Source organism: Mustela lutreola, chromosome 15 (assembly GCF_030435805.1).
Source record: "Mustela lutreola isolate mMusLut2 chromosome 15, mMusLut2.pri, whole genome shotgun sequence".
NCBI classification, from domain to species: Eukaryota; Metazoa; Chordata; class Mammalia; order Carnivora; family Mustelidae; genus Mustela; species Mustela lutreola.
In genome coordinates, this window is record NC_081304.1 from 17,748,628 (window position 1) to 17,884,792 (window position 136,165).

The 136,165-nt window shown below is 53.5% G+C and overlaps 5 protein-coding genes and 1 long non-coding RNA gene across 25 annotated transcripts; 3 read left to right on the plus strand and 3 right to left on the minus strand.

Moving 5' to 3' along the window:
• Window positions 1-288: 288 nt before the first annotated feature.
• On the minus strand, window positions 289-2,411 carry HEXIM1 (HEXIM P-TEFb complex subunit 1). Its single transcript, XM_059148199.1, has one exon. The coding sequence runs from the start codon at window positions 1,753-1,755 to the stop codon at window positions 676-678; it is 1,080 nt and encodes a 359-aa protein (XP_059004182.1). The 5' UTR covers window positions 1,756-2,411; the 3' UTR covers window positions 289-675.
• Window positions 2,412-2,845: 434 nt separating this feature from the next.
• LOC131815979 (uncharacterized) lies at window positions 2,846-5,188 on the plus strand. The gene is made up of 2 exons (XR_009347908.1): window positions 2,846-3,329; window positions 4,323-5,188. It is a non-coding gene; the product is annotated as an uncharacterized LOC131815979 (long non-coding RNA).
• A 1,592-nt stretch (window positions 5,189-6,780) lies between these two features.
• On the minus strand, window positions 6,781-12,926 carry ACBD4 (acyl-CoA binding domain containing 4). Of its 6 annotated transcripts, none has more exons than XM_059148204.1 (10): window positions 12,817-12,926; window positions 12,305-12,434; window positions 11,918-12,038; window positions 11,763-11,847; window positions 11,352-11,472; window positions 11,011-11,097; window positions 10,624-10,694; window positions 10,456-10,531; window positions 9,749-9,879; window positions 6,781-7,110 (listed from the first exon to the last, which is right to left on the minus strand). In XM_059148204.1, exons 2-10 carry the CDS (start codon window positions 12,390-12,392, stop codon window positions 6,988-6,990), a joined length of 903 nt encoding a protein of 300 aa, XP_059004187.1. In that variant the 5' UTR covers window positions 12,393-12,434; window positions 12,817-12,926; the 3' UTR covers window positions 6,781-6,987. The 6 variants fall into 6 exon arrangements, with proteins under 6 accessions (XP_059004187.1, XP_059004186.1, XP_059004184.1 ...); XM_059148203.1 differs by having other exon boundaries at window positions 10,456-10,534; XM_059148201.1 differs by having other exon boundaries at window positions 6,781-7,113; window positions 12,817-12,925.
• Window positions 12,927-14,017: 1,091 nt separating this feature from the next.
• Window positions 14,018-32,784, plus strand: PLCD3 (phospholipase C delta 3). Of its 8 annotated transcripts, none has more exons than XM_059148190.1 (16): window positions 17,765-17,863; window positions 18,446-18,512; window positions 24,142-24,303; window positions 24,405-24,633; window positions 24,902-25,031; window positions 25,908-26,190; window positions 26,650-26,851; window positions 27,001-27,145; window positions 27,957-28,109; window positions 29,186-29,323; window positions 29,445-29,595; window positions 30,459-30,575; window positions 31,204-31,370; window positions 31,600-31,735; window positions 31,815-31,964; window positions 32,147-32,784. In XM_059148190.1, exons 1-16 carry the CDS (start codon window positions 17,780-17,782, stop codon window positions 32,233-32,235), a joined length of 2,403 nt encoding a protein of 800 aa, XP_059004173.1. In that variant the 5' UTR covers window positions 17,765-17,779; the 3' UTR covers window positions 32,236-32,784. The 8 variants fall into 8 exon arrangements, 7 of the variants coding, with proteins under 7 accessions (XP_059004175.1, XP_059004180.1, XP_059004173.1 ...); XM_059148191.1 differs by having other exon boundaries at window positions 29,454-29,595; XM_059148194.1 differs by having other exon boundaries at window positions 29,186-29,296.
• Window positions 32,785-37,924: 5,140 nt separating this feature from the next.
• NMT1 (N-myristoyltransferase 1) lies at window positions 37,925-67,032 on the minus strand. Its single transcript, XM_059148198.1, has 12 exons — window positions 66,859-67,032; window positions 54,240-54,348; window positions 52,774-52,918; window positions 47,615-47,733; window positions 46,520-46,611; window positions 45,434-45,550; window positions 44,546-44,716; window positions 43,416-43,524; window positions 40,799-40,969; window positions 40,062-40,229; window positions 38,900-39,037; window positions 37,925-38,281 (listed from the first exon to the last, which is right to left on the minus strand). Exons 1-12 carry the CDS (start codon window positions 66,987-66,989, stop codon window positions 38,261-38,263), a joined length of 1,491 nt encoding a protein of 496 aa, XP_059004181.1. The 5' UTR covers window positions 66,990-67,032; the 3' UTR covers window positions 37,925-38,260.
• Window positions 67,033-67,249: 217 nt separating this feature from the next.
• Window positions 67,250-95,674, plus strand: DCAKD (dephospho-CoA kinase domain containing). Of its 8 annotated transcripts, XM_059148220.1 has the most exons (6): window positions 74,663-74,794; window positions 87,201-87,428; window positions 87,805-88,008; window positions 91,352-91,472; window positions 94,464-94,693; window positions 95,453-95,674. In XM_059148220.1, the coding sequence occupies exons 2-6, from the start codon at window positions 87,317-87,319 to the stop codon at window positions 95,458-95,460; spliced, it is 675 nt and encodes a 224-aa protein (XP_059004203.1). In that variant the 5' UTR covers window positions 74,663-74,794; window positions 87,201-87,316; the 3' UTR covers window positions 95,461-95,674. The 8 variants fall into 8 exon arrangements, with proteins under 8 accessions (XP_059004197.1, XP_059004201.1, XP_059004203.1 ...); XM_059148214.1 differs by lacking the exon at window positions 74,663-74,794 and adding an exon at window positions 67,250-67,434 and having other exon boundaries at window positions 94,464-95,674; XM_059148218.1 differs by lacking the exon at window positions 74,663-74,794 and adding an exon at window positions 67,250-67,434 and having other exon boundaries at window positions 87,205-87,428; window positions 94,464-95,674.
• Window positions 95,675-136,165: the final 40,491 nt, after the last annotated feature.

Below are 136,165 nucleotides of genomic sequence, written 5' to 3' on the forward strand. Positions count from 1 at the left end.
TCCCCAAACACCCAACACTGCTTTCTCTAGCATCAAAAAAGAAAACCAAGGCACTAGAAAGTGAGCACACTTAAGTTTTGAAGATAATTAATCTTTATATTTTGCCTGAACTGTATATTTAACATACTAAAACCCACTGAAGAGGAAAATCAGCAAATTGAAAATTGTCCCATTAAAGATTTTTTGCAAACTGACAAATTTAATGATTTCTTTACCCCCCCCAATGCAATCACTTAAAATAAGTCAGCACAATTTTGAATTAGCTCTAGAAATCACACTGAAACTATGTTACATTTACAAATATTAAATTTATTATAGCTAGAACGAATTTAATTGTTCTCAGATTTGGCCACCTTAGCTCCATTTAAGGAGGGGATTTTTTAACAGAAAAATGCATTATAACTTGGTCAAGTTACTTACACATTTAAAAAAAAAAAAACTTCTAAAAAGGAAAACAAGAAAAGCAACCCTTCAGTTTCACATAATTAAAGAACAGGAGAAAAGCACGCAAGCTACATCATAGCTAAATTTACCAAACCAACCAAAGCCGGGGGGGATTTTCTCTTCTGATTATTGTCATAAAAAGGTCCACTGTCTTATATACACATGTGTATAATGTTACATTCCATCACTGTAAAAAGTCCCCTTTGCCCCCTCCCCCAAAAAAGTTTCAGTCTAGTCCCCAAACTTGGACAGCGGCGCTCGCTCCTGCTGCCGGTGCAGTTCGTTCTCCGTCAGCAGCTGGAGGTTCTCGGCGCGCAGCCGGTCCAGCTCTAGCTCCAGCTCCCGAACACGCGCGTCGTCGCCGCCCAGCCGCTTGCTTTCCAACCGCAGCCGGTTATTCTCGTCCTCCATGCGCGAGAGGCACTTCTCCAGCTCCAAGTACTCCTTGATGAGCTCCTGCTTGCTCATGTTCTGCAGACTCTCCGCGTGGTACCGCTCGTAGGTCTCCGAGAAGTCCCGCTGCAGAAACTCGCTGCCGTCTCCTCCCATCCCGTCGCTGCCCCCATCCTCTTCGCCCGCTTCTTCCATGAAGTCCTCGTCGCTGGTGTCGTCGGATTTGGCAGCGGCCCGCTTAGGGTAGAGACCAGTTTTGAGATCCGGCTCCTCCTGGTCGTGATCATCCATGAGGAACTGCGTTGTGTTATAGGGTGCGACAGGCTGACCCTTGGCGAACATCTCAGCTCGAATCCTTGAAGCTCGCAAGCTCTGTTTCTCGTCGAACTTTTTCTTCTCTTCCCAGGTCAGCTTGTAGTACGGTTTCCAATGCCGCTTCTTCTTGGAGGGGCGTCTCCTATGCTTTTTCTTGCCCAGCTGTCTCTGCTGCTGTCCCCACGCCTCCTCGCCCCCTGCAGCAGGAGCCCCCAACTTGTTGGCCTCGGAATCATGACAAGGCTGAACGAGAGACTCGGCCTCGGGCCTCGGTTCCCCCGCAGCCTCCGGCGGGGGGGCTCCGCCAGCAGACAAGTCGTCCCCATTCTGGCCCTTCTTGCCTGCTTGCGGACAGCTAGGTTCTGGACGGACCAGGGTCTGCAGGGGAGGCGGCTGCGGCTCCAAGCTCCCTTCCCCCTCCTGCCCCGGACGGCCACCCAACTGGGGGGACGCTCTCGATTGCCACCTACTGTCCTCCTCGGGCACCCGCTCCTCCGCTCCTGGGGGGCGATCGGGGTTCCGCTCATCATGAAGAGAAACAGCACCTGTACAGTTGCTAGTTTGAGGCTGGTGCTGGTATTCTGACAAGAGTGGCTCGGCCATGGCTAATAGAGTCCTCTTCTCGAAGTTTGAAAAATTTTGGCTGTAAGTCCTTAAGGAGAAGAGAAGGTTTCCTTTCCTTTTAAAAATGTCCAGCAGAGTCCTCTTCGGTCTGTAATTCCTGCAGTGACGCCTTTAGCCAGTCCTTCTGTAAACAAACTCCAATTGCAACTTGGGAGAGCTCAAGTCAGTAAAGGGTTAAGTGCCCACAGCGCGGCCAGCTAGCGGGTCCAAAGTGGTGCAGCAGCAGTAACAGTACGTAATGTGCAAAGGGGGTGGACCTCAAGCCTCTCCGCAGAGCGCCCCCACAATCGAGGAGTTGGTGGGCGAGGAGATGAGGTGAAGTCCAACGGGTTAAACCCAGCCCCGAAAGGGTTAAAACTACCCGATGACGCTGCCTCCGAGGGCCGAATCCACAAAGGGTTAAATCCCCTGCCGCAGAGCCCACAAGGGGTTAAAGTCCCAGAGCCACCTCCTCCCACTTCCACGGGTGTCGCTCCAACCCGAGCTCCCAGTTCCCTAGGCCCGGCCGGAGCCTCAGCTGAGGACAGACAAACTCATCTCCCCCTTGGCTCGATGCTCGGCTCTGCTCAGATCTCCACCGCCTCCTCCTCTTTTCCTCCCTCCCTCCTCCCCCCTCCGACTGCAACTCTTCCGCCTCCTCCCCCCAACTTCCCCTCCCAACCTGCCTCTCCACCTGCCAACTTCCAACTGCTGTCTCCAAGCCCTCTGCGCCCCTTTTATATAGAAGCCTGTCCGCCCCGCCCATGCGCATGCGTAACGGAGTCCCCATGTCAGGAAGCTGGGAGTCGTAGTTCCCATCCCTCAGGCCCGCCGTCCTAGCGCGCCGTGCAACGTAGCCAATCCCAGAACGCGCAGGGGGCGACTTCCAGGCCGCCTCCTTCCATCTCATAGCCCTCGCTAGAGAAACGTGGGTGACCATTGGCCAGGAGTCGCACGTCTCGCCGAAGAAGGAAAGCCAATCGCAGAGAAGATGGGGCGGGCTTTGGACCATACCATTCTGCTTCAGGAATACGAGAAGATTCGATGGCCTCTGGGGGCCTACACAGAATATTTTTATGAAAAGGTGCGTTTTAAAGGGTATTATCGTATTCTTTCCTCAGCGGAAGGGTTCCGAAGGTTATAAACATTTGTTAGCTAAAGCAAAAATGGTTTATCCCTAAAAAGTAGTCCCTACAGTGTAAAAGAAGATTAAATCCTATAAAGAGAGATGTTGGCCTTTTGCTAATAACTCTCGATTCTTAAGATTACAGGAATAGGCTGCAAGATGTGTGTAGTTAATGCCTGGGGCTGACATTTGCGGAAGGATATTGTGAACGCATTTTGTATGCGTACGAAGAAGTAAACAAATGAAGAATAAAAAGTGCCGCCTTAAAGGGGCAGTGTGACTGCATTAGCGCAGCAACCTCGGACTAGGCCTCGGAGGATGAGAAGGCAGGTTCGAGTCCCGGGTGACTTACATCCTCTGGCCTTGGGACCGCTGGACGAAAGTGGCCGAGCCCCAGCCCAGGCCTACTTTTTCAGGGCCGCGGACGCCCGAGGACCAGTGCAAAACGGTGGGCCGGTGGGCCGTGACCGAGCCTCTTGCCTGGGTGGGGATTCGGGAAGCGCAGGGTGCACCTGGGGCTCTCAGAAGACCTGGGGTGGGAAGGCCTCGCCCCCGGGGCTTCAGCTTCCCTCGAAGAAAATGGCCTCCTGGGGCTGACTTGGTCTCTTCACTTCCGAGCTGACTGGGAACATTTCCTGAGCTCAGACAAGACCGTCTGGGCCCGCTGATGGACCTCTTTGGGGGGAGGCGGGGGAGAAGGTTCAAAATTAATCCTGAGTTTAAATAATCAGCCATGGCTAGCCAAGAGAGAAGGGCTCTTCTTCATCAATTGGCGCTGGGCAGCACTAGGAGGGAACGGAACCAGACGCTTCTCCAAAGAGGAGGTCTTGCCTAGAAATGAGGGCAGGGGAATGCTGGCCCAGGACTTTGGGGGTAGACTCATGGGATAGGGAAGGTGACATAGTCTCCTTGAGAAAATTCTCCAGATTCCGAGCTCCAACCTGGAGAACAGGGAGTAGCAGCCCAAACTCTGCTCTACTCATTTAGGCCTAAAATCTCTGTAGTAACAGACTCTCCCTCTTGCCACACACCCGTGACCCATTCATATTTCTTAATAGCAACATCTTACATTCAGACCTCTTTCTAACGTACAACAATTCTTTACGCAGGATCACTTGACCCCACCACAGCCCAGTGAGTGAGGGTAGGAATGATTGTCTCCATTTTAGAGATAAGAAATCTCTGAGACTATGAGAAATGAAGTGACTTGTCCAAGGTCACATGACAACTAAGTGGCCATTCTTGCTAGAATGAAGGCCTTTGTGACCCTTGAGTCATTTTTCTTTCACAAAAAAATTATTTTTCTCAAGAACTTAGGAATTAGTTCCTTTCTATTTCCAACAGCTTTAGCTTAATTAAAGCCCTCATTTCTTCATTTAGTAAACATTTGTTAGGAAGAAACAATGATGAATAAAATGCCATCCTTGCTGCTCATGAACAGGCCATTAAACTACTCTGAGCCAAAATGACAAATGAAGAAAATCCTGGCAAAGACCTTGTGAACCAAGCTGCTCAGGAGTTGGGAATTGCGGACAGGATTCGTGGGGGACATGTCTTCTTGGCTCCCTCAGAAGGATGAAGGGTTTTCAGGCCCAGTAGCACGAAGAAGGGCATTCTGTAAAGAACAAACACGGTGTCCAAAGAAAGGACTCATCCAGAACTCAGGAGTGGTTTCATGGGGAAGTGGTGATGCGTATGCCCCAATGGAGAAGCAAGCAAGAATGCCAACTGTTTTGAAATTGACCACTCCAGTTTCTGGGCTTCCAAGAACTCCCTGCATCTGGAAAACGCTGCTGTTCTTTGTCCTCCTTCATCAGTCAGTCCTGTGAGCAAGAGCTGCCCCTCACACTGAGAGCTCCCTGAGGAAAAGAGGTTTTGCAGAGAACTTGAATGGGAGTCAGAGATCTCTTTAACTCCTAGAGGACTCCTGGGTACCCTCATTCAGGGGGATTGAGAGGTACAGCTGAGCCCAGCCACCCTCAGTTTACTGGAGAGGGCTCATCTGTCACATGTGGGGAATGGTGGGCAGAGTGATAGGTTGTGGAATTCTAGAATTCCGTCAAACAAGAGGCCAGGCACCTTGATAATAGCTGAGTTTTAACCCATTGCCAAGCATTTTACATGATATGGGCACGCCTGGGTGGCTCAGTCAGTTGTGTCTGCCTTCTAGTCAGGTCATGATCCCAAGGATCCTGGGACTGAGTCCTGCATGGGGCTCCCTGCTTGGGGAGCCTGTTTTTCCGTTTGCCTGCTGCTCTCCCTGCTTGTGCTCTCTCTGACAAATAAAATATTAAAACAAAAAACCCAGGACTGCCTTAATGATAATCTTCATCCTTATTTCACAAACAAGGCAACCCAGGTTCAGAACAGTTAAGGATCTTGCCCAAGTCCCACAGCTAGTGTACCCATTCCTGCATCCCCAGCATCACTTTGGCCCCTCTCTTGCTCCATCTGTAACACAAGGGTTTATTCAGTCTCTCTGCCCCTGGACCGGACCATAGAGCACCTGGGCTGGTGTCCAGGTGGGGATGCCCTCCCCACCTTGAGAGGAGCACTGACAGAGTGACTGAGGCTTCCAGTGGATCAAATGATAGCCAGCCTTGGTAGCGGTCAAGGCCAGGGGCTAGGGGCAGATAGACGGGAACTCAGGAGTTTAAGGGTCTCCAAGAAGGGGCTTTCAGAACTGTTTCTTCCTCACCAGGGGGAGGGAGGTCCTGGGGCCCTGGCGGTGGCAGCTGCAGGGGCCCAAGGCGCTGCTGTGGCCCTCTGCTGTTGGGGCCCTTGGCCAGAGGCCTCTCCCACGCTGAAACTAGAAGGCGCTCGGAGTGGCGGATTAACCGAATACGGGCCACTGCTGGGGGGTGGGGGGGTAGCAGGGCGAAAGGGGAGAGGGAGCGACAGGGCTGTCGCAGACCACAGGGAGACCAAGGCCCGCAAGGCGGTGAGAAAAATAAGTTCGGAACCCGAGCAGCCGGCGGCACCCACAGTCTGTGCCCACGCGGGCGCTCTGCCCATCTCGACGGGGGCTCCCGCGCCCAGCCCCGCCCCCACTCCGCGGGGCGGGGACTAGGCCCCCGCTGGGTCTTGGCCTTCCAGAAAGTTCCCTGGGAAAGCCTGAGCGCGGAGGTCACGGGCGGGGGCACCGGGAGCGAGCAGCTGTGGAAGGGGAAGCGGGCGGTGGGCACTTCCGGGGCGGGGGGCCCGGGGCCCCATGCCGGTGGCCCGCGCTCGGGACAACGAGCAGCCGCCCTTCTCCCCGGGCGGGGATGGCCTCCCTCTCCTCCGCACTACCCTGCTCTGCTGGGCGCGGGGCGGAGCCGTGCCTTGGCCCCACCCCCGGTGACAGCGGAGGGCCCCGCGCCCCTCCCTCGGCGGCTCCGCCCGCTCTCCACCCCTGCCCCCCTCGGCCCCGGGCCCCTGTGCTCCCGGCTCCGGAGCAGGACTCTCGGGACTGTCCTGGGGGCTTGTACCTTACGCGCCCGGACCCGGCTTCCGGCCTCACTCCATGGGGACCCAGACAGTAGAAGATTAAGGTCTTATTTTATTTAGTGAAACATTCATTTGTAAGTGAATCTTCCATGAAGATGTCCTGAGTGTGTGTGCGCGCAGGGGGAGGGAGGCCGGCAAAACGGAGCTCACTTCCCTCCCCTCCCCCCACAACTCGGCCGGGCCTCCTGGCCTCCCTCCCTCAGCCTCTCAGCCAATCATTCTCACGGGTCCCAGCCCAAGTCCCAACTCGCCCAAGAGCTGGCCCTCCACCGGGAGAAACTGGGGTGGGAGAAGAGTCAGGTGACCCAGAGGGAGGGGAGGGCAGAGGCTGAGACCGGGCAGCCCCGCCCCCGAGTCACGGCCAACCCTGAAGCGGGGACGTGCACCACTCCCACACCCTCCCCAGGGAACCGGGCGTCCGTGTGAAGTTGCGGGGGAGGATGGGCTCTTAAATGCCCCCCGCTCCCCGCCCAATACGGGAGCGGTGCATAGGCAAACACTGGTTGGGGGGACAGAGTTAATGCTGTTCCTCTCCTAAACCCTAGGAAGGCTCAGGGCACAGCAGGAAGGGGGCTCATAGCCACCTCAGTTGGCTGCAGAGACCCTTCCACTGAGAGTCACCTCTTCTGGGTCCGAAACTGTCGGAAGAGCCACTGGACGATGAAGGGCCACAGGAGGAAGAAGAGCAGCGTGGGACCCGAGAGCCTGAAGGGCCATGGCCGGGCACTGGGCGGGGTCCTCTGCTGCCAAGAGGGAGGGAGTCAGGGGCCAGCCCAGGCTTCAGCACCGACTGGGGCCTCTTGAGGAACCTGCTTCCAGAACTAAGTGGGAGCTTCGTCTGGGGGACCTGCCTCCCTAAGATTGTAAGAACTGGAGCAAAGCAGGCACTACACCCAAATCTGCAGAGATCCTGCAGTTCCTAGTGGGTCCCTGACAGCGGACCTCCAGTTCCCTCCCACATCCTCCTCCCAGGACAATCCCAGGTGCTGGAGAGACTGGCTTCTAGGCTGTCTCTTCCGGGCCACTGTTCGTATGGCTTGAATGCCCAATATGATAAAGGATGTACCACATATTTCAAACGGTGCTCAGATTTTCGTTTCTCAATATCATTCTCTGCTAAAAAGAGCCAGGACTCCTTGGAGAAGTGGCTAATTCCAGGTCTGGAGCAGGGAAGGTCGAGGTGAATGTGGGACATCTTGTACCAGAAAGCAAGGAAGCTTTTAAAGATTAATGAGGTCACGTTATGAGAACGTGGGATCCAGCTTGAAAGGGTCTCCATTGACCAAAATTGTGACAATGTAAGCATCACAAAGAATTAATTTCTGTTGATTGAAATACTGAATCTTTAAAAGCCATTAGTCCATAATGATATGCAAAGAGAAAGTTGGAAATTTGTCACTATTGAGGTAGCCGTTAAATCAACTCCTCACTTTAAAATAGGTAATTAAAAAGGAAGAATTAAGCCTTTATTCTGCCTTTCCATAAGGCACTGAGCTTCAGGGAAATCCTGGATGACACACTACAGAAAAGTGACACCTAAGATACGATAAAGGAATAATAAGGATGCCCGGGTGGCTCAGTTGGTTAAGCAACTGCCTTCGGCTCAGGTCATGATCCCGGACTCCCGGGATCGAGTCCCACATTGGGCTCCCAGCTCCACACGGAGTCTGCTCCCCTCCCTGACCTTCTCCCCTCTCGTGCTCTCTCCCACTCTCTCTTTCTCAAATAAATAAAATCTTAAAAAAAAAAAAAAAAGAATAATAGAATTTAAAAGTCAGTATGTTTTTGCCCGAATAAATTATTGATCCAGGCAAGGATTATCCATCAATTGTCAAAAATCGCAGGGCCAGTGGAGTGAATGGGGGAGCTGGCCATTTCCTTGGCTCCAACAGTGATGGGACCCAACTCTCACCCCTTCACCCATGCGAGTGGTCCATGCGAGAATCATTCATGGCAGGACATCCACACCTGTGTCCCCCCGATGTGAAGAACATCACATCTGACATAATCTGGTCACGTAAACTTAGCCAGCCATGAGGATGTCATCGGAAAGACCCAAAAAGGAACATTCTCCAGGACCACAGCACTGGCCCAGACCTGATAAGTCAGTAGCAAGGAAACAGGGCAGGTGTAGATGAAAGGAATCTTAAAGGACAGAGGAGCCCATTGCAGCACGTGCCCCCCGGGGACTGGATGGACAGAGCAGCTGGCAAAGGCCATTTCGGGACTACTGGGGAGATTTCAGTTTGGAGCGAGGATTTGATGGTATGAAGGGCTTGGGTGTGCTAAATCGTTGTCATTTGGGCTAGGTAGTAGAATGTTCTTATTTTTAGAGCTGGAAAACCAGCTCTTTGGGGGTGGAAGTCTTTAAAATCTTCGGCATGTAAAATTAGCTAAATAAAGGTCATATTAATGAGAAGGCCTCGAAGGGGTGGGCCTTGAAAGGTGAATCTGAGGCAAAATCCCTACCCCCTGGCTGCCACCCACGGTGTCAAGGGGGTCAGGGGTCACTCAGGTGAACCCGCACTTCCAGCAATTCATCAGTCTCCTGCCCCCATGACCCCAGGCGTCTCAAGAACAGACCCACTCGGAGTCCACGGTGAGTCCCGGCTTCCGAGGGAGACAGACCTGGGGCGACTCCCAGCTCCATCACTTGGTGTTAATAATAATGGTAATAGTATACAGTGGAGCCCATTGGAGAAGACCTTCCTGGGGAGGAGTGGTGGTGGGGGGCATTATCTCATTTAACCCTCACAGCAGCTCTGTGAGGTTCCTCTAGGCTGGATTATTATTAGATTCCGTTTTCTCTCCTGTAAAAGGGAGATGAAAAGCAAACCTAGTTCATCAGGTTGTGTGGGTTAAATGAGATAATGTTAAGTCCTGTGTTTGGCACTCGGTAAGGGCTCAGGGAGCTGACGGTGCAGGCGCCCAGGAGCCCAGGTGTAAGGGGCAAGCAGATCTAGAAGTAGAGGGGAGAGAGGGAGGGGTGCACGGGCTGAATTGTTTGAGAGCAAACCCTAAATCTGGGTCCTGACAAAGGGACAATAGGGACCTCTAGTCCCCATGCAAACAGCAGGCACATCCTGGCCTTCCAGACTGTTGCAATTAGACCTCCTGGTCAGTTGCTCTTCCGGCAGAGGGAGGTAAGAGCAGGAAAGTAGGGCCCTTCCCACTCTCCCTTCCAGGGTGGGAGCACTTCAGTCCCCTGGACTGTGCTGCCTGTGATAACACACAAGCCACACCACTCTCTGCAGAAGTCAGAGATGTGGGCAGCTGGGGAGTTAGGACAAAAAGACGGAAGTGGCTCCAAGAGGGCCCTGGAGTAGAGACCCACGGCATTCTGCCTCAATCATGCCCTGGGCCTTGGGGGCAGCTCACCTGCTTCGGGAGGCCAGACATGCTCTCCAGGCTCTGCAGTCTCGCCTGGACGTCCTGCATGCTTTCTTGCAGTGCCCGAACTGTCCCCACCAGCCACGTGTCCAGTTCCTGGGGCCCCAGCACGCTGCCCTCTGCCCAGCACAGACACACAAGGAAGGGGACTCAGGAAGCAACTCAGCTAGGGACAGGATGGTGGCAGGGCAGGGCAGGTCTGGGGCAAAGTAATACTAGAGAGCAATCCCTTGGAAAGTGCCCCTCTTATAAAGTCCATCCGAGTGGCTGAGTAACAGGTTCCCACGGGTTTGAATCCCAGCACTGCCACTTAGCTGTGTGACTTTGGGTAAGCCAGAAACTTCTCTGAACCTCATTCTGTCATCTGAAAATTAGGGGAAGAGGACATTGCCTTCACAGGGCGGCTTACTCAGAGGAATAAAGGAGATAATATTTATGAAAGTGCCCCTTAAGAGGCATGGCACACTGGAAGTTCTAGAAGGAGATAAAACAAAAGTCACTGTCCTTTGACAGTCTCACATGGGAAGAGGACACAGAGACGGGGCCGGGCAGGGACTTTGCCCCTCCAGGCTGGTGTCTGGCTGTTTGGCAAATGCCCAGTGCCAGACTTTGACCTCTGCCCCAAGAGGGCAGTCAGGGGAAAGCCAGAACCAGAGGGAGAGGCAGAAGGGGGTGAAGGGTTGGCAAGGGCTCACCTCTCTCTGCAGGGAGCCTGGAGCTGTTCCGGGTGTCAGTCTGTCCTTCAGGGGCTCCCTTCTGCTCTGTCCACACCTGCTGAGATGAGGCACAAGATGCCAGGGTGGGGGTCGAGCAGCCGGGGGGACAGTGGGGTGGGGAAGGCAGGGAACCAGGGGTCATCTCACCAGCTCAGGCTCCAGCTGCTCCAAGGAATCACAGAAAACCTCAGAGTCCAGGTCCCTAGGTGGCTGGGACTCTGGGCAGGGAGAGAGGTAAAATTAATGACAAAAGGGAGGCCATGGAAGAAGGAGAGGGGTGTGCGATGGGACAGAGGCACATGTCCAGGGCACACTAGAGACACTGCCCCAAGACGCAGAGATGGGTCCCAGGAGCAAGGTCCCGAAAGTGGAATCCCAGAACCTGCCCCTGGGCCTTTGCACAGACAGCAGTTCTCAGTATCTGTGGGCATGGGGTGTGGCACCCAGCCTTCTCCCCTTACCCACCCCATTGAAAGCCCCCCACCCACCCCTCTTCTGGGTTTGGCTCTCTGCCCCTCCTGCCCAAGCACTGACCTGGACTTGGGGGTGCTGGTTCTCTGGGGAGGCAGGGAGGCTCGGGGGCAGCCCCAACATCTCCATTCAGGGCCTGCTCTCTCCAGCCTGCTGAGACACAGCACCCAGAGGTGGGGGTGGGAAGAGTCTGGTGCCTCCCAGTGAGACTGGCCCCTACTCCCCATCCATCATGAGCTCTGTCTGAGACCCACTCCATCAGGGGCACTGGTTGGACTCCCTACAGGGACATCACCTGGGGCCCTCTGCCCTCAAATCCCCCTCTAACTGAGCAGCAGCCCCCTCCGCCTGGACCTGGGGAAGTTCACTCAGCACTTGTGGTGCTCACAGCCTGGAGGCCTGACCTGTGACCCTTCTCAGGAAGGTTTCCGGGGGCCTCGGCATATCAGGGATCACCTGGTACAAGGGCTCGAAGTAAGCAAACATGTCCTCTGCCACCTCGCCCAGGGGCACTGTGTCGATCACCTGTGGGGGAGGAGGTCTGTTGGGTAGGGGCTGGTCCCTCCTACCACTGTCTTCCTATCCCCCCTTGAGCTGGATTTCCTCTGCCCTGCTCCTGCCCTGTCATGCCCCTACACCCTGTGCCCAGTCAGGGACCAGAGACAGGCAGGGCTGGGGACAGAGCACGAACGTGGGAATTCCTACAGGTGTGTCAATGTGCAGGAAACATAATGGGGGTCAGTCCCAGAAGGGCAGAAGACAGGCCACCTAGCTGGGACCTCGGGGACAGAAAGAAGCCCGAGGCCTTTCCCTACCTTCTGTGCCACCAGCTTCATCTCAGTGATGTAGGCAGACATGGCCTCCTCCCTGCTCATCTTGCCCAGGCTGTTCCAGGCATCCCTGAGGGCAGAGAGCTGTGAGAGGCTGGTTGGCAGCTGAGGCTTGTTTGCCCTGCCGGTAGGGAGCTCACCACTTATAGCGTCCAATTGGGTCCCAGAACCCGGGCCGGGGGACCAGGCAGGGTCCCATGGTAGCTTGCTTGTAGTAGCTGTAGAATCTCAGCATCTCTTCGTAGGACGGGCGGTAAGAGCCTAGGCAGGAGGGTGGGAAGTAGAAGGCAGAGCATCACCCCTAACTCCAAGAGAGTAGAGACAGCACCCCTAACTCCAAGAGAGTGGAGACAGACCTGGGGCCACTCCCAGCTCCAACACTTTTGGAGGTGGGGGGAGAACCACCCTTGTAATGGGCAGAGATGGCGAGATGAGATCCCCAGAGTAGCCCAGTCACGTACTTATCTGCATCAACTGCAGGGACCCCAATCTTGTAGACCCTCAAAGGCAAGTCCCCGTACCCTCACCATTCTTAGGCAGGTTCTGAATGACACGGACAGCGGCCTGAAACTGTTTCTGGTAGTCCGGTTCTGGGCTTTCATTCTCGGTACCCATACCCAGTGGCTCCGAGCTCAGGGGACCCACTTTTGAGTGATTCTGCAAGAACAAGCCTCCGTGTGAGCCGACCTCCACGGTCCACTCTGGCACACACCTCCGGACGCCACTGATCACTTTCCAACGGGGCGAGTTAAGCTCTAGACCTGAGTGAGACACCCCGGGAGGTCTGAGAAGGCTACTTTCCCAACCCCAGGGGAGCGTGGGTGGGGCCAGGGTGGGCGGAGAGGACCCTGGTGGGTGGGTGGAGGCAGGTGCCACGGGTCTCTGTCCCTCCCTCCGTAGATGCACTTCTCCAACTCCTAAACAGGAGAATGGGCAAGCCAAGAGAAGTCAGGGCGGGGTCAACAGTCTCCCTCTCTGGTCCCCCACCCGCTCTGCCCTGGGGTCCCCTACCCCAGCCGCTCGGGGGTCAGGCACTCACCCTGCAGCGCCCACTACCCGGACTTAGGTCCTTTGTCGCCACTAGTCAGAGGCTTCCGACTGACCTCCCGGCCCAATCTGACCGGGATGTGGACGCAGGGGGGAAATTTAAACCAATGAGAAAGCCCGTTTCAGCTTCTTTTACTATACCCCAACCACTCAGCGTTGTCCTTTCAAGATTATGCAAATAGTTTAGCTGTGCGTTTCCCAATCAGCCGAGGCGTATCCGCGGGCCGGCTCCCCAACCTTGTGGGGACCATAGGCGGGAGGAGGCGCCACCTGGTGGACCTAGTAAAACGACGCAGAGTCCTCGCGCCCCCTGGTGGAAGCCTGCGTCGTTCAGCTGAACCCAGGACCGGCAGAACCGACCCACCCAACTGAGTTCCTCAGGCCCTTCTAGGCGTTTGGGATAAAAATAAGGGAGTCATGCCCTGGAAGAAGAGGGGGTCCTGGAGGGGTTCTGCATGAGGGGCATTGAAAGCTGAGTTTTGGAACGTGTAAGTGTAAGCCAAGAGAGGAATGAGGAAGGTCATTCCTGGAGGAAAGAATTGCAGGACCAAAAATGCAGAAAGAATATCCCGGGAGGGGTGAGGACCGAAACCAGGATGCTGGATCTCTCGGTTGAGGATATCTGAAAGTGGTCTAGAGCAAGTAGGTGGCAAATCTAGGTCCTGAGGAATTAAGCTTTCTTTTTGAGATGCCATGCTCTTGGCCGCCGCCGAGGGGCGGTGTGCGCCCGGCTCTCCGCACCCAACCTGGGTCAGCTGCGGCAGACAACACTAACACTGTTGGTCTTCTGCCATCCCACCCTTCGAGCACAAATATTCTGATGGTGTCACATGAGACGGCCACTGGGACTCACACCCGACGTTCACTCACAGGTTGATGTCAAGGACACCTACACAGGGCACGGCGGCCTTCCCCGGGGCAATCCAAAGCCCGCTGCGGCACCAACCCATCCAAGCCTCTAACCCAGAATCGGAGTTCAGCCGGGGATTCTAGACTTAGTGCTTCCCCATCTTCTCCACTTCGAGACTTCTGAAACGGAGGGGCCAACACCTGGTCTGGCGCGGAGAGGGTTAATCCTATGACGTCATAGCCAGAGCCTTGCTACACCCACCCATCCCTTCTCGCTCCCCCACCCCTCCGGTTTGGGTTGCCCTCCCGCCTGGCTCAGCTCTCGGGGTTCTCTCGGCTTTCCCGGCAGGCTCGAGGACCTTCGGCCCAAGATGAGCTGCGCCACAGCCTCGCTCCCCTGTCTGGCTTCCTTCTAAGCTCCCGGAGGGGCAGGGAAGGAAAAGGTGGAGAGGGGTCCCGAGTCCTCCTCGAGTCAGGATCCAGAAAACGGAGAGAGTGTCTGTGCCAGACGACAACCCTCGCCCCTCCGCTGGCCCCTCAACCCCCGAATAGGGTCTTGGGTCATCGGTGGGGCCGGGAGCCGAGGATCGCTGGGAGAATGGGGAGGAGGACTCAAAAGCGGGGGACGGACACGGAGATTCGGGGTGACTCTAGCCGGCCCCCTTCCTTTCCCACACCTCGCGGAGGACACACCTCCCGGGCTGGGGTCCCCGCCCAGCTCCCCGCCTCGCACCTCCCCTGGCGCCGTCCTCGGCCCCGCCCCCTCCCTCCGGGTCCCTCCTTCTCCCGACCTCGTCCCTCCCTCTCTCCCTGCTCCCGACACCTCCTCTCCCCGACTCCCTCCGGACGCCGCTAAGTTTCTCCGCTCGGGACCCCGCGCAGAGCCGGGGCCGGGCCGGAGCGGCGTCCCCGCTGCCTTGTCCCCGCGCGCAGAGCCCGGCCCGGCCCCGACCCCACCGAGCCATGCTGTGCGGCCGCTGGAGGAGCTGCCGCCGCCGGCCCGAGGAGCCCTCGGTGCCGGCCCAGGTCGCGACGTCCGTCGCCCTCGCGCCCCCGGACGGCGGCAGCAGGAGGCCCGGGCTGCGGGCGCTGAAGAAGATGGGTCAGTAACCGACGGGGGCGGTTCGGGGCGGGCGGGGACTGCCCGGGGGGGCCGCCTGGGACGGCGAGGGTGTGCGGGCGAGCTGTCGTGGGCTTCCCAGGTAGCGAGGGTCGGAAGGTTGGGGGTCGCACCTGTGGTCATCCGACGTTCCCCGGCCGGGCGAGGCGCGCCGGTGGCCTTTGCTTCCCACCAGGAGGCGCCCGCGGGGCGTGCTGGAGTGGGCGTCGGGGCGCGGGGCGCGGATTGGGGTCCCGGAGGACCCGGTGAAATAGAGTGGGAGAGACACGCTGGGGGTGTCCCTCACCCAGCTCCCCAGAACCCTGTGCCTTCCAGGGTTCACGGGCGTCCCCGTGCTTCCTGGATTCTTGGCCGCCGTTAGGGAGACAGGGGAGCTGTGGAAGAGGCCAGCCTCTCAAACTGGTCCTCCAGCCCTTCAGCCCCCCCAGGGTTTGCAGCAGCCCCTGCAGCGACCAGGTAGGACTGGTCGAACTGGTGAGAATACTGTCCTTGGAGTGAGAAGGACAGATGCCCCTCCCAGGTTCAGGAGAAGTGACTACAGGGAAGGAATGTTAACTCCCAGAGTCGGGAGGGGGGGCACTGGGTACCTAGGTGCCATCACTCAGTCTTCCTCATTCTCCTGAGAGGCACCTAGTATAATTCCCACTTCACAGATGAGGAAACTGAGGCAGAGAAGTTGAAGAATTTGTCAGTGGCCACACAGCCAGTTAAGGGCAGAGGATGGCATGGGAGGCTGTGGGCAGCCACACTGCGGCAGAGACCATCTCAGAGCCTGGGCAGAGTGTGACTGACTGGCTGATTAGGTGGCTTGAATGAGAGGTGTGCGAGTGTTTTAGAAAACATCCATGACCGTGAACCTGAAATGGTATGTTGCAACTGCTGTTGATAAATAATTCATGATGGAGAGGTGGGTGTGGGGGAATAGGCAGGGCTTCCCAGGAGACCAGCGTGAATCTCCAGGCAGAATTCGGGGTGCCGATTGCCAGACTTGCCTTCTCTTTGTCACTGCCCCCCACCTTGTTCTTATTTCTACCTCCTGTCACTCACTCAGATCTGAATGGACTGAGCTCTATGTTCTGAGCTCGGAACCTGGCACTCTCCCTGAGGAGACGTAAGACACATGATCTCTGCCCTACCCTCCAATCATTCATGCACTCGGCGGACATTTACTTAGTGCGTATAGTAGGCTCTGTCCTGCGATTCAGCAACAAATAGGACAGACACAGTTCTGGCCCTTTAGAGAGGGGAGGCCTCAGCAAGGAGGTCAGACAATGAGGCAAAGAAACAATTCTAGGAAGGGAGAGAGCAAATCAGGTGCTGGGGAGCCAGCGAGGGCCCTAGCTGGACCCCAGAGCCAGAGGGAGAGTGGAGCTAGGTGTGGGGGAGAGGCAGGTGGGGGCCAGATGCTCAAGGCCTCTCCTTATAGAGTTATGGACTTGCCCTGGTGGCAGCAGGAGCCCCAGAGGGTCTCAAGCAGGAGGAGGGAGGCAGGGCTCCTGGAGAGTGGGGGGCACGTCAGAAGAAGGCAGGGATGAATGAGGGAGAACCGTAAGACGGAGGTTGAGGAATCCATTGGTCAAGCCATGGGGATGCTCAGACTTGGACCAGCACAGCCGAGTTGGGTTCTAAAAGAACCACCTAGGAGGCGGGCTGGGCTGGACTCTGCGGCTGGTGGGATCTGAAAGGTGTCTGCTGGGTGACAGTGTCATTCTCTGGGCTAAGGAGCGCTGGTGCCTTGGGGAGGGGAGGGCTGTGGGGAGCTGAGGGGCCACAGAGACATCCGGGGCTGGCGTTGGGCCAGAAAAGCAGGGCTGGCGGATGCTGGGGGAGGGCTGGGGTGCTGCTTCTTCATTCCATACGCTTCTGCTCAGCGCTATCAGCATGTGATGGCACTGTGCCAAGGCCTGGGGCTGCGTAGGTGAATACCACAGCACTTTGCCCTTGGGGGGCGCATAGTTTAATAGCCGGAGACACTCTCAGACAGGTCATACCTCCAAACCCAGGACTCAGCCTCTTGGCATGAGTAAAGCCGCATGGGAGCTCAAGGCATCCCATCCTAGGGACACTGTCAGGGCACGTGTGGGTGTGTGGGTGTCAGAATGTCACCTGGGCCACCCTCCCCTCCCACCGCTGCCCTGTCCTGCCTAGTGACTGCCGAGAGAGGAATGTCCAGTTTCTGGGGAATGCCCCTTCCCCAGGCATCACTGATTCCAGGAACAGGGTGGAGACAAAACCCAGGTGTCCTGGGGCCCACTTTGAGGCCACCAAGGCCAGGCCCACCACCCAGGGAGCTCCCACCAGGCAGCTAGCCGCAGCTCCTCCCCAGGTGGCTCTCAGGGCTGTCCCCATCTGGGTCAGGGCCAAACCCCCCAGGCTAGCAGACAACAGACTTTATTTCAGGTCCTTTCAAGAGACAAGGGCGGGGAGCGGCTTGGAGATCAAAGGCTCAGAGGGGCCCACAGGAAAGAAAGGTCTTCTCAGGTTCTCAGGCCGAATGGGGGAGCTGGGACAATGGCGATGGCCATCGCACACAGCCGGGAGCCATTTGTGGAGCCTGGGGCTCTTCTCCTGTCCCTTCCTCCTCAGCGGGGGTGGCTGCAGGCTTAGCCTGTCCCCAGAAAGCCAGGGAATAGCTGGGGAGAGTTAGAGCACCTGCCAACCCAGGCACAATGCTGAGCTCGTGTCTGGCGGGAGCCTACTTAAAGCTTGGCATCCCGGGGAGAAGATGCTGCTGATGTCCTCGCAGGGCAGATCAGCTGGGGGTAGGGGATGACGTCACCAGCCTGGGGCCCACATGGCTAAGAGACAACTGCTAAGGCCTAGGTTTCAATGATGGCTCTTTATTGCCAGAGTTAATGATACGAATTAACACCTTTATAACACTGAGCCAGGGCTTTTCACATATCAGCTCATTTAATGCTCACAATTGTATGAGGTGTGTGGTACCATGAGCCTCATCTTACAGATGAGAAACTGAGATTCCGAGATGCTGAATGCTGGGAAGCCGCTGAGCAAGGATTCGAACCCAGGCGTCTGGCCCCGGGGTCCAAGCTCCTGTCACAATGAGGGAGTGAGTGATTTGTGTCTGGGCATGGCCCGCTTCTCCTCTCCCCTGCAGAGGCTCTGCCAGCCCCTAGAGGTATCCTCATAGGCGTTACATAAAACCCAGGACGGCCAGTTAAACGTGAGTTTCAAATCAACAGCAGATCATTTGGAACAAACTTACACGAAAACATCACTTGTTATTTATCTGAAATGTGCATTTTTTAAAAAAAGATTTATTTATTTATTTATTTGACAGAGAGAGAGAACGAGAGAGAGATCACAAGTAGGCAGAGAGGCAGGCAGAGGGAGAGGGAGAAGCAGGCTCCCCACTGAGCAGACAGCCAGATGCGAGGCTCGATCCCAGGACCCTGAGATCATGACCTGAGCCGAAGGCAGAGGCTTAACCCACTGAGCCACCCAGGTGCCCCTGAAATGTGCATTTAAATGGGCATCCTGGATGTCACCCACCAGCCCTAGCCAGCCCTATCTCCCCAGAGCCCCAGTCTGTGCCCGCACCGGTCAGGCCCCGCCCCAGCCCCTAATCCTCCCCGGGAGCGCGGAGGCCTGAGTGGGCAGAATCCTGTTCCCTTTCGTCCCCGGCCTGCAGGCCTCCACCAAGTGCCCCAGCGGCCAGAGGGCTCTCACTATGGCCTGCCCAGGACTTCTCCTGCAGGGTGAGTGGGACTGCCGTGCGTGCACTTGGAAGGTGGGAGTCCTGGCAGGTGTCTGGCCTGGTGGGAGGGAGAACTGGGTGGCCTTCCTGGCTAAGCCGGGGCCTGCCAGGCAGGACGAGGGGGCTGTCCCTCACCTCTCCTCCTCCTTCGGCTCTGGGGAGGCCCCCCCTCCTACAACCTTTGCCTCCAGATCGGCTTCATGCGTGTTCTGGCCCTGCCCGGAAGGGTGCTGCCACCTTCGGTCGCTGTGTGTCTGGCCAGCACTGCCTGCCTTTCCTGACTGTGTTGACTTTCCAAAGAATGTTATGGACTCTGGCGCTGAGCTTGGCCGGGCCTTCACCCTGGGTGTGGCGGCCGGCCCCAGCGAGGGGGACGTGCTTCCTACCTGCAGGGCTGGGGCTGCCTGCTGGCCAGAGGGAAAGGATGAGAAGGTATTGGGACCCTCACCATCGTGTGTTCCCTCCCAGAACCGTCAGGAAAATCTTCTCTTCCTCTCCTCCCCCATTTGGCATGAAGCTGTCGGTTGCTGTTCCCTGCATGGCTCACATTCCTGCTGGAGCCCCGGTGCCCTTCCTGAGTGTGCCCTAGTGCAAAGCACACACGTGCACACACACCCTAAATGCACCCCCCACACACACACACCCCCTTGCTAGAGACCTACCACTTTCATGCCCAGCTGCCTATGCATTACCCTCTTGTCTACACTCGCTGTAGCCCCACAGCACACACACACCCACCCTCACCCCCACCGCTGGCCAGCTCTGGCCTCTGGCCATCCACCACACGGCCCCTGTGTCCTTCCTGGGCTTGGGAGACCTAAGCTGTTGTCGGCACACGCAGCTTGCCCTCTCATAGTACCAGTGGCCCGTCTGTGCAAACAGGGGAGGGCGGTTTGAGGATCAGAGATGGACGTGGCTTCCCCACGGTCCTTCCAGCTCAGTTGCTGAAATCGCCTCCTCCCCCTTGGCCTTGGCCACCGACATAGAACGGCTCAGGGCTCAAACCACACACACACCAAACCGTCCAGGCCGAAGGTGATAGTTGGGAAACGGGGCTGTCCATTCCTAGCCTCCCCCTGACCCATCTCTGGGGGCTGAGATAAGCGGTTGGCCTAGAGAAGGTGTCCGAGCCCCAGCTGACAGCACTGAACTGGGCTGGAGAAGAGCGCCGTGGGGAACCACGAGCCTAATGAGGACAGATGGGTGGGAATACCTAGGTCCCTCTCCCCTCCCGGGCCACTGCCTCACTTTATCCTAATTTAGCAAGTTCTCGCTGTGGGCCAGGCCCTCCATGGAGGGCACCTGCATATTAGCTCATTCAAGCCACACACGGCCCTTTAGGGGGTTAAGCAGCCCCCAACTCTCAATACGTTCTGGGTCCACAGCCTTACAGACCCAGGACCCTGAATGCGTTAGCCACTCTGTGCCTTTTGAACAGCTTTATCGAGATGTTAACTCACATATCAAACAGGTCACCCATTTAAGCATCCAGTGGTTACTGGACTATTACGTTACTAATTCTTGTTTTAAAGATTTTATTTATTTATTTGACAGACAGAGATCACAAGTAGGCAGAGAGGCAGGCAGAGAGAGACAGAGAGAAGCAGGCTCCCTGCTGAGCAGAGAGCCCGATGCGGGACTCGATCCCAGGACTCTGGCATCATAACCTGAGCCGAAGGCAGAGGCTTTAACCCACTGCGCCACCCAGGCGCCCTACGTTACTAATTTTTAAAGCTGTGGTAAAAAATGCATTAAGTGGCTATTTCAATGGCATTAATTACATGCACAATGTGAGGCGTTCACAATGTTGTGCTCGCTCCAAAACTTTTCCATTATCCTAAACAAACAAACAAACACCCCTCTGTAGCCATTAACCCGTCATTTCCCCCTTCCTCCCTTCCCGTAGGCCCTGGTAACCTCTAATTACACTCCGTCTCTGAAATTTTTTTATTGAGGCGTATGGGCCATATAATCGGTCCAGATGAATTTGACTATTTTAGACACCGCCTATAAGTGGGATCATACGATAATCTGTCCTTTTACGACCTGTTATTTCACTTAGTGTAATGTCATCCAGGGTCATCCGTGCAGCCTAGATCAGATATCCCTCCTCTTTACGGCTGACTCATGTCCCCCTGTGTGTCTGTACCCACCTTTGCTTCTCTGTTCATCTGTTGATGGACATTTGGGTTGTTTCTACCTTTTTTGCCTTTGTTCATCCCCATTATTCTACTGTTATTTAATGATTGTTCCCCCTCTGTTTGGTCAAGGTGGCCATGACACTGGCCCTGCCCAGCTCCACGTTCAAGGCAGAGATGTTTAGATTAGAGAACCCACGGGAAGCACTAGGAGCAGGCAGCTGGTACACCTGCTCCAAGCGGGTAGGAATGAGGTGGAGGAAGCATCTGTGGGTTTGGAGCCCTGGCAGGGCCTATAAATGTTGACTGGGTGCCTGGGCAGAGAGCCAGGTGCCTTCCAGTGCCTCTGCCCAGGGCCTGGGCCCTCCTCCTGACCTCTCTCCCTGACCTCTCTGGGTCCCACCCTTCCTGTCTGGAGCCCTAATCCCTTCCCTACCCCAGGGCTCAGAAGCTGAAGCAACAGGGAAGGAGCGTCACCTGCTCTGGGAACTCAGCACCAGGCTCAGCCCGGCATTGAACTCTCATTCTATTTGGCTTTTCCAATGGATGCGTGTTTGGGAGCATCGTGAGCCAGAGACCAGTCCCAGTCCCCGCTGGGCGGGCAGACTAGAGTGTCACCCTTTCCCCCAGCAGGCTCCTGGGCAGCTGGGGATGAGGGCCAGGGGCAAGGGCCCCCTCGACATGGGAACCTGTCCCAGTGGAGAGCTGATCAGAAGTTCTGGCTCCCTGTCTTGATGTCCTGTTTGCAGAATGCTCTGGACAAAGCAGGACCTCGGTGACTCACCTCCATTTCCGGCCTTAGTCATTCGCCAGCCCCCTTTCTCCCCCACCCTCCTCAACTATGGGCTTGGCCTCAGAGGACTGGCTGGGTCAGGGGAGGTAGCCCCAGCTGCAGAGCCTGGTTGTCATGGGAATGAGGGGTTCCTTTCCCATAGCTGGGGAGTTGGGGGCGGGGGGCTCAGTTGTGGTGGCCCTACAGGTTCCCTGAGTGTCCTGCCACCCAAGCCATTGCTTCTCAGGCTGAGGGAATTCAGAAGTTGCCCAGATGTGGGTGCAGAGGGCTGAGGGTCTAGTGAGTCTCTTGGCCTGCTGTGGGCCACCTTGTAGCTCTTTGTCTGGAATGACAAGGTTTCCGCCTCCCCTTCCTAGCCCGGTCTGAATTCTGAGAGACCCTTTGGAGCCCTCAGAGCCACAGGCTAGCCCCAAGGGGGACCATGGGCTCCTCTGGATGGCAGGCTTCTCCTCCTGGCCCTGAGACCCTGATTGTCAATCACAGTTACCCTCAGGGTCACAGGGGAATTTTTTTTTTTTTAAGATTATATTTATTTATTTGACAGATAGAGATCACAAGGCAGAGAGGCAGGCAGAGAGAGAGAGAGGAGGAAGCAGGTTCCCTGCTGAGCAGAGAGCCCGATGTGGGGCTCTATCCCAGAACCCTGGGATCATGACCTGAGCCGAAGGCAGCGGCTTTAACCCACTGAGCCACCCAGGTGCCCTCACAGGGCAATTTTTAAACATCGATACCCAAGTCCCAGCCCACACCTGCCGGACAAGAATCTCTGGGATGTGGGGTTTGCCACCTTCTCCGGGCGAGTCCGATCACTGCCAGGGTTCAGAAACCATCCTGGCCCACAAGGAAAGGCTAGATAGGGTAGGGCTAGGGGTAGAACGTGCTTAGTTCCCCAGTTGTCGGTGGACATGGCTTGTCCTCCCCTTTCAGAAAACCCTGGCTGTGAATCTGGCTCTGGGATGAGCACCGAGATGTGGATATAAGACTTTGTCCCTGTCCTTGGGTTTATTAAAGTTCCCTGAAATTACAATTTAGGTGGGGTGCTTTAGTTAAAAAAAAATGCTGTGGGTGATTGGGGAGGGAGAATGCCCATTTGAGGACAAATCAAGGAAGGCTTCCTGGAGGAGATGGTGTCTGAGCCCGTCCTTGAAGGAGTCCTCTGAGAGTCAGAGAAACAAGAAGGATCCTACAAAGGCTCCCAGAGAGAATGAAAGAAGGCTCAGGGATTTAAACTTTAGTTGCATGGGTCAGAGTTCCCAACACACAGGGGCCTGGGAGCCACAAAGTCTAATGCCACTGTCCTGTTTCATTTGGCTCACACAGTGGTAATTTAGAGGGTTTTGTTTCACTTTGATTTAGTTGCCAACATTGAAAAATCCAGAGGCTTCACATACAAACCCAGCTTCCTGTTCTCTGGAAACTCTGGGCCCTCATCTGCCGCCCTCCTCCTTCCAAAGGGCATGGACCCTCCAGTTTGCCGCGTTCGCGCTCTTTCTGTTGTCCTCTGGCTGGTAAACCTTCGGTATCGACCTGTAACGCAGGAGAGCAGGCTGTAGTAACACCAGGACGGGTGGCATCTTAGCTGAAGTTCAGATTTTGCAGCTCAAGGTCGGGGGCTGTTGTGGTCTTCACTGCGTGCGTGGAGAACACAGGGCCCTGAGCGGTCACGGTTCCTGCCACCAAGGCTGTGTAACTCAGAAGTGACAGAGTTGGGATTTGCCTCCCTGGGCCCCTGAATTTAAATTCTGCAACACGCCCCCAACCGTGTGAGCAAGCAGGGACGGAGGAGCAGAGGGGTTCAATGCAGTGGCCACGGGGACAGGTGCTGGGGCCTGACCTCCGGGGTTTGAAGCCTGCATCCTCCCCTTTGTGGCCATGGAATTCTGGCAAGTTCCTTAAGCTTCTCTGTCCTTGTTTTCTCGTGTGTTCATTCGTGATTGGGGGCTCGTGTGTGGTAGATGTTTTGCAAGCATTTCTTCCTGCTAAGGAAAGGGAGAACCCATGTGGGGTGAGGTGGGATTGTGACGGTGGCTGGGCCCCAGGGAGTGCCGAGTGTCACAGCAGACCATGCTTTCAGCTGGACACAAAGAGGACACCTGGATATCAGCCCCAGGCTGGCCTTGGCAGGGCTGGTCCTGGAGTCGTTGGCCTGTGACCCTGGAGCCAGGGTGGCCTCTGCTATCCTCCCTTGCCGTGGGGAGTGTGGAGGTGAGGAGCTTGGATTGCAGCAAGAGAGATTTAGGTTAGATAGTGAGATTACCTTCTTGAGGTCAGGGTTTCACATCAAAGGAAAAGGCTGTGGGTGGCAGATTCTGGTCTTGAAGTCTAAAGACCGGGATGGAAGGGAGTGGCACAGGGTGACCTTGAGGGAGGCGGAAGGGCCAGGTGCTGCCTGAGGGACTGCTCTGCTCTAAGGGCCTCTGGAGGCAGCGGCCTAACCAAGACAGAAGGTACTGGGGTCCTCCCCACCACCCCGGGGCTTGGGTGGGACACACCAGGTGAGACCTTGGGGCGGAGGAGCTGAAAGGCCAAATCCAGTCCTGGGGCCTCGTTAAGCTAAGCAGAGGAAGAGTGGCGGGTGAGGGCTTGCAGGGCAAGGCCGCTGGCGGCTGCCGGCTGGGAAGAGGGTGGAGGGAGCCAGGGGCCAGGGAGGCCCCGACATCGTGGTCAGGCCTCCCGCCCCCCCCCCCCCCTCCCCGCAGGCCTGACGGAGGACGAGGACGTGCGCGCCATGCTGCAGGGCTCCCGGCTCTGCAAGATCCGCTCGCGGACGTGGCACAAGGAGCGGCTGTACCGGCTGCAGGAGGACGGCCTGAGCGTGTGGTTCCAGCGGCGCATCCCGCGCGCGCCGTCGCAGCACATCTGTGAGCTGGGTCGCGCGGGCTCAGGGCGGGCTGCCGGGACAGCGGTCGGGGGACAGCGGCCCTGACCCTGCCGTGCGTGCCCTGTACCCTCCCCCCTTCAGTCTTCGTGCAGCACATCGAGGCGGTCCGTGAGGGCCACCAGTCCGAGGGCCTGCGGCGCTTCGGGGGCGCCTTCCCGCCCGCGCGCTGCCTCACCATCGCCTTCAAGGGCCGCCGCAAGAACTTGGACTTGGCGGCGGCCACGGCGGAAGAGGCTCAGCGCTGGGTGCGTGGCCTGGCCAAGCTGCGAGCGCGCCTCGACGCCATGAGCCAGCGCGAACGTCTCGACCAATATCCTGCCCAGCTGCCGGGGTCCGGGGAGCTGAGGGGGCCGGGTGCTTGGGGACCCGAGGGCGAGCCCCAGCCCCTGGTCTTCAGAATAGAGGGTGGCGCCGCGGCCTCCCGTCTCTGGGGAGCCCAGCCCCGGCCCGTGGAGGCCGCGGGCAGAGGGGAAGTACAGCCCCTGGACACAGGAGCCCCACCCCGGGGTCCCGGCAGGCACCTGGTGGGGCAGGCGGTGGTGCCCAGGCTTTTGCGGGTATTTCCTGAGCGCCCACACCTGGATCCACGCCTATCTGCACCGTGCAGACTCCGACCAGGACAGTAAGATGAGCTTCAAGGAGATCAAGAGCCTGCTCAGAATGGTGAACGTGGACATGAATGACATGTATGCCTACCGCCTCTTCAAGGTGGGGTCCTGCCCCCAGGCTGACATCTGAGGCACCCACCTCACTCACCCCGGGGCCCTCGCCCTGCAGAAAGGCCATATCTGGGCCTACTTAGCCTTTTGCACTCCTCTGAGGGCGCTGGGCCAGGATGGGCACGGGGGCCCAGAACTTCTTCCTCAGGCAGAGAGCCCAGGGGTGGGAGGGACCCTCCGCTCCCCCAGAGAGAGCAGCAAAGCTGTGCTTTTCATTTTTCCACGTCTGCAGGCACCCTTTGCATTCATGGCCATGCACGACTTGCACACGGGCGTGCAGGCAGGAGTCTGCTCACGGACTCACGTGCCCACCCTCCTCCACTGTGACATATGGGGCACCTCTCCACGTGGCCGGATACACCCCACATGTGGGAGCACTGACGGGGGTACATGGGGGTGCTCTGGGCATCAGAGGCCGGGTCGGAGCTCATGACAGACGCCTGTGTGGGTGGTGACTGTCTGAGCCACCTGAGACACAGAAAGACACAGGAGCCATGGCACCTGTCCACCTGAACCCATAGCAACACGGGGACTCCTCCCTGTGAAGTCAGTTATCTGTGGCTCACTGACCACGGGCGTGGGTCTGGGGACGGAAGGATGGCCCTGCACACACAAACACATGGGAGGAAGAATTATGGTCTGTCCTGCCCCTGGGTCACTGCTTTTCCTCCCACATCTTGATTTTGGGGGGTAGGTCATGGTGCGGAGGGACAGGCACTGAAGCCAAGAGACCCTCCTTAGAATCCCAGCCCCGCAGCGGAGCAGCTGTGTGAGCTGGTGCGCTAGCTCCCAGTTTCTCTACCTATGGACCAGGGGGTCCCCGCCTGCCCAGCGTGGTTGACGACGGATGTGTCGGTCGGTGCAGGCCCGCTTTCCCCAGGCGTCCTCCACCTCTGAGCCGCTCCGCGCTGCCTTCCAGGAGTGCGACCACTCCAACAACGAACGGCTGGAGGGGGCTGAGATTGAGGAGTTTCTGCGGCGGTTGCTGAAACGCCCTGAGCTGGAGGAGATCTTCCATCGGTACTCAGGCGAGGACCGCGTGCTGAGCGCCCCGGAGTTGCTGGAGTTCCTGGAGGACCAAAGGGAGGACGGCGCCACGCTGGCCCACGCCCAGAAGCTCATCCACACCTATGAGCTCAACGAGACAGGTGGGGGCCTGCAGGTGGGGGGCTGACAGACGGGGTCAGGGTCAGCACGGTCCTGTCTCAGCATCTGACAGGTCCAGGGGCTTCCAGCTACAATTACTGGCTGTGGGTGCCATCTTTGGCGAGTCACCTTTGGCTCTAGGAGATGCAGCTGCCACGCTGGTGACATGGCATAGCAGCATACCTGCCTCACGGGGTTTGGCTGAAGATTAAATGGCATGACTTGTGGGGGCTCCTGGCCATCTCGGTTGATAGAGTGTGTGACCCTCGATTTTGGGGTTGTGAGTTCGAACCCCACGTTGGGTATAGAGATTACTTTAAATAAATAAATGGCGTAACTCATGCAGGGTCCAGTCAGTAGGTAGGTACTCATTACTAAGCCGAGTGAGCTTTGGGGCCCTGTGGGGCCAGACATGGGAGTCCTCCCAGTGACCTGACGCTCTCTTCGACCCGTCTTCGCAGCCAAGCAGCACGAACTGATGACGCTGGATGGCTTCATGATGTACCTGTTGTCACCTGAAGGGGCTGCCCTGGACCCGGCCCACACATGTGTGTTCCAGGACATGGGCCAGCCCCTCTCCCACTACTTCATCTCCTCCTCACACAATACATACCTGACAGACTCTCAGATCGGGGGGCTCAGCAGCACGGAGGCCTATGTTAGGTACTGTAGCAGGGGATGGTTGGGGTGAACGCATCTGGGAGCCCAGCTTGGGGGCGCTATGGGGCTCAAACCTGGCTCAGTCCGTCCATAGCTCTGCTCCGTGGCTTCCACATGACACCTCACCTGCTGTTCTGTCTGCCTGTCCACAGGGCCTTTGCACAGGGCTGCCGCTGTGTGGAGCTGGACTGCTGGGAGGGACCAGGAGGGGAGCCCATCATCTATCACGGCCACACCCTCACCTCCAAGATCCTCTTCCGAGATGTGGTCCAGACTGTGCGTGACCACGCCTTCACTGTGAGCTCCCAGGACCCCCATGCCCAGCCCCAGAGCCTCCCGCAGTGACCCCAGCGTCCTCTGTCCTTCCAGAAGAACCCTCCCCGCCCCCTGCCCAGAGAATCACTCACTCACCCAGTGTCACTGGGACAGCTGGTCAGTGGGGTAGAAGAAAGCTGAGTGAGAGGCTCCATTCCTCCACCCCCATGTTTAGTAAATGCCCCAAAATCACAGAATGTCTGGAAGAAAACCTTGCGGGTAGGGAAAGACGTTTGAATCATGACTCCCAAAGAGAAGGGCACGAAAGAGAAGTTCAGCCCTGAAGTCTGCATAGTTGCAACTCCTGGCAAGCTATGCACGGATCTTACCCTCAAAACACGTTGGGCGTGGGGCGCCTGGTGGGCTCAGTCGGAAGAGTGTGCGACTGTTGATCTCAGGGTCAGGAGTTCGAGCCCAGAGTTGGGTGCAGAGATTACTAAAAAATAAATAAATAAACGCACTTAAAAATTACGGGCTGTGGGGGGTGGGGAGTGTGTAGCATAAACAACATGGCCAATGTCATTGACACATAAAGGGCATTTAAACAACAGAACCATCCCTGCCCCTGCCCTCAGCTTCCCAGACATTCTCCCCTTCCCCAGAGACCCCAGATCTGGCCCCTGTCCCCCCAGGGACACACTGGTCCCTAAGTCTGCCCCACATCCCACCTACTCAGCCCCCGGGAGTGCCTTTGCCTGTCTGTCCTGAAGGGGGTTGGGGCCAGGTGTAGTAGGGGTGCTGGGAGCGGGAGGGGGAAGTGGCTCTGAGTTGCTGCCTGTCTCCCCACCCCCAGCTGTCCCCGTACCCTGTCATCCTATCCCTCGAGAACCACTGTGGGCTGGAGCAGCAGGCCGTCATGGCTCATCACCTGCGCACCATCCTGGGAGACGCGCTGGTGACACAGGGCCTGGACACGCAGAACCCTGAAGAGTTGCCATCCCCAGAGGTAATGAATGTCCCCGACTCTGAGCCTGGGTGGGGGAGGAGCGGGCGGCAGTCCGTCATCCGCCCCTGCCGGGCCACCTCCGTGGACCACCTCCGTGGGCCACCTCCACGGGTCGGGACCCCATACATCTCTCTGCCCAGCCCGCCCCACTCAGGGCTCTCCATGCCCTCCCCCTCACTCCCCCACCCCACTCTGCCACCCTGCCTACAGGGTCCCCGCAATCTCCGCCATTCCCACCTCCAAGGCCTTTGTTGATGCGTCTTCTCCAGAAACTCTCTTCCCAGCTGTCTGCCCTTGCCAAGCGATGCTGGCTTAGAATTCTAGCTTAGGGTGGACCACCCCCTCCTGTGGTCTGAGGAACCTCCTTAGCTCTCCGGCCTGGGTGGTTCTCCCTCCCCAACCCCAGAACGTTTTATCTGCCTCCTCAGAACATTTGTGTTTTTCTGTCTTCTTGAGAAAACTCTCCTCCTACTCTCAATCCAAATATGCCCAGAACATTGACTCATCTGTGTGTGTGTGTGTGTGTGTGCGTGCGCGCGCGTGTCTGATTTTATTTTTTTTTTATTAGCACGAAACAAACATGGTTAAAAAAAAATCAAGTTGCACAAAATTGTATACAACGGAAAATGGGTCTTTGTTTGCCCTTGTCCTACTTCATGGGAAGTAACCATCTTTAAGTCTCTTGTGCGTCTTTCCAGAATTTTCCTGTGTGTATAGACTTACGTGCGGAACTATCTTCTCTTTCAAACGTTACACAACGAAGCTTATGTGATTACATGTTCTAGCGTCACTTTTTTCCTGGGAGATCTTTTTGGAAGAGGGCTCCTTCTCTTTCGGCTCTGAGCTGCGTCATTCATTGGAAAGGCTGCTGTGTCATACTCTTTTTGGAGGGACCTCCCCAGCCAGTCCCCTGTTGATGGCTCTAAACATTGTTTCCCATGGTTTTTCCTGTTAGAAGCATCCCTCCTCTTTGCGTGGCCTTTCCTGCGCCCCCCTGTCAGGCCCCCCTCACATAGAGGTGTTTGTGTGACTGATGGGGCAAGAGGAAATAATCCTTCCATATGGGGTCCCTACAGCAGCTGAAGGGCCGGGTCCTGGTGAAGGGGAAGAAGCTGCCAGCTGCTCGGAGCGAGGATGGTCGAATTCTATCCGACCAGGAGGAGGAAGAGGAAGAGGAAGAAGAAGAGGTGGAGGCTGCAGAACAGAGGCGGCGGGTGAGGGCTGAGGGCAACCGAGCTGGCTGGGGTAGGGAGGAGCTGCCTGGGGAGGGGAAGGGAGCTAGGAAGACAGAGGGGCTGGAGCCGGTGGGCGCCGCCTCTGAGGCTTATCTCCTAGGCCAAGCAGATCTCCCCAGAGCTGTCGGCCCTGGTCGTGTACTGCTGTGCCACCCGCCTGCGGACCCTGCGCCCCAACCCGGTGCCACCCCAGCCCTGCCAGGTCAGCTCCCTCAGCGAGCGCAAGGCCAAGAAGCTCATCCGAGAGGCAGGTAGGAGCCGGACATCGGGCATCTGGGGACCAGAGGCGCCGTGGAGGCCTGCAGGCTCCTGGTGGGGGCATCCTGGAGTTGGTCAGGAAAGGAGACTAAGAGGACTTCAGGGCCAGTGAAGGGGTCAGGAGGTTCCCGGTTTGGGGCTCAGGGAATGAGCGCCTGGCACATGCCCAGCCCTGGGCCGCCCTGGAGGGAGGAAAGAGAGTCCAGGGAGGAGGGAGCTGCTGTCCGTCTTTGCTGGACTCGAGCCTAGTGGCAGGGCCAGACATAGTCGGGAGGGTGGTGCAGGGTGATCGGTGGGCCGTGGTGGGGGCTGAGGGAGCCCCACAGAGGGCGTGAGATCAGGGAAGGACTGGAGCAGGGGATACCTGTGAAGCCCGCAGACCAAAAGTTAGGGTGGAAGCAGCCAGGTGAAGAAGGGGGAGGGGTTTCGAGGCTGGAGGAGCAGGTCGGGCGAAGGCCTGGAGGCATGACTTGCAGGAAGGGTTCTGGGGACCTGCAGCGCTGCTGGAGGAGTGCATGGGGGGGGGGGCAGGACGAGAGCCAGGTGTCAGCCTGGGGCCCCGTTCCAGGCACTGAGAGGGGGGAAGGATGTGGGGATTTGGGGCTGGGATGCAGTGTCAGGAAATGGAAGGGGGTCCTTGGCCCTCTGGGCTTCAGTAGCCTCCTCCGGGAGGTCCTCTCAGCCCTGCGGCAGGGGGGTCTGGGGGCAGCGGAGTTTAGCGTCAGTTCCCAGCTTGTCCCTAGAGTTGGGGCAGAGAAAGTTCCAGTCCCTGGCATTAGGTGAGGGACACCCAGTCATCCCTCATTATCCCTCGTCACCCAGGACTCATCGTTGTCTTGCCCCAACTCTCCCCCAGGGAACAGCTTCGTCAGGCACAATGCCCACCAACTGACCCGTGTCTACCCACTGGGGCTGCGGATGAACTCAGCCAACTACAGCCCCCAGGAGATGTGGAACTCAGGCTGTCAGCTGGGTGAGCGGGGACAGCAGCAGGACCAGGGACGGGCAGGGGGGTGGCCTCCAGGAAACCATGAGAGGCTTGGGCAGGGGTCGGGCCACACAGCTTTCCAGAAGGTGGAAAACTGGGTTCTCTTGGTAATAACAATGATTAAAACAATTGTCAGGAAGATAAGTGGGAAAACAAATCTGAGTCATTTCTTCCAGACACTGTGAAAGTCTCACATTTTTTTTTTTTATATGGAAGTTCAAAACATCTACTCCCATGTAACCCCTCACACACACACACACACACACACACACACACAAGCTCCCCTGAGTCACCACTGACAGGAGTGGGCTCTGGAGGGATGCTAAGCCCCAGCAAAGGAGCAAAGGAGGGGAATATGATCTCCTTGAGCACAGATATGGAAACCGCAGGCTTCCTTGGGTGCGACTCTGGCCCGGGCCTATGCCCAGCATCCCCCTCTGGCCTGGGGGATACCAGCGATCAGGTGCAGGTGACAAGGTCTGGGTCCCTTGGCTGCCACGACGCCATGATGCCCCCCACAAAATGCTGGTAGGGGTGGGCAGTGAGACCCTGAATCAGAGTGGTGAAAGGAGGGTCCCTAAGAGCCCCTGCCCTGACACCGCTATGTCCACAGTGGCCTTGAACTTCCAGACGCCAGGCTATGAGATGGACCTCAATGCCGGGCGCTTCCTCATCAACGGGCAGTGCGGCTACGTCCTGAAACCCGCCTGCCTGCGGCAGCCAGACACAACCTTTGACCCTGAGTGCCCTGGGCCCCCCAGGACCACTCTCACTATCCAGGTCAGCAGCCTGCACTGGGCCCAACCCCAGGGTCACGGCCAGTTCTGGAGGGGTCCTAGTCTGCCGGGTGCCAGCCTGTACTACCAGAGAGTGGAGGCCTGGGGATGGCTTGGGGTGAGGGCAGGCTGAGTCTCAGCCCCGTGCAGGGGGGTCCGGGCGAGTGCTGAGGGCAAGGGGCTCCCTGCCCCAACCAAGGGGCCAAACCGAAGCTCCCCTTCATCCCTGGCAGGTGCTGACAGCGCAGCAGCTGCCCAAGCTGAACACGGAGAAGCCGAACTCCATCGTGGACCCCCTGGTGCGTGTTGAGGTCCACGGTGTGCCCGCAGACTGTGCTCGAAAGGAGACCAACTACGTGCTCAACAACGGTGGGTGGGCATGCTGGGGGCAGTGGGGGTGGGTGGGGGAGGGGGCAGCTGGCTCCTGACTGCCACGCCTGCGCCCTAGGCTTCAACCCCCGCTGGGGGCAGTCCCTGCAGTTCCAGTTGCGGGCTCCGGAGCTGGCACTGGTCCGCTTCGTGGTGGAAGATTACGACGCCACCTCCCCTAATGACTTTGTGGGCCAGTTTACGCTGCCTCTCGACAGCCTGAAGCAAGGTTGGCGGGGGATGGAGCGGGAGGGGGGCGTCGGGGCCTCTGAGACCCTGTTCACCTGGGCTGGGATGTCCTCCGAGAGTGTGCCCTGAGCCTAGGGGTGGGATGCGGTTTGCGCCCCCGCGGTCCTGGCCCTGCTGGGTGGGGGGTGCAGAGAACCTGACACGTGGTTACGCTCTCCACAGGGTACCGCCACATCCACCTGCTTTCCAAGGATGGGGCCTCACTGTCGCCAGCCACGCTCTTCGTCCACATCCGCGTCCAGCGCTTCTGAGGGTGGGACTGACCTATGCTGGGGCTCCACGGGCGCCAGGCTGCGTCCCTTGGCAGAGGCTCTCTCCCCCTGTGGAGCAGAGGGGTAGAGGGAGGCCCAGCCCCTCCAGCCTGCTCACTTTGCCCACTCCACTCTGGTCTCAGCGGGGTGCTGGGGACTGCTTTGGTCCCCCAGAGAACAGGCCGTGACCCTGGAGCCTTGAGACGGCCCCAGTTCCTCCGATTCTTGGCCCACTCCCTCCCTCATCGTGGCTCATGAAGAGCCAGACCTGTTGCTGCCAGATTTGGGGTGGACACCGGAGCCTTCAGCTCTTCTCTGCCCCCCAGGGGGCCTGGTCCAGCCCTCTTCTTGCCCCCATCCCACCCCAGGCATTAGCCATCCCCCGAGCCCCTCCCCTCACCAGGCTTTCCTGGGTTCCTCCCTCGAGCTCTTGAACTTGAGCTCCCTCTTCTAGGAAGCCTGGAAGCAGGTTTTAACTTGTGTCATAGAAGGGTGCGGGAGAGGACAGTAGAACAAGACTATTGATTAAAAAATAATAATAATAAAGAAGCCAGTTTATTTTACTACTGCTGTACGCGGAGCACCTCGGGGCTCAGACCCACAGGCCCCCCGAGGAGGGATGAGGGCAGAGTCCCGTGGGCCCCCTCCCCCGGCAGGGCTTGAATTTGTCTAAGCCAGCCAGGGAGCTGGTGGGGTGGGAGGGGCGGAGAAGAGCCCCAGCTCAAAATAACCTGACCCCTCCTCTTGGCTTAGTGCTGCTTCCAGCATCACGAGACTGTGGGGACACCAACTCACAAGCTCCCCCTGCCCGGTCATCATGAAGGGCTTGAATGGAAAAGGGGGATTTGGCAAGAGTGGAGGGCTTCTGCCAGGGAAGAACTGTTATGGCCCTAAAAGGGGATGGGGACAGGACTCTGAGGGACCTCAATAGACCCCTGCTTTCTGGGTTCAGATGCATCCGAGGCCCCTGTCTGTTCAGTAGATGAATCCGAGACTCAGGGCTCTCCTTCCACGACAAAGGCCCAGAAACCAGCCTGCTGCTCTGGGCTGCCTGGAGCAGCTGGGAGAGGGTGCCGAGACACTGGAGGGCAGAATCCAGACAGAACCTTCCAGAAAGGGGACTTTCTGAGCTTCAGGTGGAGCCCTGGCATTTTGGGTTCCATCAGGCATAAGCACCAACACGGACTCGGGACAGAGCTTGAAGACCAGTTTCTGGCTTGGGGCTGGCGCTGGGCTGGGGCTTGAATGGGCCTCACGGACCCCAGGGCAGGGCTGGCTCTCCTTCCTGCAACCTGTGACCCAAGGCAGGAAGTGAGAGCCTCCGCCTGCCCTCCGCACGCTGAGAGCAGCGTTTGGTTCTGATGATCCGTGTGTCTCATAGAGGGTGCTCCCACTCTGAAGGAGCCAGAAGCCTCCCTACGAAGGAACCACAAAGGCCTCGGCCAGGCAGCCCAGACACATGGTTCTCAGGGCCGCCAGGAGGCCAGGTGGCTGGCCTGCAGACCTGAGGAGGGAGGCCCGGAGAAGCAAGGTGCCACGAGGCGGAGTCCAGTTACGGTGCACACAGAGCAGTTCGGGTTGTTCTGTCCCCACAGGGCCCGCTCAGGTCAGGGTTGGGGGAGGGTCCTGTGTCGGGAGAACACTAGACCCTGAGCTGAAGCCCCCACCCCCCACCATCCTGCTTCTCTTCTCTGGTTTGGTAAAGCACGAGGAAGGATTTCCTGCTGGGGTGAGACCCCAAAGCGGGGAAGTCGGCCTTGGAAGGGCAAGTCTTCGGTGCAGGAAGATGGGTGGGAATGACGATGGAGGGTAGAGGCAAGGAAGTCACTTTTAACTCCAGAGGTCCCGCCCACAGGGCTGTGTTCTCAGCCCAAATCGAAGGGTGGGGACAAGGCCTGAGCTTTGAGGGGCTAGAGTGTCGGATGGGAGCGCACTGATGACCCTGGGGGTTGGTCCTGTGTCTTCAGGCTGCAGCCCCCGTTCCCTGGAAAGGGGCTCCCTCGGAGGCACCAGCCTTTTTAGGTGGCCTAAAAGCAGCACAGGGTCAGGGAATGGATGAAAAGCTCCAGAGGAAGAGAATGGGGTGTGTGTGTGTGGTGGGGAGATGCGAATTCTAACTGCAGTCACTGGGACCCTTCCTCAGAGAACCATTCGGTAGGTGTGCAGTAGGTGCACACCTACCGAGCGTAACACTGGTGGCCGGCAGTGTTAAAAAGCACCCCAGGGCCTAGAAGGGGAGATAGGGCATCTGGATGGGGGCATAGGGCAGTGGCTGACACCCCCCCAGAGGGGCCACTTTGCCCTGCACTATTGGGGTGCTCTGCTCCCAGCTGTGGAAGCCGGGGACTGGCGCCACTGCCAAGGGTCCCTGTGTTTGGCCCAGGGCCCAGTGGCTCCTCTGTGAACCTGGGTCAGTCCCGACTCCTCACCCCAGGATGGGAGAAGTTAGGGGAAAAGAGCCAATTCCGCCCTGAGAGGAGACCCTCGCCCAGGGAAAGTACTCCAAGCTGCCTCCAGGGGATGCTCCCCAGCAGCTTTCCTTGAGGGGCCCTGCCGCCCTCTGAGAGGGTGCTCCAGCCAAGCCAGGTCCTCGGCTGGTTCCACTGCCACCTGCTGACCCGAGGAATTCGAGGGCAGAGAGGTTTGGTTCAGCTGCTTCCTTTATTAGAAACAAGTGAGATGTAACCAGTGGAACTACAATGCATTTGGTACTTCGTCCCCCACCCTGGAAATGGATGCCCCTCCCACAACCCAGGGACAAGCCCAGACAAAAGTGAAGCTTCCCCCTTCTCTGTTCCCACGTTTGGCCCACCTTGCCTGGAGTCAGTATCTTCGAATTGAAAGACTGTCCCACACAACCTCCCAGGCGACAGCCTGTTGGCGGGCCTGCCTTCACTCGGCAGCAGGGCAAAACCGAAGCTGACTTGCGTCTCCTCTGGTTCTGGGGCGGGTTGGTCAGGCCACAGGAAGGCTGCCCCCCTGGCTGGGTAGGCACTGGTCAGGGATGTGTTCGTCCCCCACCCCTGGCCTGACAGTTGGGTCCTTACCCTCTCCCAGATGGCAGCTTCGAGAAGCTACCCAGGCTTTTGGGCTATCCTTTCGGTTGGTTAAATGCTGGTCATCTTTGGGCAAAGAATTCAGACCACAGGGACCCCCACACCTGGGCTTCATTGAGCCGGCAAGGAAGGGGGTTAACGGCAGTTAGATGAGAGCTGCAGGCAAGGCCTGAATTTCCCATAAACTGGGTGCTGAGGGGGCTTGGTGTGGGCCAGCCTTCAAAACGGACGTCAGCGTCTTTGAGAGTAGGCACTGGGTGGGGGGGTGAGCCCTACACATATCTCCACCCAGAGCTGAGGCCTCCTTTCTACCCAGCTCTCTCCCCACACGGAGATCAGAGGCCGTGGGAATGTGCCAAGGGGTCAAATGTAGTCAATCCAAAGGCAGGAGGTACACATGTGGAAACATGGAGTCCAACAGCCCAGCGGTGCCAACAAGGAGTACCGGGGGCAGGGGGGTGGGGGCCATGCCCGGGAGGCCCTCCAACCACAGTTGCCGGAGTCAGGTCCCAGGTGAAGAGCTTGGAGGCCTCGGAGTCAGTCCCTTGTCTGGTCCACGCCAGCCACGGCTCCACCATCCTGTGGAGCTCCTTGTGGGGAGGCCCTGAACCCCAAGCAATGGTTCTCTCTGCACTCCCTGACCTGAAGTCCTGGCAAGGGTGGAGTGAAGAACCTGGGAACTGTTTGGACAAAAAGGAGACTAAGCAGGCATCAAGCTGACTCCTGTGGGCCGGGGCGACAGTGCCGAGGGCTGGACGAGGTCCCTACTGTGACATGACAGCAGAGTCCGGGGAGCAGGTCACATGGTCTTGGAGGGAGTCACGGGGGCCTTTCCAGGAGATGCTTCTTCTAGAGCAGGCTCAGACTCCATCTGTGACCTGGTCAACCGAGGCAAAGCTCACTCCGGTGCAGCCCCAATCTCAGCGGCAGCTGGGCCCAGGGCCAGAGCTGACAGAGCCTACAACAGGAAGCCTTTCCAAGTTCCAGGTCTCGCCCAGGGAAGGAGAGAGTCCGGCACTTCGTTCTTTGATATCCTCAGATGCATGCACAGGGTAAGCTGCTCTGGGAATTTGGGGCGCGGGGTGTCCGATGTCAGCCAAGGCTCTAAAGGCAAGCCCTGTCTCTCTGGCTCCTCCCGTCTGTGGAATGCAGTGCACATCTTGCTAAGAACAGCAGCTTCTTTGGTCTGGGTATCTTGGAGTCAAGGAGTCAAAAGTCAGCTGGGATCGCTGGTGCATGCAGTCTGCAGCATGGGGGAGAAGGGACGCCCCTAGTGGCCGCCGGTGATAATGCAGGACAATGGGGCTGCAGGCTCCAGCAGCAGTCTCTACATAGAGTCCGGCCCAAGCACTTTGCTCCAGCTCTGGGGACTCTGCACAAGTTAGCCTCTGGCCAACCCGAAGCCCGAAACTCCGCTCTGTCAGCCTGCAGAGCAGGGCTTCAGTTAGTGGGAACTGGCTAAACCTGGCTGCCTGGCCAAAGCTTCCTCCCCCCTGCACGTAGGTGAAGGCAGCCAGGAAACCAGCTCACGCGCACGCCCCCCTCTCCTCCCGTTTACCTTCTCCTCAAGCAAAGATCCATACAAGCCTGCATGGGGCTTTCTGGCAATTCCAAGACCTGATCCTCCCAAGGCCTACACGGACAGCCACGTGATCTGAGGCTCCGTCACTTCTGGGGAGACTGGCAGCATCAATAACCATCACCATCACCACAAAAATCCACAAAACCTCATTAGCGAAAATCAGATTCAAACCACAGCAACACGCCATCATTTCTGTCGTCAAATCCAGACCAGTGTCTGGCCACCGCTCCCTGCTACCACTCGCAGGCTGCGCATCTTGGAAAGAAGCACAAGAGATAGCCAATGGATCAGAAGGCACAGGCCAGGGGCTGGCGGCTGAAGGGGTCTGGATGTCGTCCCCACGCCATCCTTGGCCAGCCACCCCAGGGCTATCTGGGTGCCAGCTCTTTGCCCTCTCTAGGACGAGCTCAGCAGGGATTGCACTGGTCCGGTTCTCCACAAGGTCCCAGATGCTACAAGGAGGTCAAAGGTCTCCTTCAAACTACCAGTCACCCCAGGCAGTGGAAAAAACAATGTTGCGAGGGACTCATCCCTGTAAGGTTGGCAACAACAGTGGGCTAAAGAGCCGCTTAAAATCAGCTGGCAGGATGACTTCCCACAAGGAGCAGGGCTAGGATGGGAGTTCATAAATGAACTCTGCTTCCGCAGACAGTCCCTGCTGCCCAGTGACAGGATGTGGAAAAGGCCCGGCCTCTATGGAACGGCCGGAGTCGGGTCCCACCCAGGACGCCACCTGCGGTTCTGCGAGCTCCGAGCCCGCCCCAGGCTCTGCACTGTCCCTCCACCTTTCCCTGCCTTCTCAAAGTGAATCATTTCGGCCCATCCAGAAGGGGGACTGGAGAAGATTCCCCACATCCTCTTTCTCCTGCTCCCCCAAGAAAAGCCAATGCCTGCTTTCAGAACAAAACAATTCACTGTACCAATATGTGTTTGTCTGCCACTGTCCTTGGATTCTAAATCTGATGAAATGATCTGGATTCAGTTTTCATTAGAGACCGAACATCCTTGTACATTTGGAACGTGAAAGATATTTAAAATATTTATATATATATAATATATATATATATACTTTTATTATTCACCCGTTAACTCCATAATATGCCAATCACGAGCTAGTTTTCAGCAGTTACATTCCCTTGATCACGGCTGCAGAAGGATGTGATTAATTGGAAAACAGGGAGACCAGAGTCACGGCCAGAGGTGACATCGCGCAGCCTACGCCATTGCAATACAATTGTCAAGTTCAGCGGCGGTTTGGTAAAGCCGGTTCAGTTCTGTCCCCTGTGCCAGGGATTCTCACGTTTGTGAAAAGGACCAACAAGTGGTGGGGTTCCATTTCCTGGTTTGACTTCTCAGTGGCTTTATCCAGAATCTCACTGGCAACCGATTACTGTAACACCAGCCCAACCTAGGAGAGCCAATGGGGAGAGGCAGAGTTGAGCTGACAGTTGTCCCAAGTCTGTCCCCTTCCCTTCTCCCTTCACACCCCACTTCAGAAGTCCCAAAGGGCGGAGTACCCTCGGTGCCCCTGAGCTGTGTGAGCAGGCTCACGGGGAGCCTGGACCTTTCGCTCAACCCCTATGAGGGGCTTCCTACATCCCTCAGATCCTTTGAGGAAAGCAACCGCCAGTCCCAAAGCCTCTGTCCAGCTCATCGGTCACTGATTTCGTAAATGCTGATGACTCCACAGGGAACTGCTGAGGGTGACGCTGGGATGAGGGCAGAAGCCCAGAAGAGGAAACCCCTCAGATCCTTAGACTAGAACCTTCCTGGCTAAGTGCGGGCGGCAGTCCCCTGAGGTGGTCCCCAGTGCGCGGCTGAGGCGGCTCACCTCATGGGGGAGAGAAGCTGGAGACAAGCTTCTTGGTTTTGTGTGGCTCTGGGGCCTGTCTCCTTTGCCCCCCTCACACCAGCTGCTGAAGGGGAATGTGGGCCCTGCCGATGCTGGGGCTCAGACCCGTGGCCCCGTCTCTGCTGGCGACATGAACCCCCTGAGCCCAGCTGCACTGCTGGGCCCAGACGTTACCTTCTCCGCTCCCATGCTGGGGCATTTCCAATTGTAAAGGTAATACTGCAGGTTGCCGTCCCCTATGCCGAACTTGAGCTTCTCCAGGAAGGTTTTGTTCTCCATGAGATCCAGTGCATTGAACACGTCGAACCCTTTCTGCGGGGCAGCAGGAAGAAACAGGAACGGGTGAAGAGAGAGAGAGAAGCTGCCTTGCCTTCCTGTCCATTTCTACCACGTACATCCCAGCTGTGCGGCGACGCGCCCGGGAGAACCATCTCCCTTCGGAAGCCCCAGCTGCATCTGTGTTCGAGCCGAACTCTGCCAGCGCCTGCTCTCCAGGCTGGTTCTCGTGACTCTCAGAGCACCACACCACCAGGCCCCTAGTGGCCACCAAGTGCATCCTTGTGTCCTCGGCACCCCGGTCACTGCTCCTGTGGTTCTGTGTTAGGCCTCCCCAAAACACTGGGCACCGGCACAGTCTTCTCCGGAGACCAAGCCCCAAAGCGCGTCCTCTGAAAAGCTGGCTGCTATCAGTGGTTCAGCATCAGTGCTGCCCCTTAACTCCCTGACACCCCAACTACTAGGCCTTCACTGTGTCCCCTGGGCTTATGGCAGCTGCCACGCTGCTCCAAGACCATGACAAAGACACTTCCTAAATCTCACCCAGTTGACCAGAAGGTCTTGCAGGGCACAAGCTGGACGGGCCACCATCCGGCCGGCCCATGTGGACTGGCCTCAGTTCAGGTAGGACCCACGAAGAAGGGCTGACTGACGCTGACCTCTTCGGGGGTCAAAGCAGCCCGGGCCCCACCCCCACCACGCGCTACTGTCAGCCGCTCCGGTGACTCACCATGACAGAGACCCAGCTCCCCCTCCCAGGCTGGGGAAGTTGTGAGAACCCCTCTCCTCCCGGAGCAGGCCTGGCTACTCAGGCTCCTTGGCAGCGCCTCCCATGAGAACGAAACTCACTGAAATAAATCAGTAGTTCAATGCCTTCGCTTCCCGTTGACATTCCTCGCTCCCTCCTAGCGTGGAGCTGCTGGCTGAGAAGTGCTGGGCCCCTTCCTACGAGGAGCAGGAGGCCGAGCAGGGCCGGAAGCCCCGGCCTACAGGCAGCTGTGCCCACCACGGCTCCCACTGCCCCGTCCCCACGCCTCCCCAGGCCCTCCGGTCTCCTCACCATTTTGGCGAGAACAAGAGCGTCGCTCATGAGGTCTAGAAGAGGGGTCTGGGTGTGGACGTTGTAGAAAGAATAAGCAGCCTTTAGACTCTTGTGGGTTGGATGGTTCATGATGGTGGAGGGAAGCGTATAAAAGCTGAGGAAGTCTGTCACCTCACCATTTGCGTTCTGAAGGGAAAACAACATAAGGAGGCAATGTCACACAGGCCTGGGGACGCTGCCGCTGGGAAGAGCTTCCTACGGCTCTCACACCACCCTCAGCAGCTCTGCCCCCCGAGATGACTGGGTGCACACCGAAACAGGGGGCACAGGCAGGAGGGAACACACTGGTCAAGGGCACCTGGGGACAGAGCCAGGACGAGAATCCAGGCCGGACTGCGGGCTGCCCCTGCAGAGCGCTCCCTGTGGCCCACATCCCCGCTGACCCTGGCGGGCGCCACCATAAGCACAGCAGGCGGGTCTCCAAGGCTTACCGAGGAAGAGGGGCCTAGTTCTCTCTACCCCGTCACCTGCGCGGGGACTGGGGGTGGGGCAGGGGCAAGAAGGGCTCACGCCAAGTCCAGAGGGGATACTGTTAGCAAGTACAAGCTACGGCTTCCTCTCTGCAGGGAGGACCGAGCCCGGAGGCTCAAGGAAGTCTAGGAGGCCAACGCTGGCATCCATCAGTCGGGCCTCCGGTCCCCGAGCCGCTGGAGGAGAATGCCTCTCAGGGGCCCAGGACTGCCCTCCCCGCTCACCTCCACCACGAAAGTGTCGATGATGTTCTCCTGGGGGTAGAACCAGTGCTCCACCTCCTCCTGGCTCATGACTGGTGTGAGGTGAAACTGCTTCAGGTACCTGGTGAGGAGCTGGTGTACTACTGGAATGTCCTTTTTTTCCATTGGTCGCAGTCCAGCTGTCTTGGGCGTCTGGAAGGCAGACAGACGGGACAGTATCAGGTATGCTTGAACGTGAGCCTCTGGACTCCCCATCAAGTTCTGAAGGCACTGGAACCTTCAGACTGTCCCCCTTCCTACCCCAACCCTGGAGGCATCCACCCAGGCCATCAAGAGAGAACCCTCAGTAACCCCTGGAAGGGGCCTCTCATGGCCCCCACACGCTCAGGAGCGAGTCCTGCCTTGTCAGGATCTTCAGGCCTCTCCCTCCTAGTGAAGGCCACCCTCTCTGGCTGAGTCTATTGCTTCCATCTCTCATCCACATAGCCCAGGCCATTTTCCGAAGAAAACACAACCCATCCCACCCCTCCCTTGCTCTAAACTCCCTAATACAGAGCAGGAGACCTTCCACCCTCTGGACCAGTTGGCAGCTCTGACTGTCCTTCCTGTCCCTCTAGCCCAGTGGGTCTCAAAGGGGCTGATTCTGAATATAGGACAATATTCTGAGATATCTTCGGTTGTCACAACTAGAAGGGGTGCTACCGACATCTAGCAGAGAGAAGCCAGGGAAACTACCAAACACCTTATAATGTACAGGATGGTCCCCACAACACAATTACCCAGCCCCAAATGTCAATGGTGCCATGAGGGAACAAAACCCTCATGGACGTGCTGGGGTGGGCACAGGCCCGGGCTACCCATCCACCTAGCAAAGCCCTTCTTGGCTCCTTTTCTCCAAACCCTCGCCCCCTTGTCCCACTGCGCTGCAGCTGATCTGTCTATGCTGGTGTCTCTCCACTGGACTAGGAGGAGCACTTCACAGACCAGCTCCTTGCCTAGGCATGCTGGAACCCCTGGGCCCGGCAGAGTTGACACCCCGGGCCCACTTTGTCTGTCTGCTTGGACCCTGCCACACCAGTCTGCTTCCAGCTGGGCCTGCTGCAAGTTAAATTCTGAAGAAAAGCACCAAACTCCTGGGACTTCATCTTAAATCAGGATCCCACCCCACAGCTGCTTTTTCTTAAGGCAGGCTTCCGTGGAATGAACCCATGTGATGTTCTGGAGTAAATACTGGGTCTCACAGAACATCCCCAAAGATTCAGGACACAAGACAGGGTCAGCCAAATCTGGAAGCAGGGTGGGGTAACAGTTTATACAGCTCGGTTACCGTGTGATTCAACTGCTTCTCTGTAGAAACTGCCTTTTTTTAAAAAAAAAATTTCATTTGTTTATTTTACTGACAGAGATCACAAGTGGGCAGAGAGGCAGACAGAGAGAGAGATGGAAGCAGGCTCCCTGCGGAACAGAGAGCCCGATGTGGGGCTTGATCCCAGGACCCTCAGATCGTGACCTGGGCCCCGAAAGGCAGAGGCTTTAATCCACTGAGCCACCCAGGCACCCCTAGAAATTGCATTCAAAGAGCTGTTCCAGGACCTCAGCCACCCAAATTCCCCACTAATCCTGTATCTCCGGAGAACACTTACTGACCTCATTTCTACATGGCAGCTCCCACAAGGACACCTCAAATTCTGCACTGAAAGGGGCTCTCACCCACGGGCGGGGAGATCCAGAGACAGTCTTCTGGCTACGACACTACTTTAAGAATGCCCTCTGCCTGCCTGGAACTCAGGATAAATCTGTCCTCACAATAGGAGGAGAAGACACCCATCATAGCCCCCCGAATCTGTTTTCTGGGGCGGCATCTAACTGTCACAGTCTCTCAAAACAGGACACGACTGACCCGGACTCGGTGGTAGACCAGCCTGATCCCCGGGTGATTAAGCCAGCCTGATAGCCAACAAAGGCAGGCAGGGAGCCCCCTGATCGGTGGGCACCCAATAACCATGCTGACCCTGGAAGCTCTGCAGGAGGACAAGCGACTTTGAGGTAATCAGGCTCCCAAAACCAGGCACAAGCAGAGAATGAGCAGTGGCATTTCTTCCATTGGAAAATTAGGTAAACTGAGACCCAGAACAGAAAACCAGCTGCCTACTCCTTCAACTGGCCAGACCTGGACTGGGGGGACTGGGATTAGAAATCTGGGCAACCCTCCCAGGCTTGGGTCACCCCTTCTTCCCCTCAGTGACAGAGGCTGGAAAGATACTCTAGCTTATTTACACAGGCCCTGGGCGGCGCTGCGGTTCGGTGAACAGGTTTTTCTTTCTATTTATGCCTCGCTCGGGCTCCAGTCACAAAGAATAGGTGTTCTCTGAGCTCATCAACAGCTGACATGGTAGCTAGCCCAGGTGCAGACACAGGAGAACTGAGAAAGCCAAACTAAAATAAAATCTTTGCTATAGACAGCAGAGACAACAGGGACAGAAAGCTGAGGAATTAGGAAACTCTGAGTTGGGTCACTTCTCTGATGCTCCCCCATTCCCACGGCCCCACCAAAGCCTTGCTGCGTTCCTGCTGAGGGCCGGGCTCTCAGCCTCTCCCACTCCCCCATCCCCAACCACCATCCCGGAGCACCACTGGCCTCTGGCAGTCGGTAGAGCTTCATGGTACGCTGCATGGTCATATTTCTGCTCAGGTGGGAGAACTTCACTTCAATCAGCTTCCGTGGGTTTAGGGACCGATGCCAGTACCTGTGGGGGACACCAATATCCTATCCTCAAGAGAATTCTGGCAAGTCCCACGGAGAGCGATGGCATGGTACTCTCCAGATGGCCAGCAGGTGGCGTGAGAGATACACCATGCCCCAAGAGCGCCCGGGGCCAGCACTGGGCTCTCCAACAAGCCCCCAGTAAATTCACAGCTGCCACAGTTCTCCCTGAATTTTCTGTCTACTTTTCTTGCCCCAGTTCCAAAAGCCAAGTCCATCTCAGTTCTCAGAATGTGCATCCTCCTCCTCCCTCCTCTACTGCATTTGCCTGGTGTTTCAATTCTGAAGTTCTTTTTTTTTTTTTAAGATTTTATTTATTTATTTGACAGTGAGAGATCACAAGTAGGCAGAGAGGCAGGCAGAGAGAGAGGAGGAAGCAGGCTCCCTGCTGAGCAGAGAGCCCAATGTGGGACTCGATCCCAGGACCCTGAGATCTTGACTTGAGCCGAATGGAGCGGCTTAACCCACTGAGCCACCCAGGCGCCCTCAATTCTGTCATAGATGTGGATGTTTGCTGGAATGGCACTGTCACACATTGTCACACATTCTTGAAGCAGAGACTGTTCAATTGCTTAAAACAACTTTCTGGGGCAGAGGCTGTCCTTGGGTCCTGCTGGGATCAGACATGCTCTCTTTGGCCCACAGAATATTCAAAACAAAATGAAGCCAACCACTTAAAACTCCTGGACATTTACTATCAAAACTCAGCTTTGGGCTGGTCCGTAAAAACTTCAAAACCCCAACAGAATGACCCCCACTTCCAAAAGGCGGGAATCAGCAGGACTGGAGAATGGTGAACCCCTCTGGTCAGGGCACCCACTCTCCAGTCTGTTCCTACAAACTCCCCCTTCACTCTTCTGTGCCCTGCACCTGGCTCCCGTGGGCAGACACCAACCCCCTTATCAGACAGGAGAGAAGCAGGATGCTCCCGGGCCAGAGATGCAAGCTCCTTAGCGAGAGCGGGCACAGCCAAGACCAGGGAGTGCCTGGCGGGAGACTTTTACCTGCAGGTGCCGACAGGCTTTGGTAATACCACCCCGGCAGTGTAAACAGCTTGGAAAATGCCCTCGAGGTGAACCCGCCGGGTTATCTCCCGGATCAGGACTGGAGCCACCCTCTTGGAGCGCAGCTTCTTGTGGACACACAGGAAATTGATCTCCACCATCTTCTTCTCTCTGGAGAGAAAGGAAAACCCCCCAGGGACCGGCTTTTAATGAGGAAGGTAATCCCTTCAAGATCCGGGAGCCCGCTGCCCCCCTGCTCTGCAACACCAAGCAAGGAAGCCACTCCTTTCAACCAGACCCCACTGTCAGAGGGAGGTGGGACTCAAGCCAACTTCTTTATTTGGAGGCACCACCAGGACCTGCTTGGTGAAACCCCACGAGCAGGATGCGGAAGTCCCCCCTATAGCTGGCAGGGCATCTCAGAGTTAAGTCAAGGGCTAGCTTGGAATGTCAAGGGTTCTGACACCCACAGGAATCTCGATCTTGAAGCCCAGAGGACTGTGGTGGTTGGTTCTGATGTTTCCAGGGAAAATGGAGAGCAGAGCTCAGAGCCCCCACAATTGGATGTTGAGTCACACTGGCTGGGGCCCACTTCTGAAGTCGCTAAAGTGCGCCAATGTGTGACAGGCGTTATAAGCGCCAACAGGCCCCGTGCAGATAGCTCCCCGGACCTCACCGTGGACCCCATCCAGCCCAGATCACCAACAAGAGAACCAGCAGCAACTCAGTGCAACAGACAGACAGTTCCTGTTATGAATTTCTATTCCCAGGACCTGAGTTCCTTCCCTTCACCCTTTCTTCCGTGGAAGGTATGCATATCTTTTCTACCCCGCTCCCAGACCAAGCAGGATGGCGGCAACGTGGTAGGCGGTTGGCGCTGGTGCTTACGTGTCATAGATGTGGATGTTTGCTGGAATGGCACTGATGAACCCAACCAATTTCCGACTTGAGACCACTCGAACCCCGCAGTGCCACTGGGGGAGCCAGCCAGGCGGCCGGAGAGCCCTAGAAGAGAGACAGAGGCTGTGGCTGCAGGAGACCAGTGTGCTGGCCAGATGGTTTGCGCTCCACAGAGGAGTCTGTTCTCACCTCCTACTCTACCTCTCTGGGGTTAACAGCTAATTCTCTCTAGGGCCAAGCCCTCCTGGACACACATGGGCCCCTTCCTGCGGCTCAGCCCACCTGGCCCACTCACCCACCCAATCCAAGGCTGTCATACTGAGGACTTTGCACCCGATCGAATTTCTTTGTGCTCGCTCACTTTGCTCGCTTAAGCCAGATGACCGGCTCAGAGTTGGAGAGTCCCATGGTTGTGAGTCGATCATGGAGGCCCCTGAGCTCTGGTTTCCACCTTCCCTCCAGGCACCATCAGCCCCTCTTTCTGCCTGCCCAGTCTTCCCTTTCAGGCAATCCCTCTCCAGTCCAGCAGGGCCATTTTCAGATAATCAAGCATGCTCAGGAACTGGAGAGAAAATGACTTGTTTTTTTTTTTTTTAAAGACTTTATCTATTTATTTATTTGACAAAGAGATCACAAGTAGGCAGAGAGGCAGGCAGAGAGAGAGGAGGAAGCAGGCTCCCTGTGGAGCAAAGAGCCTGATGCAGGGCTCGATCCCAGAACCCTGGGATCACGACCTGAGCTAAAGGCAGAGGCTTTAACCCACTGAGCCACCCAGGCACTCCCTCTTTTTTCTTTTGAAATCTCATTCCTCCTTCCCTTCTTATACCAAGTCACCATGTAACACTCTTCTTCTGGGAAAAAAATGCCACTAAATCCTCCCTCATCCAGTCATTCTGCCTTAAATAAGGTTTCGATACCTAGCTCCACTAGAAACAACTTTCCTTCAGATGTGGGAACTCAAAATGGACACCCTCATTTGCCATTCAGAGGCTGGTTCTTAACAGGGAAAGTAGGCCCGCCATGGGGTCCTGCCACGCGCCCTGCCCGAGCCGCCAAGAAGGCCTCATGGCTCACCACAGCAGAAAGTCCGGGGAGTAGTCGAATCGGAACATATTGTCGTCGTCTTCCACGTAGTTCTCATTCAGGAGGCCATAGAGCTCTTTCAGCTGCGGAGAGACAAGTGGCCACCTCAGAGCCACCCTGCCATCGTGGGGGGCTTTGGAGTGGGGGGAGGCGACCCTAACTCCCTGGGGCTCTAAGCTTTCCAGAAGGACAAGGCAAACTACAAAAAACCAGGTTTCATCTCATACATCTGTTTGTTTTTTTAAGGACTTTTTAAAAAAAGATTTTATTTATTTATTTGACACACAGAGAGAGATCACAAGTAGGCAGAACAGCAGGCAGAGAGAGAGGGGGAAGCAGGCTTCCCGCTGAGCAGAGAGCCCGATGCGGGGCTCGATCCCAGGACGGTGGGATCATGACCTGAGCCGAAGGCAGAGGCTTAACCCACTGAGCCACCCAGGCGCCCCTCATAAATCTGTTTTGCTCCTGGCATGGCAGGGACTCTTTTGGAACAAGCACCCTGGCTGAACTAGGGAACTGAGCCCCCGAGAGCCAGAGCGGCAGACTTTAGTACATTACAGCGACAGAGTAAGAATGGCATCCCGCTACCCAACCACTCCGTTGTAAGATGGAGAATGAACACACAGATGAACCGGAAAACAACTGCCTGCCAGAAAGGTAGCGCCTTGGGGAGCTACACAGCTTAACGCTCCAACCACCTGAGAAGCCAGAGACTATTTAATGCGGCATCTTGGGGGTGAGTGCCCGGCTGGTGAAGTAGGTGACTCTTGGGCTTGGGTTTGCGAGTCTGAGCCCCACACTGGGCATAGAGATTACTTAAAAAATAAAATACTAAAAAAAAATATGGCGTCTTGGGCAGGCCTCAGAGGCAAGATGGGGGCCAAGGTGGGGTGGGTGTGTGTGCGTGTATGTGCATATGTGCACACACACATGCAGGTACACACGCGCATGTCCTCTCCAACCTACTTGGATCGGCTCTCAAGAAAGTCCCTGAGGAAGGCCTGAGGAGCAGCTGTCTCCACATGACAGCAGGGCTCATGGAAAATGGCGCCCAATCCACAGAGCAGCCTGCCCAGGCCTACTCACCACACCACGGTCCCCCAGGTCCAGGGCATCCCAGGTGAAGCCCTGGGGCAGGGTGTAGGGCTCCTGGCGGATGTTGTCTTTGTCAGGCTCCACAGGCCCATGGGTGTTCACCACTTCTCCTGGAAGAAGAGCACAGCTGTGAGCCTCACCCTCTGTCTTGGGGTGGGGGGTGGGGAACTCAGCTCAAACATTGACCCCAGCAAATTCCTCCTGTCCCTAGGAGCCCTCCATCTAGAAGAACACTTTGTGCTTGGCAATTGCAGACCGTCTCTCCAGCTACCCTTAGTCCCCAACGGAGAGCCAACTCATAGCAAAGCCTCAGAACAATCACTGAGATCCAAGGTGGTTGGGTTTTTTGGAAATTCTTTTACATCTCCCTTTGGTTACTAAATGGCAAACATTTATCTTGACTCATTTGGCTTCCTGCCTTCCGGCTGGTATAAAAAGGACCATCATGGTCCTGGCCCAGGCCCATCAACCTGGATGGATTTATAAGGAGTTGCAACAAGGCTGCTTTTGTGTCAACAGCAACAACAATGTACGGGGCCCACTGCTGAACCAGACGATGGCAGAGAGGCGCCAGGCTCAATCTCGGCCCTGCCAGCCTTGGCCTTCAGCAATGTGGGCCAGTTAACTGCTGCTGCCAGCTTGGGCCCTCAGTGTTTACAGAGCCCTACAAGTGTCTTTAGGCTGAATCAATGAATCTACACAATGCTGCCGGGAAGTTACCCTCTGCCACGCCCCCGCCCTGGATGGCGCCCTTCCTCTGTGCAGTGTGGGGACAGTGCTGGGGGCGGGGAGGGGTGGGCTCAGATGATTCGGCTCTGATGCCCACGCATGAGATACACCTGAACAAACTTGACCACTTATTTTTGGCCCTTGGAATGATTTGGTTTCCACATTCAGAACTCATTCATATTCACACTTGGAAGAATGCAATGTTTAGTACATTCTGAAAACGGAATCTTCAAAAGGGACCAACTCAGGACACTGCTTGCTCCCAGCATCCGGCTCTGTACACACTCGGCACTCAATTCAGGCCTTCACTGACTTGCAGAGCCCTGGCCCAAATATGTCATTCCAACGTGCTGAAGGCAGCGGTAACGGACCCGTGGAGCAGGTGTAGTAGGAGAGACCACCTCAGGCTGTGAGGTGAGGACAAGGCCATTAGGACTGACCGTCTCATTCTCCCTCACTCAGCACATGTACCGAGCACCGACCCACGTCAAGACACTGGGCACAAGTGCACAGCAGGGAAAAGACAAGGTCCCGGTCCCCACAAGATGGACCACCTTCTGGGGAAGTATTTAGTAAGTCATTACCAATGTGTTAGGGGTCACAAACTGGAAAGTGCAGGCAAGGAAGCAACCGGCCACCTCCTATTTACCATCTGGCTTCCCGGGAGATTTGCTTGGGAAAGAGGTTGTATTTTTCTTCCCTAATTTAGAAACTGGCCTTTTGATTTATTCATAAAATAGCCCCAATGAATTAATTTAACATAAGTCAATCTACTTCCAGTCCACTGCCATGTGAAATGTTTGGTGCTCACAAAGCCGAGAGGTCTACCTCCTCAGCAGGTCCCAAGGACCTCTCTGCCAGTCCTGTGGAGGTGCTGGTTGGTCCCTGCCGTGTATTGAATTTATACCTTTTTTCAAAATACATTTAACTTCAAAACCTCTTTCTTATTTTTTCCTAAAATGATTTCCATGGACAAGATATTCGTAGTCTTCCCCACTGTACTACAATCATCGCAAGGCCAAATCTTTCTCCCTAGGCTGGTTACCAGGGCCTGTGCAATGAGCATTTCCATTCGCTCCTTCACCACGTGTTCGTGGAATCCCAGTGCACAGCAGTCCTGGGGCAGGAGCTCATGTGATGGGATGGCACAAGCCCTGGTCACCACAGGCCCTGACAGACAGGTGAGCAGGCACCTCCCCTGCAGCAGGAAGAGGGTCCCTGACCATGATAAGCCAGCTTTCCTAGGTCATCTCAAGGCTCTTTGGTATCTGCAAGCCATAGCTGACAAGGTAGAGTTCCAGGACTCTGGGGTGCCAACAGAGCTGGGGAGCAGCCCTAGGCTCCTGCACAGTCCTGCCGGCAGCTGCCACCTTCAGGGAGAAGCGGGTCTTCCACCTTCTCGGGGCTCTCGAGCGCCCCCTGCTGTGCAGGGGTGGGAAACTGCCAGAGAATGGTCAGGGTACATACAGCCAAAGGTCACTAGGCCACCCGACCCAGTAACCAAGTAAGGATGCTGGGAACTTTAAAAAGAAAACTTTGTACTTTCAGAGGGTTCCTTTCTGTACATTCTCCCCCCAAAATTCTCTCTGCCTTTCAACATCAAAGACCCAAAACCACGTACCACAGCAACCATGAGCGACTTGGAAGCAAAGAGCATGAGATTTGGGAGACTGGGAACCAAACGGACAGGGCAAGGAAGAGGGTGAGAGTGGGGAGGCTTCTCTCTCACAGCCCAAACCACGTACAAGTCTGAGTTCTCCCTTGGGTAGTTACTTGCACAAACGAGTCTAAGAATGGCGAAATTCCAATCCACAGAGGGGATTCAAAGTTTATTTGAGAACAGAACTGCGTGTGCATTTGGGAACACAGAACCGTCACAGTCACACAGCCTAAAACAGCTGCTGTTCAAAAGCCTCCTCCATGGCGAATTTAGGACTGTAAACTACAAAATCCCAGCTAGCGGTATACAATCTAATCACACCTCTCCCGACAAGGTGAGCAGTAAACAGTACACTTGAAAGGCTTCTCGACCACTGGTGGGGAAGATCACGGCAAGAAGAAGCTGTAAGACACACTACCCCGAGGAAAACTAGGCTGGCACCTCAGCCACGCAGGCCAACCGAAGCTTCTGATGTGGTACTCCCTGCGGGTCGCCTCACGAAAACAAAGGAAGCCTTCTTTTAGGTCTGACCATGGACCTGAAAGGCAGACTGGTCAGGTGCTAAGAGCAACAGCTCTTCCCCCGGGCCCCACGTCACACACAGCCCGGGAGGCACATCCAGAAGAAATAACAGCTGAGCTCGTTCCACCTTCCTGAGGGCGTCAGGGCTCCTGTAGCAACCGTGTGGCTTTGTCACAAACTTTCTGACAGTGAAACTGGAGACCCTACATTTATGGGAGGAGAAACAGAGGCAGGTAACATAGAGTAACTGGACTGATGAGGAACAGCAAGAAGCCCATGGACCCCAATTCATCGCTGTGAAGAATGAAGCTAAGTTACCCATTTGCAAATTCTTTTTCTTTTTATCCTTTTTTTTTTTTTTTTTTTTTTAAGATTTTAATTTATTTGGGGCGCCTGGGTGGCTCAGTGGGTTAAGCCGCTGCCTTCGGCTCAGGTCATGATCTCAGAGTCCTGGGATCGAGTCCCGCATCGGGCTCTCTGCTCAGCAGGGAGCCTGCTTCCTCCTCTCTCTCTCTGCCTGCCTCTCTGACTACTTGTAATCTCTCTCTGTCAAATAAATAAATAAAATCTTTAAAAAAAAAAAAAAAAAAAGATTTTAATTTATTTATGACAAAGAGAGGCAGTGAGAGAGGGAACACAAGCAGGGGGAGTGGGAGAGGGAGCCCAATACGGAGCTCAATCCCAGGACCCTGGGATTATGACCCAAGCTGAAGGCAGATGCTTAACAACTGAGACACCCAGGGGTCCCCCATTTACAAATTCTTAATGAAAAATAAAATTGGACCAAAACTCCCAACGCCTATCTGAAAACTGGGCCAAGATGCCTGGCGGCCACCACAAAATGCCCCATCAAGCATTTCACTCAGAGGTGGGGGGGTGTCGCTCTTGACGTTCTTCCTGCTCCTTGGTGGGGAGGGGTCACGGGGACCCGCTCCTGGTAATGCCCTACTAACAGCATTAACTGTGACCCACAGCCTTGCTGGAGGGCTCCACCAGTGGGCCTAGGACCTGGCTGACCTGGGCAGCCTGACAGACAAGGCAGATGGGTCGGGACAGGGTTCTGGAATAGTGCCTGCTGCCAAATCACCACCCCTCACCCCCCAGGCAGTGCTCTGCCTTCCACTCCCCGTGGGGGCGCACCTCAGCTTGCTTCTGGATGGTGACTAAGCTGTCCAAGAACCGCATCTGCTCTACAGCAGTGCCTGAAACCTGCGGTGTGGACACAAATGCCCTCAGATTCCGATGCCACAGGTCTGACAGGGGGCCTGAGAGTCCGCATGTCCACAACTCTTAGGCAATGCGCACCCCGCTGGTCTGAGGACCACACTGAGTAGCACTGACCACCTCTGGAACAGATCATCTCTGTGGGCACAGCCGCTCCTTTCCCCTCTCCAGTCTTTGGCTCTGCCCTGCCCTCACCCCCTCTTCCCCATCAAACGTTCTGGAAGAGAGCAGTCACACACACAACCTGAAGGCCACTTACATTTGGTATCTGAATGCATGTCTTCTCAACACACTTACTTTCTCAGTCACAGAGAAAATGGGCATTGGGCCATCAATAGGCCCAGAATTGTGGTGCAACTGCTCCTGAAACTTCTCAACAGTTAGGTCTGAAGTTAGCCATCAACGTTAGCTGTGGCTCAGTCTCAGAAGGTGTCTCTAACTCTACTGTGTCGGTCTCTCTAGAATCCTTTTAGCTTTTCTGCCTGTCCCACCCCTTTACGAGCTCAGTAGAGCTTTTTTAAAGGGTGCCAACCAAACCTGCAGAGGGCATTCCCGGGGTAGAGCCATCACTGTTGAGCAAACGGTCAGGTGACGCACAGTTGGGAAGCATGCACTGGCTGAGAGACAAAGGCAAGGGACTGGGGACTCGGCCCACCCCAGGGCCAGATATCTGCCCGACAAGCAAGAGGGTCTCTCTACAAAATCTCTATGGGAAGACAGACCCGTGGGCGCACAACCCCACTCAGCCTGTGGCAATACAGTTTCTTTGTAGATTTATAGTAGATGATAATGGACTAAAGGAATCCGTACTTGTTCTCGATACGTACTCCTGTGAAACAGTAAGGTCTCTGAGCATTAGTGTTTCCTACACTGCATTTTAAAGACTACCCTCTAAAAATAACCACCAAGGAACTCCAAGACTCTTCCATCCTCCCCCCACAAACTCAGTGTGGCACCCAACACAGGGGTAAGACACATCCCTCCCCATCGCCTGGGGAAGAAACCACATACATACCCAGTTTGGGGACGGGCTGCGTGTCCCAGAACTGGTAGCTTCGCTTGCTAGCCTCCTCCATGGTTTTGGCAGGCCCCTGACCCACTGAGAAGAGTTCAATGGCCTTCTGTATTTCCTGGATCCTCTCGGCTGGCAAAGAGTTCATCTGGATGAGACCAAGTTGGGGAGAGAAAAGGCTCATTATGTTAACAAGTACTTTTGATTAATCACAAGTGCAAGAGTTAAGGGGTATAACTCAAGGAAGGGGTGTGGTTCCTCCATCCCAATCCCAGAGGTCAGATGTCATATGACAACCAGGGAGAGAGTGGTTGGCGATGCGCTCTCCGGACGGTGGGTGCTTATCCTTCTTAGCCTCTTTGTTTGGTGGCCAAAGGAATACCAAATTTTCAAACAATGCAGAAATTCAAACAATGTAAAATTTCAAACAATGCAGAAATATATACTATATATAGAAAGTAAACAGCCAACAATCCCACCTCTTAAATATAATCCTTATCATCAAGTCTTAATTTAGGGGGTAGGGTGAAAAGAGATAAATATAATTTCAGGCTTTTTTCCATACAAGCTCCAAGCATACACACACAATTGTCAAAAAAACAGAATTGGGTCAGATGTTATTATTCTATATGCTGTTTGTTCTTCCTTAAAAACTATGTCTTGGCGGGGGCGCCTGGGTGGCTCAGTGGGTTAAAGCCTCTGCCTTCGGCTCAGGTCATGATCCCAGGGTCCCAGGATCAAGCCCCTCATCGGGCTCTCTGCTCAGCGGAGAGCCTGCTTCCTCCTCCTTCTCTGCCTGCCTCTCTGCCTACTTGTGATCTCTCTCTCTGTGTCAAATAAGTAAATAAATGAATTAAAAAAAAAAAAAAAGAAAGAAACAAAATCTATGTCTTAGGGATACCTGGGTGGCTCAGTGGGTTAAGCATCTGCCTTCAGCTGGGGTCACGGTCTCAGGGTCCTGGGATCGAGCCCCGCATCGGGCTCTCTGCTCGGCGGGGAGCCTGCTTCCTCCTCTCTCTCTTTCTCTCTCTGCCTGCCTCTCTGCCTACTTGTGATCTCTGTCTGTCATATGGATGAATAAAATCATAAAAAGAAAAAAAAAAAAGCAGGCCTCTTCTCTTCCCAGGGGTGGGGACTCAGGACAGAAAGGGCTGAGAACCGCCGCTCCAGGTGGAGAGCCTGTCCCTGCGGGGTGGCTGCCGGGCACCTAACACAGCCCCTCGCCTACATGCACCGAGGGGGAAACATGCTCTGCAGACAGTGTAGAACCTGCTGTGGCTCCTAAGGGACCCAGAGCAGTTTCATCCCCTCGGTCAGAGGCAGCAGAGGGCGGCAGAGGGCTCCACCCCCTCCGTCTTGAAGCAATACCAGTGGAGATGATCAGCCTGAATTGCTCTCTGCACTGACCCGCAACTCCCTCCTCTGAAAAAGCGACTCTCGGTCACACGGAAACAAGGCCTCCTTGTTACCTTCACGGGCTGATCCTGGGCTGAGTCTGTCTCACTGCCTTTCTCTTTCTTCTTCTTCTGTTTCTTTTTCTTCTTTTTGGCTCCAGTGTCATTGGCTGGACTCAAACCACTGTAAAACAAAGTAAATACTGATGCAGGGTTTTTAAAAAATCATCTGTTTTGAGCTACACCGACAAAGAGCTTTCTGTGGAGCTAGACCTTCCTTCATCAGGCCTGCTCGCTTCAGGAGCTGACCAGAGAATCCAGTCCCGGAGGGGCATTTGGAGGACACCAGCAGCTCGCCGCACGCCCACCAGCTCTGGGGGGTGGGAATAGGGTAAGGGGGAGGGCTGTGCGAGAAATGTCTGGATGGACCTTTTCCATTCTGGTTTTTATTTTATGTCTCTTTTCTTCAGATTGCTAGAGTGCCGGCCCCAAAGGCAAATGGTAATTGTTAACGGTGGCAATTCATACCACCAACGCGTCCTGGGAGCCCTGGATCTGAAAACGATGACAGTCCAAAGCAGTCTTTTTGGAAACCCTTCCTCACCCCCACTCCCACCCACCCGGTGCATCAGGCTGAGTGAGATTTCTCCAGCTGGATCGAAAGCTCAAGGCAGCACTGCAAAGGGAGGAAAGGAGGAGGAAAAAGGCAGTTCCACGTTGCCGAGGTCCGTGTCCAGGCTGGCACAACCGTCCTGAGCACTGCCTGAATCAGGCCCGCAGGGCCTGGGGCGACTATCAGTCGGTGCAGACTGGGGGATGACCATGGGCAAAGCCCGGCACCTGGGATCTGGGGAAAAGAGCAGTGAGGCACCCAGCCAGTCCTGCCACAAAGCGACTACCTGAAGCCTGCCTGTCTGTGAGCCAGTCAAGGGGACACCCCTCTGTCCATGACACAGCCCACCAATGCAATAGTCAACAGTCTCGTAGCCGCATTTAAACATCTCCTACAGCGTTTCATTATTGTTTTCTGAGGCCTCTCATCTTTACGGAGACACAAATCACATTATACTGTGTTTCTTTCCCATTTTCCATTCATTTGCTCCCTAATGTCTTCTCCCAATGCTTACTGATTTCTGGGTTTCCTTCCTTTTATTTTACCTTTGTATTGGGTTTTCTTTATTTTACTGATGAGCTTTAAGCTCACCTTGCTTAACTATGGTTGGACAGCTGACCCTTGAACAACACAGGGGTTAGGGGTACCAACTCCCGACAGCTGAAAATCTGTACACAACTTCTGACTCTCCCCAAATTAGCTATTAATACCCTACTGTTGATGAGGCCTTACCAATAACATAAGCCAATTAGCACAGATTTTCTAGTAGTGTATATTATACACTGTATTCTTCAAATAAAGTAAGCTAGAGACAAGAAAATATTATCAAGGAAAGCCAAAGCAAAATACATTTTATAGTGCTGTACTGTTCAAAGTTCACATGTAGGGGCGCCTGGGTGGCTCAGTGGGTTAAGCCTCTGCCTTTGGCTCAGCACATGATTCTCAGGGTCCTGGGATCGAGCCCCACATCAGGCTCTCTGATCAGCAGGGAGCCTGCTTCCCCCCATCTCTCTGCCTGCCTCGCCTCTCTGCCCACTTGTGATGTCTCTCTGTCAAATGAGTAAATAAAATCTTTAAAAAAAAAAAAAAAAAAAAAGCTCACATTTAAGTAGACCCATGCAGTTCAAACCCCTGCTGTTTAAGGGTCGACTGCAGTTGGTTTCTGCCATGTCTGCACTGATTTTGGCATTGTCAGCCTGAGACTAATGTCTAATGTTACTCTGCCACCCTCCCTGGAAATCTTCCACTGAAAAGGGAAAGTCAGTAGTCCCGCCTGAGAATCCAGGGAATGCTCATCTGCAGGGCTTTGGCTGTATATTCTAGATAGCCAATTTCCAAAGTGTTAAAATAGTATGAAATAAATTTTCTGCACCATTATGATAAATTCCATTTAAGCTTTATTTTCTAATTCAGAAAGTGTACCTGGTCTTAAAATGTCTTGGGGTGATTATGAATATTAATTATCCTCTCATAACAAGAGGTACTGTATAGGGAGAAAACAATCTGCAGCCATGAGCAGCCACCTACTGTGGGAGATGTACCTATTCCCAGGCCTGGGAGGAGCGCTGGCGTCCAGACTTCATGACCTTACACTTGGACTAAAAAGTTACCTCCAGGGGCGCTTGGGTGGCTCAGTGGGTTAAAGCCTCTGCCTTCGGCTCAGGCCATAATCCTGGGATCCTGGGATAAAGCGAAGCATCCAGGCTCTCTGCTCAGTAGGGGGCCTGCTTCCTCCTCTCTCTCTCTGCCTGCCTCTCTGCCTGCTTGTGATCTCTGTCTGTCAAATAAATAAATAAAACCTTAAAAAAAAAAAAGTTACCTCCAGCCTGTACTGGATTTCCCTGATGTGGTCACCTTTCTGCATCACTGTAAACTCTAGTTGGCTGTAGGACTCAGCTCTGTGGAAAAGCTTTCCATACTAGAAAGCATGTCCCTCCCATGCAAGAAAGCCCACAGTGACAGCTGCCTCTTAACCAAGAGGGTATTGAGCCCAACTCTTCCCTAGGCCCATAATCCTCAGTCCCCAGCTAGCTCACTGACTCTTCTCTCGCCCCGCCCTGGCGTAACTGCATGCACCCGTCTGCCAGGCCTCCCTGACACAGGGAGACTATGAAGTCGGAGAAGCTGGTAAAGGCTGGAGGTTACTTTAGTCTAAGTATACCTCCTAGGTATTATCCTAATGGGACACAGAAGGCATACCATGGAAGGAAAACCAGTAGCATTCAGAGAGGGAATAAGGTGAACCCCTTAAAACCAGATGCTCTGCAAAACCCCCAAGGCCATGGCAAAGTATAGGAACCAGGAAGTCTTTTATGGCCTAAAGAAAACTTTTCCACTTAAGTAATTCAATGTTGTTATCACCTAAAGGCCTATTTATAGCCTATAAAAACTCTATGTGGGGGGTCACCAGGGTGGCTTTGTGGGCTAAGCCTCTGCCTTTGGCTCAGGTCATGATCTCAGGGTCCTGGGATTGAGCCCTGCATTGGGCTCTGTGCTCAGTGGGGAGCCTGCTTCCTCCTCTCTCTCTGCCTCCCTCTCTGCCTACTTGTGATCTCTCTCTCTGTGTCAAATAAATAAATAAAATCTTAAAAAAAAAAAAAAAAAAAACGAAAAACAACTCTATGTGTTTTTTAAATTCCAGGCACAGTCTCATTTCAGTCTCAAGAGTATATGGAGCTTATAAAATTTAAAAACTGGTTGATGTTAGGAAACAAAGCAGTGTTCCACTGTTGATACAATGTTAGAAGTCCATTTCAGCTTACTGAATGAGTTACCTCGACCTTGTCTATGAAGTACCATAAAAATATATTTTTATTTTTATTTTTATTTTTATTTTTTAAAACCTTTTTTTTTTTTAAAGATTTTATTTATTTATTTGACAGAGAGAGATGACAAGTAGATGGAGAGAGAGGCAGGCAGAGAGAGAGAGAGGGAAGCAGGCTCCCTGCTGAGCAGAGAGCCCGATATGGGACTTGATCCCAGGACCCTGAGATCGTGACCTGAGCCGAAGGCAGCGGCTTAAACCACTGAGCCACCCATATTTTTAAATAGCTCTACAGTTAAACAAGTTCAAGGCAGAGTTGCTGCGTATCAACCTTTCAGATGCTTACTAAACACATTTTCACATAAGGGAAATAGAAGAAATTACTTTTCCCAACTTCAGAAATCTTTCCAAGTAAATCGCTAAGAAACGACCTTCCTGCTTTTGCACTGCTACTCAGTGGAGACACTTAAAAGCAGCCATCGCCTCATGGACGCCCCTTGTGTGGAAGGATCTTCGACTGAATTTCTTGTTCTCTTTTATGCATCATCAATATACGTGCCTGACAAACTGCAAGACCCACACTAAACCCAGAGAGCGAATTTCACTTTCCTTGTACTGCCTTGAATTTGCACACGCAGCTACTGAGCAACAGTCCTGTTTCGACTTGTACATCAAGCACAGGGACAGATGAAGAACAAAGGCAAGTTAAAGAGGAGCGGTTCTCACTGAGCTGCCAGTACAGAGCTACACCCACAGAACGCAGTATGAGCTCACCCTGGTCTCACAGGCAGCAACCCAGACAGGGGGACGATGGACGGAGAAGAGATTTCTTTTTTTCCAAAAATTTTATTTATTTGAGTGAGAGAGAGCGAGTGAGCACACGCAATTGGAGTAAAGAACAGAGGGAGAAGCAGACTCCCTGCTGAGCAGGGAGCCAGATGCAGGAATGACTCCAGGTCTCCCGGGTCCTTGGGATCATAATCTGAGATCCTGACCTGAGCCGAAGGTGGATGCTTAACGGATGGAGCCACCCAGGTGCCCCAAGAAGAGATTTCCAAAGAGCTCACCAGGGTTTAGTTTTCAAGGTGATTATGGTAATTTTAATTATTCAAAAGAAACCAAGCCTTGAGAGTAAGTCTTCAAGAAGCCTCCCAGAGGGGCGCCTGGGTGGCTCAGTGGGTTAAAGCCTATGCCTTTGGCTTGGGTTCTGATCTCAGGGTCCTGGGATCGAGCCCCGCATCAGGAGCCCCGCATCAGGCTCCCTGCTCAGTGGGGAGCCTGCTTCCTCCCCTCTCTCTCTGCCTACTTGTGATCTCTGTCTGTCAAATTAAAAAAAAAAAAAAAAAAAAGCCTCCCAGGAAGCAATTTCAAAGAAGAGTTTCAACTTGGATTTGGGGAGAACCACACCAGAGGACCCCACTGAAGCAGGCTAGTCCTTCTCTAAGAATTCACATCATTTTAAAGGGACCTGAAGTCCACACCCAGCAGGTGGGTATCCCAGTGTGCGCAGGGATTCTGCGAACTCAAATAGCCATCTCTTAGAGAGCACTCTAAGCCTGCCAGTCACCTTAACACACGCCAAAGAGATGGGCCACAACCATGGAATACAAAAAATCGAAGTGTGACTTTGACTCACTTTGACTCATTTGGTTCCAAAATAATGAGCTAAGAATTAGCGGAATTTGCCTTCCTGGGGAAAAAGGGGTCCCTACAATGGAAATGGACATAGGAGTTCACATAAGAATTTTGAAGTCTACACTCTGAAGCTGATCAACTCAAGTCATTAATGACCAACCTGGCGAATATGGAACAAATTAGCAGAAAGACAGAGTCAGGAACAGGGAAGACAAGAAATAACAAATGTCATTAAAAAAATTTTTTTTATTTAAGTAGGCTCTATGCTCAATGGGGGCTAGAACTCATGACCCCAAGATCCAGAGTCTTATGCTCTACTGACTGAACCAGCCAGGAGTGCCAAGAAATGTCATTAAAAAAAAAAATTTATTTATTTATGTGAGAGAAAGAGAAAGAGAGAGAGGGGCACCTGGGTGGCTCAGTGGGTTAAAGCCTCTGCCTTCGGCTCAGGTCATGATCTCAGGGTTCTGGGATGGAGTCCTGCATCAGGCTCTCTGCTCAGCAGGGAGCCTGCTTCCACCTCTCTCTCTGCCTGCCTCTCTACCTACTTGTGATCTCTCTCTCTCAAATAAAAAAATAAAATCTTAAAATTTCTTCAAAAAAAAAAAAAAAAAAGAGAGAGAAAGAGAGCATGAGAAGGGAGAAGGTCAGAGAGAGAAGCAGACCCCCTGCTGAGCAAGGAGCCCAATGTGGGACTCAATCCTGGGACTCCAAGATCATGACCTGAGCTGAAGGCAGTCGCTTAACCAACTGAGGCACCCCGGTGCCTGAAATGTCATTTTTTTAATGAAGGCCAAGATATTCTAAGTTCAAACACAAAATCCCATGGGTGCTCTGCTAATAAAGTCAGGGCTCTGGGGAGGAGATAGAAAATGAGCCTCAGTGCTGATTTCTAGAAACAGAATGCAGTACCAGGATGTGTGAGTGGGCGGGAGGGAAGGGCATGCTGACAGACGAGCAGCACCAGCACAGAACTTCCAGAAAACACGACAAGCAGGAAGGGTCCATAACACAGGCCTCCCCTCCACCCCACCAAGTAACAAAATCCACTCAAAGGGACATGACTGGGGAACAGAAGGCTGTACTGTGGGGGAGTACGAGCTCAGCCACCAGGCCTGGAACGCCTGTCAGGGCCACCCAGCTTATCTTGCTGTTCACAGAAGCAGAAACCAAGGCCCAGACACGTGAGGTAAACTGGTCACCAACTAACCAACTGGTGACCAGGGACAAGCCACTAATCTCTAACAATGTGGACCGTTCCTTCCTGAACACCACGGTCTTGTTTCTGTGGGAATTTTCCAAGTCTCCTCCAAAGCCCAAAGACAGTTTCATCATACAAGGCCCTAAAACAAACTGCTGTGTCTCAGAGGAGCACGTATGAAAGGCCAGGAGCACCTGAGCCACACTTTATCCAGAAAGCTGCCTCTGGCTACACTAGCTCTCCCTGGTATCTGGCTAAGATTATGATCTCCCAAACGACTGAATATTTTACATAGAATAATGGTTTGCTTCCTACCTTCCCAGTAAGATAAAAAATTTCCTGAGCATAAGGACATCTGATACAGATGTTTCCTACAGCTCCCCCAGCTGTGCCCAGTGCACAGTTAAGAGTTCAACAAATAACGTGCTTGACTGACGCTTTCCCAGCGTAAAGACTAAAATAAGACCCTGACAAGCTACAGCCCCAAAGAGGGTCAGCAAAACATCTCCAGTTACGTTTCCACATGACAGCTGTGTTAATTGTCTATGAAAAGTGTGGAGGGGCGCATGGGTGGCTCAGTCGTGAAGCGTCTGCCTTCGGCTCAGGTCATGATCCCAGGGTCCTGGGATAGTCTCACATCCGGCTCCCCGCTCAGCAGGAAGCCTGATTCTCCCTCTCCCACTCCCCATGCTTGTGTTCCCTCTCTTGCTCTCTCTATCTCTCTGACAAACAAACAAATAAGTAAATAAATAAAATCTTTTAAAAAGAAAAAAGTGAAAACAAAAAAGCTCCACTGAAACTATTTTAAATTGTTCCAAAGTCTTAAACGCAGACCGTGGGTTTAGTTTTGATTATGAGACCAAAGGAAAGAAATTAAAAAAAAAAAAAAAAAAAGAGTTCCGAAAATAAAACTCACAACTTTTGGTCACTTATTTCCCGCCCCCGAAAACTGGAAATTAATTCTTTTGGCTAAAACTCAAAATTTCCAGAAAAACCGATTAAACAAATCCTAGGCTCTAACATCCTTTTGATTCTGCTTTAGCGTATCAGGAAATCCTTCTGCAAATCCATTTACTTATGAGGTGTGAGAGGTTCACCAACAATCCTCCTGGTACTCAGAAGGCCCAAAGAGGTGAATGAGAGGCAGATGAGGGTGCCGGGGTGGAAACCACATGGTCTGACTCAGTCTCACTGATGAGTGGGAGTGCAGAGTTTGGGGCATTGCTGTAAGTGACCCTGCAGCCACAGCCATACAGAGGATAGGCATGTAAGACTGAAAAGAACAGCAAGTTGTGGGAAGCGATTATAAAAATTGTTTTACTGCCATCCTCTGCCCTTCCTGGGACAGTTGGCCAGAACTCTGAGGGTGAACAAGCCAGTTCCTGCCATGGAGAATAACTGGGTTTTTTTTTAAAAAGGGGGGAGATCACAAAGGCTCTGATACACTAAACCGTTTAGAATGGGACTGAGACAGAAATGTAATTTCCACATCCTCTGGGTTGCTTTGGCGAGTCACACTGTAACCTGGCAACTCCAAGGTCAAATCGGATGCTGTTCAGAGACCATTTTCAGTAATTTTCTGAGCAATGAATGACTCACTGCTAGCAGAAATTTCACACACCAGAACCTCTTCAAAAGATATCTGTCCACTGAGAAGAGTTTAAAGGGGCCAGCCATATCCATCACCAACTGGCTCCCTAGTCTTGGAAAGTTCATGGGTTACTGAATGGATCCAAAGGCAGGACTCACACTGCTGCAGGGTTGGGAAGCAAGAAATCAAGGCAGTAGGGAAAAAACATCCAGTAAATTTGGAATGGATAATCCAGGGTGCCCCAAGGAAGAGGTGGAGACGCAAATCCCAAACTTCACTACCAAAGCTCAATCAGTCTTCATCAGTGAGGTCTAGGAGATAATCCACGGAAAGGGCTTAGCGCAGTGGCCAGCGCATAGTGATAGTAACAACAGACAACATTTATCAAATGCCAGACAAGAGTGTGACCTCCTCAGCTGCCTCTCAAAGTCGCAGCAGGAGAAGCAGTAGAAAAAACTTTCTAAGCAAGTACCAACCCTGTCCAAGAATTTCAGTTTAAGTTTGGTTTGTTTGGTTGGTTGTTTTGGTGCTCCTAATAGAGCAATAGTCCCAAGAGCACCATCCTTGAGGAGTCAGAGGAGAGGCGTGCAGGGTACAGGTTTCAAGCAAGGTTACAGAGAAGAGCTGAAGAAGCTCTTCCTGAAGTCATTCAAGGGGCGCCTGGGTGGCTCAGTGGGTTGAGCCTCTGCCTTCAGCTAAGGTCATGATCCCGGGGTCCTGGAATTGAGCCCCACATCAGGTTCTCTGCTCAGCAGGGAGCCTGCCTTCCCCCCTCTCTCTGCCTGCCTCTCTGCCTACCTGTGATCTGTCAAATAAATAAATAAAATCTTTAAAAAAATAAATAAATAAAGTCATTCAATCTGTGGTCCCCAACTCTATGGCCTCCGCAGACCAAGGGTTAAGTGCAGACTTAGTGAAGCTGGGAGATTTGAGAGTGAGCACATCAGTTTAAACAATGTGAAAAATCAGCAAAACTGGTGTGCCAGGAGCAGCATCTCCCTGAAATAGGCTCTCATTTGCTTTTCATTTCTTCTGCTTTCCAGTCTCTTCTCTTTGAAGTGGCTCTTGATTAGTTTCTTTTTTAATTGCCACTTAATTGGGAAATAAAATTAGAATACTTATTTGATATCAGTGATGAGGTTTCTCTTTTCATTTCTGCTTTGATCTAGTTTTGAAAAACCAAAAGCTGAAGGGAGAAATTAAGAAAAAGGGGCAAAAAAGATTTCTTCTTTCCAAGAGCTAGATGCAGCTATAAGCCACCGAATATAAATATGGAAAGAACCACTCTCGGAGAATCTGATGGATAAAACAAAAAGCAAGTAAGGCTGGCTTTATGGCACTTCCTTTCAAAGAGATCGCTGTTTTCTCTTAAGTTTTTTCATGAGAGATAACAGCTCAGGACTGGCGAGGAAAACTTATAAGAACTCGTCTTAACCTGTCCCCATGAAGTAAGAAATCCGGATGGGAAAGAGACATCCTTATCAAAGGGATGGCTTACCAGCATCTCAGTGGTATCAATGACATTGAAAAATAAATTCTAAAAGAATCCTAGGAACCAAATAATATAAAAGCCCTTTCCTGTTCCAATCATCCAAATAAACCTTGTCTGTTAACCCAAAACTAAAATCTACTGGCAGGGCGCCTGGGTGGCTCAGTGGTTAAGCCGCTGCCTTTGGCTCAGGTCATGATCTCAGGGTCCTGGGATCGAGTCCCGCATCGGGCTCTCTGCTCAGCAGGGAGCCTGCTTCCTCCTCTCTCTCTCTCTCTGCCTGCCTCTCTGCCTACTTGTGATTTCTCTCTGTCAAATAAATAAATAAAATATTTAAAAAAATAAAATAAAATAAAATAAAATCTACTGGCAGCTAGTAAATAATTTATTCTTTAGTAATGATTCTTGGAAAGCCTTTCACTAAAAACAAAGAAGCAAATTAAAGGATACGGATGGATGGTGAACTGCAGGGAAATTCAGCATTAAGATGATCTTAGTCTGGGGGCATCTGGGTGGCTCAGTAGGTTTCTGCTCAGGTCATGATCTCATGGGTCCTGGAACACAGCTCCACATGAGGCTCTGCGCTCAGCAGGGAGTCTTGGGATTCTCTCTCTGCTTCTCCCCTAATTCTTCTGCACAACCATGCCCACTCACTCTCCCTCTCAAATAAATTAAACCTAATTTATTAACTGTAACTGATATGTCAGGCAAGTAACTGGGGGAAAAAATGATGCCACCTGCCTTTGTTGAGTAGATTAAAAAAATAGTATATAGAAAAACTGTAGAGATGCATACATTAAAAAATACGAACACCCAAAATAAAACATACACCTACATTGCACGTATGCATGTGCATGTGTGTTTCAATGTATATGTGAAATCTATACTCTTCAAAGTTTATTTAATTATGGTTGTTTCATTAGTGTAAAGTACTGTGAGCCCATCCTGAAAGGAAGGCCTCAGTGAAAGGCCTTGTGAAACCTGGAGGATCCCCAGTTTTTGGAGGTATTTCACAAGAAACTGTAGTAAGGCTCACAATGAGACTGAGTTGGTGTAAGAAAGTGTGTGTGTAAGAAAAATCTAACACTCTTTGCCTCAGCAAGGAGAAACTCCGCCAACACTGAACTCTGAATTTTAACATTTGCCATTTGTTCATCCATCAAATACTCACAAACGCCCATTAAGTGCCAGGCATCTCAAAGCCATGGTCCCTCTACTCAGGCACCTTACAATCAGGTGAGGCAGGGAATGGACACACGTTATTTGATAAAAGCTACAACAAACGAGATATGTGATAAAAGCACAAGCTGGGGAAAGGACAGGAAGATGTGAAGGAAGAACAGGAGGGAGAGGACAGGCTGTATTTCCCATGTTATCTTATTTAATCCCTACAACTGGAGGTTAAGTAACTTTCCCAAGGTTACAGGACAATTAAGTGTCAGAATCAAGCTTTGAACCCAGGTATGAATGAACCCCAAATCCATGCTCTTTAGGCGCCACACTGCTTCCCAAAATCATTTCCTCCAACAATTAATGAGAAAATATTAACTCTACTTCAGATTCTGAGTGCCAGAATTAGCCTGTCCTCCAAGCTAGGTCTTCTGTTTTCACCTGTCACCTCCAAACTAATTTACACAGACCTCTAGATTTGGTATACGTGCTGCCGAAGTGAGCACACACAAACCTCTAGATTTGGTATGCTGATAAATTTGTTCACTCAGACCATATATAACCATGTACAACAACAACAAAACACCGTCAAAGTTTTTTTTAAGGTTACCACTTTGTTGTACTATAAATAAAACAGAACTTTCTGCCAAATAGTTTTGCAAACTGATTCACAGATCATAGGGAATAAAACCAATTAAAGAGCTATAGATGCTGGTCAAGGTAACAGTTTAGTAGAGAAAAATAAAAGCAACTACACACAGAGCAAAGAAAAAGCTTTACTTTCACTTCTGAAAGGACTTCTGAATTCAACAGCTCTCATCTATTATTAGGATTTCTACTCAGGAGGGCTGCACTTTCCCCTCTTCCTGTTCCTACTTCCTCTTTAAAAGCTCTTCCTTTCTTAGGAATCTCAAACTTCAAGGCTTTTGTTACATGAGATCTGTTGTGAGTTATAGCAAAAAAAAAAAAAAAACTCTTATAAAACCAGATCTGACAAACTTCCTTTTCCTCTACATTTTTCTTGTAATTTTTTTAAGCTGCTCAAAGAACATAAAAGCTTCATCTTTTAACCTAAGGATTCATCACAAACAGATTATAAACAACTTAATTAATCCTTTGTTCTTCCATCTCTACAAGATGGTGGAATTTTTTAAAGTTTATCCAAAGATTTCAACCTTTTACCTTTACCTACAGGCCTACCGCTAATATTCCAAATGACTTCATGACTATGAAAATAGGACTATCACACACACACACACGCACACAGAGATACAAAATCAGACTACCACAGGTTCACCCAAAGTTATATGTCCAAAAAGTCTTTCATAACTTTCCATTAAAAAACATAGGGACAAGCTTCAGCACCGGCCACTGTAACAATTATGAAGAAAGAAGAATGATAGGGTGTGGCTTACAAGAATGAACACTGATCTGGAAACAGAACTCAACTCTGAAACGCCTGATGAATTTCTTCTGTCCAAGCAACAGTTACTAGTAGGCAAGACTCTTGAAGTACAGGAACTGCAATATTAAACCCACTTCTAATCCCTGTCCAAGCTGCACCAGCAGTCAATTTCTTGAAGCTTTGAGGTTATTTCACAAAGTTAACAGAACAAAGATCCTGGAAAACCTAATTATATACTGTTCAGGAAACTTATAGATTATCTGGAACAATGGGCACCATATACACCAAACCATTGTCATACAGTAATTACACTCTAGGGTTTATAAGGTAAGTTTGTATTTTGAGATTCTCCTGTTAGTGACACTTTACAACATAATTATGGTTTGTACAACCTGATATATTTCCTCATTGAAGGTGAGCTGCAGCGAAATATTTTATTATTCGTTTATTGCTAATCACGTTGTTCACACACATCTCTAAGTAACGTTCCCTTTGAACTGTACTGTTAGATTGACCCGTGTTGTGCCATCGAAAACCATCGTCCAATCTGCTCTTTTCCCTGAAGGCGGGTGAAGCACACGAGTGGAACATTACACAGAAGAACTTTTATATAATAAAAGTATTCAATGTCTCCGGCCCTTAATATACTGAGCACCCACCCTGGTAAATGACAAAGACAACAACCAATCGCCAGGCAGGATACCAATGTCTCAGCCAATTAGAATATGGGGGTGGGGTTACCCTAAGCTCCCGGTGACTTCCCCGCACCCCAGAGACCCAGGTTGTGGGAGACTGGACGGGAATTGGACTCCGAGGATATCGTTACCCCCGGCTGTAGCTGTTGTCCTCCTCGTTCTCGCAATCGCTGCAATGCTCATGGCCGTTTCCGTTCCCTTCCATCATTTGCGGCAGCGGAGGTGCCGGCGGCTTCACTGCTGTCTCACTCTCGTCCGCCATCTTGAGTTGCGAGAACCGGCCTCCGCGCCTCGCTACATAGGGGGTTCCTATTGGACGAGAGGGACTTGCGATATATTCTGGGTTTTGTAGTTTTTGTGTCGAAGGGAGCCGTAACTAGGAACAGCTCATTCTCGCGAAACCCGAACAAAGTGGACTACAATACCCAGAAATCATAAAGGGAGGCTGTCCTGGGCGGGAGACCGGCACTACCCGGAAGTCCTGGGCGTTCAGCCGCGTTTCGAGGGAAGAAGGGACCCAAGGTTGGTGGGGCCGAAGCTCCGCGACCGGGCGGCGCGTGGCATACTGGGAATTGTAGTTCGATGCTTGCTTAGGGTTTTGGGATGAGGCGCCAAAATCCAAGGTTTGACCTCAGCCTGCCCTTGCCAGTGCCTAGGCCACGGGTGAGCCGTTATTGGCTGCCGTTAAGGACCGTTACCATCACCGGGTAAGTAATGAGGCCTGAGGCCTGCGGGTGCTTCCCATCGGGAGCCCGAATGCGTCGGGCCTTCTTGCAGAGCCTTGGTTGTAAGAAGCCAGATTGGTTCCTGGCCCCCTTTCCTCCCTCGGGACTCCAGGCGGCCCCGGTCGTCGGGAGTTCGAGGCCTTTTGAGAGACGGGGGATGCGGTGTGTGGAGCACTGATCCTGAGCTAGGAGACCTGACTGCTTAGTTCGGCTTTGCCGCTTCTTGGCCTCCAGCAACTGCTCTCCACGAAGCTCATACCGTTCCTAGGATTCTCCACATGCACTTTTTAATGAGCACTTATATGCCAGAGTCTGGGGTAAGGCTTTTCGTATATCTCATTTAATCCTCTCAACAAACCGAGAAGATGCGTTGTTGTATTATCCCCCTTCGGCACAGACGAAGAAATTTGGCCCAGATTGCTTGGTAAACCGCTCAGTCACAAAGCAAGTAAGTGCCAAAATCAGTGTACAAATTTGGATCTGTCGGCCCTTCGGCCCTCTGAATTCTCTATCACTACAAAAGTTCCATTGTCTGCTTGAAAATAAGTTATTAGAAAGTAATGGTGACCTCTCAATCTAGTTTTAGCATTGACTCAATGCTTCAGTCCCTTGGGTCTCACCCCAGTGTTTTTGAGTAATTGAGGCTTGAGGCCAACCCCTGAAGACATGGTTCCCATTTCTAGGGATTTCCCATTCAGGTTGGATTGTGGGTTGTACGGGAAGGACATGTTCTTATCCTCAGAGAGCTCCATGGCCAGAAAAAGGAATGATCTTTGCCATTGGGAAACTCTCAACGTGGAAAGAGGGAGAAAGTGGGAAGAAACACTCATATGACTCAGGGAGACAAAACAAAATAGAGCTAAATATTGTTAGTTCTTCGTTTTTCTCAGTGGCAGGCACAGAAGTAAATGTGATCCCAGGGGCCCCTGGGCGGCTCAGTGGGTTAAAGCCTCTGCCTTCCGCTCAGGTAGTGATCTCAGGGTCCTGGGATCGAGCCCCACATCGGGCTCTCTCTCTGCCTGTCTCTCTGCCTACTTGTGATCTCTGTCAAATAAATAAATAAAATCTTTAAAAAAAAAAAATGTGATCCCAAACAGCAGATAATCCCCACTCATTTATATCGGACTTTAGAAGGGAAGGACATCCACTCAGAGTGAGTGCTGTCAGCCACACTCATCTCTCTAGGACCAAGACTGCTGTCCGTATGATTTATTCTATGCAGCTGCAGGCCAGAGGAAGACGCCAGAGATGATGATGATAAAGCCGTATATGTATGTGTTAGATGGATTTGATTTCCAAATGTTTGGCTTGTAGGTCATGTGACCTTGTAAAGTAGGTAGGGAAGGGGACTTGAGAAAATTGAGCTTGCCACAAAACAATCACCACCACCTCACAATGATACTTAGTAGCAGAACCAGAACCCCACATCTGGTATTCTAATTCCCAACCTTGTATTTTCTTTTCTCACAGATAAGCAGAGGTTGAATAAAAGCTAATGAAACATGACCAGGGCAGAATGATTACAGGGTCCATTGTGAAAACCTGCCGTTCTTGGGGTTCAGAGCTTAAGAAAGACACTGCCTTGTATTTTACTCCAAACTGAGCAGTTTTTGCTCAGTGGAGAGCCTTTCTGGGAGGTAGACGGGCAATGTGACTGTCATGTCCAAGCTCAGAATGTAAGTCCCAGTCCACAGTTCTAGAATCCAGCACCTCTGAGAATTTCAGAGTTCAAAGGTACCTGAAAGGCAGTTATTCCCCCTCTGCTAGGATCTTTCAAATTAGAATGCTCACTTAGATTTTGTAGAATCTGTTATTTCTCTGTAATAAAATGTGTTATATTTTTAAAAGAAATTGAGTGTATGTGTTCCTTTTTTTAAAATGACTACTGAAAACTTGAATATTGCCACGTGTGATTTTGGAATGTAAGTTTACTTTTGAGTTTATTATCCCGTTGGGACAGTTTCCTAAATTGGGTTTGTGGATAGTGTCTTGGAATTCGAGAGTTCTCATATTTGTTCCTCCCTGTTACCCCCTCCGCCTTCTTTAACAGAGAGCCTTCTACTTTCAGATAGTTCTTATTGATAGAAGTTGGCCAAGTTCAGCCTTCTGGAGTTAAATGGAAGCTTATGATCCTGTGTCTCTCTACATAATTATTACATATTCTTCCATTAATATCTGGTTCCCTGAAATTCTTTTTTCCAAGGTAAACTTTCTCAGCTTCCTGAGTGCCTCATCACATTAAAATAGCAGGATTTTCCCACCTAGCCCTGCTGGCTCTTTCTACCCTACCCATTCTGGCAGAAACACTCTACAAAGGCAGGGAGGTACAGCAGAGCCCAAAGGGTGGCTGAGGAATGGGCCTGTGAAACCCTGCAGATTCTAGAGTTTACTCCTACTGTGGATACCTCTGCTATCCCTTCACAGTTGTTACTGGAGACAGAAGACTATAGTGATAAGAGAGCATACTTCAGAGTCTAACTCTCTGGGTTCTAAGTTCTAAAAAATAAAAAAAAATTTATTTTTTATTAACATAAAATGTATTATTAGCCCCAGGGGTACAGGTCTGTGACTCTACCACTGCCTGATGAGTGACCTTAGGCAAGTCACTTTACCTCTCTGAGCCTCAATGTCCTCACTTATGAGACGATGCAGGCAAAACACTTAGTGAAGTGTCTGAGACAGTCAGTATCTACTAAATCATTGTATCTCTTCCCAGGAAGTCAGCATTCCCTGTGATGATCAAAGGAAAACTTCCTCACGATGTCCATCACAGATCAAGGCCCTTGCTGTATTCCCAGCTTATCAGAGATCTATTTCTTCTAATGGGCCTAGGAAAGCATGAACCAGGTTGTGGTTCATTTTTCCAACACCTTGGGGGCACTCACCATACGCCAGGCTCCACAGCAGGAACTAGAGAATGAGGGATAGAACAACACAGTCGTTCACTCCACACGTTGGTAGCTACAGAGACCGACTGTTACGGTACAGTGTGTGAAAGAGTGGGAACATCAAATGCAGCTCAGCCTGGGGGCACCCTTAGCCTGGGGAAAGAGGTTCTGGAAGAAAAGATGGCTGAGCTGAGTTTTCAAAGGGGAGCCAGACAAATGGGGCAGGGGGTAGAGGCGAGTCCAGCTGCCTGAGAGTGGGTGCTCTTGAGGTCCCACAGCAAGAATTATAGGAGCATTTTGGAGACTGAGACGAGAGGCAGTCAGGAGTCAGACCAGGAAGGGATGTGGAGGCCATGCTGAGGGGGTAGGACTTTATCCTGAGGACTCTTGAAAGCTGCTGAAAGATTTTTAGCTGGAAAGAGAGAGGATGAAATTTTTTAATTTTTTTAATTTTTAATTTTTTATTAACATATAATGTATTATTTGCCCCAGAGGTACAGATCTGTGAATCATCAGGCTTACACACTTCACAGCACTCACCATAGCACATACCCTCCCCAATGTCCATAACCCAACCACCCTCTCCCTCCCCGCCTCCACCCAGCAACCCTCAGTTTGTTTTGTGAGATTAAGAGTCTCTTATGGTTTGTCTCCCTCCCGATCCCATCTTGTTTCATTTTTTTCCTTCCCTACCCCCCAAACCCCCCACGTTGCCTCTGAAATGAGGATGAAATTTTTGTCATTAAAAGATCATACTAGGGGGGCACCTGGATGGCTCAGTGGGTTAAGCCGCTGCCTTCGACTCGGGTCATGATCCCAGGGTCCTGGGATCGAGTCCCACATCGGGCTCTCTGCTCGGAGGGAGCCTGCTTCTTCCTCTCTCTCTTTCAGCCTGCCTCTCTGCCTACTTGTGATCTCAAATAAATAAAATCTTTAAAAAAAAAAAAAAAAAAGATCATACTAGGGCAGCAGCCTAGCTGTCCTAAGGAAGAGAGTTTTTCTCTGAGGAACAGGGCTAGTGTGCTCAGTTGTGAATAAGGGGTGATCTTGGGCAGCTTCCTGTCTCCCCTGGAACTCACTTTCAGGAAGGGTACCCTTCCTTCCTATGATAGCTCCCGACACATGGGTCTGGAATGCAGTGGGTCCAGCCTTCTGTGGCTTAAATCTGTGGGATTTAAAGTGTGCCAGCCATTCCCTGCTCAGTGAAGTTGGGAAAGCCAGGTGCAATTTGAAAAAATAACAAGGCCTGATTGGGTATGATTAAATGAGCTGGAGAGATAAGTTAACTGAAGTTTGGGGTGGGGCGGGGGGGTGCAGATCTTTGGGTCACCATTGTTAGAAATGAGAAAAGCAGACTTTGAACTTGGCCTTGGAGACAACTTAATTGCCAGATCCTCGGTTATAATTTCTGGGGGCCATGTGGACCTACCCCTGAGCTGGCTCACAGGTGTGGTTTTACTTTTTTGTTTGTGCGGTTGTAGTTTGCAACCATTTTCTCCTGTGTTCCATGAAGGCAGGGAATTTGTTGGATTTTCCTGTATCCTTTGGGCCAGCACAGAGTGGGCCCTCAATATTTGTTGGATTACTTAATGTGTGAATGAATGGTGAGAAGGAAGGGTTAAAGGCTTCAGGTGTGGAAACATTATAGGGAAAGGGCAGAGGCAGGAATAGGCAGTATGGTGACCCATTGTGTTTGTATAGTGTTTATTGGTCACAGAATGTGCTAGCATACTATTTCTTTGATCCCCACCATCAACTGTCTCGCCTAACACTGTGCAATGAACAGGGCAGGTGTTACTCCCATTTTACCATGAGAAAACAAGAAGTTCAGTGATGAGTCTGAAGTTTCAGTGCTACTTAGTCTGAATTTAGACTTGAACCTGGTGTTTTAACACTAAGTCTGGTGCAAATAACTATATCACTTTTTTTCTTGGCCTTCCCCAAGGGAGAACATATGGTGAGACATATGGTGAGACATATGTCTAGAGGGGTGATCGGGGCCAGGTCACAGAAGGCCTTAAGTTTCAGGGTAAAAAGTTTGGACTTTATCTTTCACCTGGTGACAACCTATGGGAGGTTGTTTTTTTTTTTTTTTCCCCTGAAGCTGTTTAATAAAGGATAAATATTAATGGTATTTGTAAGGTGCGGTATAAATTTAATTGCATATTAATATTTATTTAAAATAAACATACGGAAAGTTAGTTTAATTTTAAGAACCAAGAGTCAAAGACCAAGGAGTCAAAAGAGTCATCCCTCTCAGACTCAGAGGGTGGTTCATTAAACAACTTGAAGCTGCACCATATTCCATGTATCGTGCTTAATGCCGAGGACACAGAGGTGACTGAGATGCAGGTCACTGTCAGGATGAAGTGAGACCATGTAAGCAGCTAGAGCCAGTTTATTATTGCTATCCTGAATAAAAGAGAATATGTGTTGGAATCGAGAAAGCCCTTAATGGCATCAGCTCCAAACCACCAAGGCAGAACTTCAGTTCCAAGGATGTACTTGGGTTGAGGGCCCTGTGGCATCCTTCAGCCTTTCCTCTGGGATCATCCCAGCAGAGATGCAGAGCAGAGTTGCAGCTCCTATAGGCCCATTGGACCACAAGGATGCCTACTTAAAAGACAAGGCCCCAGGAAAAAAAAAAAAAAAAAAGACAAGGCCCCGGCCTGTACACTAGTGCTCCCAATACCCAATACACTAGTGCTTCCCATGGTGTCTGGGAAAAGCAGGATCATCTACAGAGGTTTCCTAACAATATGCCCCAAGAAGAGGTTGCTAATTTGAGAGAGGGGAAGATGTATTCCTATCCCTGTCATTGCCATGGCAGCCACGATTGGGAGTTGTATATCCCTCTGATGTGGACAGGAGTAGGGACAAGGTTCAGAACCAACAAAGCTAGGTTATCTGTAAATTGTTTGATGCAAAAAGGAAACAGGACTGTTAGAGCTGGCCTTATGGAATGGGAATTGGAATTGGTCTGCATGATCCCACAGGTTAGAAGTAGGGGAGATATTGTATTATCTAAGGAAAAACTTTCTTACTGTCAGGACTGGACTTCAAATTTGGACAGCATGAAGCTCTCTTGAAAAACAGTTCCCGGGGCACCTGGGTGGTTCAGTGGTTAAGCCTCTGCCTTTGGCTCAGGTCATGATCCCAGGGTCCTGGGACTGAGCCCTGCATCAGGCTCTCTGCTCTGGGGGAAGCCTGCTTCTCCCTCTCCCACTCCCCCTGCTTATGTTCCCTCTCTCACAGTGTTTCTCTGTCAAATAAATAAATAAAATCTTTTTTAAAAAATAGTAAAGTAAAACAGTTCCCTGACACTGGGCATGGCCAAGCTTAGATGCCAGATGTAGAGGAGATTCAAATGCTGGATTGGTGTTTGGATCAAATGAGCCCTTTGATGATGAAATGCAAGCCTATTTATTGGGTGATGGCAGCCAGTGGTGTTGACATGAAGAGGAAAGGTTTCAGGGACTGAAGTGGTCAGAGAAAGATGTTGAATTACTTCTTCAATGTATCTGATTCCTACTGTGCTAGGCACTGTTCCAGGCACTGGGGATATTCCTGGTGAAGACAGACAAGATTCCTACCTTAATGGCGCCTGGGTGGCTCAGTGGGTTAAGCCTCTGCTTTCGGCTCAGGTCACGATCTCAGGGTTCTGGGATGGAGCCCATGGGGCTCTCTGCTCAGCAGGGAGCCTGCTTCATTCTCTCTCTCTGCCAGCCTCTACTTGTGATCTCCGTCAAATAAATAAAATCTTTAAAAAAATAAAAAGGAAGCAGAAAGCAGAGGTATTTAGGGAGAGGGCAAGGAAGCAGGGTAAGGACCACCTGCTATATATGTGGCACCGTTAGGTGTTATGTATTTTTCATGCTTTCAACAAACAGCCTAGTGGCCATTTATCCCCACTTTTAATAGCGGAGACGGGGTGAGAGGCTAAGTGACCTGCTGGGCTTGCCCAGACAGAATGAGCTCTACAGCTAACTGACACTGTAAGAGAGCAAACGGATTAACTTCCGAGAATCAGTTGCCTCTTGTGTGAAACGCGGACGGTGTCAGTATCCAGCTGTGAAAATTCAAGGAGCTGATGCCTACACAGTGCTCTTAGGACCTGTTGGGCTGGAGGCTGGCGTTACCTGCCATTGCCAGGGGCCGCACAGCTGGAGGTGGCCGAAGCCTGAGTTTGAAGCTAGGACTTTCCGGGGTTTTTTGTTTGTTTGTCTTTTCTCCCTCGGCGGGGAAGCCTCTGGCTCGGAAGGGGGAACCACCCGCGATGACCACCTTTCCCAGCGCAGGGGACCGCGCGGCTTCCCGCCCAGGCTTCCCGCCCGCCGGACGTCCGGCCCACGTGCGCGCGCTCCCGAGGCCCCGCCCGCCCGCCGGGAGCCACCCAGTAAGCGCCGCAGAGATTGGGCGAGCGGCGGCGGCCCAGGCAGGGTCAGGGGCGTCGGGTACGTAGCGCGCCGCGCGGGCGCGTGGAAACGGCCCGGCGCACGGTGGGGGGAGTGGAACGGACGGTGGCGCCCGGGAGGTTGGCGCCCCGACACTGCTCGGTCCCAGAGGGCTGGGTCCACCCCCGGGGCCCCGCGTCGCGGCGTTGGGCCTGGCTCTGGGGCGCTCCGAAGCCCGTCCGAGGCGCACCGGTGGCTCTGCGCGGTGGTACGGGCAGTGCGCGCCTTGTTTTACAAAGCTCGGCTACAGTCTGTTGCGCAGATACTATGTAGCAACCCCTGCGTCGAACGCTTTGGCGTCCCTGGCTCATTGCCTTAACAGCAGCTCTGCTACGCAAGGTGTTGTTTCCCCTGTTTTACAGCTGTGGAAATGGACAAAGGTTTACGGCTAGAATTGCGGCAGAAATTGTGGGTTCAAACGCAGGTTCAGTCCAAAGCCGCTATGCTTCAGAACTTTGTGGTCAGGTCTGTTTTATTTTTGTATGCAGCGTCTGCCCTTTCCAGTTTTATGAAGCTGCGTACCTTTCCAGCTCCCAGTTTGCTCATCTGTTACCCATCTCGTAGGGTAGATTAAAAGGGTACTGCTGTTTGGCTGCGTGATCATCTCCGTCTTTCAGACAGGGCTTGGCCTCCACTTTCCTTTTTCCCAGGAGGCTGGACTGGTTATCGCGTTTTAGGGAAGACTCCCCCCCCCCCCCACCTCCCACCAGGCCTGGGTGACAGCATTGAGATTCCCACTCACTCTCTAGTAAAGAGGCGCCCTGGCCCCAACTTTTCTTCCTTCCCCAGGTTCCCAAATGGAGACATTGACACCTCTGTCATTGAGTTTGCCTATGAAGTTTTATTTCTCCCTTAATTATGGGAAAATTATCACCTAAGTGAACATTGACATTAAGTCCTAATTTTAAAGATGGGGAAATTGAAGGCTTTGAATATAGGCTTTCGGGGATGGGGAGTGTTTGCGGGGGCGGGGAGCGGGGAGAGTGGTGGCTGATATTTACCAGAATAAATCAGATGGATTTGGCTGGATGCGGACCTAGGTCTTGGGCAATACTAGAGCTCTTGACTGATGAATAGAAAGTAGACAGGCCGGTTGGGGTGGTTTTGTCTTCGAAGGGCCATAAATTCCCACCGGATCCTCTTCGGTCTTGTGCAAGGTCTGAATCTGTCCTTCTGAGTAATACATTTAAAGAGTTCAGATCCTTTCTTGGTGCCTTGCCTTAGGAGAAAATAGGGCTGGTAACTGAAGGCAGGTAAGCAGTGAACTTTGGTTTGTTTTCAAAACTATCCACGGGCATGTTTTTAGATAGTTAAAAATTTTCTCTGATATTTGCAAAGGTTATGATTTCAGGTAATTGTAAATATTAGACACTTTAAAAATGAAACTCTTATATCAGGCATGTAAATCTGCAATGGAATTTCAATACCATAGTGATTTGATTTCTCTTATCCTTTAAAAAAATTACAAACCAGTTTAACCTTTGAAATTTTGCATTGCTATTGTTCCTCCAACTTCTTTTTTTTTTTTTTTTAAAGATTTTATTTATTTATTTGACAGAGAGAAATCACAAGTACACTGAGAGGCAGGCAGAGAGAGAGAGAGAGAGAGAAGGAAGCAGGCTCCCTGCTGAGCAGAGAGCCCGATGCAGGACTCGATCCCAGGACCCTGAGATCATAACCCGAGCCGAAGGCAGTGGCTTAACCCACTGAGCCACCCAGGCGCCCCATGTTCCTCCAACTTCTATTTCTAGCTAATTTCCTCCCCAGAATTTTTTTCTAGTAATACATTTTATGCTCGAAAGCCTTTCATTTGTCGTCCTACTTATCTGCAACAAACAACAAAAAAATTAAAACTAAAACATTGTGAAAATTGTCTTGTGGTCATAATATTAAATAATTTCTCCTGGATTGAGTTTTTATATTGTAAAATATATAGTTGATCAAAACACCTGTTTTTGATCAATTGTTAAACGTAAGTTTAATTTGAAATGCTTTTCTTAATAAGTTAAGTGGAACTTTTAACAGTTCATGTGCGTATTTAAAGTTCATGTATGTTTGCTAGAATGAGCAGAGCTTTAATTTGTGACGAGTAGCGCTGAAAAAGTTGGTTCATATAAGTACGTAGGACTTGAAGGCATTTTGTTGTGGTAACATTACTCAGTTCCTTGAACATCCTCTGAGTTATGGGCCCCAAAACCCCACAGTGATCTGTCATTAAAATCAATTATTTATTTATTTTTAAAGACCCTTTTTTTTTTTTTTTTTTGACAGAGACACAGCAAGAGAGGGAACAGAAGCAGGGGGAGTGGGAGAAGGAGAAGCAGGCTCCCCGATGTGGGGCTTGATCCCTGGACCCTGGGATCATGACCTGAGCCCAAGGCAGATGCCTAATGACTGAGCCAACCCAGGCACCCCTGAAATCAATTATTAATGACCTTCTAGTACACAGTTCTTTCAGGTCCCATTTGAACCTTATTCAAAGATTTGGACGCCACCTGACTCAGCAGAAGCATTGGTTAACGCAGTCACTGTAGGCAGGCACGTCGTCAGCATGAACACTGATGGTTCCAAGTGCCCCTTGGTGGTGCCAGGGGAATTTTGCACTAGGGACAGTACACCTTAGTAAGAGTTTGGCCTGGGTAGGTAGTTGTGCCTTTCTTTGAAACCTGGGAGATGGGGCAGGGTAAAGGGAGACCTGGGAAAGGAGAGGATGGAGACATGTTCCAAAGCTGGTCTGTTCCCATTGGTAGAGGCTGTGGGCATTGAGTGGGAAATGTATTCCTCCTACACTGTGCCTCTGTGCCCCTTGGAAGATCTTTAAGCATTCCCCGGGCGTCCTGGATCTACCATGCACAAATATCTTCTTTTTTTTTTTCTTTTTGAGATTTTATTTATTTATTTGCCAGAGAGACAGCGAGAGAGGGAACACAAGCAGGGTGAGTGGGAGAAGAAGAAGCAGGTTTCCCGGTGAGCAGGGAGCCCGATGGAGGGCTCCATCCCAGGACCCCAGGATCACGACCTGAGCCAAAGGCAGGCACTTAACAACTGAGCCACCCAGGCACCCTACGAATATCTGACTTCTTTTATTTATTTATTTATTTATTTATTTATTTATTTATTTATTTTAAAGATTTTATTTATTTATTTGACAGAGAGAAATCACAAGTAGTTGGAGAGGCAGGCAGAGAGAGAGAGAGGAGGAAGCAGGCTCCCTGCTGAGCAGAGAGCCCCATGCGAGACTCGATCCCAGGACCCTGAGATCATGACCTGAGCCGAAGGCAGCGGCTTAACCCACTGAGCCACCCAGGTGCCCATCTGACTTCTTTTAGCTTTAATTTCCTCACCTTTAGAATGGGCATAAACCAAAGAACTGACTTCACTGGGTAGTTTTACTGATCAGACGGGATGAGGGACATCCCTGGCACATGGACGATGCTCAGATCGTGGGTGACTACTCTTTTTTTTTTTTTTTTTTTAAAGATTTTATTTATTTATTCATGAGAACCAGAGGCTGAGGGAGAAGCAGGCTCCCCGTGGAGCAAGAAGCCCAATGTGGAACTCGATCCCACCTGGGATCACAAACTGAGCTGAAGACAGACAATTAATTAACCCACTGAGCCACCCAGGCACCCCCACTCTTTTTTTTTTTTTTTTTTTAAGATTTTATTTATTTTAGAGAGAGAGAGTGTGCAAGTGCTTGTGTGAGCGGGGGTGCAGTGGGGGATGGAGGGGAAGAAGGAAAGAGCCCCAAGCAGACTCTGTAGAGTGCACTGAGCTGCAAGCACAACCCCCCCCAACATGCGAGTGCCCGCATGCACATACACACACACACACACACAAGGCTCCATACCTCAACCCTGCGCCCATGACCCCAGCCAAAACCCAGAGTCAGCTGGTCACTTAACTGGCCAAGCTGCCCCAGCAGCTATTTCTTATACTCTAGTGTCCCCCGTCCTGGAAACCTCGCTTTCCTAGCCACTCTGCCTCAGTTTCCTCATCTGTGAGTCCAAGATATTGTCATCCCAGAAAGGTAGGAGGGGGAAGTGACATGGAAAAGGTTTTGTGGTTCTCATGGTAGGTTTTCTGGAGCAGATATGCTGTTATTTTAAAATAGTTAATTTTGAGGGTCGCCTGGGTGGCTCAGTTAGCTGAACGTCTGACTTCAGTTCAGGTCGTGATCTCAGGGTCCTGGGATTGAGCCCCTGTTGAGCTCCCTGCTGTTAAGCCCTTCATCAAGCTCTGTGCTCAGAAGGAAGTCTACTTCTCCCTCCCATCCCCTTTTGCACATTCCCTCTCTCTCTTAAATAAAATCTTTAAAAATAATAAAAATTAAAATAGTTAATATGAAGTTCCTGCTTACCTATGAGCTGGACATTTTTCTGCATGCTTTGTGTATTCATTCAACGGATGTTTTTGAGGGCCTTCTATTTGTCAGGCCCTGTTTTCAGTCCCTTGGATACAGTAGTGCCCAGATTCTGGGGCAAGGCATATTACAGTAGATGAACATGTGGATACGTAATGTGTCATGTAGTGATAAGTTGGTAAGTGCTATGAAGAAAAGTGGAACCGTGAGGAGACTAGAGAGTGAAATGAGGGTGCTATCTTATACATTCGGGACAGCCTCTAATAGGGTGATGGTTGGACGGAGGAGGGTGTAAGCCATGCAGCCCTATGGGGGAAGAGCTTTCCGTGTGGAAGGACCAGCATATCCACAGACCCAAGGTAGGAGTACACTTGACATAGTCAAGGAACAGCAAGGCTACCAGTGTGCCTGGAGGGCTGAGATTAAGGGGAAGAGTGGTAGGAGGTGCTGGGAACAGAGTTGCCTGCATACATTGTGGAGCCCCTGTAGGACCCTGTAAGGACTTGGCTTGTGCTCTACATGAGAGAGGAACCATTGGAGGGTTTTGAGCAGAGGCGTAAAATGATTGGACTTGCATTTTTTTAAAGATTTTATTTATTTATTTGACAGAAATCACAGGTAGGCAGAGAGGCAGGCAGACAGAGAGAGGAGGAAGCAGGCTCCCTGCTGAGCAGAGAGCCTGATGCGGGACTCGATCCTAGGACCCTGAGATGATGACCTGAGCCGAAGGCAGCGGCTTAATCCACTGAGCCACCCAGGCGCCCTGGATTTGCATTTTTAAAGGCTTGCACTGGCTGCTATATCACGAGCAGATAGTTGGGGATCAAGGGTGACAGCAAGAAAGCTCAGATGCTACTGCAAATCGTGGTGGTGGAAGGACTGAGCCGGATCTCCCTGGGCTGTGAAGGTAGCTGGGAGCACAGCCAGCAGGGGGCGCGAGTGGGTGGGATGAAGATTGTGAGCAAGGAGCCAGGAGGACACCAAAGTTTTTGGCTTGAGCAACTGAGAGGGTGAAGATGCCCTTTGGGCAAGTGAAGTAGCTTGCAATGACTGTGACGTGTCAAACACTGCGTGGGGGAAGAGGAGGTGACTGTGATTCGTGTCACCTCATTCAATCCTGACAAAACCCATGAGTCATCATTATTAATCACATTTTGTATGCAAGGAACGAAGCCATAATGCTAAAGTCGGGCAAGGCCACACAGCTGGTTAAGGACAGAGCTGAGGTCCCAGCTGAGCCCTCTAACTCTGAAGCCTCTGAGAGCTAGCATTCCCTGTGATCCTTCTAGCCTGAGCACCGGCATAGTAGTCCAGTGCAAACAGCCTCCCTGGCGACCCGTAAACACTCCCGAACTGATGGGTTATGCTTGGAGAGTGCTTGAGAAGAGTGACTTGTTCCCTCCCCTTCCCTTGCTGTTGGCAGAGGAGAAGGGAGACAGCCAATACCTTCTCTTGTGGCTCTCTCCAGGTAATTGGCAGCTTGGAGGAGGTAGTGACTTAATAGGCCTAGCAGAAGAGAACTTGGACTGAGGTTTAAACCGCAGCCTCTCCCCAGTAATGAAAGATTAGGAGGGAGGAAACCATAGATAAAAATAGCACTTATTAGTTAACTGGAAAACAATATATTTTTGCAGCCACTGGTTCCACGAGAAAATAATTGGGTCCCAAGGCAGGGAATGACTCGTTTTCATGAATGATTATATTGATCATTGGAGCAAAATGGATACATCCCCTCTGGAAAGCAGTTCGAAGGAGAAGCGTCTGGCAGGTCAGGCATGTCCAGTGAGAAATCCTGGGAGGCTGCAGGAGGAGGAGGAAAGGAGGCTGCAAGCTAATGAGGGAGCCAGGTCCTGGCCCCTGGCACAGGCAGGTAGGGGCTGTGGATTGGGAGATGCAAAGCAACAGAACCTGCTTCCATGGTAAGTCCTGAGAGCTCTCCCCAGGGAGGAAAGAGTGTCCATTCAGGTATCAGTTTCTTATTCTGTTTAACCCAGGGGGTGTTTTGTTTGTTTCCTCCCCGCCCCCAACCCAGAGGGATATACTGTCCTCAGGTAACATGTTCCCATGGAAAGGGGAGCAGGCTGGGAAGTTGGTTCCAGCCTCCCCCTTGCCACTGACAGGAGATGTGACCCCAAGGTTTTTCTGTCCCCTTCTTTTGTATGGGCTTATTCAGTTCATCCTACAAAAAGCTTTCAAACACTTTCTCAGAACTAATAGGGAACATTGGTGAGTGCTAGGCAGAAGTGTATGCCAGGCACTTAGAATGAAACACTCGATATGTATGAAGTCTTCTACTCTTCACAGCGACTCAGGGTAGGTGCCATTAGCTCCATTTCACGGATGAAGAAACTGAGTCAACGGAAGTCTAAGTAACTTGACCTGTATCACTCACCTGGTACGTGACGGATACTGGATGCTATGTTAGATGCCGGAGACAAAGCGTTGGAAAGGGCATGGCTCATGGCCCTAGTGGAGCTTATCGTATTTAACATGATGAAAACAATCACACAACCATGATGGGTACAGGTAAGGAAAAGAATGGCACAGAGAGGTCAGGGGCCTGATTTGAGTGGGGGGATGGACAAGGCTGCTCTGAGTGGAGCTGTGATGTGATGTGCCTTCTTGCTGCTTTCAGGTCCTCACTTAGACCTCCTGGGTCCTGATTTAAGACGATGACCGGCCCCAGGGCGCCTCAGTGGCCCAGTCGGTTAAATGTCTGACTCTTGGTTTCAGCTCAGGTCATGATCTCAGGGTCCTGAGATCAAGCCCCGAGTTGGGCTCTGTGCTTAGCACGGAGCCTGCTGGAGATTCTCTGCCTCTCCCACTGCCCCTTCCCACCCACTGGTGTGCATGCTCTCTCTCTCTCTCTCTCTAATAATTAAATGAAATCTAAAAAAAAAAAAAAATGACCCTCGTTGCTCTTGATATGCTCCCCACCAACATCATACATATTTTAAGTATATTGTTTCTGCCCTTGCCCCCCCCCAGCCTCCCACAGTAGACTAGGAGGCTTTGCTTAGAGGGGGCAGGCCCTCTTGTCTTGAGCAGGGCCTGGTTCCTGATTGGCTGAAGAAATGAATGCAGAATAAACCCAGGGGAGTTAGCCGGGAAGTGAGCCAGGGTGGCAGGGGAACAGAGACTGAATATTCAGGGACAGAAAGCAGGAGTGCAAGGCATGGATCAGGTTCCTTGACTGAGGGGTGGGGGGGGCAGAGAGGTCGAAGGTGGGCAGGTTACATGGGGGCCCAGAGGCTTCTGTGAGAGTCTAGGAGGATAGGAGGAGAGGGAAGAAGGCAAAGAAGGTTTTAAGCAGGAGAGTGACGGGATCGGAGGTCCACTTGAAGCCATGACCTTGGGCATCTTGAGAGAAGCCAGACAGGAGTTGGAGGGGGTCACTGCAGAGGTCTAGGTGCAGGGGATGGGACTTAGGTTTGGAGGGTGGGCCTAGTGGAGTCGGGACTAGGACAGACAGCAAGGGGCGGCAGGGTTTTGTGTCTGGAGACCCATGAAGCAGCCTACTCTCATTTTTCCGTGTGAGACACCAGCAGAGAAGGTTTCAAGAGAGACTTTTTTTTTAAGAAGAATTTATTTGACAGAAATCACAAGTAGGCAGAGAGACAGGCAGAGAGAGAGGGGGAAGCAAGCTCCCTGCTGAGCAGAGAGCCCGATGCAGGGCTTGATCCCAGAACCCTGAGATCATGACCTGAGCCACCCAGGCGCCCTGAAAGATTTTATTTAAGTAATCTCTACACCCACCATGGGGCTCAGACTCACAACCCCGAGACCGAGTCGTACATTCCACTGACCGATCCAGCCAGGCGTCCCAAGACTAGTCTTCCTTGAATGCTTTTTCTTTGTCTTCTCTGGGCTGTTGGGGCCCAAGAGGTGAAAAATGAAAGGCGGTTTAGGGCAACTCCCAAGATGGGACCCCCCCCCCCCCGCCATTTACAGAACACAGCGAAATTCGCTCCTCAATTCACAGACTACAGACCCGACCTCTGTGACTCAAGTCCCGACCCCCCCCTTTTTTTTTTAAGATTTTATTTATTTATTTGACAGAGATCACAAATAGGCAGAGAAGCAGGCAGAGAGAGGAGGAAGCAGGTTCCCTGCTGAGCAGAGAGCCCGATGCAGGGCTCAATCCCAGGACCCTGAGATGATGACCTGAGCCAAAGGCAGAGGCTTTAACCCACTGAGCGACCCAGGTGCCCCAACCGAGCCTTTTCTTTACACCCTGCTGTCTTTCCCCCAGACAGGGAGAATGAGGAAGAAAGGACTTGGATGTAGCTCCCCTGGGCTTGGAGGTCCGCCTTGGCTGATGCAGCCAGGCCTGGGATCCTTTCCTGGAATCCAGCTCCCATTTCTCTTGTGCGGGGCACTTGCTTTCTCTGTTACCATGGGACTTGGTGTCTCCTTCCTCCTCCGGCCAAGTGGCTCTGGGAACAGCTCTGGTATTGGGGAGGAGGATTCCCGGGCCACAAGCGGCCTCATCACTCATTGGTCCCCCAGGCGAACATCTCCTGACAGCTCTGGGAAGTGCCACACCACAAAAGGGAGGAAGAAAGCCCCAGTTAGCATCAGGCCCTTGCTCACAGGTGTGGAGACTGAGGGCCAGATGAGGGGAAGGGGCAGGCATTTGGGGGATCAGCTTTTTGTCATTTATGGAGTGCTCTCCATCCTGGGCCAGGCTGATGAGGAGGCTCCCACTGTCACACAGAATGCAGAGAGACTGGGACCCGGGCTTCCTGACTTACGGTCTATAACCTTCCATTTTATTTTTTTATTATTTTTAAAAAGCTTGTATTTATTTGACACAGAGCGAGCACAAGTAGGGGGAGCAGCAGGCAGAGGGAGAGCGAGAAGCAGGCTTCCCACCAAGCAGGGAGCCTGATGAGGGGCTCGATCCCAGGACCCTGGGATCACGACCTGAGCCGGAGGCAGATGACTGAGCCACCGACTCAGGTGCCCCTAACCTTCCATTGTAACAGCGGTTCTCATGCCGCGCTGGCTGGGACTATAGGGTGGAACTTCTCTGAAGTTTCATAGGGAATTCAGATCAGGGCCAGGCTGCGGAGTTGCCGTGTCGTTCCCATTGCTTGCGTGTACGTGGCGGTGGAATGAGGGGAAATGAGGAGATTCTGAACAAGGACTTCTGTGCCAGAGCAGGAGTGGGGTCGGGGACAGGTTACCAGAGGGGGTCGCTTCTCCGTGGGTCTCCCTGGGGAGGAACTGGGAACCCGTCCCCAGTTCCTCAGCCTTCTTTTCCTTCTTGCTAAGCCGTGAGGGTCCGTGGGCTCTTCTCTCGCTCACTGCAGCTCCCTCCCTGGGCAGGTCTGTGAGCAGGCCTGTGAGTGGGTCTGCACATGCACAAACACACACACACACACACACACACGCACCCAGGCCCCGGGTGAGTACTATGTGATTACTCTGGCTCCCCTGTTGCTGCTCTCTTCTTGGCTGCTTTCATTTGTTACTGCCTCTTCCTCCAGTTTTCCCGGGGGGCAAGACCTAAAAGTTTTCCTCTGGCTACCCAAGAGGTCCCCGATGCAGAACTGCGAGGCACAGAGGCGCTCTGCCCACGGTGAGCGGAGGAATGAGTTGGGCAAGGCTTGTTGGATGGGAACAGCTGGTTTTTGTCCAGCCCCTCTCAGCCGGGGGGCCCACGGCCTCCCAGGGCATGTGCTCCTCCATCCCCTTGGCCTTCCTGACAGAGGCCAAGTAGCTGTTGGTCTGTTTCCACAGATGGTCGTAGAAAGCGCAGAGAAGGGAAGCTACTCATTAAGTTACCCCAAGAGGCTGGGACAGAGCGGAGCCTGGAGTTGACATCCATGCTCCAGTGGTTGCTGTAAGACCTCACCCCCTGTTCTGCAAAGGGAAAACACCAGTATGATCATCTAGAAATCATTTTTCTTGGGCTCTGAATTGATTTGCCTATAGCCATAGTCATCGTCATTATTTTCTCTTAAAGATAAATTAATTTTTCATTTCCTGAATCTGTTAAGGCAGGAGTCTAGACTCAGAGGTGGGAGCCCTGAATTCATCTCAGGCTCCGCTCAGAGCTGTGGCCCTGGATAAGTGCCTTCCTCTCTCTGGTCCGTCATCTCCCTGTAAACAAAGAGGCAGAGTCGATTGCAAGCCTGGGACACAGCAGAGCTGTCTCATCACTAGACTTTCTGATTCAGCATGTCTCGGGAGGGGTCCTGGTCCTGTGAAGGGACAGGAGCTGAGGTCACAGGCTCTGCTGGGCTCCCTCAGCCAAGTCTGGCCAAGTTGGGTGTCCAGGTGACAGTGGCTTGCTTTCAGCGGGGAGGGGCCAGGGCCCAGTGGCGAATTGGCCCTTGCCTCTTCCCTCTGCCGCTGTGTCTTCTCAAGTTCCGCTCGCATTCTTCCAGACTGGTCTTCTGCAGAGGAGAGGCAAGCTGACAGCTTTAGGGACAACAGGACAGAGCTGGGATTACAAAGCAGTTGCTGGATTTTTCCATTTCAAAGCTTCAGCTGAGTGAACAAAAGAAAAAAATTTTTTTGACAACAGAACCCTATCCGTAAGTCCTCTCTGTGACAGCTTGGGGGAGACCACCTGGGGGCCGCTCCTGGTCACAGAGGTTAAGGAGAAATGCTTTGCAAATGGTTCAATGACTGAGTTAGGCCTCTCCATTTGGATGACGACTCTCGTGGGCATTCTCGTCTCTCCTCTGCTGGCTGCCCTGGGAGAGCGAGCCTGGGCAAACTTCTGGGTTGGTGTTTTTTCTTCACCACCCACCCCCGAGCTGACGCCTCCCCCTTGTCACTTGGTGCATCCTCAGGGGAGGCAAACTCATTTCGGTATAAGCTCAAGCAAAGTGTAATTAGGACAGTAAATCTGCCGTTAAAAAAAAATTAATAATAAAAAAAATAAAGTCCCATGACAGATTTCAAGGTCCTGGAAAAGTGATTTGATGCTGACGGAGGGATAGGGGAGACTGGCCTTCAATTTTATTTCTTCCAGCCTGGGAGCAAAGTCCAAGACATGGTAACCCTGAACCCTGTTTACTCCAGAAAATATGTTACTTTTAAAAAGTCTTTTGTGAGATAGTCTGAGGCTATAAGAACGGGGACGTCACTTCACGAATGTCTGTTTTAGTCTCTGTGCTTCGCGGTGACTTGGCCGTCCGCCTTCTATCCCTACGTCTCTGTCCTCACTTCCTCCCCTGGACATTCCCCGTGGAAATGACAGTGTCCCCAGGGCTTCCAGTGCATTTTCTCATTTGGTCTGCAAACAGCCTTAAGAGATCGGTTCTATCACCCCCGTTTTATGGATGAGAACACTGAGGTTCCAAGAGACAGGTGACTTGTCCAGGGTCTCACGGCATCCTAAGTACATGGAGAAATGGGCTCCTAAGAGGCCCCCGAGCCAGCTCAGGGTTCCCTCCCGCAGGCTGTCATCCTTCCCTCGCAGTCCTCCTGGGCAAGTTCCGCACTCCTCTGACCCTCAGGCTTCCCGGCCCCCGAGCCATCACTTCCTCCAAGCTCCCCATCTGAACCACTTCCGGTTGAGGAGGGAGATTTCTTCTCGGACACCCAGAGAGTGCTGGTGCTGGGGGGTGGGCAGGCAGGACCATCTTCCCCGGGAGCCTCAGGGTCCCAGACTATAAAGTGAAGGCCAGAAGGGGCGCTCTTTGGGCATCTGGAAAGTGCCTTGGATTCCCCACAGAGGGACAGGTGTCCCCTTCCGAAGCAAAATTTGCCTGCAGCAGGGTACTGCTGCTTCCAGAAAGCACTCTGCTTAACAGCACCTGACATTCTTCTGCTTACTCAGCATTTTGGTTGCTAAATTTGCACCATGTTGGTTTGTCTTGTTTATGAATGCTTTCTAAAGACTACTGTAGGCCTGTCCTGAAAGAGTTTTCTCTCTTAGGATGGATCCAGAGTTGCCCAAGCTCAGAACAACACTCTGCCTGGGCAGGCCACATCTCCCTTCCACTCCTTTGCCTACCTGCCCCATCAACCCCCCGGGGTTGGGTCTTCAGGCTCAACACTCATCAGGCCCACTGTTGTCCCCAGGCAGGTCCTTCTGGCATTCCTGGGACGGGCCATCCCAACCAGCCAAGCGTGCCCTACTCCGGTGATTCCTTGACTCCTGGTTCGGCATTCTCACGGGCCTCCTGTCTCCTGGGAAGATGTTCCTGGTGGGCCTCACGGGAGGCATTGCCTCGGGCAAGAGCTCTGTGATCCAGGTGTTCCAGCAGCTGGGCTGTGCGGTGATTGATGTTGATGTCATCGCCCGCCATGGTGAGTTGAGAGGGGCAGGCAGCAGGACCCTGCACAGCAGCTCCCCTATACCCCTTTCTGCCATCGTGTCTCCCTTTTTCCTAAGTCCTTTCAAGGCCTTGGAGGATGGCAAGGCTTTCCCGTCGGCCGTGGTCTGATGTCCTATCCCTGCCCCCCCATGTCCTCGTCCCTCTCCATCACCTCACCCTGTGACCCACTCGAGGGGTTCCATGCACTCTGCTCTCCTTTGCAACTCCTTTCCCGCCTCTCTTTTGGTTTTTGCTCCGAGTATAAGAAGCACCCGTGGGTTCCCCCATCCTTTGGCCTCTAGTCATTTGGGAACCTCTGGCTGGCCTGGAGGCTCTAGAGAGTGACCCAGCCCCCACCTCACGCACAGTGGTCCAGCCAGGATACCCCGCCCACCGGCGCATCGTGGAAGCCTTTGGCACCGAGGTCTTGCTGGAGAACGGTGACATCAATCGCAAAGTCCTGGGGGACCTGATCTTTAACCAGCCCGACCGGCGGCATCTGCTCAACACCATCACGCACCCCGAGATCCGCAAGGAAATGATGAAGGAGACCTTCAAGTATTTCCTCCGAGGTAAGACCCAGGGTGTGGGACAGGGGTGAGGCAGAGCCCTCTTCTTCCAGGGCCAGGGCCCTCCTCCTCTGTGGAGAGGTTGGCCAGGGAGAACGGGAGCTGGCTGGTCTTTGCACCCTCCACGCAGAGCCCCACGCAGCTCCCAAGGAAAGGCACACATGTTCCTCAGCATTTAAAGAGGTTGACAATTGAGTGAGAAGAGACACTTGAGGCTTTTGAGCTGCGATCCCCAGGAAGTTAAGTTGATTTTTCTAGCAGGGTTGGGAGTAATAACAGCTGACAAATGGTGGAGTCTGGAGACCTGAGTTTCAATCCTGGCCTCATAGCTTCTAGCTGCGTGACTTTGTCAAATGAACCAGCCCCTCCCCTGCACAGTGAGGTTAATAATGCCAACCTCAAGAAGCTATTCGGGGGGACTGGGTCCACATCAGTAACCATCGATCGCCACATGGTATGAACTGTGGTCGGAGTCAGATTTGGTGCTTGTCAGGCTGCCTGGGAAAGTAAGCTTGCAGACTGGACCCTGGAGAGGGCCCCAAATGGCCAGGGCAGATACAGGGTGATGGGGGGTGGGAGGGTCCTACACAGAGGCTAGTCCTTTGGGATGAGGGCTCAGTGGAGAGAGTTAGCTTGGCGTGTGCTGGGGCTGAAAGAAGGGACAGTGAAAAGCCAGGGTCTGTGCTCAGCTGGCAAGAACCTTCTGGAGCTTGGTAGCCTTTCCCAAGCTCTAGCTCCAGTGCCAGCCCTGTTCTTAGGAGGGTTTTGGGCCAGGGTGAGCTGATCAGGTGCAGGGTGGGGTCAGTCACCAACAGTGGAGAAGGAGCAGAGGACAGTGGCTTCAGATCAGGCGGGAGGCTGGCCTGGGGTCCCTGCAGATCCACCTGCCAGCCTCTGGCATAAATGGCCACCAGCCCGGGTGTCGGAATGGAAAGCCTGGCTGCTTCTCTCCCCATCACCAGTCACAGTGCTGAGACTTTGTTCCTGGAGGGTATGGGGGAGCCTTCTAGGTTTTCTCATGGCTGTGATCCTGACCTTATTCTCAAAGTTCTCATGTGGAGTGGGGAACCTCTCCCTACCCCATCTTCCTCTGGCCTGCACCTCCCTTCAGAAGGAAAGAGAGGACTTGACAGACGTCCACGGTGTCAACCTCCCCCAGCCCCATCCCCTTTCCCCTGCTCTGGCCGAGGCCAGAGAGGGCTCAAGGCATCCTCCCTGCTGAACTGGCTTGCTTTGCGTCTCAGAACCTTGCTGCACACCTCCCTCCCTCTCTCCTTCCTCAAGGAGAGTCTCTGGACTCTTTTTGCCTTTGTCCCGCGTCTTGTGTCTGCACGAGGACCCCTCCCGGCCCCTACCCAGGAGCAAAGCCTTCTGTCTCTCCACGATGCCCTTTCCACGTTCGCTCCCCTGCCAGTTGCAAGTACATCTGTAGGGTTTGGAGGCGGCGCGGCGGCTCTCCCCTTCTGAAATCAAGCAGTGGATAATGTCACCCGCTCCAGAGTTCTCCTGCTGTGTCATCCACCCCGCCTCCCCTCTCCCCAACCACCACCACTCAAATAAAAGCCAGAAAGCTCTTTTCAGCTCGATAAGGTGAAAAATGGGGACGACAGCTGTGGCTTCCACAGTCCCAGTTTTTCCCTGATGAGTATAACAAATACAACTGTCAAAGTTGGTATAATCAAACGTCAGATAAGATCACCAGCTGCTGGGGAGGTCTCTGTGTAGGCAGACGGATGTCTTCATAGAGTCAGGATAGTTTGCAGAGCTTATCAAGCAGGAGGGATGCAACAGCTGAATAGCCCTTTGCCGGTGAACCAAAGAGCTGGCCACAAGTTCCCGAGAGGGGCCGAGGAGAAAGGACAGTGTGGGGACAGGGACGGGTGGGGGCAGAGCAGGAACGGGAGATAAGAGGCCCAGAGAGGGTCTGGTCTTGGCTTCTGCTCTGAGCTGGGAGGGGAGTAGGGGAGCGGGAACTGTGCCCCCCCCCTTCTTCCAGGGAATGGAAGTAATAATAATCATCATTTATGGAGCACTTGGGTGAGGTGCTGAGTGGTTTCCAAGCTTTCGCTCATTTGATCCTTACCGCCTTCCCGGGAGGGAGGTAACCTTCACACAGATGAGGTTTGTTCAGGGGCCCAAAATCATATGGTGGGAAAGGGCGGGGGGGGGGGGGCATGCTGCAAACCCAGGTGTGTCATCAGAGCCCATTCTCCTAACCGCCTTGTTCAACTCAAGGTTTTTCTTGGGCTTCCCAAGCAGCAGATCCTGGGGACCAGGAGCCCCATTGGATTGGGTCGTCCACCCTGTCTCGTGTGTGTGTCTGGCTCTGTGGTTGGAAGTGTTTGTGGGGGGTGGGGGATATTATCCAAGCCAGGCAGGCATCTCTGGGCAGAGGCAGTGCCCAGCCCTTTCCCTCACGGCTCCTGGACCCCTGCCAGCTTTTTACACACACACTGGCCCAAAGAGAATGAGGGGTGTGGAGACCGTGGTGTTTGGGGGATGGGCAGCCCAGGTACACGTCCTGTCACCATGGGTGAGGGTACCGCCCTTGACTGGCCTTGGCTTGTATCCAGAGGGCCAGCCATGTGACTTATATTTTCTTAGTCATAATCACCCACCACAACAAGACCAATCCGTGCAGTCCTTGGCTGGAGGCCCGCCTCCAACGTGGAGAAGTCACCTCTTCCTTCCTGGGGATGCTGCCGCTGCCCCTGGTATGAATCTCTCATGAAGTGTTGGTAGAGATAGCCATGCAGGACTCTTCTTCAACAGGGAGTCACACTTCTGTTTTTTTGTGGGTGTTTTTTTGTTTGTTTTTTTAAGCAAAGATGAGTGAAGGAGGGGCAGAAAGGGCCCAGTTCCTCCCGGACACTCTCCGGTCTCCTCCAACTCTGTGTTATTTCCTTGCTCATAAATAACAACCCTTTAGGTTCAAGATCAAGGTGAACTCAACCCTTAGTGCCTGCCCTGCTCTCTTCACCAGCTTTGCCTCCCATGGTGCAAGGCGTCCACGGCCAGAGCAGTAGAACATCGCTGCCCCTGATGCTTTGCTGTCCCCCATTCCTGGAACCCTCACCTCCAAACACTCAAGTTCAAGTATCAGAAGCCCTACCTGCATTTCAAGGCCAGTACAATGCCATCCCTCCTGCAAGGTCTTTCCTGATCCTCTTAGGCAGGATCGACCTCTGCAGCATTCTGTTCTGCTTGGCATTGGCACTGGCAGGCGTTCAGGTTATGCCTACCCTTGTAGGGTCTCCCCCTTTGCTAGGGAGCTCTCGATGGTAGGGGCCAGTGGCTTCTACTCCATCCCCTAGCCTGACACACCATCCTTAGTGTTTGCTTGCAGAATTGAACTGTGGGCTTCCTGGCTTCTCCCCAGGATACCGCTATGTGATTCTGGACATCCCCCTGCTGTTTGAGACCAAGAAGCTGCTCAAGTACATGAAGCACACCGTGGTGGTGTACTGGTGAGTGTGTGTCACATGGCCTGGCCTGACCAAGGCTGGAGAGGTGGGCCCCTGGAGTAAAGCATCTACCTTCAGAATGGCCCACATCCCTTTGCCCTTACCCCACAGGGCCGCCAGGAGGCCCTGGGGATTTGGGTGGCTGTGCCCAGAACCTATAGGAACGACTTCTGTATCTGACCTAGCTATTTCCCCAAGTAGGTGCCAAGCGAAGGCCCCCAGGCGTCTCTAGTTGCTTGGGAGGGGCTCCCCCTGCTGGCTCTCGGGGGCACTTCAGCCCAGATGCCCTGAGCCGCCATGTTCTTAATCCCTGGAGCCCTTTTCCCTCCTCACCTTTCCGGACAGCTCCTACATTTACTCCTTCACTCAGTTTACCTTTCAGCATGAGGTATTTAGGGCAGGAGCTGATCCTTCTGAATTACAGAAGAGAAACTCGAGGGGGGAGTTACTTGGGGGGGGGGGGGTGTCCAGGGTCCCGCCCCTCCCGCCCCGGGCAGCCCCTATGAACGGACGTGTGCCAGGGGCGAACTGTCCAGAGTCCCACTAAGGAGGGGGCTTTGTTCTCAGAATCCCTCAGGACACGACGCAAACCAGAATCCGGGTTTGGCAAACAGAGCCAGATCAAACCGCCAGCGAAAATGAGTCACAGTCCCAGTGGGGGTGAGTGTAGATGAGGCTGTAGGATGTGTCCGCCTCCCAGAAACTTCCTGGATGCCACCCACGAGTACCGCACACACAGAGGTGGGCACTCGGCTCTGTGGGTATTTTGGGCCCAGGGCGGCTCTCCAGAGACGGGTGCGTGGGAGGCTCCCAGCGCCTCCGGAGCAAGGCCCGGAGTGCTCACGCCCTGAGCTTCGCCCTGCCCGCCCCCACAGCTGCCCACCGCGGGCTGCCACAGAGGGCCCGGTCTCAGGCATCCTCACGGCCCCTCTCCACCCTCAGCCCCCAGCCCGTGTCTCCCGTGGAAACCCACAGCCTCTCCGGCTTCTTTATTCCCTGTCTGTGAGAGGCTGTCAGCGAAGGCCAAGCACACTCCATGAAGAATTTGCCTTGGAGTCTTAATACAACTGGAACTTTGCATCAGAGGATTAAAAAAGGGGAGGGGGGCCGGGGAATCTTCCAGCAGAGGTGAGAACATTGGTTCTATCCGCAGTCGCCAGATGACCCCACGCCCACCTGCCTTGCCGCACTTTCCTTCTGGTTCCGTCTGTTCGCTAAGAGCAGAGGGGAGCTGTGGCTCCAGGGGGATGCGTTGGGTTCCCTGGATAGGGCCGGAGATCCTGCCGGGGCCACTCACCAGCCGGAGGCGCCTTTGCTGGAATCCCAGGTGCTATTCACGCCCCCACTTTCAGGCTCGAGAGAGAAGCCAGAGACCTGGGAATGAGTGATTATTTGCTTTTCATTACGGGGATCTACATGGTACAAAACCAAAGATCCCCTCATGGATTCCTTCAACTATCCAAGTATCCCCGGCGTGTCTGAAATAATAGGGGGCATTTACCAAATCTATGTAATACTAAAATGGGATTGTACCCAAATGGGATTGTTCACATTTTTGAGAAACTGGCCAGTCACAGAGTAAGGGTTTGGGTAAAAATCCTCTTCCCACAAATAGTTTCAGTCCTTGAACTGAGCATATGGGCCTCTCTCTGAGCCTCAGGAAGGGCTGTGAGGGACCTCTGCCTTCACGTTCCAGAAAGCCCTCCAGTCTAGGCCACACGTTCTGAAGGCTGCGTCTTCCCAGGTGGCTCTAAGTCACCTCTGTTCACCCAGATTTCCCCAGCCGCAGGCTCACAGCGTCCCTAAGAGGCAGCCCTTGTTTTTAGCCAGGCAGGAACCGGCTCCATGATCTTGACAGGACACTGTCCCCGTAACAAAGGAAATCAGAAGTCCAATTTACTTTTTAAGGCTAGTATAGATACCATTCTCCTTCAAAGTCTTCACGGATCGGCCAGCCAGAAATGATTTTCTGGAGCATTCTGGTCTGAACGGCATTAGAATTGACCAGTGTCAGGTTGTGTCTGTCCTTGGAAGGTGTGTCTTCACATCCCTGGAGGCCCTCTGGTCTAGGCCACACCTAAAAGGAGACCAAACAGTAGTGGTCAGATTCTCTCATCTTACCTCGGGGAGAGCTCAGGCCTAGCGGCTCAGCAGACAGCCCCCAGACAGCGGAGCCTGCTCTCTCTTGTTACCCCTGAGGGCTCAGGTAGCCATGGAGCTAGAGGGAGCTTAGAGATGACTCCCTTCCAAAGGACAGTCTGGCAGGTCCTGTGTAGCCACAGGCAAGACAGGAAGTTTCCTGAGGAAGGGCCTAGCTGGTAATGTCAGAGTGGGCAAAAGACATACTCTCCGAATTTCCTTTGGAGTCGGGGGACTGGGCGGTGTTTAGCTTTGTCTGTGATGCTTCTTCCTGTCCCAAGGATCAGATCCAGCTCTCAAGTCCTTGCTACACGGGGAAGCACTTTGGGGCTGGCTGGTCCCCCTGGGTCAGTGGCATCAAGCCTGGCAGGCACTCTCTTGGCTCTCGGTGTCCAGGGGAGGGGGTGAGGAGGCAAGGAGAGGGGTCCCTGTGGTAGCTCAGGAAGCTGTGTTGGATGCAGCAGGCCCAAGCCCCAGGGGAACTACAGGAAGCGACCGGCTGGCAGGCACAGGCCTGCCAGTAAAGGTCAGCCATCCAGGGACTCAGGATGTAGCTGTCGCCAGACGACCAGATCTTCCCAGCTTATAACTGGGAAATCGCAGGCCTAGTGGCAAGGCAGAGAGCCCCCAGATGGGGGGGAGAGCCGCTGCAGCCCTTCCCCCTCCTGTTGACACCCATCCACCCGGAGCCCATCAGAGCCCATCAGCGCTGCTGCGAATGCGATGAGGCCCCTGAAAGAGATTGCAGGGGAGGGGCTGCCCACCCCCCACCCCACCCCCACCCACCGTGGCTTGCCAGTGGGAGGGAGGCTGGGGCCTACAGTGCCTGAGCAGCCCTCCCACCACTGCCCTCAGTGACCGGGACACGCAGCTGGCGCGGCTGATGCATCGGAATAGCCTGAGCCGGGAGGACGCGGAGGCCCGGATCGAGGCCCAGCTGCCCCTGAAGGATAAGGTCCGCATGGCCCGCCATGTCCTAGACAACTCGGGGGAGTGGAGCGTCACCAAACGCCAGGTCGTCCTCCTGCACGCGGAGCTGGAGCGCTCCTTGGAGTACCTGCCGCTGAGGCTCGGAGTCCTGACAGGTCTCGTGGGCCTTGCTGGCCTCCTCTACCTGCTCACCCACTACCTCCTGCCTTCCCCCTAGCCAGGCCCTCCTGATGCCGGAAGCCCCAAGCCTTGATCTCTCAGAGTCCGGAGCAGGTGGCAAATGCATCTTGTTTCCTCCCAAGCCCGTCAACACACACACACACACACACACACTCTGAATCTGGGCAGAGCCTGGCACAGGGCCCCTGTTCTTTGGAGTACATCCGACCTGAGGCAGAGAAACAGCCCTGTCGGGGGATACCCCTTCCCACCTTCCTAAGGGCCCCTCCCTCTGGAGCCCCCCACGGAATGGTGTCTGCCATGGGGCATGAAAGCAACGGTGGGAAGCTGTTGTGAAATTCTTGGGGGCGCAGGCAAGGAACACTGTCTCTGTGGCCATGAGCACCCCTCTCCAGGCACATGCCCTGTCATGACCAAAACCTGCGTCCTGGACCTGGGACATAACTGTGGTCCAACAGGATTCTCCCCTAGTGTGGAGCCCTTGGCCCGGATGCAATGAGGGCTCCTTTGCTGGTAATGCTGTGGCAGAGCCTCTTGGGGGATGACCCCCCCGGCCCACCTTGGCATTTCTCCAGCGTTCCCCACACACGCTCCCCAGCTGCCACCTGTTGGCCTCCCACGCCTTGTTCTCCTTGCGCTAAACTCTCAGTAGTCCACACGCACGAGGCTGTTTCCTGCCTCTGTGCCTTCGCTGTGCTGTGCCCTCACCTAGAATACCTTTTGTTTTTCTATAGCTGGATAACTCCCAGCTCAAGCACCATCTGGAGCCCCAGGCTGTGTCGGTTGCTGTGGGATAGCCCACCCCCCCCCCAGCCGCCGTGTTTTACTTTATTGGTCCCTCCTACTAGACTGTCAGCTGTTCGAGGGCCACGTCTGTGTCTTGTTCATCTCCGTACTCCTGGTACAGATCCTGACTCGCCATTGGTGCTTAATAAAATAGAGCGTGTTGATGGGAACTGCCCCGCACTGCCGATTTTCCCCTAGCACCGTGGACTGAAGAAGGTTCCCAGACTTGGCTGATGCCATTGTTATACTTGGCCTCCTCCCACACGAGGCGTGGGTCCCTACTGCCCCAGAAGATTCAGCAGCCCTCCGACGTCTGAGGCCCTAGGAGGATTCCAGCTAGGCCCAGGGGTACCCTGTGGGAGGTGGGTAGAGGTTTGCTCACTCCATCTTCCTTCCCCCAAGCAATTGGACCAGCGTAGGCTTCAGCTCTCTCTTGCCACCGTTGGCAGACCTGCTGAGGTGCTGATCCCGCCCAGCAGCCTATTAAGGTCAGAACTGAACGTGACAGGTGCAACAAGGCTCTGGTGGCCATATTCAGTGCTCCCTTTCCCAGAGCTGCTCAGGCCTCAGAGACCACTCGTGAATGCATTGCACACACCCCAGGGGCAAAGAAAGGCTCAGCTAGGAGGTGTCTGGCTGCAGGGTGGGGTCTGGGGCAGGAGGGGAAAGCAGAAGGCAGCTGCCTCCCCAGGTGTCTGGGACCTGGCTAGAGGAGGAAAAGGAGGAAAGGTACAACCCCTTACAGTGCTCTGCCACCCCCGGCCGGTGAGAAAATGACTCTTCACGAATGCTTGTGACCTTCTGGACAGAGTGCTGGATATGTAACACCATCTGGGTGGGAACAACTCTGATTCCAGGCCAAGAGGTCAAGGGATCTGATGCAGGTCACAGAGGCCGGCATTGGGCGGCTGAGCCTCTGAGCAGCTCTGGGATCACACTGGGGCTCAGCCTCCTTAATGGGACCTCCTGCGTGGTGTTTCTTTGATCAAGTTAGCTTCGTGATGCCTACGTCAAAAGACCTGATAAGTGGAGGGCAGTGAAAGCCCTTTGCAAACTGTAAAGTTCCAAAGAATTACTTTCTCTCCCGCTGAATTTGATGCAAAAACATGGGATGATAGCCAGACTGGTAGGTGTGCAAAAAAGGTGGGCCAGGCTTTCTGGTCCCCTGGTCATGCCTCGCCTCCTACCTCCCACCTCCGCCCTCCCCATCATGTCTCCCTCCTCTAGCCTCCCCTTCCCAGGCTTTGTGGCCCTAAGCAGCCTTAGGAGGCCTACTGGGGGCGCCTGGCTGGCCCAGTTGGTGGCGTAAGCAGCAGCTGGTGAATTCAAGCCCCACACTGGGCTTAGAGCTTATTTAAAAAAAAAAAAAAAAAAAAAAAAAAAAAAAAAAAAAAAAGAGGAAGGAAAGAAAGAAAAAGAAAAACGAAGAATGAGGCCTGCTTTCCCCAGGACTTGACTTCACTGTTAGGCCACTCCTGGGGCTTGCAGAGCCCGGGAAATAGCGGGAGCCCCGCCACCGGGAGCCCAGCCCTGCGCCCAGGCGGGCGGGCCGCCTCCCTTCCGACCGGCAGGTGGCAGCACCCTCCCGGGGTTGGGGTCGGACCTCCGCGGCGGGCGCTCGCGGAGCGGTTCCTAACTTTACCCCGGTCGCGCTCCCGCCTCCGCTCCGGGACCGCGGCCGCCTCAGATCCCCAGCGCAGCGGCTGCGGCAGGAACGCGGACGCGCCGCCAGGCCCCGGGCGCTAATTAAAAAGCTGTGCTGCTCGCCGCGTCCTCTTTGCAGGAGCTGCGGGCCCCGCGTCCTCCGGGCGCCGCGGGGCGGAGGGATGTGTCCCCATCCCACCCCGCGAGGGTGACCAGCCCGGGACCCTGGCCTCCTATCCTTCAGCCGCGTGCTCAGGCCCCCGCGCTCCATTCCCGGACTCTAGGCCTTACCCACCCCGCGGAGCCTCAAAGACGCCTGCCACGGTGCGGGGAAAGGGGACAGGCGAGGCCCCTAAAACCGTCCCCATCCCCAGGCTCGGGCTGGCCCCAGGATAACTAGCAGAGCTTTTCGGTTTACAAAGCACATTCACATCTCATCTTGAGATCTGCCAGCTCGGTGAAGGAGTGAAGGAAGCAGGGCTAGAATTCATGGTTGAGCAAATTATGGTATCAAATTATGGTTGCGCACCCGGCCCAGGTAACCAACAGGCACAATCACCAAGCTTCTGGACTCCCACTACCTGCACTGCCTCGGTACTTGCACCTTGACTCTGTGCCTAGGAGTTAACTGCCAACTCATCTTCAGATGTCCCGTCTCTCCCTTTCCTCGGGGAGGTTGAAGGGAGGAGCAGGGGCAGGTTCTCGACACTCCATAATGAGCTTTCTTGGCAAGATCCTGGATGGGAGAGAGACAGCCATGTCTGCTAAGTGACCCTAGTTCTCACAAAGGCACCTTAGATCAGGAGGAACCAGTCCCAGGGGCAGGAGAGGGAATGGGGTGGCAGTGATGACCCAAGGCCTCGGGGTCACACAGAGGCTGGCTGGAGAGACCCCCCAGAGGTGGCAGAAGAGAAGGAGCATAATGAAAGGGGTAGTGAGGCACTATGCGCTGCTTTCCTGCTTCTTCCCAAGGGAGGTGGTGGTGGCTTCTCTTTATCACCCACAGAGCTGAGGCTACTACACCCAGCTGCGGCCCAAAGAGCCTCCTCCCTTTGCTTCCCACCCGCCCCTCCCCATCGCTCAGATTCCAATACAATTTCCAGCTAACCAGCATGTCGATAGAACAAGTCGGGCAGCCGGATTGCTGGCCAATTACAGGAAATCATTCTGCTCCACAGCTCAGCGCCCAGGGAGAGAAGGGAGGGGGGGAGGGAATGGGAGGGAGCGGGCGCCCAGCTTGCAGGCTGGAAAGCGGTTTGGCTTCAGCAGAGGAGCGCTGCAGTGCCTAGGAGGGACTGGGGTGGGAGAACAGGGGTGGATGGGGAGGCTTATGAGGGCGGTCCAGTGAGGTCTCTAACTCACCTTACAGGGTGCTCTGGGTCCAGCTTCTCTGTAGTAAAGACCGATGCTCCAAGCCACAGAGAGAGAGAACTAGGGACTGAGGGCCCATGAGGAGGGTCCAGGAAGTGAGGCTTGGAGTAGAAGAGGACAGAAGGGAGGGATGGTGGGACCAATCTCCCCTAGAGCCCTGGGGTTGAGAATGGGAATGGCTCCCAGGTCTCCCTGGCCCAGAGGAGCACCACCAAGCCATCTGAGTGCCTGGAAGCTGGGCACAGCGGCAGCACCTGTGATCCCACATCTAGCACTGAACCAGGGGGATCCTGGGAGGCCAGGGGAGGGGGTCTGAAGGGGAGGACGAGAGGAAAGGGGCTGCAGCCTGCAGCTGAGTGGACCAGCAGCAGCCTTGCTTAGTGAAGGGGTAAGTCTGGAAGTGACCCTTCTACCCCAGAAGGGGTGCAGCAGTGTGGGAGGGGACAGGGCTTCCGTGCTTCCCTTCCCAGATCCTCTGCCTTACTTCTCACCGCTGGCCCTCAAGAAACGTTCACTTGGATGGAAGGACCCCGACTCCCCTCCACTGTCAATCCATCTGAACTTACCCTACCTTCCACACTGACCTGGATGTCTCTTCGCCCCCCCCTCCCCCGCCCCAATCTCTCATCACACCTTTCCCAGAACTGTCTGATCCAGCCCTCAGGCTGCCCCAGCCAGCAGACCCTGAGATCCCTCCACTTCTCACCTCCAGTGACTGATTAGCTCCCCTTCCCAGCCTTTAGGGTCTCTCCCCCAAAGAAGGACAGAAACTTCTTTGTGGACTAATGTGCCCAGTGAATGACGTTGCTATGTTCATCTGGAACCCCACAAGGAGGCAACTGTGACCCAAAGATCCTTCCCCTGTCCAGGCTGTAGCTATCTCCCTAGCACCCCTCCCCAATTCCCCAGGACCTCTCTGCTCCTCCCAGCTCCAAACCCTTTCCTTCAGGCCCCGCCAAGGGTGGGACGTGGGTTAGATTCACCCTCAGCCCTGAGGCCAACCCAAGGGTAAACAAATGCGCAGACATAAGAGAGGAGATGGACCTCAGAGCCGGGTGCACCAGGCACGCAGCGGAGCCCAGGAAAGACGCTGAGTGAATGCTGTTGAAGGGCAAAGCCATCAACAGGGTTCCTTGGATGGGTGCACGGGGACGGGGGTCAGAGTTCTGGGACCCCTACTTCCCCGGGATCCCTTGCCCGAGTACAGAGGCTTGGACGTTCGGAGTGGGGTGTCCAGGCCGGCCCTATTCTGTCCCCCGCTTGGCACACGGTGGGCACCCGGCGCTCCTCGAGCTGATTAAGCCGCAGTTCAAAGCGCCGCCTCCGCCTGCCCTCCCTCGGGCTCTGCCTGTCGCGGGCCGGGCTCCCGGTGCTCGGCGATCCGGAAGAGGGCGCCCGCCCCGCCCGCGTCCGCGGTGCCCCCCGCCTGGCGCGTGGCGCTCGCAGCCCGCAGGCTCCGCGCCATCGATCGGGCCGCGGGGACCCGGGCGCAGCCCCCACCCCCCACCCCCTCGCTTTTCGCTTTTAATTGAAGTTTGTTTGAGCAGAGTGCGGAGCGGGCAGAGGCAGAAACCAAATATTTAGTTGCTGCAAATTGGCACCTCCAGATCAATTACCCGGCCCGTGTCAGGGCCTGCGCCGCCCCCCCGCGCCCCGCGGAATCTCAATGCCGCGCTGCCCCCGCCCGCGCCGCCTGCCTCTGTTCCGTGGCACGTTTCTCATCAGCTCCAGCCATACATCACCCGTGGCCGCGAGGGGAACAGATTTTCAATGGGAAAAGTTCCCCGGGAGGGTCCTCGTTGCTGATTCCCGCCGCGCCCTGCGCTGTCTGGCCCCCGCCCTCATCCAGCCTGTCTGATGGGGACAGCCCCCGAGTCGGAGTGAGCTTATAATAAAGAAGGAAAAAAAAAAAAAAAAAGGAGTAAGCTCCAAAGCAAGGACTTTGGGTCACACGGATTTGACCCAATCCTAACTCTTCTCACCCTCTGGGTGACCTAGCAGAAGTTATTTATGCTCTCTGAGCCTCAGTTTCCCCAAGTGTGATAGAAGGTCAGCCTTCACCTGGCAGTGTTGTTGTGGAGGTCAAGAGCAGAGAGGGCCAGAGCCCTGCACTGGGCTAGCACATGGTGGTTCTCCACAGATTTTAGTTCTCAGCCCTGCTGGGGGGTGAAACAGGCTCCAGAATGAAGTGACATACACCAGGTTAGAAATGGCTCAGTCAAGCCACTGGGAAATAACCACAGGGAAAGCAGGGGGGCAGCGGGGCTCTCAGAGTCCCCAGCAGAGGCCGAGCCCGCTGCGGGACCCGGTCAGGCTCCATTAGGGAAAGGTTTGACCCTTAGCACAGGTGCATCTGGGTACAACCAGAAGAGAAACTGCTTCTCAGTGTCAGGGACAGAGTTAGCTGGGCCTGGAGCGAGCCAACAGAGCCGTGACCCCAAGGTTGGGCCAAGGAAAGAAAGAGGCGGGGAGGGTTCTGAAGGTCACCGAACGCTGAGTGCCAGGAGGCTAAGCCCATGGCAGAGGGCGAAGCAGTGAGCCCTGGGAAGAATCAGGAAGCTGGGCTGTAGCTGAGGCCTGCCTTTTCCCAGCGGTATGACCCCAGGCAAGTTCCTTAACCCGAAGGAAGATGGGGCCAACATGCTCTACCTCCCAGAGCATTTGTGAAGAATAAAGGAGACAAGGTATGTGACAGGGAGGGAAACACACCGACAGGCATTAAGAAGCTAGGGCTGGGGCACTTGGCTGGCTCGGTTGGTGGAGCATGCGACTCTTGATCTTAGGGTTGTGAGTTCAAGTCCCACGTTGGGTGTAGAGATTGCTTAAAAAATAAAATGAAATAAAAAGAGAAGAAGATGGCGCCGGGTTTGTGAGTTCTCATGCTCAATGTTGTTTCCATTCCAAGAGCCTCTTGAGGGAACTGGAGTCAAATAGTTTGGCATTTTTAAATGGCTGCCTTGCCCGACAGTGTGATAGTCGTTCCGGGAGGGAGGAGAGGTGTGGGGAGAGGCTGTGGGGCCAAGCTTAGGTCTCTGAGAGCCTTTCCTCCCCTCATCTTACCTTAAAGAGTCTCTAGACTCTCTCTCCTCCCCCTGGCTTCCAACACCACCACCTCCCTCCAGGCAGAAACCGATGCGCCCACCTTGAGTCCTCAGGACGGGGGTCACCCATGCCTGGAAGAAAGGTTTGTTCCCATCAGCTTCAGAGTCTGGCTGGAAAGTCAAGGCTGACCTGGACTCTGGAAACCCAGTAGCAAGTAAACTCACTCCCCAGCTTCTTGATTTTCCCAGCTGTGAAATGGGACCATAAATGGCGAGCCATTGATGATAAGGCACTATTTGGACTGGTGGGTGACCTCTAGGAGTTACTGAATCCTTTGCCCCATCTTCCATACAGGCTCCTACTCCTCCCTTCCCTGACTTGCAACAGGATTATCTCTGCCAGTCTCCTTGGGGATGGCAGCCACTGTTAAGACAGGAAGACCGTCCGACAGTCTATCTTAAATCCCTCACTGCCTTCAGGGAGAAGTTAAAGAACAAACAACAAAAGATAAATGCTTATGGATAGGCAATGCCACACTATTTAAAAAAAAAAAAAAACAAACCCTCAAAGAGGCCAGGGGGTGGGAATTAGCTTCGGACACAATGCTCTTTACACTAAACATCTTGGTGATAAATATAGCTATGTAATTCTTTATTTTTTTCTCCTTGGCAGAGAGAAAGGCTGAGGCTGGGCAGAAAGGCAGAGGGACCCAAAAATATAAATCAATATGTGACTTTAATATATGTGCTCTTGGTGTCTGTGTGTGCTGGGGGATTATTAGTAACCTTGATTCCAGCTCAGTGTCCATGTGAGGCGGAGAGACGCGCGGCCCCCGGGGAGGAGAAGAGAAATTAGGAAGCCAAATTCTTCTCCTGATTGACACCTGGGTAAACATTATCCCCGGCAGAAGGGGAAGAAAAAAAGATCAATGCCCGGTATTTTTATCACGTTCCAGGGACGGACAGGGGGGCACATTAAAGAAACAGTCTTCTCGCCTCATTAGAATATGCTCGTCTCTGAGAAGGAGGCAGGCGGGGTGGAGTCCAGGTGGACAGAGGTCAGCGAAGATCAGGACAGGGAGCGACAGAAGTGGGTGCGACCCAGGCAGCGGTGGCCCGCTGCTGCTTCTGCCCTGGGGCACTTCTGTGAGCAGAGGCAGGTACAAAAGAGCGCGCTCTTAATGATAGGTCAAAGGCACCCGCTTTGATGGGGAGAATCACAGGCCATGGAGTCTAATGTGAAATAAGGATCTGGTTTCAGTGGAGGGCCAAGAGGTATCCATCATGGGGTTACCAGTGAGGCCGCTCCTAGTGGGGGGGGGGGGCTCCTGTAGCATGGGGAGGGGAGAGTGGCGTCAGCAGGGGAGGGGGTCTGGGGAGAAGGAGCGGGAAGAGGGAGGGTCAGCACCCCTGTGGAGAAAGGGGCATCTTTCTGGAGGGTCTTGGAAAGTGGGCCTCAGTTCTAGAGTCAGGAAACACCTGGGTTCATGTTTGGTCTCCATCCCTTCTTGGCTGTATGACCTTGGCGAAGTCATTTGACCTCATGGAGTCAAACAGAGGCAGGTTGCTCCCACTCCTCTCTCCCAGTTTTCAAGGGGATTAGACAAAACGCTGCCGAGGGTGAGGGACTAATGTTATCTAGAGTAGCACTGTCGAAAAGAAACACAATTCAAGACACATATGTGCTTTTAAATGTTCTAGCAGCCGGGGTGAAACAGTCTAATGAGATAGGTAAAATTAACTTGCATCATTTTTTTTAAACAATGTAACCCAATATATCATCTCAACCTGGGGCACTAGCCACGTTCCAGGGCCTCAGTCACTGCATGTGGCAAGCGGCTACCGTATTGGACCAGCCAAGATCTAGAGTAAGAAAACCACAGGGCAGGGGCTTTTGCTCCTGTGACAGTGCGGAGGCAGAGGGCAAAGTGCGCCCCTCTGATCTAGAAAACAAACGGAGAGTTGCTGGAGGGGTGAGGGTCATGGGAAAGGATACTTGGGTGACAGGCATTAAGGGGGCACTCAACGTAGGGAGCCCTGGGTATTCTATGCACCTGATGAATCACTAAATTCTGCCTCTGAAATGAATTTAAAAAAATAACAGATTAAAATAAAATCATTGTAAAAAAAATAAATAAAATAAAAACATTGTACCGATAGGATAATTCAATAAAGTCATCAAAAGTATATAAAATAAAACTGCTATTTATGATTTAAAAAAAAAAAAAAAAAGAACTCCCCCTTTGCGTAAAGAGTCCCCAGCACCCTAACAGGATTGGAAGGGGAGGCTGACTGATGGCAGCATCTTTCTTTGGGGGGTCACCACAGGTCCCCGGCTCCCCTGGGCAGGACCTGGCCCCAGGTGGACGCCGAGCCTCCTGGCATCCCTGGGCACTTGCGGCAGCCCGGTGTGGAGGGACAAGCCTGCCAGCTGAACTTGGAAATGCCTTTCATTCCTGGTGCCTCTGCTTTCTGGCTGTGGGGTCTAAGGCAAGGTCCCTCCCTGAGTTTGATGGGCTCTCAGAGGGGATGGTCACAATCAACTCTACTGCAGCCAGAAGAGAATGTGCATTTTGTAAGCCATGAGCCTGTGTAAGCAGAGGAGGAAGTGGGGAGGGTGGGCTGCCCCTTCCATGGTGGTGGTTGCTGGGCACGTTCTCAGGGTCTGCAGGGGTCACCCTACTTCTGGGGGAGTCAGGCTCTAGCTAGAGAAAGAGGATAGGGGCAGAGGCCCAGGAAGGGTGTGATTTTCCAGGAGTCACACAGCAAATCCAGAAACAGCTTAGCAGAAGCTTCCAGGTTTAGAACCAGGACACCTGGGCCCTGCTTCTCAGCTGCTCTAGACTCTTAAGATTTGTGGGAAGGAACAAACAGGGCTTATGTCAGCACAATGGAAAGGGTGCTCGGTGCTGGCAGGGGGGCAACCCTCCTGGGTCCAGACTGACATTTTCTGCTGATGCTGGGAGCTAGAGAGGAGGAATTGGCAGCCTGGTGCTCTCACGCCTGGGCTGGCTGGTCCTATGCCCGAGGAGCCCCCACCATATTGCCCAGTAGTACTCCCAGTCCTGGCAGCAGAATTATCCTGCCGGGGAACAGGTGTGGGGAGAGGCACCCAAATGCCCAGGACCAAGGGCCCCAGGTACTCCTGCAGGGTCCTGAGAGGCATGCTAAGGTTTGAGTTCCAGCTTTTGCAGACCCTGCAACGAAGGATAAGCACCGAGATTTTGGGAGATCTAAACCCAGGGAGGTCTGGCGCATGGACTTCAGAAGCTCCAAGGGCATGCCTCCTGTCCCCTTCATGGAAAGCAAAACCTTGAGTATGTGCATTTTTTAAAGCTAAGTGTCTAAGCTTCTGTGAAGGCTTAGAAGGGTCTGTGAGTCCTAAAAGGGTAAGAACTACTGCTCCAGACACACACACACACACTCACAAATACACACGCACATTAAACACACTCACACAGACACACAAATACATATACATACTTACACATATGCACATGTGCACACACGTAACCACACACATACATGTACACACATACACACATATGCGCGCGCACACACATACACACACTCTCTTCCTGTTTCAGATTTCTTCCATCTTTCTATCCTGCACAGAACTTCCTCCACATACGTCCTCTCTGCAAAACTGCTTTCAGCCCATTTTTCCCAGAGAGAGACCCGGGGTGATCCCTAGTGCCCACCAAATGCATTTCAGATACCTCGGTTTGGTATTCAAAGGTCCTTCCCCCGTAAGGCCCTCTCTCCGGGACACAGACAAGAACCTCATTTCCAGGCTGGCTTGTGAGGCTCACTGACCCTGCCGGGCGCCATCCAGCTCCCTGCCTTCTTGCAATTTCCCTTCCAGGCGACTTTCCCTTCCTGCAACAGCGGTTCCCTCCTGGTCCACCTCCCACCCAGCTGCGAGCCCCCCCCCGTTCACAAGCCACCTCTTCAGGACAGCCTTTCACAGCCTCATCAGAAACGCCTGCCTTCCTCCCATTCATCCCCGTGTCCCTTGCGTGTCCCCGGCCCTGGACCCTTATCTATCAGAGCCTCACACTCTGGGTCTCTGGGCCGTGCACCCAGCTTGCCACCCTGTGAAAACTAATACCAGGGCAGGGCCAGGCGGGGCTGGCCATGAATCCGCTGAATCCAGATCCCACCATCACCCTTCCTGCCCTGCTCCCCAGAACCCGCAAGGTAATACCAAGGTCAGATATAAGAAAAAGTAGAGGAAACAATGTTTTGCAAATCACCGGGTGAACTCCCTTCAAGGGCTCCCCTCCTCCCCATATTCTTCCTGGACAGCTGCCCGCCCTTGGCTCCAGTTCCCCCCGCCTCTCCCTGTCCCCCTGGCCCAGATGTCCAGAGCCTGACTCAACTGTAGAGACTGTATCTCTCTGTCTCTGAGTCTGGATCTCTGCCTGTGTCTCCAGACATCTGGTCTCCCCCCAACAGATTGGGATCACTGGGAATGTGAGGACCTACCCTTTTTTTTTTTTTTTTGGTCTTTTTTCCTCTTTCTTTCTTTCTTTCTCTCTCTCTTTTCCCCCTCCATTCAAATAAGGATTTCAAACAGCTTTCAGACACACGTGACAAGATAAAAAAATGAGAGAGGAAGCCAGGGGTGGAAAAGGTCCTGCCTTCCCCTTCCCCAGGCTCTGTCTCTGGCACCCAACAAAGGGCACCTTTCAGAACGGCCCATCCTGGGCCTCAGCTAAGCCCATTCATCCTGCTTTGCAGGGACCTCAGGTGCGGACTTGGCCAGCACCTTCCTCCCTCACCAAACCACCAGGCTGTGCTGCCAGCCCCGGCCCTGCCAGCCGCCGCTCACCTGACCCAGCCCTTCATGCTCTGGCTCTTTCTCTCCGGCCTCCATCTGCAACCACAGCACATCCCAGCTGTCTGATTAACTCAATTGATTAATTAAGCTCTAATGAGAGCTGTGACTCACCCCTGCAGCTGCTGACCAGGAGGCCAGGCATGCCAGGAAGGGCTTAGGGGCCACGGGCACAGGCTTCAGAGTGTCCAGAGGATGGGAAGCTCCTGTGGCTGGTGCCACTGGTGAGGGAAGCACGAGGGTCGCCCAAGGCTCAGTCTCCTCCAGAGCCCTGGCGGGCGAGGGGGTTCTGTGGGCTCTCTTGGCCAGCCAGTCAGCTCCAGAAGGATCCATCTAGCACCAACCTTGCTGAAGGCAAGGAGGGCAGAGCAGGGATCGATTGACAGAGAGGTGCAGGGAGAGGACTAGATCCTTTCAGTCTCACCATGTCTCGAGGGGCCCAGACAGTGCTGGCCACCGACCACAGCAGCCAGTCCCGCCAGCGGCTCACCAGCTCGGCAGTTTCCGGCCCGCACAACTCCCAGCCAGGTGGTCTCCGGCTGCTGGCTCCCAGTCCCATGTAACCTTGGTGGCTCTGCAGAGCAAGTCCTGAATTCCAGTCCCCCCTGCCTCCAGCCTGCCCCACCAGCCCTGACCACTGACCAACCCTCCCCCAGGCTCTGCCCCCTTGTCTGGGGTGGGGGACAAACGCTCCCCCACCCCGTTAACAACAATAATCATCTCATCATCGTTTTCCATCTCACAGAGAACATCCATATCCAGGGCGCCTGGGTGGCTCAGTGGGTTAAAGCCTCTGCCTTCTGCTCAGGTCGTGATCTCAGGGTCCTGGGATCGAGCCCCACATCGGGCTCTCTGCTCAGCAGGGAGCCAGCTTCCCCCTCTCTCTGCTTGCCTCTCTGCCTACTTGTGATCTCTGTCTGTCAAATAAGGAAATAAAATCTTAAAAAAAAAAAAAAAAAGAACATCCATATCCATTCTTCTCCAGAATCCTGTGAGGCACACAGAGCAGGGAGTGTGAGAGATGAGGAAACTGAGGCCTCCGCTTGCCCAAGATGACACCTTGCTTCTTGGACTTGGCATTCATTGTGGGAAAACACTCCTCTTCAGCTCGGCGTAGGGGTCACCGCGACCGGGAAGCTGCCTGTCTCCCCAGCTGTGGGAAGGCACTTCCTATCTCATCCCACTTGGGAAGTGGTTCGTGTGGGCCATTGGGCCATGAGGGCCGCTGCTGGTCTGTCTGTCCTGACTTACCCCTGGTGCCCTGCTCAGGGCCTCACGTTCCTTAAGGCATAGTGAATATTTTCAGGAGGAAGCAGAGAAGGAAGAAATGAATAAGCCACTGCAAGTGACAGATATTCTGATCCCCAGCCCAGGGCTGGGAGGAAGGATGCTACAGGGGACAGGCGAGTCTGACTGGTATGGACATGCCAGATGAGGGTTTGCACGGAATCTACAGCAAGCCAGGGCTGCCCTGGGACCAGGCAGCAAGCATGGAAACCCCTCCCCTTTCCACCCCCTGGAGAGAATATGGGAGGGCCTGGAGTGGGGGGTGGGAGATAGTGGGGCTGGAGAGGGTGGGGAGGGCGTAGCTCTGGGGCACTGGAGCTTCCTACAGGGGAGACAGGAAATCTGGGGTGAAGACAGAGCCCTGGCTGGAGAGGAAGATTGCATTGGAGTTCTCGATTTGCCTGACACGCTCCCCTCCCCCGCACCGTGACTTTGGGCATGTGGCCTCCCTCTCTAGGCCTGTGAATTGAGAATGTCCCATGATAGAGGCTCAGCATCTGTCCTCCTCCACTGGTTTGGGAGCCCTGCCACCCCAAGAGACATCAGTGACCAGGGGAAGTAAGTAAATGGTGATGAACAGTAGGAGAGGGGGTTGTGACACAGCCAGGAGCCTCTGATCCCCACCCAGGACCCCCTCCACTCCTCCCAGCCCCTCCTAGTCAATTACCAGCTCCGCTTTCAAATCGGGCTCCAGCCAGTGACTTTACTGGAGAAAATGACCATGTGATCATTGCAACCTTGCTCCAAACACCATGTTAATTGGATCTGGGAAAAGGCTATTTGGGCATGGAGGGGCCGCTCAGGGGGTGGCAGCGGAGCAGCATGGGAATGTCAAGGAGGGGTCTGCTAGCCCCTGAGCCTTGAGCAGCTGTGCATGCTTCTGTACCAGTCCTCTGAGACCATCACCCTTGCTCTGATCTTCATCGGGGTTAGCTTTAGCAGGAAAGAAGAAGATGGTGGTAGTAGTGGGGGGGCTTCACAGGCAAGCAGGTTGCGGGGGCGGGGGTTATGATTCCAGCAGCTGACTTTCCTGCCCAAAGCAGCCCTCAGCAACTTAGGAAACTGTTTTTCTGCCAATATCCTTTCTCTACCTTCAGCCCCAGCCCACCTGGGAGTAAACTGTTGCTCAAACACTAGCCCCGAGGAAGCAGAATTGGAAAGAACATCTGATTTTCCAGAATCCAGCAGAGCCTTCTAGAGGGATTGGGGATTATCTGCTCCAGGGATCACTCTGTCAACCTTCTCCCTATTAGGCAGATAATTGGGATTTGAGTACATACTAATCTTTCTGAGCCTCCGCTTCCCCAGCTGTCAAAGGGACAGTTGGTCCTAGGTGACCCCGAAGGCACCCTCCCAACTCAGGAGGAAGCCATTTCAGCTGATTCCCCATGTGTACTCCACGAGGCTGGAGAATTCAAACCCCAAGCCCTCAGTGGCCGATTCTGGGGATGCCTGTGGGCACCAAGCCTTGCAGGGTCTATCGACCCTGGCCCCTAAGTTGTCCCTCCCCACCCCTGAGCCAGAGCTCTACCAGGGGCCAGGTGGAGAGTATGAGCCTGGGATTGGGGCAGGAAGGCAGGGTTGGGATGTGCCCCAGAAGGTGAAAGGTTGGGAAGAAGGACACAAGAAAATGCACCTCCCCCCCAACTGTGACTCCATCTTCACGTGTCTCCAGGTCTGGCCTTCCCAGGGCTCTCTCTAACGACTTTTTCCATTGCCTTAATGAAAACTGTCAATGTTTGTTAAAAAATTGCTTAAAAGCTGCCATTTTGGTGAATGGCTCCAGAATGCTGCTCACAGCAGGAGGGAATGTGTCCCCCTGCACCTCCAAACAAGACATGGGTGCTGGGCCTCCAGGGAAGACTGGCTGGGCCCTGGGAGAGCCCAGCAACTGCCAGTCAGCGACAAGCACTTCCAGGCACTTGGTGGGCAAGGGTGGAGGGACAGTGGGGCAGGTACAAAGGGAAGTGAAAATGTTGGTTAAATTCATCCATCTGAATTTAGCCCCTCCTGGCGCCAGGAATGGGGCCAGTGTGGCCTCTGGGAAGCTGACAATCTTGTCTGTAAGGTAGGACACATTTTTCCTGGAATAACCTGGGACTTTAAGACATGGCAGAAAAGAGGATAAAGAAATGAGACCCTGGGCACTTACAAGCCATCAGTGTCCATGGGACGAAACCCAGGAGGACTTCCTGCAGGAAGGAGGTCTGGGTGTGGTTTGGTCACGGGGACATCGGTGGGCACTTTGGAGGACCACACAGCTGGGATGCTCAGGGAGAAGAGGCAAGTGGGAGAAAAGCAAGCAAGTAAGCATTGTGGTTGTATATTTTGCCTCGCAACACCTGAGAGAAGGAGCAATGATTATCTCCATCTTACAGACCAGAATCCCAAGATGAAGACTAGCTCACACACTTGCTGGGGCCACATGCAGCCAGAAGGGACAGAAAGAAGTTCTGCCTCCCCTCTCCCTGAGCCCCGAGACGGTCGGCCTCGTGCCGAGAGCACCAGCTGGCAGAAGCCCAGGGCTCCACTGGGATTTAGGCAGCCAGTGCCCTGGGGATGTCTGGGATCCACAAGGATCCAGGAATAAGATCTGAGACAAACAGGACCCCAGCCCTCCAGGGGAGTGGCTGGTTGGAGTAGGGGGGCTCAAAGGCACGGATGAAGGGAAAATTATATTGTCAAAGAGGAAAGCCAGCGCTGCCATCCCTCTTTCACTCATTAATTTCTGGGGAAGTATTAGCTGTCAGCAAGTAGCGGCCCTCCAATTCAAATTACAGAATTTGAATTCTTAATTTCTCCTAATCCATCAGTGAGCTGCCTTCCTGGGCTAATATTAGCAGCGCTGGCGAGGCTCATAGCGCAGTCATTGATGTCTCCCCCATCCTCAAGAAAGCCCTAATCGATAGGGTTGGGCTTGGGGTGGGCTCTCAGAGGCAGGGACCCCCCACCCTACACCTCAGCTGCCTCTAGTCCCAGGAAGAGTGCGGAGTTTGGGGGAGGTCCCTGGAGAGACAGGACAGCAAAGGAGAGATCAGGAAGGCAGAATCAGAGCCTGAGAGACTTGGAACAAGAGAGGGAGGGAGGCTGAGACCGGGGGAAAGACAAAATTAGCGAGACTAAGGGAGGTGGAAGCAAAGTGATGGGGATATTGGGCCAGAGGCCCAAAGAGATGGATGGAGATGAGGTGGAGAGGAGAGGGAGAGCCCTTCAGAATCTAGGGTCGTAGCAATCCACACGCTGACTTTGTTCACAGGAAAAGCACAGCAAAACCAAAGCCCTGTGGGACCCCGCGGGGTCGTGGGAGCATAGTGTCTCATAGATACCAAGGAGCCCATAGTCCACTTTGCTTATAGATGTTCTGGAGTCAGTCATTTCTAATAAAATCTTAGCTCAAAGGTCTCCTCTGCCAAGAAGCCCTCTTGCTTTCCATCTGGCCGCATCATCTCACCACCTTTCACCAGCAGCGCCCTCTCCTGGTCAGCTATTTGGGTCCTGGAGACGCTCTGTAAGGATGCTTCTTTGTACAGGTGTATTGAGAAAGAAAGACAGGAGGGATGGCTGCTAGGCAAAGCATTTATGTGCATTTCTATCTCTCTCTCCAACAAGACCCCGAAGTAGGAACTATTCTTACCTCCATTTAATAGGTGAGGAAACAGGTGGTAAGCCACAAGGTCATGGGGCCATGAAGTAGCAATGTCAGGATTTGAACCCAAACTTGCTGACTCCGAAGCAAGATGTTTAACACCATGTGACAGAATCTTGAGGGAAACCTCCAGGGGATTGTGATGCGGTCCCTGTCCTTGTTGAACTATGGAAGGGTGAAGGACACGTCAGACCAGCTCCATGACTTCCTCACGTGACCCTGCTTCCATCAGCCAAACTTATTAGCAGCCAGATAGCCTCATACCTTCTAGCCCCCTCACCCAGCCCACACCTCTCTCTCCTGCTTTTCCATCTCCCTAAATCCGACCCTTCATCCAGACAGGCCCGGTTCAAATCAGGCCTTCTGCCACAAGCCTTCCCGTAGCCCCATCTCTGGCCTCTGCAGCCTGTCCCTCCCTGGCCCAGTCTTCATCCTTTCTGTGAAAGTTCTGCCTTCTCAGCAAGTTGTGAGGCTCTCCGTGCGGAGTCCAGGTGCCCTCTGATGTCCTAGGAGCTCAGCCTTGCCCAGACAAGTGCTCAGTAAATATTTGTGGACTTATCTACTGATTGATTAGGGAGTGAAGGCAGGAGCCCTGGGACAAAGACAGCTCAAGTGAGCAGTGTCCCTCCCATTCTGGGCCCCAGGGAGATATCCAGGAGCTGGAGACACACAGGTGGGGACTCCAGGCCCCGGCACCTGTGAGTGGCCCAATATGGGCTGTGCAGCTGTCCCTGTTGTCCCAGTTCCAGCTGTCCCTTGGGGGGATCCTGTCCCCCAGGCTGGAGGATTTGGGAATATGAGTGGGGAAGGGAAAAAGAGGGGCCCCTCAGCTTGGGAAGGGAGCTCTGTAGGTGGCTCTTGAAGTTCCTCTTCCCTCTCCAGCTCTGCCCAGGTCCCCGAGGTCTCCAGGATCTCCCCCAGGGTTGAGGTCACTGTGCACACTCCCTTTGCTGTCCCTGCTACTCCTACTCCCCTCTCTGAGAGGCTGGGCCCGAACAGAACTATTTCAGGCCAAACTTCTGAATTATACATGCTCTGGCCAGTGAGGCCATCACTCCTGATCTATGGCAGTGGGGGTAGGAGTCGGCGAACACTGCATCTCACTTTAGGCTCAAGTGTTCTGGGTCTTCCCAGAACACTTCCAGAACCTTCCAGAAGGAACGTGATGGGGTTGCCTACATGCACTAATGTAAAGTTTGTGACCAAGGGATGAAGGGTGTGGATAAATCACTGTGGGTTCAAAGGTAGGACATACAGTTTTTCTCTCTCAGAAGCTCCAGGATGGTGCTAGTCCAACACCTTGTGGTCTCCCAGTCTGTGTGAGGTCAACATACAGGATGAATCGGGACCCAGATTCACGAGGGATGATACCACAAGTCATCCTGCCTTGGCTGGTGGTGGGATCCTCAGGAGCCAGATGGACAGAAAAGACATATTACCCCATCAGGACCAGACATGAGAGAAGTGAAGGCCAGGCCGTTAACTGCTGGTAAAATAAAACGACAGAGATGTTCACATGAGTCGAGGACCTCCTCTGCATGCAGACATTTTACATATAGGAACTGAGTTAAATGGCATAACACCTCTGTACCATACATACTATTATCCCCATTCTATTGACAAGGAAGCTACGGGTCAGAAAGGCTAAGCAACTAGCTCAAGATTGCACACAAGGAACTAGCAGAATCAAGATTAAGACAGCTAAGAAAATAACAGGGCAAGCCACAGCCTGGGAGAAAATATTTACCCTACCTATAACTGACAAAGGAATTAGATCCAGCGAACTCTTACAACTCAAGAACAAGACGATTACCTCATTTTTTAAATTGTCATGAGAAGATAGAGAATGACCGGTATGCACATGAAAGATTTTCAACATCATTCATTAACAGGAAAATTCAAATTAAAACTACAAGGAGGGGGCACGTGGGTGGCTCAGTGGGTTAAGCCTCTGCCTTCGGCTCAGGTCATGATCTCAGGGTCCTGGGATCAAGTCCCACGTCGGGCTCTCTGCTCAGCAGGGAGCTTGCTTCTCTCTCTCTCTCTCTGTCTCTCTCTGCCTGCCTCTCTGCCTACTGGTGATCTCTCTGTCAAACAAACTAATAAAATCTTTAAAAAAAACTACAATGAGATGTCACTATACACCCATTAGAAGTCTGCCCACGCTGAGTGTTGGAGAGGTTATGAAGAAGCTAAAACTCTCCTACAGGATGGCAGAAATGTACAAGGGTGCAACTACTTTAGAGAACAGTCTGTCAGTTTCATATAAAGTTCAGCATTCAATGACCATAGGATCCAGTGGTTCCACTCCTGGGTATTTACCCCAGCAAAATGAAAATATGCATTCACGCAAAGACTTGTACACACACGTTCACAAATAGCCCAAACCTGGAAACAACACAGATGTCCGTCAACAAGTGGCCAAATGATCACATATTCATACAGTGGGCTCTGACTTGGTGATAAAAAGGTATAAGCTACTGACAGAACAACGACAGGGATGAATTTCATAAACATTATGAAAAGTGAAAAGCAGCCAGACACCAAAGAGTACATATTACATAATTCCATTTATATGAAACTCTAGAAGAGACAAACCTAATCTATACTGACAGAAAGCAGATCGGTTGTTGCCTGGGGCTGGGGGGAGGCTAGGGATCGACTGGGAAGGGGCATGAGGGAGCTTTTGGGGATGATGAAAATGTTCTATATCCTGATGGTAGTGGTGGTTATATGTGCATATAAATTTGTCAAGACTCATCAAACTGAACACTTAAAATGTGTGCATTTTGTTGTATGTAAATTGTACTTCAATAAAATTGAAGAAAGAAACCCAGGTAAGCAGAGCTGAAATCCATACCTGTAACTATTATATTGTGTCTCCTGAGATAGTGGCAGGTGAGCAGTGGGGAGGCAGGTGAGTAGGAGGAGAAAGACCTGGGGATCTAGAACTGATTACCTGCCCCTGCCTGGAGGAAGCTTTGAGCTTTCCTCCGCCTTATTGCCCACCCCACCCCCCACTCAGGCTGTCTATGGCTTTCCCTATAACCTGGGGAACTGACCACCTGGGAGTATCTAGTCTCCTGCTGGGATTCCCCTCTTTGACTCACAGCATCCTGCTTAGTGGGTCAGGAATTCCCAGAGGGGGTTAGTATTTTGTTTTCTTCCACCTCTAAGGATCGAGTCCAGCCTGCGTGCCCCCCCCCCCGCCCCCAGCACCGAGAGGCCCCTCCTCCTCACCCCCCAGGGGACTGTTTTGTGCTGCCATGGGAGGGGGCATGGGCGCTCAGCACTGGGGCAGGCCTCAGGGTCACCCACCCAGGAACCCCCAGGAGAGGCCAGTGTGCCAGCGCTCAGGACCCTTGGTCCTTGCTATTAGCATCAATAGTTTCTTTTTCAAGATTTTTTTATCTATTTGACAGAAAGAGAAAGAGAAAGCATGCGCATAAGCAGGGGGAGGGGGAGAAGCAGGCTCCTTGCTCAGCAGGGAGCCCACCTCAGGGCTCCATCCCACCACGGGGGGGGGGGGGGGGGGATCATGACCTGAGCAGAAGGCAGATGCTTAACTGACTGAGCCACCCAGGAGCCCCTCATAAATCGTTTCTTGAATGCCTATTGGGTGCTAGGCTTTGAGTTAAGCTTTATGCCTGCATTTTCTCCAGCAATCCTCTGGGCAGCCCTAGAAGGCTAAAGCTGTTGCCGCCCTCATGTTACAGACAAGGATGCTGAAGCACAGAGAGGGTAAGTAAGAGCACACAGCCAGCGGGTGGAAGGAACGCTGACAGCAGCCAATGCATTTAATTTCCCAGCCCCATTTGAATCCCCTGAAGGAATTTTTAAAAATACAGATTCCTGGGGGAAAAAAATGTAAAAAAAAAAAAATAATAATAATAATAATAAAAGGAGCAATATGTCAGTTATTTAAAAATAAATAAATAAAAATAAAAATACAGATTCCTGGAACACCTGGGTGGCTCGATCAGTCAAGCATCTGCCTTTGGCTCAGGTCATGAGCCCAAGGTCCTGAAATCGAGTCTGGTATCAGGCTTCTTGCTCAGCAGGGAGCCTGTTTCTTCTTCTGCCTGCTGCCCCCACCCCCCACAACTTGTGCGCTCTCGCTCTCTCTCTGATAAATAAATAAATAAAATATTTTTTTAAAAATACAGATTCCTGGGTTGCTGCTTTGCTTTGTCCTTATTCCCTCTAGATTCTCAGGAGTGTATCCAGGTGAAGGACCAGCCCTGGCCCCACTGGGCCATGGGACTTCCCCACCCCCAGGTACTAAGAACTAAGCTCTTCTTGGCTGGGCACCATGTCAGTCCATTGGACTGGGGAGAGAGGCAGGGCTGAACCTGGTCGGAACAGGCTGGAGTTGGGGGCCGGCAGGGAAAGAGGATCTACAAATAGCAGCAAATTGCTCATTGATTTCTGTCCTGTTGTGGGGAGCCCTGGGACCAGCAAGAAAGGGATTGGGTTTTAACTAGAGAAGTGGAAAGGGCAGGTGTGCAAAGTCAGCAAGCTAGATACCAGAGCCCCCGTGCCCCTTAGGGCCTTGTGGTCCTGGGGAGCCCCCTCCACCCCTGGGGATGCAGGTTCCTGGAGGCTGACCCCAGGGTCCAACTGGTATGATCTGCAACCAGGGAAGGGGTGAGGAAAACACAGAGGAAAGTGTTCCACTACCAAAAATACCCGCTTTTCCAAGATGACCCATATTTCATTTACCCTATCAGACCCGTAAGCACACACACCAGTCACACCAAATGCCTGGATGCGGGAATCAGAAAATAACCTGTATGCCTAGAAAGAGCACTGGGGAGGCCTCCTAACAAGTCTTCCTCGTCCTGCCCGAGCTCCAGTCTCCTCGAAGTTCTTTACATGTCCGGCCTGCCCTCCCCTGCCCCCCACTCCGGACCCTCCATATCTCTGCACAGGCTCTTCCGTCTGGAACCTCTTCTCCATCTCCTCCCCACCAGTCCATGCCCTGTGCCATCCCGAAGACCCAGACTAACTCTGCTTCCCGCCCAAACCTGCCAAGCTGTCAAAAGCCTTCTGGGGTTCTGCTTCCCCTAAAGAAATTCATACTTGGCGTCTCCGTGCGCGCGCACGCGCGCGCACGCGCGCGCTCATCAGGAGGCTCAGTGAAGGCTGCAGTCCTGGGATTTCTTGGGCAGGAGTCCCATTTCTTCCACAGGTCAGTAAGGGTCTGAGTGCCAGGAGCCACACCTTAACCATGACCGTCATGCCCCCTCCCACAGCAGACAGCACAGCGCACAGATACTGCCTGGTCAGCCGTAGACTCATTGCCTCAGAAACCCCTGCAGCTGGAAAGAACCATGGCGGCATCTTGTCCCCTTCGCCCTGCTCAGCATGTTCTAACAGTGGACGGCTGTCCTTGCCTCACTCCAGGAATTTCTGCCCTGTCATCTGGAACGGGCAGGTATCTTGACCTCAGTGGGCCTTTCATCTCGGTCTCCAACTCCTTCAGCTCCCAAGGCTCCCCGTGATTCCCCTGACCCATCCTCTGTTGTGACCCAGTGGGCCCCAAGCCCACCCTGCTTTTGTGCCAGGGGACGATGGTGACTCTCCTTGGATCCCTAAGATGAGGCTAGAGAGCAGGAAAGGGGTGGAGAAGCCAAGAGAAGGCATCACACTCAGCCTCGTTTTCGGCTCAGGACAAGTTACGGGGGTCTCTGGCCAGGCCCCAGGAGAGGAAGTGAGGAGCCCAGATATCACCCCTCAGGGCAGTGGGGGCAGCAGCCATCCTCCTTGGAATAATGGGGAAACTGAGGCCTGAGGAAGGGACATGATTTGACCACGGATGCCCATTTCAGAGTCCAATCCAGGAGCCAGTTTCTCACCTGGGGTGTGGGGTCTGCTGCGCTCTGGCTCCAAGGTCAGCGGCAGTCAGGGTACCACGGATGGCACACACAGGTCCCTGGACGAGCCCCACAGAGGATGAGGATGGACAGAGAGCCTCCCAACCCTGAGGCTGGGGCTGGGCCAGAGCTTCCAGGGACAGAATGATTTCCTGTCACTTGGCCCCTAAGCCCAGAGCAGCTGCTCCCTCGTCTAATTAATGGCCCTGGTTCCAAGTCCTTGGTGAAGGGGGATCATAAGCAATCACTCTGTATGAGGCTCCACGGAGCTTTCCATTAAGCAGGGAACCAGGAGGGACCAGGAGCAGCCGGGGCAGCGCACAGTCCCGCCATGCCGAAGACTGCACCCCCTTCCCGCCTCGCATCCCCTTCTCTGCCCGCCATTCCTCAGCTCTTCACTCCCTCCCCTTGGCCATCTGTCCGCTGCCCTTACAGACCCCTCACCTTCCAGTTCACCTTATCCCCGCCCCTCCTCAGAGCCTGCCCCTAACTCCTTCACCCTGAGCTCCCACCATCCACCCCTTCCCGGGCTTCAGGAAGGGAGTGGGCAGGGAGTGGTGCCACCGTCCCCCTAGAGCTCGCATGGAAGGGAGCAGTCTAGGAGCTTTCCCTGTGAGATCAGTCCAGGTCAGAACCATGACCCTCCACAGACTGTCACTCCTAGTAACGAACACCCTGGCTTGGGGGTGCGTGGGGTGGGGTGATGGAGGCACCCAGCAAGCAGCAGCCAGACTTTTCTGGGGACAGCCCCGAGACAGTGAGGAAAACCCTCCCAACCAAATTCTGCTGCTGGTCAGTGCCAGCTGGGAAGAGTCCTCAGGGCCTGAAAAGGGGCAAGACTAGAGACCCAACAGTCCACCACTGGCTGACAGGACTGGTCCCAGGAGCCAGAGAAAGTTTGGATTATGTGCCCAGTTAGGGTTAGGGCAGTCCAGCTGTGACCAGCAGATGTCTGAAGAGTGGTAGGTAAAGCATGGGATCCGGCAGAAAGCAACAGATGACAGTCAGTGGTAGGGGGTAGGGTCCTTGTTGGATACAGTGTCAGATGGCCAGTGGAGATTGGATTGGAGTGGTTAGTTTGGGGTAGTCAATTTGGGGAGCTCCATATTGAGGTCACTACTGGATGTTTGGGTAAAGATGTTGGTATGGGTGGCCAGTGTTGAAAGGATGTATGAGGGGCGCCTGGGTGGCTCAGTGGGTTAAAGCCTCAGTCTTCGGCTCGGGTCATGATCCCAGGGTCCTGGGATCGAGCCCCGCATCTGGCTGTCTGCTCAGCAGGGAGCCTGCTTCCCTTCCTCTCTCTCTGGCTGCCTCTCTGCCTCCTTGTGATCTCTGTCTGTCAAATAAATAAATAAAATCTTAAAAAAAAAAAAAAAGAAAGGATGTATTAACATGCTGATGTTGGGCCATTAGGTATGGCTAGTCAGTGATGGTCATTGTGGCCGGTCAGTGATGGATGGTTGACATTGAAGAGCTAGTTGGGCGGGGCCACCATTGTTGCAGTGTTGGGAGGTTGGGGGTGGGTCAAAAGGTGGTCAGGACTGCTGGAGATGGTCACTTGGCTAGTCAGCGTTAAGAGGTAGATGTTGAATGGTCAGTGCTTGGAGGCTGTGGCATGGCACCCACTTTCCCGCTCTGCATGTTGCATGATAAAGCAATACCGAGTTCAGCCCCTGGTTCCCTACCCCAGGGCTTCCTCCAGTCCCAAGCTACATTCCTGCCTTTGTCAAAGCAAAGCTATCCTGGGCCTGAGGTGGGGGGTTAGTGTCTGGGATTATGGCAGACCCGAAGGCAGGTCAAGGTCTCTAGAAGTGATGGGGGGTTAGGGGGATAAGGGGAGGGCAGGGAGCTGAAGTGCTTAGAGATGCAGCAAAACTCCACAGGGACTGTGGGCCTCAAGGCCAGGATGCTCATTGATGAATCGATTCCCATTATTGATGCTGCTTGGAGAAGTTTCGAAAGATGGAGCTGGGGGAAGAGGATGGAGTTCTCCCGGAGAAAACCACAGCACCTCCTGGCCGCCCAGAATACAAATAAGGCTATCTACTCACCTGGCCCTTCACGGCTGCCCCCCTACCCACCACTGCCAGCAGTGCTGATGAGAGGTGGGGGCGTGCCCTGAGTTGCGGATAGGGGTGCAGGGGGATCCATGGTGTGCGGTGGGCTCCAGCTCTTGGGCAGCACCCCAGCTCTGGGCAAAGCTGCAGGCTTGTGAGCACATGTGCAGGGAACACCAGGTTGGCATGCGGCAGTCACGAGAGATGGAGTTTGACCACCTGTCAGAAGTTTTTCCAAAAAAGCAGGTCATTCTCTGTAAGAGAAAGCTTCCCGACTTCCAGATGCATGGAGTGCCCCGGACTGAAAGTGTCCAGCAGAGTTTGGAAGACCCCACTCAAAAGCCCCCAAGTCCAAAGGGAAAAAAAGACCGTGCCTGCTCCAAGTACCTTCATCCCTTGAGAGGAAAACAAGTGGCAGGTTGTCCCGGGGTACCTGGCTGGCTCAGTCGGTGGAGTGGGTGACACTTGATCTCAAGGTTGTCAGTTTAAGCCCCACGTTGGGTGTAGAGATTACTTAAAAATAAAATCTTTAGGAGCACCTAAGGTAGCCTAGGGTGGCTCAGTGGGTTAAAGCCTCTGCCTTCAGCTCTGGTCATGATCCCAGGGTCCTAGGATTGAGCCCCGCATCGGACTCTCTGCTCAGCAGGAAGCCTGCTTCCTCCTCTCTCTCTGTCTGCCTCTCTGCCTACTTGTGATCTCTGTCTGTCAAATAAATAAATAAAATCTTAAAAAAAAAAAAAAAGAAAGAAAGAAGAGAAAAAAACAATAAAATCTTTGAGGGGAAAAAAAGAGAGAGAGAGAGAGAGACAGGTTGTCCTGATTAAAGGAGAAGGCAGTGCCCCAGACCTGGTATTGGAGGCAGACGGGGAGGCCAGGGGGGTGCCAAGTCTGCAGGGAGAGGTTCAGCCTGAGGACCCAAGCCCAAGGACCAAGCCCAAGGACTTCCCATCTCCAACTTCCCTGGGGCTGGCCTCAATTCACCACCACTTGCTGTGACACTCTCCACCCCACCTTCTGCTTGCTGTTCCCAGCTCCTCTCTGTCCCTGATGAATTATTGAATATACTCAAACCAGCAGGAGGCCGGGCCTGCCCCCTCCTGGCAGAGTGGGGACATTCTCTGCGTAGGCGGCCCTCCGTGCATGCGCACATGCCACCTCCCAGGAGGCCAGCTTTGTCCACCTCTTTGCCCCCACCCAGGCACCCCGCCCACAGGACATCTCCCAAGGGGATTTCGGCTCAGAAGGTGCAGCAACCCCTTCTGTCTCAGACCTGAATCCACAACCGAATTCTGGCAACTTGCTTTGGGACTTTGGACAAGTCACTTACCCTGTGTCCCTCTGGACCATGAGTGGGTTGGCCTGCCAGGTCCCTGCGAGTGCTGACCTTCTCTGAGCAGGAATGATTAGGAGCAGTCTCTGCTTGAGACCATGACTTGTGACCTCAGGCAGTGACTCAACCTCCTGGAGCCTCAGTTTCCTGTAAAATGGGCACAAGGCATGGGGAGATGGGCCCAAGGGCAGCAGTTGCCTCTCAGAATCATTGGGAAGAACAACGTGATCAAGGCAGGAAGTGCTCAATACAGGGCCTGCCATGTGGCTACCTGCCTGGTAAATGTTACTTATGTTGTTGCGATTCTCCTGCCAGGGGTAGTAACTGTCTCTCCCGCAGCTCTTCTGTGGACCCCATTCCTCTTCTCCAGGCAGCTCGGCCACGGCTGGGACTTCTGCCCAATTCTTGTTCCACGTGATCAGCGCCTGCACAGCCTACCGTCTGGTTTCCGTAAGTGCCACCTTCACCGGGCTCCCCTTCCCAGGGACAAGGCTGTGCAGCCCCCTCCCTGTGCACCCGCTACCACCCCTACCGCGGGGAGGGCCGCCTCCAGGCCCCCCCTCTCCTGCAATTATGTAGAGCAAACAAAAGCAGCTGATGGGAAAGGAGCTGCTATTAGCTTAACCTTTCGGGACTGGAGCTGCTGGGACGATGTGAGGAGGCCCATGGGGAGGGGGCGCCTCATGCAGGTGGGGCTGGGAGAGAGGGAAGGCAGAGGAAGGGAGGCGGGGGGGGGGGGCACACTTGCTCTGAGCTACTGATGGGTAGGACGCAGGCTCAGAAAGAGCAAGAGAAGGGACAGAGAACGAAAAGAAGACATGGAAATGGAATGGAGGAGACTGGTATGGGAGAGGGGAGGCAGACAGAGCCTGGGGAAATAGAGCCCAGAGCTGTGCTTCAAGCTCCCGCCATGGGGGTCAGAGCACACCGCCCCTTCGCACAGTGGGATGGGACATCGGAGGCCACAGACAGCTTTTCTCCATCTGTTGCTATGGAGAGTTGTAGAAGAGGATTGCCGGAGCTAAAAGAGGCCTTGGACATCACATGGCCCAACTCTCCCACTTTCCAGATAGGGAAACGGAGACCCAGAGAGGGCTTTCGACTCTGCCAAAGTCACAGCAAATGCTCACAGTAGCCAGGTGAACATTTAGGCTCCTGACCTCATGATGCTGAACTCTTTCCTCTCTTTCACTTCCCACCCATCCTTCTGTCTCTGCATCCATCCGTCAATCCATCCATCCATCCACCTCTCTAAGCAGGCCAGCTGGGTTCCCAGTCTGAAGGCATTAGTATATGGTGGGGGTAACAACACAAGGAAACAAAACACAGGATGGAGAGAGTCCCACAAGAGACAAAGTTCCCATAAGGCATGACTGCTTCTCCTCTGTAAATTTAATATTATGAAAGTATGTCAGTTTGTACTGTGAATAAATATCTCCTGCTGGGTGAATCAGGGAGACTTTCAGGAGGAGGTGACTTTGCTGGGAGGCCTGAAGGATGAACTGGAGGAAGCTGTGAGAATTGCAACTTTCCCAGCAGAGCCAGGCTCGCGTGCTGCTAGAAGCTTGGGTTTCAGGGAGGCCTTTCCTCCTTTCTCCTCTGAGTTCTGGGAGGACAATGAAGCAGGTGTTCAAGGAGCTTGGACCTTGGTTCCATGCTGGCCTCTCCTTCCAGGTGGGCAGGATGGTGGACGGGGCCATCCGTGGGCAATGGGTCAGGAGTTGCAGGGTGGGGGGCATTGCTGAGGGTGATCAGGTAGCAGAAGGGGACTTCTGCCTTTCTTCCTGTTCCCACCGGTGTCTCAGTCCCGGCTCAGGTGGGCTAGCTGAAGGGGGTTGGTGAGTCAGAGACCTATAGAGCCTGGGCAAGAGCCTTCCTTCTGCCTGACCTGGGCTTGGTCAAGCACGGAGACTGACTTCGACCCCTTCATCCTGCAGCCCACTCAGGGGGGCCGCGGGAGGGGCAGGGGAGGGGGTGGGAGGCTTGACTCACACTTAGCCCACAGCCTCGGCGAGACAGCAAGGAATATTTTTAGGAGCTCATTAAACAGGGAAGAAAGAAAGGGAAGGGAAGGAAGGAAGACGAGGATTATGCATTATTTTTCATCCAAGTGACAGCTCTGAGCGTCTCCACTGGAACTGTCATGCAAAAGAAATGGCATGTCTAATATTATTACGGGACGGGTGTGCATGTGCGTGCGTGTGCGCGCGTGAGCGGGTACGCCACTGGTGTGCAACCCTGTGGGTTGGGGGGCCCTCAGGTGAAACTGGTGGGCCCATGTGGGTGACACCAGGCCAGCGTGCTCGTGTGTGTGAGCAGCAGCGGGGCGGCATGTGTGAAGGCGATGTGTGCCCTGGATGAGGGGACGGGAGCCCAGTGACTGTCATTGTGGGGGAGACTCTGCGGAACTGTGTGTAATGGGGCATGCAGACTGTGTACAACACTGTGTAATTGGGTGTGTCTAACTGGGTGTGCGAGACAGTGCCGTGAAGCTTGTATGTCCCATCCCCCTCCCCGGAGAGGTGTGGGGAGGGCATGGGGGTGAGGGAGGGGACAGCATCCCAGGTGAGGGGGCAGCGAGGATGCACAGCAGAGGGGGGACGCACAGAGAGGAGGGAAGAATGGGTGGTGGGCACCACGGGAGGTCTCCTTGGCTTTCTGCCCTCTGCCGGGGCAGGGACTGTCATCCTTTCTGTTTCATGAGTAAAGTGCTCATGAGGAAGTTGAGGCTCAGAGGGGTTCAAAAGCAACCCCAGCCTCCCAGAAGCCAGCAGGGAGCTGAGCTGGGATTTGAACCGGCGTCTGCTGAGTCTCCATGTGCTTGTGGCCTCCAGGGTTTGCAGAGCAGAGCCTGAGATCTGAGGCAGTGGAAAGGATCGGCCCGGGAGGCTGTGACCATGAACTGGGAGTTTAGAGAGGCTTGCAGGGCTGCTTCGGGGTTCTCGGGGGGGTCTCTTTGGATGACAGGTGTCCAGCATGGGGAGGGGTCCCAGAGAGCTGGTGGGATGCCCCGAGCGGCCAGCCTGGTGGGGTGTAGAGATCCGCCGCTGTCAGCGGCTGAGCCGTGGCGCGGGCCTGCCGACTCGGTAACTAAAGCCAACCTCGTAAGTGGCTAATTGATTTCTGTTCCCTGATTAAATGTGCGGCACTTTACATGGCAGCAGAAGGAGGTCAGCACTCCCCCCACTTCTCCAGCGCCGCGTGCGGAGAGACAAAGAAATTGATTTTCCAATCGATGCTCTGAGCAATGATTAAATGTTCTCTGCACAGCGGGCCTAATGAGTCCCCGAGGGGCGTGCCGGTCCTTTAATTAGAGACTCCCATGGGGGCCTGGGGTAGGTGCTGTCCTGGAGTGAGGGGGTCCAGCCCCGGAGCAGACCTCACCCCCAGGGGCTGGTGGATGGGGTCCCTGAGGGAGCACTTTGGTCTAAGAGATGCTGTATAGGGGACTCTGGGCCTAGAGATCCTGGGGAGGGGTCCCTGCCAAGGCCTCTCTGCCCTCTGCCTCCCAGCATCCAGCTAGCCAGTGGTTCTCTTTTCCATGGGTCAGTCCAGTTCCTCCATGGCTGCGGCGGTGGCTGCTGCGATCAGACTGGACAGGAAATGAATCCCCTGTAAGCGACTGCGTTTTCATTACCCGGCTGCCCCATTGGAGGACTAAAGACTTTAGAAATTCAAATGAGGCTCTCGGGGGAGAGCGGGGCTTAAACATTCCCCTGCGCAGGCGGCTTTATTGAAGGAATAAAACTATATTTGCAAAGTAAGATATTGAGGCTGTCAGTTTCTCTTAGGGATATAATGAGATCCTGGGAGGGGGGGAGGCCAGCCGGATGGAGCTCCCGAGGGCGGGAGCCCTAGGCAGAAACTGGGGTGAGCTGCCAGCAGCAGGCCAGGCAGAGTGTCCTCTGCTCTCCCATTCTGTGACCACCAACTGGTGGGACCTAGACTCCTTCCACAGATGCAAGATCCCCACCTCCCTTGCCAGAGTTCCCAAGAGAAATGCAGCCAGAAGATAGTCAGATGGCACTGCTTGGCCATAGAAACCTCAAGATGGTGGAGCCTTAAAGTCCCAAATACACACAACAGATACATACACACACACTCCCTCTACCCACCAGCTCTCTTGTATGTAGGAGATGCTGGTGTGAGACTGTGGCTGAGTCTGAGTCTTGGTTCTGCTACTTTCTAGCTGCATGACCTTAGGCAAGTTATTTAACCACTCTGTGCCTCAGCTCTCTTATCTCTAAAATATTAGTGCCTGGGCTATTGGGAAGATTAAATGAATGATTACACATAAAGTACTGAGCATACACTTGTTTTATGGGCGACATGCAGTAAATAGTAGCTGTTATTAAAGAGGTAGGAAAAGAGGTAGAGGAAGGTAGTGATCAGCCAAGCTCCCCGCTCCCTCCAGGAGGCCTTACTTTATTCTTATCATCCAAGAGCTACTATCACAGGCCCTACAGCACCACTACCACCGCTGCCATCTCTACCACCACCACCATCATCATCACCATGGCTCAAGATTAGAGTCAGAGAGATAGTTTTGAGATGGAAGGGATGGTCAGAGAAGTCAGAGGGAGTGAAACTGTGTGGGATGAATCCCAGAAGGCTTCCTGGAAGAGGAAGTTTGTGAACAATGTGCAACCGAGGCTCAATTCTTCTGTTCTTTTTCCTTTTTTCACTAACCCCTGGTGGGTCGAGGTGTTCTTATCTGCAAAAGGAGATTGTGATCTCTCTGCATTGCTATGGAAACGATGCAAGTACCATGGGACCCAGCTGGCGCATGGTAGGCCCTCAGTGGATTAGCTAGAACTGAGCTCTCTCCTAGCTCTCAAAATCTGAGCATAGGATTCTGAACTGACCTCCTACAACACCATCATCTACCACCAGCAGTACCAACCATCATCACTGTCTGTCACCATCTGCCACCATCTACCACCACCTTCACTGTGGTGGTGGTAGATGCTTCTCCATCACCATCACCATCAACACCACCTTCACGATCACCACCTCCACTGCCACCAATACCACCACCATCTCCACATCACCTCCACCATCACCACCTTCACCACCACCACATACCCACAATGATGCTTTTTTATTGAGAACCAGAGGGGCATCTGGGTGGCTAAGTGGGTTGAGCCTCTGCCTTCGGCTCAGATCATGATCTCAGGGTCCTGGGATTGAGCCCCGCATCAGGCTCTCTGCTCAGCAGGGGGCCTGCTTCCCCCCTCTCTCTTTGCCCGCCTCTCTGCCTGCTTGGGATCTCTCTCTGTGTCAAATAAAGAAATAAAATCTAAAAAAAAAATTATAAACTTGAGAGCCAGAGAGAGGTGAAATAGGATGAAGAAAAGACCTGTTCCTCTGGAATGTTCAGAGAGTCCAGGGGGCAAAGCCAGGCTTTTTCACTCTCTTCTCCTCAAAGAGGAGGCTCTCTTCAGAGCAGAACTGGATGTCTGCTCCTCATGGAGGACGGCATGAGGCACAGATTCATAGTGCCTGGACCCCCAAGTTCTCTTGCACCCTCCACCCGAGCTTTTTCCCCTCTGCCGGTGAAGAAAGATGCGGTGTATAACCCTGGAAAAGGGGTGGGGGGTGGCTAGCATAAGCTGAGGTCCTACTGTGTGCTAAGCACCATCTTTTGAGATGGAAGGAATGGTCATTTATATACTTAAATCTTATTTGACGCTGGTGGTACCACTGTGATGGGTACTAGTTACTCTTTTAACATAGAAGGACACTGTAACTGGGAGAGAAGAATGATTTGCCTGAGGTCACCTGGCCAGTGAGTGTCCAAGCTGAGAGTCATTCTCACCTTCATACACTGTCCAACATCCTCAGATGGTCTGTCTGCCCAGGAGGCAAGACCTGCAGACGTGGGGGGAGGAAATGTGGACCCTGGGATGAGAGAAGGATTCTGCGTCACTTTCAAGCATTCAGCTGGAAGAGCAGGACATCTGGGTCCCCAGGCAGGGCGCCTGGACACTGCTCCCTGGCCTCCTGGGGGCATGATACGTTGTTGTGCATTTGTTGTCTTCTTCGATCAACTCTAAATACCGCACAGGCAAGAGCCCTGTCTGGCTTTCACACTGGCTCCCGGGACGCAGCACAGAGCCTGGCACCTGGATGAATCATGGCTGTTGAGCAAATACATGAATGAACCCGTGAAAGCATGAATCAATCAGAACGTCAAAAACTGGGTGGAAGGCTGCACCGACAACTGTTATTCCTGTTTTTCACAGGAATACAGCAGCCAACGCCATTTCCCCTGCTTTTTATTATTATTATTATTTGTTTGCCTTTCTGATTTTATAGAAATGGTCATTCCCAGACTTCAGAGCACACACTGACTGATTGATGCCCCAGAACGAACACCCTGAGACAGACCCTAGGCGAGAGTGATGATTATTTAACACGGCACCCAGGGGCCCAGGGCACGAGGACATCATTCGTGTGCATGGAAAAGCAGATGAAATAAAAAGCTTATGCCAAAAACATGTTTGGTTCCTCATAGTGGCTTTCTTTCTCAAGCCCTTCCGCAAGGCCCTGCCTAACACACAGGGTCCTGTCCATGTCTGGTGGGTCCTGGGTGCCCCGGAGCTGAGAGATCCCATGGTTCCCAAGCTCAGATTCAGTGGCCAGGGGCCTGGGCAAGGTCTTTCAGAGAGCAGGGTCCAGTTGCCTCCCTCCCCCTGGGGTGGTCCTTGTGAGGTAAGGGCAGCTGGGCAGGTCACTGGTCTTATCTGGGCCCCTGTGGGTGATGAGATGGGTGCTGATGGGTGCGTTGGCAAGCCGGCCAGAGTGGCACAGCCAGCCGCCCTGGGCACTATCTTCTCCGCTTGTCACCACTCCCAGCTGCCCAAGCAGCAAAGCAAAGTCACAGTGACAAGGTCCAGAGGGGAGAGGCTCCAGCTGGGGGGTGGGGCTGGTCTCACAGGCCAGTGGAGCAAGAATATGACAGCTTCTCATCCAGGGGGGCCCTCTGTCTCCAGTTCCTGCCCCATCTGTCCTGAGCCTGCTCAGTCTCCATGTCCGTGTCTTGCCTTTGTCTCTGTCTTGCTTCTGTTCCAAGCTGGTGGCAGCTCTGAATGGCTCTTGGACCACACCTCTATCCACTCCTCCTCCCTCTTCCTCACCCCCAGACCTCAGGGCCAATGCGCGCGTACACACACACACACACACACACACACACACACATACAGCCCACCTCACACAGGAAGCAAGAGGTTCCCTCCCAGGACCTGTGATTAAGACCTATGGGGAGTGGCTGGGACCTGGGAATCCCAGGGGATCCTGAGTGTGAGTTGGTGTGTGTGTGTGCAAAGGTGTGAGCTTGTGTGTGTGAGAGTGAGATCAGTGTGGATGTTAGAAAGTGTGTGTGTACACGTGTGAGCGTGTATGAACATGAGTCCATGAGACCGTGAATGTACATGAGTGTTGAAAGGATGTGTGCGAGGGTGAGTCAGTGTGCCAATAGTGTGCCAATGGGTGCACGAGGGGGCGGGAGCTGGGCTGGGGCTGGAAAGAGGAAGGTAACTCTCGGTATGGAAGCAGAGCCCAGTGGTGGAGACACAAATGCATCCTTTGAGCTTCTGTTTCCAAATATGGAGGCCACCGGCCCCATACCCAGCTTGACCACCCCCATCTCTGTCATCCTGGGCTCCCTCAAATCAGGTCAGCGTGTGGGGAAGGGGGAATGGAGCTTCTGAGCTCCAGGCAGGGCCCCTGCCCGCTCCTTGGGCCTGTCAGCCACTGATCTGCTCCCTGTTCCTATAAATATTTACAAATCCCAGCTGCTGAGGAGCAAGATATCCTCCACCAGCTGGGTCTCCCAGCCTGGAAGCTGAAAGGGAGGGAACGTGGGGGACGGAAAGGCAGAGCTGCCCTGGAGGGGCCGGCGGCCGGGACCCCTGGGTTCAGCTCCTCGTTTCGCCAAAGGGGAGCCTGTGTGCCCCAGTGTGACCTCTTCAGGAATGGTGGAGCCAGAAATCTCAGCGGCCTCTGCTTCAGAACTCCCTGCACCATCCCTTCCTGGGGGGAGAGGGGTCGGGGATGTTGGGTTGGGGGAGGGGGCCTCCTTAATGGCCAAGCCTCCTGCCTCCTATTAATGTTTCTCAATTAGGGATAAAGGGAGGGGGGCTTATTTTTTAAAAGATACAGAATTCTCCCTGAGCCCCTAGAGAATTCAAAATCTTCCCCAGGATGCCTTGATAAATCTATCTGGATATTTCTACACTGGAGGCTGAGGACCTGCAGCTTGGGAGATTCCAATCACAAGAGTCCCTTCTGTAGCCTCCCTCAGGAGTAAAGCATTTCCATCTGACCTCACGCTCTACCCCGGTCAGCCCTGTGGTTTCGGGAGCTGGGCTGCTTGAGGGACTTGGAGGAGGTTATGTTAGGTGACAGCCCTGGGGAGGGCTCACTTGTCCCAGTTTGTCAACACCGTGGCCCAGGCTGATGGTCAGACACCCTGAGGAACCAGCCCAAGAGAGTATCTCTTCTCGGGCAGATTTCTTATCAATTATCGATCTATTCCCGGTGTCCTGTGTAGTATCAGGCATAACACAGGCCGTTGGGCACTTCTGTGGAATCATCAGTCATATTCCGGGATCTCCAAATTGAGTTTTCCCAATGGTACTTGGCAGTGACTTCCAATGCCTAAACCCAGAAGGCATTGTGCCCGGGGGAATGGTACCAAAGTCCAAGGTGACCAGGGTTTCCTACCTCAAACAGGCCCAACACAGACACAGGAATTCCCAGCGCCAAGTCAGCTGAGATCTCTTCCTCTGTCTTAACTAGAATTTCAGATTTATTTATCACTTATTTATTTATTTGTTTGTTTGTTTATTTTAGAATTTCAGAGTTATTAATGGTAGACCCTCCTGGGCCCCAGTGGACTTCCCTTGGCCTTGCCCAGGTAACGCCTGTGTCCTGGTCTAGATTTGTCCAAGAAGCCAGGCATTGGAGTGGGAGAAAAAAGTAGGAAGCAGGTATCCCATGACATTGTGGGGTCCTGGCTGCTTGTGTGGGACACCCAACTGGAAATTTGGCCCTAATGGGACATTAAAGTCAAAGTCAAGCAGGGAGGAGCCTCTCAGGGGGTAGAGGCCACGACTGTAGTTTCCCATCTTCTCCCAGGGGCCCAGGCCAGCTGTTCCCTATGGCCAGAGAACCGAGCCAGCGCAATTTCACAGGGTGAGAAGGAGCTAGGGAAATGCTAAAATCTGCCAGTCTCCTTAGGCTAGAGCCACAATGAAGGCAAGAGGGAGAAGACACAGGTCAGGGCAAAAAGGGAAGCTCAGGTGGCCAGAAATGGGAGCTTTCCTTGGCAAAAAAAAAAAAAAAAAAACATCTGGCCTCACCTCAGAGAAAACTGTGACCTTCTCAGCTGCCAGAGAGGAAAAGCAGGGACAGGGGAGGAGGGATCAGGAGGAGGACGGTCTGGAGCTGGCAGAGAGGTCCGGTGATGACAGTGGCAGGGGAAGAGTTAAGAATATTCCTAAAATAGCCCAGCCAGAGCCTAAACCAGCCAGCTAGTGCCTCTCCTGGAGAGCAGATCTATAGCGGGAAAAGTCAGCCTGCTCTGCGCCCACCGCCTGCTGCCTGGCTCAAGCTGCTAATTAAGCCTCCCATCCCACCCCACCCCTCGCCAGCCCCTTCTGCCCTAGCAGGGGATGGGTGCACACCAGCAGAGGGGCCCATGTCTCCCCCAGGGACAGGGAACTCCAGCTGGGACCAGCAATTGTGTCCTGGAACCCACCTCCACACACCCTGCACCCCCCGCCCCCTACCTGGGTCCGGGATGGACATACAGATAGACAGACGGGCAAAGTGCAGGCCTATGGATGAGAGGGACACTGGCAGGTCAGAGCAGCCAGGTTTTCCCAACCCACCCCGGCCCTGCCATGCACAGTCAGCCGTTATAGGCTAGAGACCCTCAGATGCCCTCACATGCCCACTTCTCCTAGCTCTGTGCTCCCGTTTTGCTTGGGACACCCTGGGCTGAGGCTGAGGCAGGGAAAAGCCAGGGGAGCCCCTCTGAGAATAAACCACATCTCTCTGTTTTGGGGCGGGACTAGCGATGTACTTTCCAGGACCCAGGCTCAAGAGGAAAATGTGGAACTCCATTCACAAATTGTGAAGAACTTCGAGACAGTGAGATCGCATGTCTTTGGAGCTGGCCCTGTTCGGGGGGTTGGTTTAATGAACATTTACTAAGGCTCCGCTGCCCTGCTCCGTGGCTCTCCGGGCTCTGCCACCTCAGACAGCCTGTCTCAGTCACTGAAGATACAGAGCTGAGGCGCTCCAATGTGAGCTCCCAAATACGGACAAGGGACTGGACCACCCCTCCCCCTGGTTGATTTGGACCCTCCAAGGATAGTGCTGCAGACAGTGCCAACCCGCACACCCAGCCTTCAGACCTCTCTGAGCGGCAACCTCTGCAATGTCTGTGGGGACCACCTAGTACAGGGGTGAGTAATCAGCCCCTCCTCCCCTTGCCTCCCGACCCCTACTGATGGGGCCCCAAAAAGAGCTCAAGGGGCTCCCATCTGGCTCTGCCTCGGATAGGTATGACCTGGGGCAAGCCACTTCTCCTCTCTGGGCCTCAGTTTCCCCGTCTGTCAAAGGAGAGGTCTCTAAGACCTTTCCAGACCTTAAGTTCTAAGTCCCCTGGAGTAAGAATACGGGAAAGCTTTTTCCTAGAAGAGACAGGGCTTCCAAAGAAAAGACCTTCCCCAGTCAATCTGGGGAGGAGGAAGCTTTCTCCCCAGAACCCAGGAAAACCAGCTGCTGCCCAACTCCCAGTTCCTGCTCCCCTGTCCTCTCCCCAGTCCTTCCCTTCTTCTATGCCTTCTACCGCCTGGCCTGAGAGCAGGGGGTTCTGGAATAGTCAATGCCTGTGGGAGGAGGGGAGAAGCAAGCAGACCCTGCTGGCCAGGCGGGGGCCTTCTCCCTGCTGCCTTTGCAAGAGGCTCAGCATAATTGCGCTGCCTGTCACTCCCGCGTCCTGCTATCTGTCTCTCCGGCTGACCCTGTGCACCCGCCATTATATTGGTTCCTGTTGGGGCTACAGAACCTCATTACTTATACATGAAGCCGGGAGATGCAGGCTGCGCTGAGGGGAGATGAACCTCCTACTAGGTCTCCTGTCCCACAGCCGGGGCTTTTCGGAGCTGTCTCCCCGGTGTTGGGTTGGGACGGGCAGCAGGCGGCTGCTGGTCTGAGGTGGGGAGAGAAGCAGGTCTCTGGATCCCCCAGGCACAAAGCCCAGACTTCTCTGGAGAAGGAACATGTGAAAACCTGACTGTGACTTGGGTGCTTGGGCTCTGCCCCCCTTAATCCCATTCACTTCTCCTCCAGATATGGGGCTGGGAGAGGGGCTCCTAAAGAGGGTTCCTCACCAGCCTCTGAGACCCAGCCAGACCAAGGAATCCTAATCCCAGGCTGGTTCAGCCCACTGAGGTGTGTCCCGGTCCTTCACCCCAAATCACAACACAACTTGCATTCTCCCGTACTTTCTGACCAAACATTCCCTCTCCAAAGGGGGCTGAAATTATGGAGGATTTTCCCATGGAGGATCTGGAAAAGTGTCTGAGTTAAAAGGTAATAAGGGGATTTTAAATATTTTAATGGATGTCAGTGGAGAGTTTTTCTTTAATAGGAGAATCGCAGCCTCTTGGGGCTGCCCTGGACAGTTCTCCAGTGCAGAGGAAGACATGAAAGCCCTAAAGATGTGATGAGACTTCCCTAAACACACGCGGCAAATTCACCGCCTACCAGCCTAGAGAGAGCCAGCCTGTCTCCTGCTCTAGCTCTCCATCCTGCCCAAGCCAGGACCCAAGGCCAGTGACTTCGACCCAAAACCAAAAACATGCCTTTGATACAGCTGGACCTTGATCCAAGCTGTTCTCACTCAAGTGCCTTTGCTTGATTTTCCTACCAAGGGAAAATGCCTGTTGAGCTGGTGGTAAAGAGCCCCTACCTGGGGTCAAACAGACTTGAATTCTAATCCTCTCTCTCACCAGTTGTGTGATCCCAAGCAAGTTACTTCTCTGAGCCACCACATCATCATGTCCAAGGCGAAGATGATGATGCTTATTCCCTAGCCTTCCAGGGAGGATTAAATGAAATACAGTATGTACATCTGTTCCCAGGTGACGACAAAAGCATTCGTCCATCTTCAATCATTTCATAAAATTTCAAGATCCTTCTGGAAACCTGGAAATTCCTGCTCCCCACCCCACTCCTATCCCATCAAGACATCAAGATCAGGCCACAATCAGCTGTCACCTAGAGTCTGAAAAATCTGATTATCACTCACTCAACACTGTTCAGTAGTTTCTAATGGCCCTTAGGATGGATGATACACTCCTTTTCACAGCCCACAATGTCCTGCAAGCTGTTCCCTAGGCCTGGAATAATTTTCATGGCCTCCCTCCTCAACTTGCCATTTTTTCATCAGGGCTTAACTTGATGTCGCCTCCTCCAGGAAGCTTCCCATGATTGCCTCCTTCCAGCTGAATTTAGCTGACCTTGCTGCATGCTCCTACAGCACCCCACATGTTCCCAGGCAGCTTGTCAAGCTACACAAGCAGTTGCTTGTCCAGGTTCCTGCCATACAGTGTAAACTACAAAGGGTCAGAAGCCTTTGCATGCTCATCACTTTGTCCTGTGATAACAAGAGAAGTGGTGGACCATCAGTTAATATGAGCTTATAGAATGAATGGAAGTTGGATGCCTGGGTATATAGACAGATGGAAAAAAGTGACACCTCCCCTGTGAAGTCTTCCTGGAGTGGTCTGGGCATGGAGTTTTTCATCTGTGCTTCATAAAGCCTAGTGCAAACCTCCTCTCAAGCCTTATTTTTTTCTCAGCTATAAAAAGGGGAAAATAACACTGCCTACCTCATGGGGTTACTGATATTAAATGATATAAGCCATGTAATAGTTTTAAGTCCATGATAATAGGTTGTTAAATTTGAATAAGATAATCCACTTAAAGTGCTTAGAACAAGATCTTGCTCTTAATAAGTGCTGGGAGAACGTTAATAACTATCATAACATTTACCGTTGCTTGCTGCCTAAGTCACTTGTCAAAGAGTGAGCTCCTCAGGGGTATGGTTTAGGTCTTCCTCATTGGGGGGCACACCAGCCCAACCACACCACATTCCCTCGCAAGAAGGGGACAAATGAATGCAAATTTCCCAGTCTGATGATTCAGGGCACAGCACCCCCGTCATCACTCACAAACTCAGACACACACTAACACAAACCATCTCTTACACATTCACACCCACTCACATTCATTCAAAGAACCCCAAAATACCACAGAGCAGCCACCTGGTTTCCTAAAGTCAGCCATGTGGAAATGAAGAATCTTGCTCAATTTACCGCACCCTCCACACACCACGGCCATGCCCAGCACCCTCCCCCAAAACAACAGGGGCTGTAGGAGTGAGGGGGCTCCCCCTCACGGGAGGGGAAGCAAAGCTGGGTCTTCAGCCCTCAGCATGGGCAACATCACAGTCAGGGATAATGCTGTTCTCCATCCCTTCCATCAGGGCTCATCTCTTCCCCCTTCTATAAACCGGGTCCTTGGCCTTGGCAGGTGGTTGAGGAAAAGGCCAGAAAGCCAGAACACCTGGGGTCCTTCTTCACTCATCTAGTCTTGTCTCTGAATCTGGAAGCATAGGCCATTGTCCTCCTATCCTAGTGCCAAGCACAGCAACCTGTAGGAAGATGTCAGGAGAAGAAGACCCAAGGCCTAGGGTGGTGGAAGGGACTTCTTAGCCTGGGGGTGAAATAATTATATTAGCCACCATTTACTGGCCTAACCGGGGTCAGACACTGAGCCCAGTGTTTCCAGTACATGATCCTTCATTGAATTCTCACAACCCTTTTTCCGGAGGAGGACACTTGAGGCGCTGCAGGTTAGACTATCCTAAAATCACCAGAGGGGACGGGCACACAGATATCTAATTCCAGAATCCTCAACCACCAAGCTCTAGCGAATTTGGGGTGGGTGGAGTGGGAGGACTGGGAGGGTCCTCAGTCAGTAAAGGGGGGGGCACGCATCCCCCAAGGCATCGCTGGTCCCGCAATCGGCCAGGTCCTCACTTCCCCCAAGGAAAAGGGACGCCCTATACAGCTGTGGGGGTTCGTCTCCCCTCACCCGGGGTGGGGGTGGGGACCTGGGCGGGGCCGAGGTGGGGCGGGGGGGTTGGGGGAGACCAGAGCCGGTGGCCCAGGCTCACAGGCCAAGATGGCTGTTAATTAAAGTGCTGGCACCAGCTCCTCTCTGCAAAGTTTGAAGCCGTTATTTTCCACTCCAGCGAAGCGGGGAGAATCCGGCTGGGCTGACAGAGACGCCACACCGCGCCAGGGAGCGGGCGCTCTTTCGGGGGGCGGGGGGCAGGCCGCCTCGCCGCGCGGAGCCCGCCCCACGGACTCGGCGAGAGCCCTGGTTGCGGGGGGCGGGGTGGGGAGCAGTGCGGGCGCTCCCTCCTGGTCCTCCGCCTGGGGCGTCCGCCGCACTTTCCCGGCCGGTCCTGGGAGGGCTGTGGGTGACAGCCGAGTCCCAGCTGCACAGCAGGGGAGAGCCCCTTGTGCGTGAGAACCTGGGGGGGCGGGGCTGTGCAAATCACACGCTAAAGGCCACGCAATTGTCCCTCGGGTCACCAGCCTTGTCACTTTACGAAGAGACATATTGGGGGAAACCAAGGTGGGGGACGGGAGGCCGGCTGACAGCTGAAGACGTCTCTTTCGGAGTCGGGGAGGTCCAGCTCCTCAGACAGCCTAGCGCCCCCCTCCTCCCGGACTTAACACTTTCCTCCCTTTGGGCATCGAGCGTACCTGGAGACCCAGTCGCGCTCGGGTTGGAAGGGAGTCCAGCTGCCGGTTTGAATCCCAACTCTACCACTTATTAGTTGTGTGACTTTGGGAAAAATCTCTTCACTTGCCAGAGCCTTGGCTTTCCATCTGTAAAATGAGAAAAACGATGGGCTTTACCTCTAGGGCTTGGTGTGAAGCTCCAGTGTGATCATGTATGTAAAGCATTCAATACAGAGCCTGGCACACATTAAGCCCCGAATAAATGCTATTTATTGAATTGATTTAACTCCCTCCTTGGTGCTCTGGAGTCCCTCCAACTGGGCTCTGCCATCAGAGTCCTCTCTCATAGCCCTTCATTTGATATCCTCATGTCCTTTTCCTCCTTCCGGTGCTGCGTGGGGTAAGCAGTCTCATCTGAGGGTAGAGAAAGCTAGAGACCCATAAGGACAGTTGTGACCAGTCAGCACTGGGAGAATGGGAGGTGGGAGGGGGACCTCTCAGAAGAAGAGGAAGAGGCTGGAGGGTCATCCTTTAGCTGCAGCCAGAGGCCCCTGGAGGCAGAGCCCCCCTTAGTGGGCTGGGTAAAGGAGGGTGAAGGAGAAAATGTGGGGCAGCATGAACGGGGCCTCAAATAATGTGACAAATATTTTGATGGAAGCAGACACATTTCCGTTTATGCAAGCTAAACACTTAACTGCACTTGAGGAAGAGGGTGGCCTCATGCAACCTGATGGG

What these genes read in the sequence shown, in the direction of transcription:
- HEXIM1 (XM_059148199.1), bottom strand. Translation starts at nt 1,755, where the DNA reads ATGGCCGAGCCACTCTTGTCAGAATACCAGCACCAGCCTCAAACTAGC.
- ACBD4 (XM_059148200.1), bottom strand. Translation starts at nt 12,392, where the DNA reads ATGGGTACCGAGAATGAAAGCCCAGAACCGGACTACCAGAAACAGTTT. An exon ending in TCAGAACCTGCCTAAGAATG is followed by an intron (nt 12,039 to 12,304) that starts GTGAGGGTACGG and finishes CCTCCTGCCTAG; the next exon opens with GCTCTTACCGCCCGTCCTAC. An exon ending in AGCAGCTGGAGCCTGAGCTG is followed by an intron (nt 10,535 to 10,623) that starts GTGAGATGACCC and finishes GCCTCATCTCAG; the next exon opens with CAGGTGTGGACAGAGCAGAA.
- PLCD3 (XM_059148190.1), top strand. Translation starts at nt 17,780, where the DNA reads ATGCTGAATGCTGGGAAGCCGCTGAGCAAGGATTCGAACCCAGGCGTC. An exon ending in CGCGCCGTCGCAGCACATCT is followed by an intron (nt 24,304 to 24,404) that starts GTGAGCTGGGTC and finishes TCCCCCCTTCAG; the next exon opens with TCTTCGTGCAGCACATCGAG. An exon ending in TGCGTGACCACGCCTTCACT is followed by an intron (nt 27,146 to 27,956) that starts GTGAGCTCCCAG and finishes CCCCACCCCCAG; the next exon opens with CTGTCCCCGTACCCTGTCAT.
- NMT1 (XM_059148198.1), bottom strand. Translation starts at nt 66,989, where the DNA reads ATGGCGGACGAGAGTGAGACAGCAGTGAAGCCGCCGGCACCTCCGCTG. An exon ending in AGCTCTACCGACTGCCAGAG is followed by an intron (nt 40,970 to 43,415) that starts GCCAGTGGTGCT and finishes TCTGCCTTCCAG; the next exon opens with ACGCCCAAGACAGCTGGACT. An exon ending in CCAGCATGGGAGCGGAGAAG is followed by an intron (nt 38,282 to 38,899) that starts GTAACGTCTGGG and finishes TGGCTCTCCTAG; the next exon opens with GTTGGGCTGGTGTTACAGTA.
- DCAKD (XM_059148214.1), top strand. Translation starts at nt 87,317, where the DNA reads ATGTTCCTGGTGGGCCTCACGGGAGGCATTGCCTCGGGCAAGAGCTCT. An exon ending in TGATGTCATCGCCCGCCATG is followed by an intron (nt 87,429 to 87,804) that starts GTGAGTTGAGAG and finishes CCTCACGCACAG; the next exon opens with TGGTCCAGCCAGGATACCCC. An exon ending in CACACCGTGGTGGTGTACTG is followed by an intron (nt 91,473 to 94,463) that starts GTGAGTGTGTGT and finishes CACTGCCCTCAG; the next exon opens with TGACCGGGACACGCAGCTGG.